The following is a 144,179-nucleotide window of genomic DNA, read 5'->3' as shown; positions in this document are numbered from 1 at the left end:
GTGGCATATACAATTACTTTTCTTGCCCTGGTGTTTTCTTCACCTGAAGCTTGCTCTGATTCCATCAGGGTCCATACAAGTTGTCTTTCCTTCAGTGGCAGTCGAGTTGCACTTGCAGCATCCTGTGGGTCACTGAATGATGTCAGGGTGACCAACACAGAGGTGAAGTCTCAACCACCCCATTTTGAAAATGGCATTAATAATGGCATGAGATGGGTCCAATGTAACTGCATTTGTGCTGTCAGACTGGATGCATTGGTTATCTCTGCTTTAGGTGAAAAAGATGTGGCAGGGTAAATATTTTCTATATAGGTGAATGGGTGATGTCTTTGGTGTGATATGAGAGGAACTTGCCTGATTTGTGCAGTTGCTCACCTTCCCCACACATACTGCTGTCGTTTGGGGCTTCTAATGCATGTCACGATGGCACAGAGAAATTCTCAGATTTGAAGGACTTTTTCAATCTTGACATTCATTATCAACTGTCATTTGAGCGGACCACTAGGTGCCCTGTACTGCTGACAAGTTGTCTGCTTGATCTAGTAAGTCTAGATCAAGCAGATCTAGCTAGATCTGGTGAGGAAGCAAGCCCAACAGCAGAAGGAGGGAGGAGAGTTGAAAGACTAAGAGAAAAGTGAACTCACCAGAATAGCTGTTCAGAGCAAGGAAAGGTGTAAAATCTTACATGACCAGAGAAGCTAATGCTAAAACTAAACTTCTGCTCTAAACCCAGGAGAATCTTGCTGGGCAGGATAATAGGATTATTTCTTATTCTGTTGTCCTTGATTTTCCACTCACTTCCACTGCTATAAACAAGGAGCAATTCAGCTAAGTTAATGAAATTGCATTAGTGTTAGTCTGGTATACAGATCTTCTTGAAACCAATAGAAATATTACTGCTAACATGAGTAAAAACAGGAATAAAAACCCCCTTAAAGCTTTCCACCATTTTGCATGTTATTTATATATCAGCATTAATCAGTAGTAATATCTCAGTGCTATTGGAACAATGCAGAGGCATTGAAAAAAGTGGAAGTGGTGCAGTTATTTTTGGGCTTGTGCCATTGGGTGCAGTCCATTTCTGCGGCCATGAGCTGGTTCCCCATGAAACCACAATGACAGGGTGCTCGATTGGCCTTGCTGTCAGGAGCTGGGGTGGAGTTTGAAGTAGCTGACAAGTGCATTAGAAAAAATAAATATAAGTGGAATGCTTGGGAAGTTAGCTCAGCCAGAGCTAGAAAATCATTTGGACTGCTGTGAGCAGGAATATTTGAAAAAGTGATTCAGTAGGAAAATGCTGGGATTGGCTATTAATCCCCAGTGCTGAGCACATTTTTCTATATTTCTGTAATGATATTGTTGCCAGCTACTGTGGGACAAATGACAAACAACATCTGGTCACAAAGCCTTTTCAGAGTAGTGGAAAAATCACTAGAGCAGCAATTACAATGCTTAAAGCCAAAGAATAAAACAGCAAGCAGCGATCGAGTGAAACAGAGCACACTGTACCGTCAACATTTTTTTCCCCTCCAGTTTTAAATACAGCGGTGCCAGTCTCAGTTGTGTGACCTAGAGTAAGTGCTTTCTCAGGGGGTTCTTGCAGCCTCCCCTGACCCATCAAACTCAGCAGCGCTTTTGCCTCAGAGTTTGATTGAACCTATATGAAACTTCATGTGTGTACAGCTGTTGTTCTGATGAAAAATACACATTTCAATTGATGTTTCAGCATTTTTGATAAAATATCTTTAGAATTAGGAAACTGAAAATCCTTTTGTTTGTTTGTTTGTTCCTATGTGCAGTTCTTTGCTCTCCCATTTTTTTCCTGATTTTCTTCTTCATTTTTTTTTTTAAATTCTTTTTCAAGTGAATAAATGGAGAATGAAATCACTGGTGAAAATTGCTTCCAGTTTGTCTTACTTCTGAACACCTTATGCCTATACTTAATTTATAGGTTTACCTAGATAACTCTTGAATGAAAATAAAGATCCCACAGTTACCTATGTATATATATGTATATACAATTTTATACCCAACACGTGTGAAGAAACATGGGTGGATGTTTTCAACTCAAGCCATTCAATTTTTTCAGTTTAGACAGAACCGTTTAAAAGGTCTGTTCAATAGCTGAGGTGTATACATCAGTTGAATGATTACCTTTAAACTTTTGAAACTATATTTCAGCAACAATTTCCTTGTCTACAACTTTACAAGGCTGTAAATAGCCCCTGTGTGCATAATGAATTCTGACATCATAGGCCAGGGTTCTTATACACAGCAGGTTTTCCAGAACTTTTATTAGCAAGTTACACCTTGAGGCGAAACTAAACCCCCCAACTTTCTGTTATAAATGTTACAATAAAATGTTCCTTTGAGTTTTCCTAAAGCTCAATGTTCCTTCTTTCTTCCCATTCCAAGTCATTCTTTCTGCAGTGTATACGGATTTGATACAGTCAGATTACATGGAAAATGTGTTTTGCTGCAGACATATTGGATATTAAGTATTGTTACAAGGCATTTTTTATGGCTAGGCTTGCAGGACCAGTGCAACAAGGTGATAAAGAACAAGATTTCTTGCTCTTACAATACTGTAGTTATGACTATTGCTATTCCTGCATGATGCATGTGCGCTGATTTTATTTGTACAAGTGCTGGGTGCAATGAAACTCCAGTATGTTACAACTGGGGACTGGGAGGAGAAAGAGTCAAACGATTTTTTCAGAAGATTGAAGTGATAGAGGCAGGGATAATCTTGCAATGAAACTGTTCCTTGTAGCCTGCCTGTGTTTCTTTTCACACACTGTTGTGGGTAGGCCACCTAACAGTGCCGTTCTTGGTTCATATGTGCAACACCACAAAGCTGATGCAGCTGTATTAAGTCTTTGTCCTCTGCATTTCCACAGTGTGATGCACAGCAAAGCCAGGCTTTCAGAATATGTACATATCAAACTAGATAAAATATCGTTGTACATGTGATTTCCTTTTGAACATTAGTGCATTCCTGGCAGCTAGAAGTGATTACAATTAAAGAAAATGAAGAGACATCCCTTTTGTCCTCTGCATTGCCACTGGGCAAGTCACTTCAGCATAGATTTCTGGACAGTAGGCTAGCTCAGGTGATGGGGATGCTTGAATTAGTTAAGAAAGCACTTCAATATATGCTGGTTGCTAACCATAGGCTTTAAGTATTTTCTAAAGCAGACTGCATGCCTAGGTGAAAAATGTAAATGGTGGCATGTCCTTACTGCATAACTTCTCACAGCCCTTCCTGCTCAGAAAGGATTTAGTGACAGCATGACCAACACGTCACTGTGCACCAGAATAAGAATAAGAAATAAGAAATAAGACTCAGACAAAAACTAAGATTAAGAAATAAGAAACTTAGGTAAGGTGAATGGGTTTGCTCTTGCAGTTTGCCTTTGAAGGTTTTTGGACAGACATCTGCTTACTGAATGTTTGATGCTGTCAAGCAGCCATGCAAGCACTCCCACTGCTGTTTTTAACACCAATTTCCCCTTAATTTTCCATTCTGTATATGCTTCTGTGTTTCTGGGTCTCCCCTAGTCTGAATTACCATATTTCTTACCTATGAAATACATGAGTCTCACCTACAGACTGTGTATCTAAGGCAAAAAGGCTCTATCTGAACACTCCCTTTGGCCCTTTGGGTTGAGAAGCTGTGGACAGTGCAGAGCTATTTTCTCTTTGGATTCCATTTCACTCAGGTCTGTGGAAAAGCAGAATTCTCCGGTGAGAGGGTCAGGCAAGTGTAGGAAGCACAATGTCCCACAGCTAACGCCTGGGCTCCTATGGAGCTGCAAAAATTCGCTGCAAATCTCTGTCAGGCCACTGATTTTCTAGCAAAATGATACTCCCCCCCTCTTACAGAATCATCAAGCAAACATCAAAAATGACGAGAGTTTTGCTTGGCCTGTTTCCTATGGCAGCAAAGCATCTTCCTAGCGTTGCCCCTCCTCCTCCCCAGCATACTGTATGTTTCATTGTTGTTGAAGTAGGTTATCTAGAGGTCAGTAGGCTAACAGGGTGTTTGGATTTCCTAAAATTGTGCCTGTCCTTAAACGTGGCAAAGTGGATTGTTTACACACCACTCCATGAACCTGGACCGCACACTAAAAGCTGCACACAATGCTGCTATTTCTGCTTCTGTGCTCCCTTCCCCCTAGATGTAGGTACTTCAGCTTTCAGGGGGGGCTCATTAAGGTTCATAAAACACAGTAAAGAAACTGGCTGGAGACACTTGTAATTCTACAGGTCTACCATGTGGGATATGCAGTAAATAAATAAATAAACAAAAGCATAGCTAGAAAGAGATGTCCTCAATAAAAGACTTAATTGAAAGCAGCCCTGATGGTCAAAATGGTATCGAGAGGAAGGAACTACCGTGACACTCAGGTTTGCATTTGTTTCCTCTGACACTGATTTCCTGTATGGCTTTGAGCGAGGCACTTAATTTCTTCAGAGGTCCATTTCCTACCCATAAAATGGGGATAATAAGACTGCTTTTCTTTTATTGTCTTTTATCTTACCTATATGGACTGTGAGTCCTTCTGCACAGGGCTTGTCTCTAACTAGCTGACTGTTGTGGTTTAACTAACACTATGCATTTGAATGGTTGTTTTAAGGTACCAGTGTTACACTGTCAGAAGCCAGGCATTATCTTTGCTCTTTTCTGCTGCTCTGAGGTTGAAGAGGGTTTTATTATCAAGTGCAGGATTGGATGTTAAATTCTGTTCTTCTTCGTAGGCCAGCAAAAAAGCCCCTTTGCAAGAGCTCACTGCGACCACTGAGACCAATTTTGGGGCTTGATTGAGAATGACTTTATTCTTATTTACCCCAGTGTACTCCCACTGAAATAATTTCAGTGGTTTCACAGGTTTTGGGTTTTTATTTTCTTCTGTGTTTTCTCAATAAGAATGTACCTGTCAAAGATTGGCCCAACTCATATTTTAAACTGGAAACTTTCCACTAATGTCAACAGCTTTGGACTGACTACTAGAAATAAGAAAGAACCTACTTCAAAAATAATTTTTAACTTATAAAGTAGTAGTAACCGTAAAAAAGCCCTAGTTGCAGGGAGTGACAGTTGTATGGCTTTGTGCTCTCTTAAATTCAATATTCAACCTCAATCTTAACTTTGGCTTCTGTTCCATCTTGAAAATATAGCATGCACACATAATACTCCTTGTATGTTTCCTTTTCTGCCATAAGGATAACATTAGAAATCCCACGTTACAAGTTCACTTACTTGGGATTGTGACCCAAGCATTATATGTAAGAAAGACAATAGGTGTATGGGGCAGAAATTTTGGGGCAGAAAAGTCAGGAGTTAGTTTTGGAGATGCTGAAATATCATAAGAATTTTCAAAATTTCTATGTCTGCCTTAAGGGTACAGAAGGTTGAGGAGCTCTTCCTGGAATATTGAAAAATGTGTACTAAATTAAGCTTATGAGGTTCACATCATTCTGTCTTTTTGTTATGGCTTCATATTCTTTCCCTTCTGTGCATGCCTGGTACACAGCTGGGAACCACCCAGGATCAGTGTGGTGAGCATCAAGTAGTTTAAGGAATCCATGTGCATTCTGAAGAAGTAGACTGCATGGCAAAATAGCAGCCATTCTTTATAGCTAATGCCTATCATGTCCACTTTTAATTGTGCCTGCATCAGAAGAGTGCAGAAAAGGTGCTATAACATTAGGAACTACAAGAGGGACTAAGAACTTAGTATCCACCCCAAACATACACTATATAAACATGAAGAACCACTAAAGGACCATCACCTGCCTGTTATGCTGAAGAGACTGGTCTAAGAAAACATAAAGTAGGTGGGTGCAAATGCTCTAAGCCTGAACAGCACAGTTATTTTCAATATACTGCTGATTAAGGCAACCATAAAAACAAGGATGGGCCAAACACTGAGGTTGTGATTGTGTTGGGGGACTCTCTATGGCTTACAAGCAGAGGGGTTGCTGTTGTGCTTGTGTGTGGTTTTTAGAACTAAATGGCTAATGAGTAGATGTAGTGTAAGTTGTACCTATCTTTTCTGGATAATCTGGAAAAGACAGGAAAGCAGAAAGTGGTCTGATGGATGTCTGAAGGTCATTGTTGCTTGTGTTTTGGAGCGTATGGCTTAGTTCTTGGTATCTTTGAAGTTAAAGTTGAGTGATTCTTTATTAATATGCTGTTAATTAAAACTAATTGAGGCAGAGGGTGTAAGACAAGTAATGGTTTTCAGGGAACCTCTGAAGGACTTTTCCTAGAAGATAAAGAGGTGCCATGAGTGCACTGGCCAAAATACTGAGAGGAGGGTTGCTGGTAGACAGAGGGGTTGCTGGTGATTTGTGGCAGCCTTCTAAAGGGAACTAGCCCTCACACTGCTTCCCTGTTTTCTGGGTAGTAGGACAGATGCTTAAGCCACAATTGGAGATACCTCCATTCCTGTTGTGCGAAGATGAGCTGTAATGGTGTTCCTCTGAGTGCTTTTAATTAGGTCAGCTCAGAGGTCCCACAACCAGGTGTGACTCTGCCCAGACTAGATATAAGTCTGAGGCTTGGGGGAGTCATAACTTCTGTCTCTACTTTAAGCAGAGAGCCAGGCAGGGACTGATAGATGCCAGAGGGGAATGATGCTGAGCAAAGGGGCCTAACAGAGGTGTTCTGATCTAGGCTTGAAGGGACAAGTCATAAGAGTCCACAGGTAAATGAGTATCCTGGCACCTATGGAAGGGATACTGGGGAGCTGCATGGAAGCCATCAGAGAAACAGGACTGAGAGCAATAGGGGAGTGAGCTGAGCACTTGATGTCACTCTACACTAATGCCAAGGGCATGGCAACAAAAAAGAATAATTCAAAGCTTTAGACCACAGCCAAAGCAATGATATAAGAGGTATCACAGAGGCCTGGCAGTTGGGTTGTACAACTGCTGTATTAGAATGAATTGCTTTGGAAGAGAGATGGGGAAATGTAAGGGAAGAGTTGCACTGCATGCCAAGAATACACATACTTTCTCCAGAGGAGAAAGGATGAGTGGCATGGTTACTGAATGCTTCTGGGTAATAAAAGATCCAGAAGTCTCTTGGAGGTCAGAAAACTGAGTGGAGGAGTTTTATTAAAAAATGTAACACAACAAAACTAATCAAATTGTTGGAGAGTGCTGAGAATATGTAACTGTGTAGGAATGTGGAGAAGGCAGTAAAAGAAGATGCCATTATATTTCTCCCTCTTATTGTTTGGAGGAACTCACAAAGAAGCTGAAGTTCTGAGGGAAATTTAAATGAAGAGGATCACCTGAAATAGCTTGAAAATGGTGGTAGTGGAGCACCTGACCTCCAAGGAAATGAATATGTTAAAGCAATAGAGGGGGACAATAGACTTGAAAAAAGTAGTCCTCAGTAGGCTAGTTAGTGGGATTGCTTTGAGAAGATACCTGGCTTCTAGATCAAAGGTAATGCGTATTAACTGATTTGTTGCCCACTTTTTTGCTCCTTTTCAGTTCTAAGCATCTATTTCCTCTCTTACAACACTGGTTCTGTGTGCCACTGCATCTGTCTGTCATCATGAGGCTTTTAGCATTTTTTATATCCATAAAATACATAAACATCCAGGGTTAAAGAAATAATTTTACAAATAGCCTTCACAAAGGTATTCAATTATTGAGAATGGGGATGTGTGTGAAAGGTAAGTCATAATTTCCTTCTGCTCATGAACCCAGACTGATTAATTTATTTTGGTCTACTTAACACTTATCCCACAAAAGTGACTTCAAAAGATCCTCCGGTCTATCACTGCCAGTGTGCTCTCTGGGAGTGGAGACATGAGTAGTAGCCAGGTGTGTCCTGGTGTTATCTTATAAGGCACCTGCAGGCTGCAGTGTTGCCTTGATTATCTGCACACCTCTCAGACTCTGCTTAGTTTTGTTCATAATGGGTGTGCCCATCACCAGCTGCAAAAACTGGAGACGGGGGAAAGCCAGCAAACTGGCTTCTGACTGAGAAGAGACTAGTTAGATATTTCGGTCAGTGGTGTTCAAGCTAATGGGAGGGAAGAATAATGTGGGTTTTGTCAGCTCTAAGAGTGTTTTTGTTCCTACCATATAGCTCTATGAGACATAGTGCATAAGGGCTGGTGATGTTCCTGTTGGAAGGTAAACCCATTTTGGCTTAGAAATAGCCTTTTTCTACAAGCATCAAACTATTCCTTCTGACCAAAAGCTGTTTAGCTTTGTGTCCAAGTAGAATAGAACTCTTTTCCTTCCATTTGAAAGCATGCATATAGTGTCTTAAGACCAGAATGAGGGTCAGATGTCTTCTGAAGGCATAGCTTCCACTTTTGTAAGGGTGGATGATGGAAAAGAGATTGTGTTGAATCTGAGCTTCCCAGTCTGTGTAGGAAAAGATTAGCATGTCCAGAAACATGTTGCTGAAAAACATGGAAAACTGAATATCTCAAGAAAGGGGAATTGACATCCTAATCATTTGGATAGGAAGAAGAGAAGAATGTCCTCTTAACCGGTGTGTGGGTGGTTGTTGGGTTTTTTGTTTGTTTGTGGTTTTTTAGTGTTTTGGTTTGTTTGGGGTTTTTTTTGTTTTTTTCCTTCTTCAGGACCCGTGTGACTTTGCTTGGCTCAGGGCAAAAGTATCACACTTGCTGGGTCAGATTTGGAAGTCATGGCATCAGAAGATGGGGTACACCCAGTTCCCTATAGAGGTGAGCACCTAGGCGGGTTCTTGGTAAATCCAGTCCCCAGATCTGTGCAGGCACAAATCAAGGCATGCAGCCCACCTTGCTGTGCCACTGGTCTCTGCTCTGCTGAGTGGGAACCAAAAGGAATTAGTTTGATGCTTTGCTGGAGTCCCAGGCTATTCAGTGCTATTATGAATTCTACTATCTAGAAAACAGTTGAAAAAGAAGAAATTATGCTTTACTGAAAGGTGCTCCCTGTTACAGCTGACCTGATGAATTTGCCAGATGGTGTTTCTATGTTTGGAGTGTGTATTAGAGAAGCACTGTGCAGTCAGTCCTTGAGTGAAGCCAGGCTTAGGGCTTACGAAGTACATTGTGTGGCTTGTGGGCTGAAGGAGAAATTATGAATCTAGAGAGCTCAAGGATGTTTTGTCCGTCTTGAGTGGTGTGACTGTCAGACCTGGGGGTGGAGATCTGAATGGTGCAACAAAGTCAGAGGCCTAGAAAACAAGCAAAATCCTGTGGGAGTCTGCCCAATGGGGCATCCCTGCTCAGCTGCAAGGAGACTTCTGATGGGAGCAAAACAAAGTACCTGTATCCTACCAGCCTAATCTAATGGCCCTTGGGTTATTAGAAAAGGCAATTACCATTGGACCTTTTCCACATTCATCTCAATATTCAAGAGTCTGCAGATTTTTATTGTATTCTGAGGTGATTTCCTCCCCCCCTCCTCTGCCCGTAAAGTATGTTGACTCTGGTATACCATTGTTAACTACTACAGAGCAGTGCTTCCATAGTGAGATACTTTTTAAACCAGGTCTTGCAAATTGATCCCTGCCAAGTCAATTTGAAGTCTTTGTTTTGCTGCTTTTGCAGGAGTCCTGTGTTTTCCGGTAAACGTGCAGGATAATGCCCTTTTTTTGGCCATAGTATTTTCCCACTGAGCTGTGTCTTCTCCACAGCCCTTAACATACCCAAAGGAAGGGGTGGAAAAAGAAAAAGCCGAGTTCTCACCTGCAGGCATACAAATAAACTGTTTCACTAAGGTGTCCACTCTTATCCAAAGGGGCTTCCTGATGACCAGGGCTAGGCTTACAGCTGAGACCTTTACTTCCATGCTGCAGATGTCATCTTCCTGTTATGAGTCATGTGGTTTGCATTTTTCTTCACATAAAAAAAAAATGCATGGGCCTAAATACATCCCCCTGAATCTGAACTGCTTGTGATACTGCCTGCAACTCCTGCTAGGGCTGGCTGCATAGGTCAGCATTTCCAGAACTGGTATACCTAGGAAGCATTTTAACCCATATTTGGGAATCTGAATTGGTGGCCAGCTTTTTTTTTTTTTTTTTTTTTTTTTTTTTAAGGATCTAAAGGAGAAGTTACTACCACCAAAATCAGTGCCAGCTCTGAGTTCTCAGGTCTGACAGGAACAAATGCCTGGTTTTATTTCCTCCACAGCTCCACTCCAGTTCCACAAAAATCCACAACATGGAAAATACTGCAACATGGAAAATACTAAATGTCTTATCCAAAGTATGTTGAAATGCATGCAAATCACTATGATGGGCTTTGGATCAGGTCCTAAGTAAACTAATTCTTGAACTGTCACTTCTGGTCATAATGGCCCTTCATTCTGTCTCTTTAATGACAAATGATTTTGTTATAAAAAGCCTTATGTAATTTCTGGCATGGTTACACCTCATATATGAAAGGTGTGTAATCTTAGAAATGCTCTAGCTGGTTTCTTGGGTTGTGTAACAAATAATTATGGAATCTCGCTGAGTCTTGCTTTATTATTATAGAGCTCCAGGCTTTTACCCCCAGTGGCTTTACATGCTTGTTAATATTTAAGCTATCTTGTAGCTCGGGTAATTTGTAATGACTTTTTTGTTACTGAAGCTAATATTAAACAAAAGTTGTTGGGGGAAAAGGTAAAGGTGTGATGGATGAGTTGTTCTTCTGAAAGTGCTTTTCCTAATTTTAATAGCTTTTGGCTGATTCGCAAATACAAATACGAAATAGAAAGCTCTTCCAAAGCTTTCCTTGTATGCTTCTCTGGCTAATCAGGAATGCCCAGAACCACTCTTCTCAGCAGATTGGACAATGGTGGACATGCAAGTTTGCCAGGCAGAATACTCTTGTATGAAATGTAGATGTCTCTTAAAGATGGTGGTTTTGCGTACTAAAACTAAAGCTCTAGCCAAAAACCCTATTAAAACAGAGGAGGTCTCCTGACTACAGAAAGTATCCAGGCCTATAGAGAGGGCCCAAAGAGTTCAGCCACCCTTTGCTATAAAACAAGGCGGAAAAGATAGCTCTTGTTCCTGCTGTTTTTGTCCCATCCTGCTGAACCACAGAATATTTCTCTGCCTGCTCTAATTAAAACCCAGGAATTTTCTAGTTACTTCTAGTTACATCTGTGGTCTCTCTTCAGGGTCAGAAGAACCAGAAAATTTTTGTGTAAAATTGGATTTAGTCTTGAGCTGGGCTGGTGCTTCTGCTTTCACAGGTGGTAGCCAAGGCTTCAAGAGTGGTATGTGCAACTACAGATGATCCTGGTACCACCTGGAGGGCTTCAGGCATGACTCGCTAACCTCACCCTGCTTCCACCAGTTTTCATGGTGGTCTTCAAGGGGAGCTGAGGTCAGTGTGCTGCATGACCTACAAAATCCCATACTGCTTACTTAAAGACAAAGGGACAGAGCTACACGCCTAATAGTGATGACACACATAGGTCCAAGCTGACCTGCTAAAGTTGGGATATGTCTGGCTTTCTGATACATAACTCAAATAGTTAAAAAATCAAAATAATAGTTGCAGGTAGGCTCTGAAACAACAGAACGCAACATAGGAGTGAGCCTTTAATTTTGCTTATGAAAACCAAAGATCCAAAGCTAGTTGCAGTTGAAAAAAACTTGTAGCATCAGGTAAAGATAATTTGTTCATGACTACCAATTCATATTTATTTAGCTAATACATGTCTGTGGTATATTCAGCACTCAAATCCTGTATGTAGTTGTAGGCCTCCCACCCTTGTGCATTTGCTGCCACCTCTATCTATCACAACAAAGTACAGTAAAGGTGGAAGAGCTTCACAAGTATGATCAAGATGAGGAATGATTGAGTCATCTTCAACATGTGACTTGGAAGGTGATATGATACAGGTCTCAAATGAGAGAAAAGTGCTTAGGGGAAAGGCTGCAAAACTCTCCCAGATGACTTTCATTGATCCCGTGATCTGCTATTGGGTGGCACATGCAGAGCAAAATAGCAAGAGATGTTTCTTTGCATGACACAAATCTAACTGGACTTGAATTGAAGAACGTGGCATGGGCTCAAAAAGTGACAGGACAAAATTGTGAAGGAAAAGTTCTTCAGGGCTATTGAGCACAAGGGTCCTGTTTTGGCTCAGGAATATCCTAAGCAAGTGTAGGAAATACTTTGGAAATACGTTTCCCTTCTGTTGAACATGCCCTAAGCTGTAGAGAGTAGGTATGCTGGAGACAGGACCTTGGGCTAGGCAGATTCTGGCTTTGACATAGGACAGGTGGTTTTTTTAAATTTTACATATTTGGGGATTTTGGAATTGCGTTGCCTAATGATTACCACAATGTAGCTTGGTGTTTCTTATGATATTTTCCATCAATCATGGGTCCATTGGAAATAGCTATATGGGTTGGATGTAAACTTGGGCTTTAAGTGAGATGTATTTGAGCTTCACAGGGTGTGTTGGAGTTCATTTGAACAGAGCCAGGGAAGAGGTAATTCTCCTGGCAAGGCATGCTGGAGGTAGTCTGGCAAGCCTGTCTACCCTGCTTGGGTCTTTCAGCATCCTGTACAGGTACAGGCTGGGAGATGATGTTGCCAGAGCTCCCAGGTTCAAGTGAAATGTATGGGCCCCTGGGGCGATGAACAGTGTAGTCTTCTGTGCCACTCTGCAGGTGCATGCTAATGTCCAAAAAGGAGACTCATTCCCTTGCTTTCCCACATCAAAAGGCTGGATTCCTTCCTCTTTGTAGTGTGTGGGCTTTTCTCTGATTGCAAAGCATGAAACTGGCTCTGCAAATTCTTTTTCATACAAAGCCTTTATTCTTACTGGTCCCATTTATATCAGTGAAACAGTACTTGCAGGTTTAAGATTTTTGATTATTTTTGTAGCTAAGCCCTGTGTTCATAGCTCGAATGTGACCAATTTTATCCCATGTTTCTTCTGTCATTATACAGCTTTTAACCAAGGCAAACTTATTTCAGTGAATACAAATATGTATGTATTTGTACAGCCAGGAAAATAGGATATTCAGCTGTTTTTGTCATGTAAGGGTGAGTGGTGAGTTGTCAAATAACTGAGACGTCTTCTTAAAATATTGATACAATTGTTTACATCATGTGTGTTGTTAAAATGAATGAGCCCATTTGCTGATATTTTTGTCAGTTTATATTCATAATAATTAAGGGGCTTTTGTTGTTCTCCTGATTTTGTGGGAAGGTACTACATAAAGCAGGTACAGGAGGAAATACAGCAAATGAAAAGCAGCAGTATGTTTGTCGGCGTTGATCAAGTCTCTGACAAATAAACCAAATAAATGAAAATTGAGACATGAATAATTTCAAATAGGATTTTTTCCTCATAATAGAAAAACAGCTTTTGGCTTTGTCCTCACTGACTATAATTCTATTTTAATGGCAATATATAAATGCTATTTAAATATTATCAAGTTTTTCTGTATATTCAGTCTGTAGAACTGAAAGTAAGGAGAGAAAGCCTCATGCAAATATTTTACCAGTCGAACTTCTCTACTAGCCTGTACCTCTAAGCATCTTGTTCAGGTATGTTTTTAACCTGATATGGACGATCAACACTACACAGTTATCACATATCAGTGTAACTTGAATGGTAGTTGAGTTTACATGATAGAAAATGATGATGACACATCTATGCATTGATGGGCAGAAGGGAACCCTCAGGGCAGTACATTCAGAGCTGCACACAGTGATAAGAATGTTTAAATTGGAATGTTATAAACCTCTTGACTTGCTGCTGATGTGCTGTCAGACAGAGGTACAGCAAGGTCTTCGGGAGACACTCAAAGTTGTTCCCTTCTTTCTCCACCTCCTTCCAGCTGCTGTTGTGGATGATAGTTGTTCATCTTGAGAGGCAGCAGTGGTTGGCAGGGCTTGGGCAAAGCATGTGTCTTTGCAGACAGCTTTGGTTAGAAGAACATAAGTCCATGATTCTTTGGACCTCAAGATTGTCTCCAAAGTCCTAGTCCTTGTATGTGAGGGAGCAACTTTCCTCTACTTTGTTAGAGAACGATGAGTTACTGTTCATGGGTATCTGAATGACTTGTGCCTATTGTGACTCTCCCTGAAGAATAAGCATGCATTTTGAAGTCTTCAGGGGTTTTTTTGTGTTATGCCCATCAAGGAAATGGGGCTTTGGAAGACCTGGTCTGGCTGTCTTCCAAGACAACCTGCTCATTGATGTCACCTCCCACTGGAGTCAAAAGGCTCCTTCTGTTTATGGTAAGGATGGCATTGCACGAGACAAACTTTTCCAGTCTGTCTGGGGCAGAGCCTTGCAGAGTCTGTGGTACGGGCTGTTAATGCACAAAAGCAGGCATGATTGCTTCTTAACGTATTCTTTGCTGCATGCTGAAATCCTCAGAAGAACTGGATGCATCCTGGCCCGTGGTAAGCTCAGCACCCTGAAATCCAATGGGTCCCTCACAGCTTGTTGTGGTTGTGGCCTTAAGGTTCTTTGCAATAAGTTTAAGATCCAGGAAAACAGTTGCTTTTTAAGTAATCAGCATGTTCAGCAGCTTAAGATCTCAAATTTGGTCCTTGTATAGGAGAAGTGGGGCAGAGAGATGAAAACGTTTAACAAACTAATGCTGAAACTCATCATTAAAACTCATCAAACTAATAGATGAAAATCAGTTTTATGATTAATCTTTTTTTCCTTTCTGCCACAACGAGCTTATTGCTCAAAACAAAGTTTCATGTTAGTGTTTGAACCTTCTAATTTGAACACTTATTTGGCCTTTTAATAATACAGGGGACAAAAAAATACCCCTTCATGATTCTTGTTGCTCAATTTGGCTGGAGTTTCCCAGCCTATTTATAGAATAGCAATTAAGATTAATGTATAGCTGCTCACATATAGTTCCTGGCTCTGCTGGGTTTTGAGCCACTCCCAACAAGATCTGAATGACTGAGATACTTAGTGTCCATGAGAACTCCTGCTGAAATCAGCTGGAGCTATCTGTCATGTAGATATGTGTGTACCTTGAAAGCAAATGCGTCTTATCTTTCTTTTTTTGGTATCATCAGCTCTTTTTTTTTTTCCTCTGTTGTGCAATAAAATTATGAGGCTGAAGCTAAACAGAACATGCTTCCCAGTCAATATATGGAAATATACTTTCAGTATTTCTCAGTCAGGTCTTGCCACTGAATGGGTAAATTTTCAAATAAATAGAAGGGAACTCATTACGTGCATTCATTACTATGGGCCTTTTTCCGGGGAGAGGTGTAAGTCATGTATACAACTCAGATGTCTTATGGCTGTTATGAAGTAGTGAAATATAATGACTGGTTTGTGGTATGTTTTACTGGTTGCCAGCTTTTAAGGTTTGTGAACATGGACTTGGATGTGACTGTGCTGCACTTCGTATAGTGATGGCTGATAGATCTCTGTAGGAGATGCTGCTTGCTGGCCTTGCATCAGAGGAGATGGATGGATGGTGCTTATGAAAGCAACCAACCAAAGTAAATTGAACTCAAGCAGTGTTCAATCCTGTTTTGCAAGCAATTAAATAAGAATGAATATGAGAATGAGGGTACAGTTTCATCAGACCTCATCATAGTTATGAGACCTGTAGGCACCAGCGTGCTAAGCCAGGATTCTTGTCCTGGTGAGGAAGAGCAGAACTGTGCCAAAGGAAAGGGTCCCATGTCTTAGATTATTATCTGAGTTAGACTCAAGTCTGGATGCATACGACAGCTCAGAAATTGCAAAACCTCATTTCTAAAAGGATACTATAACAGGGTGTGTATGATATCACAAGGAGCCTGCCTTTTCAATTGCAGTATCCCCTCTATTAGAAGATAGATTCTGGTAAAGTAACAACTGCCTGTGTTCCTGATAAAGCTAACTACCAGAAATACTCCTAATGTAAAATATATGGCTTAGTTTACAACAAGTTTTTATGTATTTTGATACTAAGCTAGCTGAAAAGATTTAATGACTTTAGTTTCCCTATGTACACGCACATCTAGAATCCTATGACTTATATATTTAAAAATCCATTCTTCTCCAGAGGTCTTCTTTCTCACTTGGAATAAACCTCCTGACTTGCACTGAGTCAGGGCCCCGAAAAAATATTCCTTTTAATTTCACAAGACGGTTTCCTCCCCACAATAGCTAGTTATTGCATGATGCAGGAATCCTATAGGAAGGAAAAGAGTGTAATCCTGTAATTTAAATAGTGCACTACAATGGTATGTGCGCTGAATTTAAAAGGGCTAAAATAATGGTGTATGAACACAATGGTCCTAGGTTTTGAATGATTAACTTTTAGATGTTTTATTGTAGGGATTGTTTCACACTATGACCTGAAAATAAAAAGGCTTATATACTACCTCAGAGTAAGACCGTAAACTGTAACCTCTGTTAATAGCACAAGCACTACCTCTAGAACCCTTTATCCCATGCTCTTCTTTGTTACATCAACTTAAAGAGATAGCAGGTTTTTGGCACCATTCCACTGTTCACAAGCCTGTGTGTGAACTGACTCATTTCTAGCTGCTTCAGCTGTTTCCCAGTTTGAGGAGACATCTCCACCCTGTAGGAAAACCCAACATAATTCCCCAACATTTAAATCAAACTGTGACAATATGTGCCTTTCTCATCTTTTCAAGCTAGTTACAGGATCTTTTGGTCTTGAGGTTTCAGCTGTACAAGGAACAAAAAAAGTGTCTAGCAATTTTTATTGATGCAAATATTAATTAAAAGTAATTTGGGTAGCCTTACAATCCTTGCTCTGGTTGTTTGTGCTGGAGAGGAAGAAATTATAATAACAAGATGATATCATGTGCTGAGCTTGTCAAGTCAACTGGTCAGATTTGAACCTGTCATCTGTGGTGACAGAAATGATGATGTGAAGAGGAAATTCTCCTTTGCAGCCACTGAGAAGGTTGTGGGGGGCTGGAACTTATTCATAGCAAGGGGCAAAAACAATCTTCTCCATACTGAGTAAAGAAATGTGGAACAATGCCTAATCCCTGGGAAATAGGAAAATTCAAACCTGAATGTTCCCAGGGAGCTCTGACAAGTGTTTTGCGACTTTTAGAAGATGCAGGGACTGCACACAATTCCTTGAGAAGTGGCACTAGAAATGTACGTTTATTTTGCTTTGGCCAAGGTCTCAGCAGTGTCTTTGCCACAGGATGGGTGCGTTGAGCTGAGTTAGGGTCTCTGGCCAGGAAAAATGCAGCTTATGTGCCTTATCTTCCAAATTCAGGTTTTGGATGGAGAGGTGCTGTCTGCAAGAGACTTGGAGCAAAGCCATTTTAGCAAAGGATGCTAAGGCATCAGAAGAGTCTATGGCAAGCACCGTTGTCTTGTTCTGTGTTTTGTAGACTAGATTTAAGGGAGAAATTGCTTATGCTTCCTCTAGGACAGCATTGGATAAGGGCAAGAAAGATAAAGGAGCAAAGAGAGTTGAAAGGGGAAGGTTGTTTCTCTGAACAAGACTTCTGTTGAAATATTATGGTGAAGGGGTTTTTTTGGTGGCGTTTCCTGACAAGGTTGAGTAACTGTAGTCTCTGTGTAGTCTCTGTACACTGTTCTCATGTGTTAGCCTTGCTGCTTGAAACATACCTTATAACTTCTTTGTCCTTCTTTAACCTTCTTCTTCTGGAGCTGGGGGTGTGGGAAGAACCCAACATGACTCCAGGTATTGTGACACAGAAAGCTATGCTTCTGCTGTGTCTTATGATTAGTCAGAAAGATGCTTCAGAGAAGTTCAGAGAAACCCAGAAATGACTAGGGGGCTTCCTGGACTGACTTATGAGGAAAAAGTGAGAAAGTTGCTGCTGTACATCTGTGCAGTTCTGCTAAGTGATTAATGGGGAATGTGATGATAACATACAACTAATTGAGGCTTGTATATGCCAAAGAGAGGGGAATTACTTTGGTGTTGTTTGATGAAGATGAGTAATGAGCACATACCACTGCACTGAAGATGGCTGTGTGAAGTACCCAAGAGCAACAGCAGTTGCTTGATGGTGAAAGAGAATTGCGTTAGCTACTTGGTTTGGGAGCATCAAATACTAAACCTCTGTTATTACCTGGCAGTGCAGCATCACTTCTCTCACAGAGAAAAACATATTTTTGTGGGTTTTTTTCTTCACAGCTTAGGATGTTTTAAACAAGGGTAGTAGCTATTACCTTGTTTCATAAGCTATTAAAAATAAACTGGAAGAAACTGCGCTGGAAGGAAAGTGAATTGGGCAACTCCACAGGCCTTTTATGTCCATATTGCCATAGATTCTTGTTAGAAATCTAGGGAAAATTGTTTCTGTAGTGAGATGCCACAGTTTTCAATTGTAAATGCTGTGGAATGAATTGAAATAAACAGTTTGGTGTCTTATGTTTATTTTGAAAGGCCATACATAATTTCTGAGGTCTTACAGAAAACTCCTTTAAAAATCTTGAAGTAAGATTGACAACTTTTACTTGGAATATTGAAGTTTATCTGGCCATTCGTAATAGTTACCGATAAAAATAGAAGGTTAGGAAATCAGACTCTCAGGTTTCTGCTGAAAGTTTAAGATCTCTAAGTCAGGTAACTAAAAATTCTACCAAGGTAAAAAGAATTTCATAGAGTAGTCTTGCTGAAGTCTCTTCTGGTCCAGTGAAGTAGCCTGGGATACCTCATGGAGCCACAGAATACCTGTAGTTATGCCCAGTTTGGATCTGGCGTGATATTCATTAACATTGCTTCTCCACAGTGGACTGAAAATACTTTAATAATAGTAAAGACAACATGAAAAACACTATTTATGTGAAGGGCTATAGCTGGCTTTCAGATGTTACTAGAGTAGTAACCAAGTTATTACTTAAAATAACAACAGGAGTTCAAACTCAACTAAAGTAAACCCTTTGGACCCTAAACCAGCTAAATTATACTTAATAAAGCATTTATGAACCCATATGTACTGCTTATAAGCACATACTTGATGAATAGCTATCATCAGGAAGAATACACTGATAATAATAAGGAATAAACTACAGTGGAATTTAGAAAAATATGTGTCAACCTATTTTTTTTTTCTTTCTTTTTGTATATTTTTCTACTTGATGGTCTTTGGTCTTAGGTCCTGCACACTCTGTTCGAGATATTTTGCTGCAGAGTACAGCTGTATTGCTCCATCTTGAATATCCTCTGCTCTGCTATTAAAGAGAGGAAAGAACCCACAGAAACATTGCTTTTCCCCATAGCAAAGGAGGTTATTAGTATGCCACCCTGCTTGAAAGAACTCTGAAATTTTGAAACAGGCCATAACAAAGAAAACAATACTGTGATGCAAGAGCACAAATATTATGACAGTGTGTTCTCTCAATCCTTCCTCATACACACCCCCTCTGGCTCTGGAAAAGAGGACAAAAGCCTCTTCAATCCAGACATATAGAGGTAAAACTTCCTGAAGGCAATAAGCAATGTTTAGCTCCTATGCCTGGCTGGAGACTACGTAAATTACTAGCTTTCTGGAGCTGGCAATGTATATAGCTTAAATAATGCTGCATTAATATAGGCTTGAATGTTTAGAAAGTACGAGGCTCTTTCTAGCTATCTATCTGATTCTGTGCTGGGGTACTTGGGCTTTGTAGATGTCTTTTCTGGAGCTGGTTTTGGGACTTCTGAGAGTGTCAATGAAGACAAGAGTTTATTCAAGAGGAAAATATTTCCTCTTCAGGTTGTAAACGAAAGATGGAATCCTATTCACCCCTTCATTAAACAGCTACTGTAGCACTCGGCCAAGTTGCAACAGAATACGAGCACCTTTGCCAAAATCACAGCTTAGTGCCTTGAATTTGGCTGGAGGTAGATTTCAACTTTGTTTTTATGTCTACTTCAGACTTAAAAGGCAAAAAGCCTGGCACAATAAAGGGACTCTCTTGTCTGTTATTAAATGAAACACCTCCCCCAATGAAGAATTGTGCAAAATCTGGACTTTGATTAAGAAGCTCTGCACTTCCATGTGGGGCTGCAGTTGTTCTTGCTCTTGTGTAGGAATTTTCACTGTGGGCTACTTAAGGTATGGTGCAAAGATGAAGGGCCTATGAATCTGAGTCCTTTGTGTGTGCTTTTTTCTGGGGTGAAATTTCTTTCTGTTATAGGGTCTTCTGTGCCTGACACATCCTGTTCCTAAGAATAACCTTTTTGGAAAAAGGTTTGGGGTAAAAAATGCTGGACAAGGTCCCAAGGCAACATTACATCCATCCTGTTTCAGTCCTCTCAGCATCTAGTGTGAAATTAAGCTGATACCAAGGGCTGCACTTACTTTGCTTAGGAGCTTTTGCTACAGATCTGTGTTGAATTGCGCTCTTGTAGCTAGCATTGCTGTGCTGAGATGCCTCTTGAATAAAATCACCGATTTCAGTAGATTTATTCCTGAGTAAGGGTTAGGGATACTTGAAGGACTACTTATCCCATCTTACAGATCATAGGGAGTATAAGAGCTGAAAGCAAGTTTCAGGCTTTATTGGGTCTGGATGGTGAAAAATGGGGTTAATTAATTTAATGGCAAAATAACACAGTCAAAATGCTGCCCTACTGGCATGTCTCCACTTAAGGTAAAAGTGTAAAACTCTTTGCCTCCTGTAAAGGAGAATAGGCACAGTATTACTTCAGTATCCTGCTGTGTGGAATATATGTAATTTATACAGGCTGTTATCCACAGATCTCTTTTGCAAGCTTGTTTCTTCTGTGAGTGCATGTTTAGCAGTTATCAATTCCTGAAGTGGGTAAACTTCTGCTTAAACCTCTCCTTTGTGTTAGTTTTGTCCTAATCCACAAAGGAGGAGTTCTGCTACTCAGTAGATTAAAATTTAAAGAGATTTAAGAAAGTGGCTAGGACTAACATTTCTCAGGTAACTAGTTTTGCCACTATCTAGTATGGAGTTGGGGTAGGATGGGAAAAAGCTTCCCCCAAGTGTTGGATTAAAATATTTTGATTGCCATCTTGGTTTTTGTTTGTTTGTTTGTTTGTTTTTTCTTCCTCTTTAAAGCGTAGCAAGACATTTAAAACCTGCAAGAGATGAAACAGTTACAGAACAGAAAGTCTCAAACCAAACATATTTATCTGGAAAGCCAAATCTCTTTTCAAAAGTGCAGTTAAAACCAGAGCCTAGTCCGACCCAGATTTCATGCATAATTCTACTAGGGCTGGGGTTCCCACCAAGTGCATGAAGAAACTGTGGAGGTGATGGAGCAGCCAGCATGGGATGTTTGCAGAGCCTCACATACTGATGAAGAAACTATTATGCTCCCTGTTCCAGCTGGGGTTTTTGTGCCGCTGACATCGTTTTTGCCTGTCCAGTGTGTAAAAATCTCTCAGGTATCCCAAACTGCACCCATTTAACAAACAGATACCCTGGGTGATGTAGACGCGAGGAGGGCTGAAAGAACAGGGAGAAAAAGTATTGGCTTACTGCTGATGTGTCAAATATCAAAAGGAGAAAGGCTTTGACTCTCTTCTGTCATCCTGATTTATTAGACGTTAAGAAAGACAAAGTACCCAGACACACAAACAGCGCTGTTTTGGGACAGTCTGCGAAATGGTTAATGCGCTTGTTCCACACAAAAATGTAAAGTGTCGGTTCTCTGATTACCTGCTGCTGGAAAGTGTTTGGACAGGTGCTGTGTTTCACCAGCCGTCTGTCTCAGCTGACAGCCCGGATTTATGGCCGTGCAACTAGGGCTGGCCTTTCCCTCCCTCCCCTCGACTCCTCTGCCAGCTCTGGTCCGGGTCCCGGCCCTCCGCCTCCTCGCTCGCTCCGCGGAGCTGCGATGCAGCTACCCCTGCCCGGTACGAGGAGCAGGAGAAGACTAGAGACCCAGCTTCCCCTCCCCACTATTATTTTTCGCCCCGTATATTCACTTGCATGTGAACTGTCCCAGCTCCGTTGCTCAGAAACGCACACATGGTCTAAGCAGTATCGCAATGGGGCAATTTCCACCCGAAGGTCAACAGCGGGAAATTTGTCCCTTGCCTCCCTTTCAGAGGATGATGCTCAAGCAGAGGGAGGAGAAGACCCGGCCATTCCTCCAGCCCTGCCATCGACAGGGCTCAGGACAGCAGCGGTGCTCGCTTGCCCTCCGACCGCCTCGCCTGGCGGCCCGCGTGCAGGTGGGTCCCCTCAAATCCCGATCCCAATCTGCTAGAGAAACCCAAACAAGCACTAGGAAAGAACCGCGATGACAGAGAGATCCCTTATAGATACTGCATAGATCCCTTATACTGGGGTTTGGCCGTACATTCACCAATACATCAAAAAATCGAGATTCATAGAAGATAAATCCTTAATAACAAAGGCACGTCTCGAAATCTGCAGGCTTCTTTTATTATTATTATTTAGAAATTATTTAGTTATTTTTTAATGAAAAAGTGACTTTTCTACAAGTAAAAAGCCAAATGTCATCTTATTATACACACGTTCAGCCCTGTTCACACTTACATACATCCGATTAAATACACGCTTGTGGCTGTAATAACAAATTCCACTTTCCGTCAAGGTGCTTTTAACATACCCTGAAATATGACCATTTACAAAACGACAAACCGAAAAATATTAGCAGTTGCATATTGACGGCTCATGTGGACTCTTAGAAAGAAAGACGTTAAAATACAAATTAGAGGAGAGGGTAAATTATAGAAGGGCAGATTAATATTTGCACAGAACCTTGAAGGCAGAAGGATGTCGAAATTGTGTGTGTGTGTGTGTGCATGCGTGTGTGCACATAAAAACCAATTCCTTCAAGGGCTGGATTACTTCATACATTAGTCACTAATCTCTCGCAATGTTCTGATGAATGTTATGGTCTGAGCTAAACGCACCGTGAAATCTGCTTGAGCTTTATTGAAACAAGTCGGCGTTTTCGCCAGCAGACTCTTCGGTTTGAAGCTTTGTTTTCCCAACAAACCTTCGCTACTCGCCATAGCTTTTGCGAGCAGGATAGAAGGGATTCAGCAGCTGAATCCCGGCACTGAAGGAAAAGGAGGTGGGGAAGAAAGTCCAGGGTCCGAAACAAGAATAAATAGAAAAGAAAGGACAACCAGCGCCCCAAATTCCGCTTGTCACCGTTTGTTTAGGTGATCTGCGCTTACAGAAGACTTGGAGGGGAAAAGATCCCGCCTGTTGCTATCCTTTTCTAATTAAAACAAACAAACGGACAAACAAGCCCCGAGTTATCATTTCGGCGTTTGTTTAAAGCTCTTCGAGCCCGGAGACGCTACTGAATTGTAATTCAGTACCACCGGCAGTTAAAACCCCATCCTTTCCTTTCTCCAACTCAGTCTTCCTGAGGGTTTCCTCATCACTTCTGACAGGACGAATCAGCCTTAACGTAACACGTGTGTAAGCTGCTTATGACCAGCAGATATTCGAGAACATATCACTCTGCCGAAGTTCCACCCACTGTAGGGGTCAGTGGGGCTGCCTCCGCCGGGAGCAGTTGGAGCCCGGTCGTACCAAGGACCTTCCCGAAGCAAGTTTTCTTTGGATCGAGGGGTAACAACAGGTTTACATTTCGTCTGGTGTCCCTTGGGGGAAACAAAAGAAAGAAAAAAAAAGAAGAAAATACTAATAATAATAAACAAGGAAGGCAGATGCTCAGGACTTCTGCAGGCTGCCCCTAAGTCGGGCAACCTGCCTGCAAATCCGCCTGCCTGTGGCTCGCTAGCCTTTCTCCGGGGCTGAGCAAAGGACTTCCAAAAAACCTGGCGGCAGCCCAGGAGGAGGAGGACTTCTCTCACCTCCCGCAGTCAAAACAAGATGGGCCCGTTCGTGGCCCAGCTGCCCCCATGAGGAGGATGCAGGACGGATGGGGAGGAGCGGGAGGGCGGCCCGGCTGTCCCGCAGCCCGAGCGCTCCCCGGGCAAGGCGATCGGTAGGCTCCCCTCCCTCCACGCCAGCACAAACACCACGCTCTGCTCCTTATTAATTACCGTCTTTATTTAGGGGGGCAGCTTTTATTTTGGGGGGAGAGGAGAAAGAAAAAAAAAAACGAAGGGGGAAAGAGGCTGAGAAAACCGTGTGGCCGAGCGTCAATAAAATGCGCACGCACATACATTATATACAAACACAAAAATAAAATACGAAAAACAAAATTTCTCTTTCCAGTAGCGGCGGTCTTGGCCTTAAATGTACAACGCCAACCAGCATAGAAGACAACGCCTGACATTTCTTTGAGCCCTTGTCCCATTCCGCCCCCCAACCCCCCAGAACAATAATTAATTAAAAAAGCTGCACTCTCTTTGTGTTAAAAACACTACTTTTATAAATAACTTAATATTCTCCCTTCCCACGAAATGCTAGTTGCCGGACAGGAGAAAAGGTTTCTTTTGGCACAGTGATGCATTGCTTTGCAGTACAGACCTACGGCTCTGCAGCAGCCCCCGGCCCCCTCCCTTTCTCGCCTCGGCAGGAGCCCCCGGCCCCTCCGGCCATCCCCCCAGGCGCACAGCGCACCCCTGCGCTGCTGCCCAAGGCTTTAGTGGCAGGAGGTGCAGCGGCAAGGGGGAGGGTGGCGAGCAAGTGGCGAGGGAGTGGCCGAAGTCAAGTAGTCTCAACCAACAGTAAGAAGCACTTGAGGCTCATGGCTATGTCCAAACCGACAGTTGTTTTGGGATTTTTCGAAATTTTTCTCTTTTTTTTCTCTCTTTTTTTTTTTTTTTTTTGGTTTAAGTTAACCCCACTGTCATGTCACTAAGGCACAGTCACCGAGGCTTTTGCTTGGAGGCTTTGGTCGCCTCTGGAGTTAAAGTGCGGGATCCAGAGCGTCCTCCTTCCCCCCTCCCCGCCTCCCCGGGCGGGCCCCTTCGCAGGGGAGAAGGGGGGCTCCGTCAAGCCAGGGGGGTCTCTACAGCGTACGGGTGGAACGCGGCCGAGCTGCCCGCCGCCGCCGGCTGCAGCGGCCCTGCGAGCCGGAGGGGCCCGTAGAGAGGGGAGCCGGGCGGCGGCCCCCGCCCGCCCTTGGGGAGGCCGACGGGGAAGAGCGGCGCCCGCGGCCGCTCCGCCGGCGTTGGCTCGCCCTGGGACAGCGCCTGCCGCCCGCCCCCCAGCAGCAGCGGCGGCGGCGGCTCGCCCAGCCCGTAGGCGCAGAGCTGCAGGAGCCCGCCGCCGTACAGGGCAGCGGCTGCGGACGGGGGCTGCGCGGCAGGTGGGTAGGGGAGCAGCGGGTAGGGGCCGGGCAGCAGGTGCGGGGCCGCGGGGGGCGCCGGCCAGAGGAGGCGGGCGGGCCTCGGCGGCGGCTGCTGCGGGGCGGCGCGGGGCCCCGCCGGCCGCCGGAGCAGGCTCTCGATGGCGAAGGAGCTGGAGAACTTGGTGCCGCTGCCGCCCGCCGCCGCCCCGCTGCCCGCCGTTGCTGCTTCCTTGGCGGCGGAGCCCGGCCCGCAGTTGCACGGAGTGGAGGCGCAGCAGCACCGCGGGGATCCACCGGGGGACGCGGCGCCCGCTCCGGCCGCCTCCTGCGGCGGCGGTGGGGCGGCGGCGGCGGGGCGGGCGGGCTGCGGCGGCGGGGCGGCGCGGCTGAGGCGCTTGCGGCGGCGGCGGAAGACGCCGTCGGCGAAGGTGTACTCGCTGCTGGGGTTGAGCATCCAGTAGTTGTCCTTGCCCCAGGGCCGCGCCGGGTCGCGCAGCACCTTGACGAAGCAGTCGTTGAGGGAGAGGTTGTGGCGCACCGAGTTGCGCCAGCCGGTGTAGGCGCCGCGGAAGAAGGGGAAGCGGCTCATCAGGTAGTCGTTGATCTCGGCTAGGGTGAGGCGGCCGCCGGCCGAGTCGCGGATGGCCATGGCGATCAGCGCGATGTAGGAGTAGGGTGGCTTCGGCCGCCGCGTGTAGGGCTTCCCCTTACCGCTCTCGGCGGGAGGCGGCTGCGGCTGCTGCGAGGCGGGGGGTGGCGGCGGGGGTTGCCCCGGCTGCCCGGCCCCGCCACCCGGGCTGTTAGCGGCGCAGTCACCGTCCGAGCCCAGCTCGCTCTCAGCCGGCGCCGGGGAGAGGGAGCCGCTACCTTCCTGATCGCTGCCGGCGCTCAGCTTGTCCTCGTAGTGCTGCGAGAACACCTCCAGCTTCATGGCGGCGGTGTCGGCGGCCCCCCCGCACCCGGCGGTTCCGCTCAGCGGGCGCGACCCCCGTCCCTAGGCGCGGCCTCAAGGGGCGGCGGGGAGCAGCTAGGCGACCCGGGGGGGGTTGCACCCGCCCCGGCTTGGACAGCTCCGCCGTGGCAGGAAGCGCAGGGCAGCGGGGCTCCGCGCCCGCCTCACCCGGCTGCCAGGGATAGCTGGCAGGCGACTGGACCTTTCCCTGCCGGTAGACGCCGAGGACAGGCGTCGGTACCCTGCCGCCTGCGGCGGCGAGGAGAACGGGGTGCTTCCTCCGGCTTCCACCTCCTTCTCCCCCACCGGGGCGCTCGCTCTCTTTCCGCCCCCCTGTTTGTCCTTCTCGGTCGTTACGCCCGCTGCTTCATGAGTCGGAGGAGACGGGCGAAGAGGTCCCCGCGGAGCCGGAGCGAGCAGGCGGGTGCTGGAGCTGTTTCCTCTCTGGGTCCCCCCGCGCCTGGTACTCCTCAGGACGCTGCCGATGTTACCGTCCGGCGCTTCTCCGGCGCGGGGAGCTCTCTGGGGACGTCCTGTTTCTCTGACCCCCGTCAATGCCGGGACGCTGGGCTGACTTCTCGCTGCGGCGCGGGCAGCAGCAGGGTTACTAGGGTTATTAGTGTTATTGTCATTATCTCTCTCTTCCCCTGTGGTTCTGTGCCTCTCCACCACTTTCAGACCAGCCCATTATAACGCCGGCGAGAGGCGGAGCCAGGACAAAGATCTGAAAGGGTGGTGGGTGGAGAAGCAAGGTAGCAAAGGTGGGTATGCGCTAATAAGCGCTATCAGAGCCGTAATTAGCTGAGATGACAGCGTGGTCTTGTTGGAAAGTTATTTTACGAAACTTGTTTGTATTTTCTCCTGCCAGGTCCCTCCCCTTCCCGGGCATTTCGAATGAAGCCGCAGTTCGGCACGACTTCGCGGAGCTGGGCCCGCCTCCCAGGTGTAAACTGCCGAATGACTTATAGGTGGCAGAGCAGAACCTGTTACATGCAGTGATTTATTTTAATAGCGCTGTATATAGCAACAAGTTGTAATGTGACAGCTCAACAACCTGTTGGAAAATAATGCACGGCTTCGCAGTTGTGAATTCCTAATGATTTATGTAGCCAGACAATGTCGTTTCAGTCCTGGCCCCTCGTCCTTTCTGTCATGACCATACCTCGTGCAGGGGTGAAATGGGAACAGGTAGGCAATACGATGAGCTTTGCTAGGAGAAAATTAGTCGAAACCTTAACCTTAGTTTTAAGTGTGTTAACGTGTATATAGTAGCATTGCTTCATCTCTTTTGAATGGTGTGTTTGTAGCTTCTCTGACACTGGCACTCTCCAATAAAACCTTTTATTGTGATTGTTTTTATCTATTTATTTAATAGCTATGCTGCTATAACGTTTCTTTGCACATTATGGATCTACAGATTTTCCATAAAACCTGGGGCAAAAGTATTATGTAAGTTCACGTGGACACTTTTCTTTCGTCATGATTTTGGGGGTTGTTTTTTTAGGTTTAAATTGTCAGGGTCTTACCCTCCAGAGATTTTGCATCCTTCCACGGTATGCTGGTGAGAACAACTCAGTGAAGAGAGCCATGCAGTAATAGCTTCTCTGAAAACTCCCTCTTCAGTCCTATGCTGCTTGCTGTTCAAAGGCAATTGCAAAACACCATTTGACTTCATGCGGCAGTAGTGCTAGCGTTTGCAAAACAATAACAAAACAAAAACATCAGCAGAAATCTAGTGTGGTGCTTATATTTTATTTTTCATATGTACATTTTGAATTTTGTGTCCTGGAGTAAGAGTTGGATTGCTCCATATTTTCCAAAAGCAGTCTTTCTAAATCAGACCTTATTTTAGGATAAATACTTAATGCATAGTTGCTCTGGTTAGGACTACACCGTTGTGGTCTGGCTCTTGAAGAGTGTTGGAGAGGAACATGAGAAAAAAGCAGGTTTAAAGAACCAAGAGAAGAAACAAAGAGCGCTGGTTTTTGTCTCGATCTTTCTTGAGCAGAATATACCTTCCCACACACACCTGCATTTTGTTTCAATGCTTTGCCATTTCTTCCGTCTGTGTGAGTTTTAAATAGTAAATACTGAAAAAGGAGAGATTCTTCTGTCCTTCTGGTCATACTCTTCCTGACTTTAATGATAATAGGCTTGATGTCTTCCTGTTCTCACTAAAGCTGTACCAGTTCAGAAACTGGCGATTCAGAAAGACAAAAGTAAGAGGAGGGAGACCTCTCTTGGTTCCTTGTTGTTGTTGTCTCCATGTAATGTAAACAGATCTTTCAGTAAAGGGTTGCTTTAGCTGTAGGTGCCAATGTTTATGTTTCAGGGTATGGGAAAAAGCTATCATTCCTTCCAAAACTTGTATTTTCTAAGATGATGCCAATGGCGAGGGTAGGTTTTTTCCTCTTCCTGCTTTTGTTGTAAATAGCAGTGAAGTAGTGATGATTTGCTAGCTTACCTTTGATGTTTATTTTATTACCGTTCCACTATTTGTGTGGAAAATGTACACATTGTCTCTTATCTTTATTCAAAGAACTTAAAAAGTCATTCAAATGCTGTAGGTAAACACGTCAGACATAACAGAAGCTTTTTCACAGCCGTACTTCAAGACTAGGAGTGGATGGCAAAGCTGGTTTTGCGAGATTTAAGAGGGGACAGAAGCTTGTGCTCAGAATAATACAAAGATAGATATTAGCAGATGGGAGCAGGGATCCTTTTCTAAGATCAACACTGATTCTTCTTGTGGCTCAGAGCCCCTTTGCTGCCTCTGATCGAGTGCCTGTTGTAAACTGGTCTCTGAAATCTGTGGTGGCTCTTACCTGAGAAAACAAATGAAGATGCTGATGTGAAGGACTGTGCATGGTTTAAATAGAGCCTTCCTGGCCTGCGTGAGAGCTGTGTCAAGACTACTGCTATTGCTGCCCATGAAACAACGAGCGAAGTTGTAAGAAGTGTCGAAATAGTCCAACTGTTCCCATCTCTCACCACTGAGAGTATATGTAACCTCAAGTCTTTTCCTGCTATAGTTTTTTAAAAGGCACAGTATCGCCTTCAGGTTTATAAAGATTAACACAATCATCGGAAAAACTGATTCTGTTAAGTAAACTTCACATCAAAAGCACTTTGATGTGCTGTATTATAGCAGAGCCAAGCACTCCACCCCCATCACCCAAGTAAAACCTCCAAAAACTTCTAGTGAAGCAATGTCAAGAAAAAAATCTAATTCTTTGTTCTGAAATGAAATCTCTCTTCCTTTCTAAAGCAGCAGAGCAGGACTTTTTTTGATGTATGACCCCCACTTTTCCTACCTAAAACAGTACCTAGTCAGAGACAAAGGGGAGGAATGTGAATGGTTGCTTGAAAATGACACACTCAACTTTGCTGCCCATTTTCTGTAGTATTTGACTCATTAATTCAGAAATAGTAAGAGTGTGCCAACGGGTATTTGGAGATAGAGCAGTGTAGTCCTTTGTGGTTTGCTCGAGCTATGAATTCTAAAAATATTCCTTACTAAATGTAGCAAAATGCTGCACTGCCTGGTGGTTGTGGGTATATTTTTGGTTGATCCAGTTCTAACAGAACGTCTCCATGGTATTTTAAACCATGGTTTGCTTTAACATTTCAGCAAACATCGTGCAAAGGTGTGTCATGCTATGGTCTTACTTTTATTTTTTATTCATTTTTTTTTTCATCCAGTCCTTTCTTAGCATCTTTTCTGCCTTCTCTCCTTCCAGACTGCTACCTAGATAAGAGAGGGCTTCCACACAGGATCATATAGGCACAACTGGTCAATGGAAGTCTGTCTGTGGTGACAGGGAAGGTCCTATAGTTACTGGTGGGCAAGCTTATTTGTACATCTGAGATGTCCGGCACACCAGCTGGACAAAGCGCTTCATCATCTCTTCTCTTCCTCCTGTAGCAAGCTCCAGGAGTGCGCTGCCTTGCCAGGAATGATGAAATTGGACAATGCAACACACTACATGAGCAACCACAGACCAGTTCAAAGAGTTCTCTTTGGATGGGCTGCTCACAGCAAGAGATGTGCCTAGCATGCATAAAATGAACTACAGACTCTGTGAAGGTTGGCTAATTGCACTATGTATATTTTTATGGTTAAAGGAAATCCAGCTAGAGACTGAGCCGTAAGAAAGAAGCTTAGTGGAAAATCATTTAAACCTTGAGAAGAAACGTTTGATCACTGAAGCAGAATGCTTGCTTGTGTGAATTGCCACATTGGAACTCTACTGATTTGCACTTTTGCACAAGGACAGCCATTTCGTGTGGGCAGAGGTTTTCTCGTATTTTTGGCAGGTACTAAGAGCTGAGTTTACAATGGGGAGTTCCATTTCAGCTTTGTTTTATGCAGTCTTTATTTTCTTGGGAGCTGTAGTTCAGAATGAAATCTTCCCATGCTGAGATCTTACTATCACTTCTTCTCTGTGCCCACTTCATGTCCCATAAAGAAAGTCTATAAGCAAATTTCTGTTCTCCAGTGTACTGGATTGTAACAGATTTTGGCAGGGACAAGTTTTCTCCTGTGAAGAAGACGACATTACTGCTGTTGTTACTAGTTCTTAGTACCAGAGAAATAATTCCTGGTTCCTACACCATCCTTTCCACCCAGAGATCTCAGAGCAATCTGATTTTATAGGCAGAAAGGAGTGAAAGGGAATCCTCCTGAAAATCATTTGGGAAGTTGGTTGCAACCCTGTCTGTGGAACTGAGCTGTTCAGAGTCCTTGTCCTGTACTGTGTCCATTGAGGTATTCACCATGAGGCCTTATGAGACGGGTTGTGCCATTTAGAAAGGAGCTGTCAAAATGGATATTGGTCTGTCCTGAGACTCATGTAATTTGTAGCTAATTATCTTTTTACTAGCTCTATGTTAAGCCCCAATGGCTTGAATGGAGCTCCACATCATCGTAAAATGAACCTGTCTAGAATATATTCCAGGTCTGCAGTCTGAGAAAGTACATGACATAAAAGAGCGCAGGTTAAGGAGCGAGGTTAAGTCAACACAGTATTTACAATGTATTTTGTGATGACTTTAGTAACTGTTCCCATCAGCTTTTCTCATAGCTGTTTACCTGGTTTCATGTAACTGCACCAAGAGAGAGAAAATTCAAATGGTGTTGGACTTATGGGTCCATCTTCAAGGAGATTATTCTTACAGGAAGAAAAAACCTGGTATTGGAAGGCAGCACAGTATTGGTAAGTTCGGATGTAATTGTCAGGACAGAATTGCTTGCTAAGAGACAGGCTTCACCACAATTAGAAGTTATGTTGTGTTATGTTTGTTATGAAGTTATGATGCAGAAGCCATTTGGTGGAATTCTGTGGCTCTCTGCCAGGAATAGGGAATGTTTCTTGCTACTGGTGCCAAGCAAACTTAAAAAGAAACCATCATAGCTTGTAATTGCTGGTGCCAGACCAAATATCTGTTGGCGCCAAACTTGATATTGATGCCAGAGGCTTGCTATCACTGGCCCATGATATGAGCAAACTTTTGTCTGAGCTGTTACAATAGCCTCTTACTGCCTTGAAGTCCATGCATTGATGGAGCAGAGTGAAGAACTTTTTAAGAGAAGTGCAGTAGAATTAACTGAGAGCTGAAGGGCTTTGAATGTGTGATGGGAGAGTCACTGAACTTTGCTAGCCCTTCCTGGAGTACACCTAAGCCAACTCAAAACCACATATATTTTACATGGGTAAACAAGTGACTAGAGATATGAAGGATATGTTTCCATTCAACTAAGTTAAAGTACTATTTATAGCACTGTGGATTAACAAGTGAATTACCTTGCCAATAATATTCCAGTTGAACAGCAGAAAGCATTCAATGCTCTTCTGGGCTGATATTTTTTTTCTTGCTTTGTTTTCAGAAAGCTATTTCTGGTTGGAATCCCATGATTTATAAAAACATTAGCCAAATCTATGAATAAATAATGGTGAAAAAAAAATGGTTTCTGCTTTTTTCCCAAAGACCAAGCCAACTGCTTTATAATAGGTGCAGGCACCTGATGGCCAGGTCTTCTGGTGATTGGCAGGATTTGGCAGTAACTTCCCCAGATTATGTCTCTTATGTATGTGTTCCTCCATTTTCTGTTTTCGCTTTTCCTTCCCTGCTTCAAATTCTAAATCATCAGCTGTTGAGTCATTTTGATATAATCCTCTATCCCCTGAACAGCTCCAGAACATCACTGGTATCTTTGAAGATCTAGTCTGTGCTGCTGCTTGCTTACTTCTGGGACATATAGCATAGTTACACTGAGGGTACATCTATTACAGTACTGCAGAGTAGCCTCCAAACTGTGTTCCAGAAATCAGCTGTGTTTTCAACATTGTCAGATGGCAGAGAAATGCAGTAAAAGCTTGAGGAGCTGGTTCTTCAGCTGCTGCAGATCTGACAAAATCATTAGTTTTGTTGAGTTGCATGAGCTGAGTATCTCATCTCCTGTTCCTGGATGAGCTCTTAAGGGATTAGCTGAGTTTCAGTCTCTTGAAGGTGTGTGCAAACATACTGTTGCCTCACAGATGTGAAGTTTCTTCCCTAAACATGTCAAAGTGCTTTGTGCAGAGGGTGTTGCTATTTCTGTTCTGTAAGTAAAGGTTCACAGGTTTTAAATGTCTAGGCCAAACTTGTATGATCTAAACTGGGAATAGGACGTGGGTTTCCCAATTCTTCCACTGTTGCTCTGCCTACTAACTTAGTTGTTTCCCTGAACCTTTACATAGACTTGAGTAGATTAATAATTAACCTCCAAGTGGGGCACTTTGAAGCAAATGTAAAATGAAACCAAACACTTGTCTTGGGTTTTAGTCATACCAGATTTGCAAGTAGGGCGTGTTTAAATGATGCAGGTAGATAAAGTCTTGTTAATTTAGATTAGAGTAAAAGTCAGTGCCTTATCAAAGCAAGTGACTAATTAGGAAAACTATTACCTTTTGGAAAAGAAACAGTCAAACTATCACTCAAAATTATTTTAACTAATTGAACAGTACTAGTGTTTATGCTGAATAAAGGCTTGTGCCACTGCTGGAGAAAGGAACAAAACTGAGAGCTTTTCCCAGGAATTGCCAGTGTTCTGATTTTCTTTTTTTTTTTTTTTATTATATTTTTTTTTAGAAACTTAACAGTACTTTTCATCAGTGTGTAAATATGGGGAAGGGAGGGGAGTCCTGTGAGTCATCAGGGAGCCAAACTTACAGGATTTAAGTGAAGAGCTGCAGCATTTGTATTAAATATACTGCTTCAGTCTTTTCACCTTACCAAGCCAACAGGACAGCAAAGTGCTTCTGAATGGTTTGAAACGACCTCGTGAATCTCAGGTCTGTAATAACTGTGATCAGGCATTTGAGAACCTGCAGGGATGGAAACACTAGGACAAATTCATGGTGTGAAAAGAAAGATTATGATCAGACTGTTTTTATGTTCAGACAGATACATGCAATTGTGAAGAATCATTAAATAACTGTTAACCACACCTGCATAGAGCCTCTGGCAATGCTGGCTTATACAGAATCTCAAGAACTGCCATGTGCCTGACATCATACCTTTGCAAGGAAAGAAGTCCTGGGTGTTAGCCCAAGACTGGTAAGTAAAACATAGTCCACAGACTTGAGCCAGTTTACTGTCTGTTAGTGATTTTCTGCTGGGTCACACCCAGTACCTTCTCCCCTGTAAATCTGTCAGTAGTCCTGATTTGTTTGATTAAGACCGGGTCTTACCAAACATCTCAGAATCTGCTTTAACGTAATGGCTACTTACCTATAGGTCAGGGTCATGAGGAGGGAATAAGTATGCATGTGCTGGGGGAGCTTAGCACACACAGTATCTTGACTTCTCTGGGCTTGTAATCACTGCTGTGACACAAAGCTGCTTGTTCGGGTTACTTTTTACATGGATCATTTTCTCTTGTAAAAACATTGGGTTTTTTTTGACATATTTTCATGATGGAAATGACTTTTCAGAACCTTTTTATTTTTCATTGTAAAAACAAAAAAACAAAAGGGAAGCCTATAGGGAATGGGAGCAAGCAGGATAAATGTAGCAGAGGAAAAGGAAAAGGGAATTGGAACAAAGCTGAGATGAAGAGATAGAGATGTGGAGAAAATTGGAGTAGATAGCTCTAACCGAGAGCACATTGTAGAGCAGTTCTACTGAGACTCTAGAAAATTTCCAGGATGCTCAAAGACCTCTTACTTGGCTGCTTCTGCTGGTGGAATTTTTTTGGCCTACTCACTTCTACAGCTTTCCTGAGGCTAGGGAGTTCTCTGGGTTTTCATTTCCCATGGTCCTTTTGGAAGCAATCTTCTTTCATTTGCACTTTCTCTCTTGGAGTATGTCTCTTTCTAACTGCAATTTCTGTACAAAATCTCTCCTCCCTCCCCCCCAATACCCCAGTGCAATGAAAATCTACAGCAACTGTGAAGAATAAGAGATTTTGAAGCAGAAACAGAGCATGAATGATGTACAGAGGGGTTTTCAAGAAGATAGAACGATATTTCAAAGATTTGCAGACTTCAGTATTCCCGTCAGAGAAGTGCCTGGCACTTGACGTTGATAGATCAGACTACGGAGATATTTACTCATCACTTACAAGAGTCCTTCTTCATAACTTGATTTATTTAAGCCATACAGGTTTGGAAGACAGTCCATTTTTACTTCAGTTGAAATAGAGTCAATGCCAAGAAACTTAGCAAAGCGCAACATATATTAAAACTTTTAAGAGTTATCAAAGTGTTGTGGGAAAAATGCCCTCTCACCATGCTACTTTAAATACCCATCAATTCTTTGTAAGTAAATCTTGGTTATTTGGAAAGAGTTCATTTTGAAGGTAGGATATGAAATAGTAGACCCTGTGCCCTCTTACCCCCACTTTCGCCTTTAAATGCACTGTCATTAAAAGTTGGCTCCTTGATGAAGCTGGGCGTAGTCAAGTGCAGAGGCAAACTGAATAGGTAGGGCCTTCACTCCAGTGGGCCTGAATTCAAGCCTTCAAAACTTTGGCCAGACTCATGACTATTCACAGTTGAGACTTTAATTAAATGGTGTTGGATATGAGAGTTAAGTGTGGAAACTCTGTATTCTATTACACTAGCTCATGTTGCCGAAAGAAATAGAGCTGTGCTTCTTGATTGAAGAGACAGAGCTAAGTGAATAATTCGCAACAAATAATTAATCTAAATGTTTCTAAATGTTTCTTACAGAATCTGATTATGGTTGAGAAAGATCCCTATTTATTATTGCTATGGGACTCCCTTTCACAAGGCGAAAGTTTATTTATGTAAGATTAATGGGTTGAGGTATAGACTTGCAAGTTCTTCCTGAGTCATCAGACCCAGAAAACATGTATTTTATATTAAGGTTAATACAATCTTCCAAGCGAAAGCATTTATGAGTGTACTTTAACTGATGGGTATATGATGACTGACATTCCAAAACCTCTTCTGCAAACACCTACGCTGGCATACTTTTATACATAGGAGTAATCCTAATTAATTTGAGAAAATTACTCTTGTGCATGAATGTATTCATTAGTATTTGAAACATCACAGTCTTAGTATGGTGAGTCTTGCAGATACAATCTTAATCTTACACTTAAAGATGCCCACAATGTCCCATCCGGTCTTTATGGCTATCTTAGCACTAGTAAATAAAACAGGCCAGCACCCAGTCTTTGCCCCTGCAGGCTTGTGTCCGTATGGCTATATTCTCTTCCTTCCAAAGAAGTGGCCTTATACGTATAGTCTAGAGGGAACTGTCCTTTGTCCATGTCATCTCCTGAATCATGCTTAAGTGTTGTGTGAGAAAGTACTAAGTTATAGGGGAAAGCCCATGTCGGGAAGCTTGTTGCTTAGTTAAATAGTGTGGATAATAACATGCCAGTTATTGAGTCCAAGTCCTGGCTCCTTTTAGTTTGCACATTCAAGATATAACATTTCACATCTTGAAGCTTTGATGAGGTGCTATGGTGCTCATCTGTTCTTTACAGGGAAGAGCAGCACTGTTGGTATGTTGGTATCTTCAGCAGTATACTTTTTGGGATGTGTTGGTTGGGTTTCTGTTCCAGTGAGGCTGAATAATTTTGCCCAACAACACTGCAGGGAAACTGTCTTTCTCAGTGTGTTGTGAGTTTTCCCTTCCAGATGTAAGATCTGTTGACAGCCTAAGTATACATAAATTATATATATTAATAAACACCATTTCAGTCTGACACAAGAAAACTGTTGGCTAAGGTATTAAAAAGTTGTAAAGTTACAGCACTAAAGAGGGTGGCTTTATTTTGAGAAGGTAGAGAAATTCATAGGCAAGAAGAAAACCTATGAACTGAAGTCATAGTACTGAGTTTGAACTGAAAATTTGTACCTTTAACAATTCCTAAATATGTAGATTCTGCTTTGCAGATAGTGAATTCTCAGGGTTGCTGCCTGAAATTGTAAATGCTTGCATATGTTGTCACACCAGGGAATTGTCATCACCTCATCCCAAAGCAGGTGCTTGTAGTACCTGAGGTGATTTGCATTTTGCAGTTCCTATATCTGTTAGCTGAAAGGAAGCCTAAGGCTTACAGGTGATCACCTGGGATGTATTACAGAGCTCTAAAAGTATTTAAGGTGAATTCCAGCATACTTATCTCCTCTTAGGAGGCACCTAAAATGGGGGTATCCCAGTTTTTGGTGTTCAAGATACTCTGCTTAATGGAAATTGCTTGCATAAGATAATTGTATAAAAAGAAGCTACTTTTGTCATTAATCAAACTTCATCCCAAAGTTAACACAAAATTTCATATAGTGGGCTGCAGCAAACCACTGTATAAAGTGAGAGTGATTGACCCTCACTTTTTACTGCTTAGAAGCTGCACACTAGGTTCCACCTCAAGCATTCAGTTATCCTCTTCTTTTGCCTGGCTACCAGTTGCTTATTCTTCCTCATATGACTTGTGCAGGACATTTCACGTTAGACTGTTTTGTAACATCTTTCCATGAAATGCTAGAATGTCAATGCTTGCTCCAGGAAAAGGTGAGTTAATGTGTTTTTATGTGCCCTGATGGCTGCCATGCATAATCAATAGTATAAAGGATGTCTTTATTGACACTGAGAGCTTTCCAAAAGTGTTCTTTCCGCTGTTAGTGATGTGTTGCTTAATAGAGGTGGCTTAATCTTGCCACACTGAGTTTTGCATTGTTTGCATTGCACTGGTTGGTTACCTCTTTCTGTTAACTTTCTGTGTACAATTTAATTAGGTTGTGAATAATAGCACACATTATCAGATTGCATGGCATTATTAACTTCAGTGGAGTGTTGTGTGAGGAGCTAGCTAAAGATCTGGACAATAATTTATACGTTCTTTATGTTTAACTGTCTCTATGCATTTTGGATGAAGATAACTGCCAGCATGTATGATTGTAACTCTGTTGCTGAAAGAGGTGTGTCTGTTTATGCCAGTGAGGTGCTTGACTGTTGGTATAAATATGATGGCATGGTAATTACTTAGTTACTGGCTGGGTTTAAAGCATGACAAGATACAATAAAGATCAAACTTTTTTTCCATAGAACATACTTTTATTATCTTTTCTATTGTATTTTTTCCATACAGAATATTTTTATACCTTTTGTCTTTTCATGTGAAAATGCTAACCAAGAGTATGATATTTCAGAGCCAGAAACATCAGTGAAAAAGATCGTAATGCTTATTTCTGGAAATAATTTGTATGTATCTATTTCTCATGAGCTGTGAACATTGTTCTCAGGTGACCTATTATACAAATTAATTATGATTTATTTTGGTCAAAAAACAACAAAAGCTCCTTTATAATGGCTATAATGCTTATGCTTGCTATTTGTATAAGAAAAAAGGTATGGGTGTCCTTTTCTGATTAGATATTGCATGGAATAAATTAATCTAATGCATGTGTGAATAATAAGGAAAATGGTAAATATGCCAACAGTATCTAGTTTTAAAGCTGGTTTTCCTATGTATCTGACAATTGAAGTATATTTAGTCTTATCTCTTAAAGCAAATAAAATATACATATCAATAGGAATAAATGTATCACAAATTTATTCAGATGGAAGTTGGCTTTTAATAGTGAATAGTAATCCATCATTTTCATACTTGATTCTCTTCATGCTTCTCACTGAAAGGTGTATGCAGTATGACACAACCTGTTGTGACTCCCCAGCAAAATGTTGCAATTCATAGTGGTCAAAGTATGTAGTATTTCAGAGCTATGCATAATTTGTGATTGCAACAGTCCCAAATAGGATACAAGCAATGGGAGCACATAAAATATGCTCAGTGTTTCCATCTCATTCATAATTTTGACTCAGCAGTTCCAGCTGATTATTAATAGTTTCTCCAACAAGCCTGGATTGACTAAGTGAATTCACTTTAACGTATTCAAGTGGTTTCATTAACTGTGGCCTATGCAAAAGTGACTGTCTGAATTGGATTCTCTGCACTAATCTTGGTGCCTGTGCTAGTGTTTATTGCATCAAACAAAATAAGCAAGAAACAAAGTGGTAAAAAATATTTAAACTGGAAGTGAGGCAGAATTCATTAAAAAGAGAATAGGCACCATGCTCATTATGGAATTTGCTAATGCTCACAAGTTCTTCCAGCTAAATTTAAGGTATGCAAATGATTATTTACAAGCAGTTATTATTGACAATACTAGTAACTTCAATATTAGAAATAATAGCGATCTGGACTAATTAACTGTTTGGAATTGGATTTTGTAATATTTGCAAGTTTTCTCAGTTTTATGGGAACTAAACAAAACCATCCCCATTGGCTGACACAAAACTCTATTCATAGAATATGATTCTGAGTTGGGAGACAAGATTTGAACCAGAATACAGAGGCACCTGAGAAGGGTTCTGCTTGTGCCAACAAAATGAATGGAGGAATAAAGTCAACATAAATGTGTCCATTATGTTTTCTCTGTTCATATGAAACCAGTATGTTCTGGTTGAGTGTAAAAGGCTATTTGAGAGTTTTGTACTGGAGATGCTGTATTTTGATGGTTCCAAATTGTTTGGGAGGTGATGTTCTTATGTTGATTCTTTTCTGGTTTTCTGATTAGAAAGAAAAAAACTTTGATTTACTGGCAAGATTTCTTTTTTATTCCTTCATGGCTGGGGCTGGGGAAGAATAAAAGAAGAGAAATCTTGACCTATCTATAAACAGAAAGTAGAAGGCAAGTTCATGGGAGCACAGAAAAGGGGATCTCGTAACTTTTAACAAATCTGTTCAAAATGGTTTAAGGATGGCAATATTGTGCGTTAGTCTGCAGATTCCATGGGACCCTCTTCTGTCTGTTTGGGCAGTAAGGTACCATGCACATGAGCCCCATATAAGACATAAAAATAAGTGTGAATGATAGCAATGCAGATAGTATTACTTCTTATAAATAATAATTAGTGCTAATTAATGTTGTCTTTGTATGTTGTGGCTTGGATGAAACTCTGGCAGACATGCTGATATGAAATCTCCACCCACAAAGATCTGCTGAAAGAGCAGTATCTGGTGTAAGGGCATCTGCCCTTGTAAATACAAAGAATACGAAGTTTTTCTAATGACTTTTCTTTTTTCTTTTACTTTTTCTTTTTTTTTCCTTTGTAGTGTTCCCTCCCTCCTTCACCCCGTCCCCCCGCCTTGCCCACCCCTCCCCCCCAAGATATATCAGGCTTACAGCTTTAGAGTCTGTCTGCATGCAAGGGTCTCTAGGAACTGCAGACATGGAACAAATGCAAGATCAGATCATGTTCCTTATGTAAGCTTATACATAGTATTTCATGTTAACTGAAAATAGCACATGTAATAAAATGTTCTCCTATAATACCCACATGAACATGTAGATGCTGATGTAGTTGTTCAGGGCAGGCAATGCCCTTTCCTGAATAGGGTGGGGGGCAGCTAAGCCCTGCTGCCGTGGCTGTGCCACAAGATGCAGGAATGCATGCCACATAAACTGGTGCCAACAGGGAGGCTGACGCCTCCTCAGCAGTCCTTGGTAAATCTGTATCTGTATGTGTGCCCGCACATATGCATACTATTTTTCCTCTGTTGCTTCCCTCCCACTCTGATCTGCCTTCCTTTCCATGCTGCCCTCGAGCCAGGAGGTCAGCGCTACCACTTCTTTTTCACCAGTCATGCTTTTCTTTCTGTATTTTTGGCTCTGATTGTTACTTTCCATCTGTCCAGTGGAGGGGCAGCAAGAGCCATTTGGCTGATTTAATGCTTTTCTAGGAAGGAAAGGATAAGACTTAGAAAAATAGGATGCTGATTTTTGCCTTAAGGCAAAATGTGTAGGGGGGAGCATTCTTTTTCTTGAGGGAGGAGATTTTTATTACCAAGGAGGGAATTTCCACTAACAGAGCAGTTTCATCTGCGTTCTCCCTGAGACAGCCTGTGTGCTGTTGGTATTATGGAGGATCTTGGGCTGAATGACCAATTGCCATCACAAAATCATCCAGCTTCCTAGAGGGAGAGAAAGCGGTTATGTGTGGCCTTGCAAACAAGAAATAAAAAAGAGAGGAGGAAGTGCTTGCTTGTTCCTGGCTTGGCAGGAAGAGTTGCAGGGTCTCCGGTCACTGCATGACTACCAAACACCCTTGCTAAGAGCTGCAGACCAGGCCATTTGCTAGAGCAGCACTGTGACTCCATCAGCTGCCTTGCAGGGTATATATGCTAGAGAAAAGCTGGGCCTATGGAGCTGTGTTAGCTGGCATTTCAAAGGTAAGACATTCAGCTTTCTTGTTTGTTTTTTCTCTTCCCACTGGGGGATCAGTTTTATGTTGAGATGACTTGACTCGATACACACCTCCTTAGCAAATACGTTGATTCAACGTTTAGAGGATCATGTTTCTTTGTGGTGCAGAGTTATTTATTACAATATTTGTGGTAGGCTGATGACACTGTTGTGATGATCAAAAAGAGTAAGTTGTGTATTTTTTTAAGAATGTGTTAAACCAGTTCTGTCAAAATAGAGCAGAAAAACACCAGTAATTGTTTAGACAGTTGAAAAGGAACAACTCCCCACAATTTCTGAAAACACTGGAGGTAATGATTTGACTGAATGTGTATGGAGACCTATACTTACCTCTACATTTCTGAAGCTGAGTGTAGAGTACTAGTTTTGTATAAGTCTGGAATCTGAGAAAACTAGATTTTTTCCCTGAACATGCCCAAAAATGTCTGCATAAAGTAGGCTACCTTTAAATGTTCAGATTTCATCTGCTCAACTGCTCTGAAGGATACATTAGGATAGCAAAACATTAGGATAGCAAAAGTGGACTACACATTTCTTCTTAAACTGAGGAAGCTGGTAGAAGGTGGGCAGGGCCCAGGGAGATGGCACAGGTTCTGCCAGTTCAGTGGAAGGTTATTAAGTGGAAATCCTCACAGACCAGCCTGGGACTGATCTTAACATTTTCATTAATGCCTTGGGTGTAGTAGGTTGGAAGCCGCTGATGAAATTCTCTGCTGACACAAGGCTAGGAGTCATTGTTAGTGTAGAGATAATGTCCAGTTCTTCCCATACTGGGAGTGTGAGGGCAGGAACAATGAAACAAACGAAGTTTAATAGCTGAGGGCTTTTGCTTTTAGTAGAAATTGTTGGTCCCTGCAAGCCCATGCAGCATGAGGTGGGAAAGAATGTGGTAGAGAAAGATTTGGATATGCTAATCGACTACAGAATAACTGTGAGCTGCTGGTGTAGTCTGGGAAAAGGCAAATAGAGTGGTCATTAATGGATAAGGTTTGTAATTAGGAGGTTACTAAAAATGAGATTCTTAATAATCTCTCAGCCGGAGTAGAAAAGGCAGCAAACCTAACTGGAGCTTTATGAACTGATGAACAGGGAGTCCTTCTGACGCAGGAGCTAACAGTATCAGGAAAGAGTGTAATGACACAAGGCCAACTCAGACCTTATTTCCAGTGCAAGAGGTGTGTGCGGTTTATTTAGCTATACAGTGCTATACAGAGAAAGGGAAATTGTTGTAGGCATCGCTGATTAAAATTCTGAAAACCAATAAATAAATTTAATATTGAATGATGATGTACAATCTTATTTCTCTGAATTTTCATTAATTTCTCCATGTATGACATATTCTAGACTTTATAGAACTCATTATTTGTAATTGGCCTTGTGTCAACAAGATCAGATTGTCTGCCATTAGTGACAGTTGGCTTGATTTAATAATAGTACTTAGCAGTTATGTACTGCTTTTTCAAATCCCTATTCAAATATTAGTTAATTAGTCATCATGTCAATTACTTTAAATATTATCAGGTCTTTTAAAAAGATGGGTAAGTAGCTGTTCTTATCCATATTTCAGAGATGAGGAGATTGAGACACAGATGAGCACAGTTACATCTCTATGTATCTTTAGGTATTTCAAAGGTATCTATCATTTCAAGGTCTAACAAGTCTTGTTAGTGCCCACTGAAGCCAATGGAAATCATTCCAGAAACTTCAAAAGTTCCCCTTGCTGCCAAATTGGATTATTCTGAAAAGGCCAGCTTCCTAATATTACCTGGTCAGTATAGTGCAATTTGAGACGAGTCAATGGAAAGCACATCTGCCCTGGCAGTCAGCACCCTTAGTGTTGCTGTAGAGGATGAATGGAAGTGCGCAAAAATTACGAGGTTTGCACAATGAGTGAGGTCCTGAGGTGAGGCTCTGGGACTTTTGAGTGCTCTGTTTTCTCAAAAAGTTATTTAAAGGCTTTAAAATATTGCTAATCTGAGGATGAGATTTTCTGAAGTTCATAGGTAAGCATCACCTGTTGATTTTTGGAAGGAGTACCCAGCTATTTTGACAGTCCCAGCATACATTTTTCAGTCTATTTAGGCATCCACATGACTTTCAAAACCTAGCCCTGCACTTCAGTGGTACGTGGGAGTTAAAACTCAGGAAAAGCTCAACAGAGACTTGCCTGAAAAATCCAAGACTCAGCAACGTGGTTTTTCTATGTTGCTTTTTAAAACCTGAAGCTGTGTGGAGAAGAAAAAAGGAGAAGACAGACAAGAAATCTTAGCCTCAAGTGTAGTGCTAAAGGATCCTTTACCTATGAAGTGGCAGACAGCTTTGTAGTGTCAACTAAATGTGACATACCTGGTCAAACTCTGACCACTTATGTGCAGTCTTATGGTTTAGCTGTGTTCACAGACTAAAGAATGTGCTGTCATGTATATTTATTCAGAGGTATCATTCCTTAAGCAGTTACTATGCTTTGCATAAGAACTGTCTGTTTTTGCAAATATTCCCACCCTTAAACTTGTTAGGATTTGTGACAGATAGCATAAACCAAGTGAAAGGTCATATAGAAATCAGGCTTTTATCAAAATATCTGAATGATTTTTTTTTTCTTTTAATGTTAATGCTTGCTTTAATCCTACTAGTCAATAATGCAGTATGCCCCAAGCTTTGAAAGATAATCTTAAATGTGGGCAAGCAGAAGACGGTGTTTTCCTCATTGTCCTGCCACGTGCTTTTAAAAGCATGGAAATATTGCAGTAGCAAGAACATACAGAACAATCTTTTCTTTGGGTCAAAGCCCTGTGCTGTGCTCACAACTAAAGCTTTTCATGTTTGTTACTTGTTACTCAACAGCAATCATGAAATGACAGACATTGTAAGGTAAACCCCTCCTTAGGCTTATGTTTGTAAAGAAAAAGTGATGAGAAAGAGACATGTTCCTCCACATGCTTCAAGATGTCAGATATTATTTGGGCATTGCAGTCAAACCAGTGTGTTTACGACAGATCAAAGAGGTGAAATGAACCAGAGAGATGAAGTCTGCTGAACCAAGCTCTTTCTATGCGCTGGCACGTTAGTGGCATACGTTGTTTAGACTCGGCAACCTGATCAATAGTAACGCAGTAACAAATGGCAGCTGCTGGACTCAGTCTCTGTTTTTGGCTACACTTCAGTATATAAGGGGCTGTTTTTTTCTGACCTTGTGAATCGTGTTAAGAGCCATAGCTCTGGTTAGCTGCATCTTCCAGAAGAATGAAATCTGAATTGGATCCAGGATGCGTGTGGCTACTGGCACCAGCCTCCAGCGCATGAGCAGGGGGAAACCTGTCTCTCCTCATCAGCATGCCTGCTTCCTCCCAAGGGAAGATGCTTTCCCCGTTTCCCTTTGCTGCTAGCTACAGTGTTTGTGCATCTTGGTTGGTGTTCAGGAGGGTGTTGTGTTTGTGCAGTGGAAATCCAAGATGGCAGATGTGTTCCTTTGTGTCTGCTAGAAGAGTGCCAGCAATGGTCTGGCCATGTTGGCAGTTTTATTGCTCTACCAGTTCCACCCCTGGTCTTGTCCTAAGTTCCGAAGGAGAGGTGTGCTTTCATCCTTGTAGTTCTATTCGATAACAAAATTCCTCTAGGTGCCTTTACATTCTCTCCTTCCAAATTATATCCATGCAAGCAATTTTTCTGAATGGCTTGGGAAAAAATTAGATCAAGGTTTAATTTTCTCACTCTGATTCTGCTTTTGTTAGCCATGTGGGATTTGTTTTATCTCCTTATGTGTTTTCTCCATTAGCAATATTGTTGCTTTTCTACTAAAGGACATTTAGAAGGAGACTCTCCCACATGTCACCTAGATACAATGTGTGTTTCAGACCACAACCTTTTCCCACCACTTTCACTTCCTCCTTGGGTTCCTGTACCTGTGATAAAAGTCCTGACAGAATACCAGCAAGCAATTACAGTGGAATTACATTTTCATTTTGTCAATGTAATGGGCTAAGTATGATCTGAGAGAAAATCATGGCTTTGGTTCATGGCTAGGGCACAAGAGTTTTTCTTAATATGAATTCTTAGTTCTCCTATTCCTTGACACAAGCACATCATTTAACTCTGGGCCCCAGTTATCCAGCCTGCAACCTCAGGATAATGGTAAGGATCCACATGTTTCCTAAAGCTTAGAATGAAAGTGGCTCCTTTTTGAAGAGGAGAAGGAGGTCTCAATCATCTGGTCTTTCTAATGACCAGACTTTGTGCTGTTAAAAATGGTTGAAATAAGATTTAGTCTTATAATAGAAATAAAGTCATGTCATGGATGAAGGAGATGCATAAAAATTCAGGTAGAGATTCTGTCCTAGAAAATGGTGAAGGTAGCAAAATTGCTTTTAAAAAAAACAGCTGTTATTCCAAATTGTGCAAAAAATGTAAATGGATAGTAATTTCTAGGATTGTTTGAAATGAAGCTTGCTAAGGGCAGTCTCAGGCTGTCTCCTATAGTCAAGCAAATTTCTTATTAAGAAAATGAATGGGAGTTTGTTGAAATTATTGGATTGTAGTCATCAGTTCTTTCTTTTCTGGTAGTCCTTCAGTTTCTCTCCCCCTAGTGCCAAAAGCCATACTTAGGTTTCACGAATCGACATATGCAGAGAAAGGAATAAGATTATTGTGCTAAAGATCGCTATCTCCCTACATTACAGAAAAAAAGTCATATACACATACACATGCTCTGAAATGCATACACATAAAGAAAAGATGACAGCCTACTGTAAATTAGTGTAGCTTAATTGAAGTCAATCAAACTGCTAATTTGATTTAGTCAAACTGTACTAATTTACACCAGCAGCTGAGATTTTGGCCCTTACTGTTTATAGCTTTCAAATATATGGAGCCAGTTGATTGCTAAACTGTTTATTAGGTGTGGTTCCAGGATTACAACAGTAATTATTTTACTGAAACCCTTTATTTTCAAAAATGCATGTTTCAGATTTACATAATAGGACTAGACAATGACTAAGGGGCAAATTATACCAAGATTATTGCGTGCACTTACGCATGTGTTATGTTTTTATGACTCAGAATGGAGCTTGTTTGTGTTCCACCTTTGGACAGAGGTGTCTTTGGGGGGGTCAAAAACATTGTAGAGCACAAGAATTACAAAAGAGTCTCAGCCTGTGGAATTCTGTGCCAAGACATGATGCTAGACGATAAAATATTACTTAAGTGTGAAGGTGGGGGACTTGGTTATGAAATGCCAAATGGTTTTCCACAGCTCTGCTCCCTCAATATGGCTTTTATTCCACCCTGAGAAATGAGGCCTTCAGTGCTAATCCTGTCTGTGAAAGACCTTTCCTCTTTGCTGCCTGATTCCGAGTGCTGTCACAGGAGCATTTGGAATTCAGAATGGTATTTTGGGTGGTGGTTGCCTGGAATTACCCACTCTCAGCACCTTTCCTCATGCCAAAGGATGGTTTTGATAAGGACAGTGGCACAGTGCTTTGAACAGGCTTTGAAATACTGTTTTTCCTCCTTTTCCTTTGGTGTGCTTCACAGAATAGTTTGCATCCATTTGATATGCAGGAACACTGCCAGCAATCTTCCTTCTGCAGAACCACTGCAGTGAGAAGAGCTTCAGTTCAGCAGTGCTGCCTGTGTTGGGACTGTCAGAGCCCGCCGCTCCTCCCTGCCAGGTGATCAGGCTTTGTCCTCTCTTTCCCAGTGGAGCCTTGTCAATCAGCAAGCCAGTTACTACTAGGTTTGATGGATGCTGATGGTGGTGAGGACACTTTCATGTAGGTTGGATACTTGAATGAACCTGTTCAGCCTGGTTGTTGGTAGGATCTTCAGTCTGAAGGAGAAATATTAGACTCTTATCTCTTGAGCTGTGCAGCCTCTCTCCTGGCTTCTTGGTGTTTACAATAATTACCTTAACAAAATAGATTATCATCTGCTTGCTGTCATCAGGTGTGCAAAATGGTTGTTGGAGGGTTCAAGACTGCAAGATTTGCTTTCTTGTAGCCAGAAAATAAATTAGTGAAAACATTGCTCCAATAATCCCCAGCCCTGACCTCTTTAATGGATCCTTAAAACTAAATGCATATAAATAATTATCTCGGTTTTGTAAACAGAGTGAGGTAGAAAGATACAACCCACTCTGGGATCGCCAACTTTGACAGCAACTCTTTAAAAAAGAAGTGTCTGTGAAAAAACTTACTGTAACTCTTATAAGTTTGCAAAATGACCTCAATCTTCATAACTGCTTGTTAAAGGGTTTTCTAAAAAGAGCAGCAACACCTGGAGACTCATTTATCACTGTCTCTGCCTACTGGCGATCCCACCTACACACTGAAGAATGACTACTAACATAATATTTATGCAATAAACCAGCTGAAATGTGTAAAAAGAAAAGACTTCTGTAGGTATGGTAGAGATTAAAGAAGTATTTGAAGTCATTGGTTATTTTCTGCTGCTCGATAAACAGGGAGGATTCTTTTGGTTTCATGGCACGGCTCTCTTGAAAAAGACTTTCTGGTATCCATTCTGACACAGGAAGGCCACCTAAGAACAAACAAGTTTTCCTGTTATGAAAAAGTTCTTTTCCCCCTCCCTCATTTTCATGCTTGTAAACTATGCTGTCATCTTCTGCAACTCAAACAGAGCTGTCTGAAAAAATCTCTTGAAGCCATTTGCTCTTCTTGAGCATCTTTAATGATGTGCAAAAGCTTCTGCCTTGAAAGACAAGCTTGATAATACCTAGAGATGTTAAACTTCTCGAACTGAAAAATGCTGTGAAAGCTCCACCTAAGACCCAGGTGCGTAGAGTGTCCAGTAACAGAGGTGCAAAACTTATAGAGAAATCAAAGCTACAGGCAGAACTGGAGCCCTGGAGGTGCATTGGTAAACACAGGCTCAGCCTAAACCCTACAGAGTTGAGTGGAATGACCACGTATTAACTTGAGACAATCCAGCAGCTTTGGTTGTGAGCATCAACTGGGCCTGTAAAGCAGTTCTGGCTTTGTGTTTACAGACAAAAGGGCTCTCTCCCTGTGCTTCTGTCTCTCCTCTTCAGTGGTCCTGTGTGTTGAAATTCAAGAACGGCCATGAAAACCAAATTTTATCTTAGATCTCCAGGCCATCAACCCATGGAGTTCTTAAACAATAAAAGTCCATTAGTGGTAGTACAAATATACAGTGGCTATGTTGGTTAGTATAAGTGAAGAGGACTATCACTTCAGATCACGTTGGTCAGCCTAAATAAAAAGAACCATCTCTGCAGATCTAGGAAGCTTGGCACCACTGGACTAGCACTTTAAAACCATGTATGATAATTCTGTTGGGTCATATGTTCATGTATAGTGCAAGTAAAAGGATTGCACAAAGGAGGAGCAATTTGTGTACAGATAGCAAAAAATAGCTCTCTCAGAGCGCAGGGAACATAGCCACCAAAGATGAGAGACACAGTGCCCGTGCCCTCGTGTGAGTGACTGACCACATGGCGGATATGAAAGTATGTTGTAGTCAGCAAGAGTACTTACTGGATGCGATGATCTGTCTTCTGTATGTATCCTCTCCCTGTCCACCAGCTTTGTTCAAAACAAAACAACAAGAACAAAACAACTAAAAGCACAATAACGAGCCAAATGAAAGCAAAAAAAGCAAAAACCAAACCCAATCCAGAACCACACAGGGCACACAGAAGTAACATGTTGGATCTCTCCAGTACCTCTCCATCAAGGCTTTGACCAGAGATAGTTTGCCCTTTGGTTGTGTTACTTCAGCAAAGAGTGTCACCAAGTCATCAGTTTGTATGAATAAGTACCTGGGAAATACTTCTTCAGGAAAAAGCCTGGCAGGTTGTGGTAGATCACAAGTGTGAACATGATTTGGGAATGCTGTTTAAAATAAATAAATAAATAAAATTGCCAGCCTGGGACATACAACAGGAATGTAGCTGACAAGACACATGAAGTAATTGTACTTCACTCAATGCTGATAAGGCATCAGCTGGAGCACTGAATCTGATTTTGGGCTGTGCCTTTCTAATAGGATGCGAGCTCATTGGAGAAAATCCAAAGTGAACAAGGGAATAGTCAAAAGTCTGGAAAATCTAATGGTAAGGAGAGACTGAATGATTTTTTTTTTTTCCTTAATATTGGAGGATTTCAGAGGGAGAAAGATTTAATAAGGGTCCTCAAATTTATGAAAGCTTTGGCAAAGAGAGGACTAATCAGAAGATAATTGTATCTAGTATAATCCTAACTAGCTCTAATTGCAGTATGTCAGACAATAGGGTGGATATTCAGGAATAATTTGTAGTGATAAGGATAGTGATTGCCTGGAGAAGTAGGGGAGTTTCTGTGAGTGAAAATCTTTTAGAAAATGTAGGTAAATATCTGTGAAGAATGATGTAGGAGCAGATGATTTTGCCTTGAGGAACCAAAAAGAGCACGTTTATTAGATTCTTTTTAATTTTTTCTTTTCTAGTTTTTTTATGGGGAAAAGGAAACAACAGAGAAGATAACAAGACTGCCAAAGGCTTATGATGCCTTTTGAATTTTAAGATGCAATTCTAGCATGGTGCCATGTGTATAGATAGCTTCCTCATCATGTAACATGATGGCAATCCACTTAGACCTATCTCACTGCTATACCCAACTATCTGTATGAGTTGTTAAAAGAGGAGTACCACAGGGTGGTACCTGCACAGCACAGAAGATGTCATAGCAGCCTTCCATTATCTGAAGGAGGCGTACAAGGGACTTTTCATAAAGGACTGTAGTGACAGGACAAGGGGAAATTGGTTAAAACTTTAATAGGGGAAGTTCAGGTTAGATATAAGGCAGAAATTCTTTACTATGAGGGTGGTGAGGCACTGGAATGGGTTGCCCAAAGTACCTGTGAACGCTCCATACCTGGTGGTGTTCAAGGCCAGGTTGGACAGAGCCTTGTGTGACATGATTTAGTGTGAGGTGTCCCTGCCCATGGCAGGGGGGTTGGAACTAGATGATCTTAAGGTCTTTTCCAACCCTAACTATTCTATGATTCTGTGTGGTATGGGTTAATCTTGGAATGTCGTAGCACAGGCAATTTTGTCTAGAGCATACCTCCATGTGGTATAACTCACAGGATTTTCTTTTTCCTTGTAAGAATATAGATAAGAATTTAATTGGAACTGGTAGAGAACAGATTGGCTAGATAAAGGCTATATGCTATGCATAAGATCTTACTTGCAAAAGCTGCTTGGAACTTACGGTAAGTGCTAGAAGCTATCAGTTTGAGCCTTAGTGTCAGCAAACAGGGGAAAAAGCAGAATCTGAACCTAAGCAAGCTTCTTAGTTGGCATTTAGCTGAGACTTGGAATACTATCTTCACCTTTTTTTTTTTTTTGTTTTGTTGTTGTTTTAAGAGGGGGGCAAGAATGGGAGAAAGAAGGACCCGGGTAATTATAGACCGGTCAGCCTTACCTCCATCCCTGGAAAGATGATGGAACAACTTATTCTTGACTCCATCACTAGGCATATCAAGGATGAGGGGGTCATTAAGAACAGTCAACATGGTTTTAAGAGGGGGAAGTCATGTATGACCAACCTTATAGCCTTCTATGAGGAAGTGACTAGGTGGAGGGATGATGGTAGAGCGGTAGATGTAGTTTTTCTTGATTTCAGTAAGGCATTTGATACTGTCTCCCACAGCATCCTCATAGATAAGCTAAAGAAGTGTGGGCTTGACGATCAAGTAGTGAGGTGGATCGAGAACTGGTTGAAAGGAAGAAGGCAGAGAGTTGTGGTCAATGGCGCAGAATCTAGCTGGAGGTCTGTGACTAGTGGAGTTCCTCAGGGGTCGGTGCTGGGACCGGTGCTGTTTAATATTTTCATCAATGACCTGGATGAGGGAACTGAGTGCACCCTCAGCAAGTTTGCTGATGACACAAAACTGGGAGGAGTGGCTGACACACCAGAGGACTGTGCTGCCATTCAGCGAGACCTGGACAGGCTGGAGAGTTGGGCGGGGAGAAACTTGATGAAATTTAACAAGGGCAAGTGTAGAGTCTTGCATCTGGGGAAGAACAACCCCATGTACCAGTACAGGTTGGGGGTTGACCTGCTGGAAAGTAGCGAAGGGGAAAGGGACCTGGGGGTCCTAGTGGATAGGAGGATGACCATGAGCCAGCAATGTGCTCTTGTGGCCAAGAAGGCAAATGGCATCTTAGGGTGCATTAGAAAGGGAGTGGTTAGTAGGTCAAGAGAGGTTCTCCTCCCCCTCTACTCAGCCTTGGTGAGGCCGCATCTGGAATATTGCGTCCAGTTCTGGGCCCCTGTGTTCAAGAAGGACAGGGAATTGCTTGAAGGAGTCCAGCGCAGAGCCACAAAGATGATTAAGGGAGTGGAACATCTCCCTTATGAGGAGAGGCTGAGGGAGCTGGGTCTCTTTAGCTTGGAGAAGAGGAGGCTGAGGGGTGACCTCATCAATGTTTACAAATATGTAAAGGGTGGGTGTCAGGATGATGGAGCTAGGCTTTTTTCAGTGATATCCAGTGATAGGGCAAGGGGCAATGGGTGTAAACTGGAGCATAGGAAGTTCCACGTTAACATCAGGAAGAACTTCTTTACTGTAAGAGTGACAGAGCACTGGAACAGGTTGCCCAGGGGGGTTGTGGAGTCTCCTACACTGGAGATATTCAAGGCCCGCCTGGACAAGTTCCTGTGTGATGTACTGTAGGTTACCCTGCTCTTGCAGGGGGGTTGGACTAGATGATCTTTTGAGGTCCCTTCCAACCCTTGGGATTCTGTGATTCTGTGATTCTGTGATGTAAGGTTTTAATTAAAACACATGGAGACTTGGCTTTCCTGGGAATTTTTATGTTTCTCCAAAAAAATGGCTAAAAATCTGAGAGTTTTGGTTTTCAGATAATAACAGCAAGTTGGCTGCACATAGAAAATGTTATGTTAGGACTGTTGTGAGACCTTGGGGAATGTGAAGGTAGTAAGCACTCTATAGACAGATAGGAAAAGCCTCACGCTCACAGGCCCTTGTTCTCATGGGTAACTTCAACCACCCTGACATCTGTTGAAACGATGGTGCGGCCCAGCACAAGCAATCCAGGAGGTTCAATTGTGTGGAAGACAACTTCCTTCTACAAGTAATAGAGGAGCTGACAAGGAGAGGTGCCATGCTTGACCTTGTGCTCACCAGCAGGGAAGGGCTGGTTGGAAATGTGGTACTCCAGGGCAGCCTTGGATGCAGTGATCACGAGATGGTTGAATTTAGATCCTCAGGACAGTGAGAAGAGCGTGCAGCAAGCTCACTGCCCTGGACTTCCAAAGAGCAGACATTGGCCTCTTCAGGAACCTGCTCAGTAAGGTTCCATGGGATAAAGCCCTGGAGGGCAGGGGGGCCCAAGACTCTTGGTTGATATTCAAGGATCACCTGCTACAAGCTCAGGAGTGCTGCATCCCAACTAGAAGGAAGTGAGGCAGAAGGGCCAGGAGACCTCCTTGGATGGACAAGGAGCTGCTGAGGAAAATTCAAAGGAAAAAAGAGGCTTATAAAAAGTGGAAGCAAGGACAGGTGGCCTGGGAAGAGTACAGGGATGTTGTCCAGGAAGCTAGGGACCAGGTTAGGAGGGCTAAGGCCCAGTTAGAATTAAACTTGGCTAGGGATGTTAAGGATAACAGGAAGGGATTCTACAAGTATGTAGCAAACAAAAAACAGAGTAGGGACAACTTAGGCCCCCTGAGGAAGCTCTTGGGAGAACTGGCTACACAGGATCTGGAGAAGGCTGAGGTTCTGAATGACTTCTTTGCCTCAGTCTTCACTGCCAAAGGCTCTGAGTGCACCACCCAAGTCTTGGAAGGCAGATGCAGGAACTGTGCGAATGAAGACCTTGGGCCCACTGTAGGAAAGGATCTGGTTCGAGATCATCTTAAAAACCTGAACGTGCAGAAGTCCATGGGACCTGATGAAATCCATCCGCGGGTCCTGAAGGAGCTGGCGAGTGAAGTTGCTAAGCCACTGGCCATCACATTTGAAAAATCATGGCAGTCAGGTGAAGTTCCCGACGACTGGAAAAAGGGAAATATAACCCCATTTTCAAGAAGGGGAAAATGGAAGACCTAGGGAATTACAGACCAGTCAGTCTCACCTCTGTGCCTGGCAAAATCTTGGAGCACATTCTCCTGGAAGGCATGTTAAGGCACATGAAAAACAACAAGGTGCTTGGTGACAGCCAGCATGGCTTCATGTCGTGGTTTAAACCTGCCTGACCAATTTGGTGGCCTTCTATGATGGGGCTACAGAACTGATGGACAGGGGTAGAGCAGTTGATATCATCTACCTGGACTTGTGCAAGGAGTTCTACACTGTCCCACATGACATCCTTGTCTCTAAATTAGAGAGATATCAATTTGATGGATGGACCACTCAGTGGATAACAAACTGGCTGGATGGCCGCACACAGAGTTGTGGTCAATGGCTCAATGTCTGGCTGGAGACCAGTAACGAGTGGTGTCCCTCAGGGATCAGTGTTCGAACTGGTCTTGTTCAACATCTTTGTCGGTGACATGGACAGTGGGATTGAGTGCGCCCTCAGCAAGTTTGCCATGGCACGGGGGTTGGAACTAGATGATCTTAAGGTCCTTTTCAACCCTAACTATTCTATGATTCTATCTCATATCTCATGTGCCCTATTGCATGTTGGATTTGAGGTTTCTGGCCAAATGTTTCTCTCCTACAATGAACTATTGTATTTTATCAGAAAGTGAAACCATCAGGTATTAAAAGAGAGGGAGCCTGGTGGGACAGTCTGTTTAATACAGGAAAATGCACATAGCTGCTGGGAAATATAACCATTGGGCTATATGTTGAAGGTTTTTTGAAAGATGTTATCTCCTGTAAGGAAAACAATGCTCTGTTTGAGAAAAAAATATGCAGACGGTGTGGATAGTTTGCAGGGCAAAAGGCTGCTCCTGCATCTCTGACAACTCTAGTTTTCTTTGGGAGACAGTAAAATGTGTATAGTACTGCACAACAGCTGTCAACTTTTGTCCATTTTGAAGAGCATACTGAGATGAGAGTAAGCTGTCTGATTTTTCCATTTTTTTTCTTTTTTGTTTAAAAGTCATTCTGTACCACATGCTATGGACAGCAGAAAATGACAAGGTATCTTCTTTAGATCTCTACTTTGCTGTGCTGAAGAGATGCATATGCCTAGTCTAAGAGAAATGTCAGATGGGTCACGCTATTACATGGGATCCTTTGGTGGGTTGATGTTGGCCAGCAGCTCAATACTCACCCAACCTCTTCCTCACCCCTCTCTCTCCTCTGTGATGGGGAGAAAAAAGAAAGAAGATGAAAAGTTAATGACAGCTTAATAAGGAAAGCAAAAACTGAGTGCGAAAGCAAAGGAAAAGGGAATTTATTTACTGCTTCCCAACAGCAGGCAGGTGTTGAGTCTTCTCTTCCTGGGAAGCAGAGCCTTAGCACAAGTAACAGTTGCTTGAGAAGGCAAGTGCCATAATTATGAACAGCTCATGTCCTTCTCCTTTTCCCTAAATTTTTATTGCTGAACCTGATATTATACAATAGGGATCATTTCTTTGGTCAGCTGACATCAGCTCTCCTGGCTATATGCCCTCCCAAGTCTTGCCCACCCGCAGTTTACTTGCTTTGTGGGGATGAAAGAAAGACTTGATGCTGTGTAAGCACTGTTTAGCAACCAAAACATTGGTGCATCATCAACACTTTTAGCCACAGATGCAAAAGCATGGAACAACATGGGCCACTTTGGAGGAAGTTAACTCCATCCTAGCCAGACCCAGTACAAATCCCAAGAAGAATACTGGTCTTGTGGCTACACAGCTCTTTTCAGTGTTTGTATCTGTGTTTTAGTTGTTCGATATCATACCTTTTTGCTGTGGGTGGAGGGGCCTTGTGTGCTAAAAATCTAAGCTAGCAGTTGCATGTACAAAACACATTTGCAGGAAGCTGTAAATGTGATGAAATGACAGAGACAAAAAAACCAAACCCCACAAAATCAAAACAACCTTCTGCAGACTTGCCCTTTAAATAAACAATTGGGAAATGCCAGATACTGAAACACTCTTAATTTCTTTAGAGATTATCATAACTTTTTAATGAAGTGATTTGATATTGTTAAAAAAAATCCAATTAAACTCTTCATCTTGCTATTCCTACCATGCAAAAGGAGAAGGGAGCTTAGTTTTAACTTCAGTTTTCTGTAGCAACACTGCTGGCTTTTCAAATTGCTTGAGATGTGAACATGATGAAAGACAGTTATCCAAAAGGAAGCAAAAGCATTCCAGGAAAGGTAATGCATATGTTTCCACTCCTGTGGGAGGATGGAGGTGCATTCAGACTTAAACACCAGCGATGTCATAATGCTAGCCTCTATAATTAAGTTGTTAGGGTGCTAAATGTAAGGAATTACTGTTTTGACCTCTTTGGATCAACTTGACTACTAGGCTGAGGTTAATCAATTTATCATATTGTGCCAAAACCCAGCAGAAACGGTCATCTTTTGTCCAAGAGGCAGGTTTAGGTAAAACATCAGAGGATTTCAAACGCTATTTTCTTTCAATTCTTCTAATATTTCAATGAAAGTATAGCCTATATTTTGGCTTTTGTCTACGGTTTTTGAAAATCAAATACATTTCAATAAAATCTGAGACCTACACATGTTATGGGGGTAAAGGCTGGCTGATGCTTAAGGAGCCAATGTGGGACTGAAGAACCTCAGGTTTTTTTCTTTGCTCTGCCACAACCTTCAGTTGAGCTTTGTCACACAATTTAATTTTCGTGTGTCCCTGTGCTCCATCTGTAGTTGGGATGACAGCTTTTTGTTGCCTCACAGTCATCACTACCTGTATGTTTTATGGGATGCTGACTAGCAAATCCCACTTGTTCCCTGAAATTGCCACATTCCGTGTAGATGTCTAAGCACTGGAAAGATTTGAAGACCGTAATTGCCTGTGTGACAAAATGGGATCCTTCTTTTAGAGCAATTTTAATTTGATAATTAGCCTTCTTTTTATTGCATGATTTACAATTTGCAGCAATAACAATGTGTATTCTCAGGCCATTATTTTTGATGGGAGCATAAATGGGGATATAATTTTTATCTCATAATGAAATGATGACAGATATACATAAACATATAGTAACACATTAAAAATTCCCACAGAATTGTAAGTCAAGCATCATCTAGAAGAGGCCAGGAGACTGAGCTACCATGTTATTACAGGCAGACCTGGTAATGACACAGACAATTAAGGCTGACTAACTTTTTCATTATGTGACTTTTGTTGCAATTGCTGATAACATTGCCAAAGTCTAAACCACTTGGGCTTGGATTTTCCATGCCAGCTATTTGGCAGATTAGATTGTTGTTATTTTTGAGGAGCTCTTGGTGAAAAATGGTTCAACCATTTCTAAGAATGACGTAAGGAGGAAAATATACTGTTTTTTTACTGAGTCGTTTGCTATTGAGCAAAGGCTGAATCTTAACTTGGGAAGCTGGACTGATCTGAGATGTATTAAAAAGATGTAGTGTTGCAAAGTTCAGTGTTGAGAATTTACAGCATGTTTGAGTAAGGGCTGTCAGTGTAGTGCTAGAGCAGGACCATGGTGTTCATTCAGAAATAATTTCTAAGCACGTGATTGCATGCCCACTCTTCTAGTGGGTTTCCATCACATTTAGAGCAGAGATGGACCATAGCACAAGATGTTTAGAGGTCCATGCAATTGAATACTGCATTGGAGTAGTCAGTATGTCAGTAAGAGTTAAGCTTTAAACATTGACAGCTTTACGAAAATATGGGAAAAAATAGATTATGGGCAGGGAATGCAAAATTAGAGGGCAACTTTGAGATATACCAGTGTCTCAGCTCTGGTCTATATGATAGGGATAAGGCAGCTATTCCTTTCTCAAAGGAAAGATGTTTCATGATAATGAATTTGTTTGTTGCTTGGGGTTTCCCCTCTCCTTGCTCTGAAAGCACTTAGATACTCTAATGACAAATATGACAGAGAAGCCTGTGAACCCATTTATGAATGCTGGTTTTAGCACTGTTGTAAGAGGTTGTGTTTTAAGTGCTTTGTGTTAAAGAGGCAGAGGTCCTGGGGAAAATCATCTGTCATCATGTCATTGCAGAATGAATACACACAAGGAAGGCTTGCATGAATTTGCACAAACAACCATAAGCCTGATGCTCTCAATCCTATTAATTTTTGCACCCTGATTTTTTTTTTTTATTTTTTTAATGCATTTTGTCATTCATGGTAGGGGGTTATGTGTAGTTTTCAACATAAAGCTGTACATTAATAAAAATAAAATAAAACCTAAAATGTTCTCTTCAAGTTTAGAATTATTAAAATATTATTAATAAAGCCTCAAATGTGGCTTTTCAGACTGCAAGTAATCCAACTATGGTTAAACTCCACTTTCTATTGCACTTGATGGGGATGAGGAGGTGGGGAAAGACTTTCAGGGTGTCTCTACTGGTTCCAGATATTTCATATAGCAGCTTTGTGTTACATTATAACATGGATTAAATGTATGCTTAGTTATAATGCGCTCACTGGTGGATTCCCATTTGTGCAAGATATGATGAAAAGGGAGAATTATAAGTGAAAGTAAAGCAATATTGGCTGATATGGTAGGTAGTTAAGACAGTTTGGTAGCATCACTGTTGTCAATGTTTTGACCACTTTTACAAATGGGTGAAGAGCAGAGGGCAGCTAAGGAAAAATACAGTGAAGTAGCCATTGCAGACATTAGAGAGAACCCCTTAGAAAAACATGGCAATGTGAGAAAGCCAAAAATTATTGCTTTGAAAACTTACCAACCGCAAAGATGGAATCAGGTCTCCTGGACTAACGTCAGGCAAAGTCCCTCTGCATGCTGCATGAAGGTGGTGAGAAATCTGTGATGAAGTTTTCATAGCCTCCTAGTAGCTTGCTCTATGAAAAAGAAAGGGTCTGTGGGAGAAACAGCTTTTTTCTATTTCCTTTTGGAGTTAGCTGAGCTTGACTGTAGCAGGCTAAATCCTTCTGCTGGAATGAAACCTGTAATGGTGGCACTACTTTTTGGGAGCAATGATATGACAGACTTTGAACACTCTTGGTTTTGAGGCATTTTGCTACTGAACTGTGTTCCAAGAGAAATGAGGAAATGCTTGTGAAAAGGTGCGAGGCAGAAAAAAAGAGAAAATATGTGAAAAATGGAACAGGTATTAGTCATTGTGAGGAATCAACATAAAAAAGATAATAGGAGGAAAAGCAGTGTGCCAGACAGATCTTCAAAGAATACCATGCATTGTAGAAGATTAGCTTCTAGAGGTAAGTGAAGTAGATCATCTCATTTTATTTACTTTGATGTCTTTCATTCATGTAGAAAAATGTTGATTTTTCTCTTCCCCTTTTAATTGACCCACCTCTGCAAAAAATACAGGATTGAGTTACAAAAATAAGGTCTATTGTAGTCAAATAAGTTTTGTAGACACAAACATTGCTCAGAAGCTTACAAAATCTGGAACTGTGAAAGATTCATACATTCTAAGTCAAGGCTTTTGCAGTATCTCTTTTGTCTTCTGAATACAAACTGCATATCCTCTGTGCAGTTTTACTGTAATTATCCTGGAGACAAAAGACTAACTTTGGTCACTGTCTCAAGTGATGACAAACATTTCTTTTAAGCAATCACCTGCACTGTCTGCTCTGCAATAGTTGCAAGTAGTATAGTTTTAATGAGCATTAGCTTCAGCAGTCAGCCCTGAGCATGGGTTACTTGGAACCTCAGATCTTTTTCAGTAGCCCCAGCTGTTCTTTTATTGTTCCTCTATTTTAGGTGGCTTGAGTGAATGAGGCTTATGTCATTGATTATTAGGCGCCCAGCAGTGATCAATATCAAAGTGATTTAGTTTCCCCTATATTTCAGAGGTCAGCAGCTTTTTATGCGTCCAGGGGGATTGATACTGCACCTAGTAGCTCATGATTTGTATATTAAATTGAGTTGTCCCTGTTCTTGTTCCACAGAATTCAGTGGCCAATTTCTATTGGACTTTTGTACACTCAGATGCTCACATGAAAAAGTTTGTGTTTGGTTTGCTTTTGTGTCCCATATACTGGCTAGAGCAAAGAAAGCATGAGAGCTGCTGCAGGTGACTTCTCATACCACGCTTATGGAGTGTGAGAAGTTGCTTATGGAGTTGCTTCTCAGAATTACCAGAGGTACCAAAACTCTAAGTTTCAGCCAAGTGTGTGTGTGCTTAGGAGTTCAAAGGAGGAAATGGAGGACATGTAGGAAATGTTTCATAAGCTGTCTCAAAAATTTTGAGGCTGAAATAGGTGCTAAAGGAGTGAGGGAGGTTTAATTCAAACTTGGACTCATTTTTCATCAGAATTTTAAATGCCATTTAATCAAGTGTAATGTTATTAACCCCCCCCCCCCCCCCCGAAAATGTCATCTGGTCATGACAGTTGTAATCAGGTTATTATACTGCATAAGAATTCACTAGAGTACTTATAGTTAAAAAGAAAGTTCGAGAGCTGGGATCACGGCTAAGTAGAAAGATGGAAGGAGGCACCTTATGTGAAGATGAAGAGAGAAAAGACAGGGAAATTACAAATTTGTCCATCCACAGTGATGATCTCATACTTTAATAATACATGTAATGTGTCTTTGTTTTTCTCCTTAGATATGTCATCGCTAGCAATAGGGTGAATGTGGTATCAGTCAGCAGGATTGGAAGAGCTGCCATACTTTGTGCCAACGCATCTTTGCATATAGCTTATTTGGTAGGAACATGGAGAATGAGACATTCTGGATCTAATTCACCCCAACTATAAATCTGGTTGACGTTAAGTGATTTACAGCATGGGTGTGCTTGATTCAGTATAGCTACTGGAAGGAAATTATTTGTTTATTTTAGGCTGTTATTTTTTAAGTGCTACAGAAATGTGACAACCTGATCCTGGCAGGGGAAGGGAAAGCATGGATCTCTACTCACATAAGTCAAGTGCCTGATCTGGTTTTAGTGGGTAATAACTTGGATTTAATCCTTAGTAGCCTAGGTTTGTTCATTGGTTTGCTGAGAGGAAAGTTGTTGTTTTGTTTTTCTTTTTTTCTCCAAAGGAAATGCCGTCTGTTTTCCTTCTGTAACCTGCTCTCCTGCATCTTCAAGCAGTTCTGTAATTTCAACCATCTGTTGTTCTGCCACTGCATCAACAGACAAAGGGAGGAAGTGACTTCAGATTTTCAGCTATATGTAATTTTTTATTAGTATGCCTGTGTAAGCGGCTATTAAAAGCAAGAAAGAACGCGTGAATGTAGAAAGGTGCTAATCCAGTTTAACTATGTCATGAAAAGAGATGAGTTTTCCCCCCAGCCACAAGACTACCTAGAAGTTATATTTATTTTTAGAGGGAAGGAAGTGTAAGTTGCTCATGTTTGGCTTCCAAAAACATTAATATCCGATATCCAAAGAATTGGTCTAAAGATGTTAATTTCTACCCACAAAGGTGTTAGGAACTTGCACAACAGAAACTTCAACTGATGTTAGAATATTTCAGATACACTATTTAGTATCCAAGATTATTTGGTTATTATTACCGCAGTATATATTCTCCTTTTATGATTTCCATGTACACATAAGGTACACACTTAGAATCTCATGCTGCCAGGAGGGGAAAATAAATGGAATCAAACAGGTGCATGAGCTCTATGGGTAGTCAGGGTGTGCAGTAGTGCCTTTTGATTTCTTTGGCTGTAAGCTCTCCTAGTATTTGGTTAGTGCACAGCTCGAGTAACCAAGACACTTGTTTCATCCCTTAAGTCCCATCTGAAGCTGCTAGCTTTTAATTTGTACCTAATGTTTGAAAATGCGTTCATCCACCTAGTTGGCTCACTGGAGTAATTAATTGATTGGCTATTGTCTTTTATGTACAGCAGTGGTGACTGTTCGCAAAATCAGTGTTAAATAGAGTAAGACCTCTTTATCTTATTCAGACTTCTAGCTGGAAATGCAGCAGTCCTCCTTCATGCTGCGTGCTCACTCTTCCCATTGACTCTAATGTAGGTTACAGGTAGATAGTTTGGGGGATTAGTATTAGGAAGCAAATTTAGTAGTTTGGAGTGATGTGTAAAAACTAGATTTTATTGTGTTTATTTGAGAAAGTCAACAGGTGTTCGTGCCTGGCCCATAGACCAGCCTGCTGTTTGTCATCTCGGTTCTTCAGAGGAAATACAAGTTAAACAATTTCAACGGGGATTACTGTTAGTGTTCCCTATTAGACTTGTGAATTCACTGGCTTTGCTTATAGAACTAGTGGAAGAGGGGTGAGGGGCAGGAAGGGCAGAAGACCATATTATTTCAAGGTACCTCACAAAAATTTTTGGAGTTTGCTAAACCATATTACCTCACTAAATCTTTGGAGGTGAAGTAAGGTGAACCTCAGAGACCAATTACTTGCATACACAATTAAGGTAAAGTGTTTGCATCCAAAAATAAAGGGTGTCATCTGTGGTGACTAGCACAATATACCAATATGCATGCAGAGTCAGTTTTGGACATGAGCAACCAGAATAGCCACTGAAGGCCTCAAAGCCTGGGACATCCCTTCAGGCTGAGTTAAGAAATTATAAGTCATCTAATGTGGGAATGAAAAAAAGGGTAGCTTAGTCTCTGCCTAGAGCCCCAGCAGGTAAATGGTTCTGTATAAATGTCTAGATCAATTAAATTGCTTAACAGTAACTATTGTGGCATTGCTGCTTTTGTTAGACTAGAGTCAGTTGTTACAATAATGAGCATCGCATACAGTTTTAAGTCCTGACATTGTAAATTACCTCTGGTAGCACCCTCAGGCTTGATCCAAAGTGGGGCTTTGATGCTGCAACATTGAGTGTTATATTGCCGAGCTTTTATGTGGCTGGTCCAAGGTAAGCAGACATCTCTGTCAAGTGTCTTGGCCCCATACAAGTATGTGGGAAGAGCAAGGCACATCAGGATCAGGTAGTCAGCTTTCTATTAGGAAATGCTGAGGATACTGTGGGATCTTTACCAGCACGTAGCTACCTGTTACACCCTTTATTCCAAAAACAGAGCTTGTCTCTTCTCTGAAATATGGCAGAAGTGTAGGTGGAGGTGGCCTTTTGAACAGGAGCCTAGTGATTAAAGTACTCCCCCAGGTTGTGGGAAAACTTGCTCAGTTATTGCTTTTGCCTGAGGGAACTCAAACTCACCTCCCAGAGAGTTTCCTAAATAATGTGTCTATCTGCCCTCTGCAGTGCAGATACTGACCCCGTTGTGGAATTAAAGAGAACTAAAGGTGAACTAGGCTGGAAACCAAGGGTAAGACAGTGCTTTCAAGAAGCACAGTGACTTCCCTCTTCAAGGGCCATTTCATTCAAAACATCTTTGCCATGCATAAGGTAGGAACCTGTCTTCAGGATTTCCTTCTTCATGTAATAGGAAAGTGAGGGCTTTCAGTTCTGGCCAGTGAAACAATTTGAGTGAGAGAAAAGAAGAACAGGGTATACTTCAGTGACTGGGGGGTAGATGAATAATATGCATTTGTACTCTCTGTGGCTGCCTGTAGCATAGTGGTGGCAGAGTGGCCTGACAAATGAAGAATGATATGGCACTCGAGAGAAAACAGTAGCTGCTACTGCATGTTACATGGTACCAAGTGTGTAGGGGTGCTCTGCAGACTCCTGGCAGATCAAAACAATGAGAAGAGCAGAAAAAATGACGAATCTTTGGATTTTGCCTTGCTTAAGTGGGAGTTACTTGGTGGTGTCGAGGCTGGGGTGCTTTGTGGCACATGCATACATACAGCTTCAGCTGTCCTAACAACTTGAGGTTCATACATGGAGGCATGTGTAGAATAAAGGTATCAACTGAACTGGTGTTATGGATCCACAGCCTTGAATTTGGTGGAATTTAGGTATTTTGGTATTTTTTAGATCTATATTCTTGTCCTGCATCAGATCATTATAATTACTTCTAGGACTGTGTAAACAAAATGATTATGCCATGAGTAAATTTGTACCATAATATTTGGGCCACACAAAGTGGTGTAAACTAACATTTGCTTATGACACATTTCTACACACACTGGAGTCCTCATAGCAGCAAGTGTTGACAGAAGTAAATGTGAACACAGCAAGGGTTACTAGATGGTCTTGTCTTTGGGTGATTTTAGCATGATTATGCTTGTGATTCAGTTGGTTCAGTAACTTTCAACTCAGTCCACTGAAAACTGTACGCACTGGTGCCATGAATTCAGCATTCTGTTCTAGTCACCTGGCTGTGTTAAGGCACTGCCACTTCTTTCAAAGCAGTATCTGAAAGCAGCCAAAGTGAAGGCAATGGCATCTTAAAAGAGGATTGGCTAGCCAGTGAATTTAGTGTTGAAGCATACTATAGATAAAACCAAACAGCAAAGAATATTTCATACCTTTGGCCCTGTCCATATGCCATTATATGATAACATGTCATCAGGTATTTCCTAGTACGGTGGGATATTGGAAAGAAGAAAGATTTAGATCGTATTCCAAATACCAGTGCTGTCTGGGAGAAATATTTCTTCATTTTCATCAACTAGAAATTTGCAGTGGTTTTATCAGGTGAAGCCTTTAAAGGGCCTTTAAAACACAGCTGGCTGAACAATCGTTTACAAGAAGAGCTGAGCAAAAGTAAGGGTATGTTCTCTTCATAAAAATTTACATTTAGTCCAAACTGGGGCAAAATAATAAATAGTCATGAATTCTCAAGGAACAAAAGGTCCAAAATTTTGAACAAAATTTTTGAACAAAAGTTAAAAATTTTATATTGCTGGTAGAAAAATATTTTTTTTTTGATTCTGAAATGGTACCAGGAACTTGTAGCACATTCATCTGTCTGAGATCTAACTGACCAAATATCAGATCTTATGATGTAGACATCCTCATCTGAGTATGTTTCTCTAGGATCCATTTTAGTCATTGTAGAGAAAGAGACATTTCTAGAATGACATTCATTTCATGCTAAAGCAAACTGTTAAATAGGTCAGATGAATCAACATGCTGGAAGTGTAGTTGTCTGAAGTTGTCTGAGATTAATTCTACCTCCTATGTATTCAGTCTTGTCCCATAGTCAGGGAGAAGTACCTCTGCTGTGGTGTAGCTGCTGTTATGCCTCCAATAGATCATTTAGGGGGAGCGACTATGTTTCCCTATTCAAAGTGTTATCTGACCAAAATTCCAGATCAGTTGCAGCTGAGATAGTGAACCATAAGGTCATCTTCTCTCAGCAAAACACTCCTAAATCCGGTCTACCCCTGTCCCCTTCTCCCCAGCTTGCTATACTAGCTGTCAGGCTATACACCATTAATGAAGGTCCTGTTTAAACTGTGCTGTTGGCATTACCTGCTGGGTCACACCATTTTTCCTGTGGTCTTGATGCTCGTTATTTATTTATTTTTATTTTTCAGGATAAGAATGAATAGTGAATGGGACAGCTTTGGCAGAAGTTCTCTGAGAAACTGTCATTCATGCTAGAATTCATGAAACCTTTTTACAAATACTCAGCAATTGTCCAAAGACTCATGAAGGGGAAAAAAATTAAGAGTAATGTGATCTCACAAATCGTTGATGAGCTGTAGTCAGCATTCTGGACTTGATTTGATTTTTGACCCACACTACCTTGCATCTGATGTGTTAAAGGCTCAAACTCCCTCTTTCTAGTGATTCTTATGATTTTGAATCAGCAAACAGCTGCCAGAAGCACGTGTGTGTGTTTTCAGGAGTCTTTGATGACTATAATCAACAACTATATTTGAAATATAGTGTAACTTCATCAACAAATAGCCTGCTAGTTCTGTTAGCTCCTTTAAACCGAAAAGTTGCTTTCAAAGGTTGGATCTTCTTTCGTACAATACTATGTGTGAGCTTATAGGTAGCCAGGTGTGAATTCACGCTGAACAGTAACAGGCTTGATTATGCTTAACAGCCTTGGAATGGTAGCTTTCAATTCACTTGAATTAAGACTTTAGATTAAAAAAAAAGTCTTTAAACTACCTGTACACTGATATTATACAGGCAATTGCAGCAATACTTGTTGCCCACGCTACAGGACATATGTACCAGGAATGCATATCGTACATGTCCTGTAAAATTTAACAGCGAAGAGACTACCACCTCCTGGCATTGTAGACAGATAGACAAAAAGCATCCAGTCTGGGTGGCTGATGTTAACCAGGGCTATATGTAGAGCCTAGACTGTTCTTGATGCAGTGGCATTATTATTAATGTTAATAAAACACGAATGCATTTTTATAGGATGCTTGTATGCAAAAGCCTTTGGACATTTAAAAAATACAACAAAACATACAGTTATTTTCCATTAAAAACTGCAACATATCCCAGTGAAATTGGAAACTGTCAGGAGAGCAAAAAATACCTACTAAACATCTAACAAAGCACAAATGATAGAGCAATCACCCACAATACACTAGATTTCTGTGCATGCCAATGCCTCCTGGCCATACTGACATCAGAGGGAGGTTTTTCACGACATCAATGGGAATAAGATCAAGCTCAAAGTGAACTGTAGGAGAGGTATTGGTGAGGGAATGTGGACAGCTGTGCTTGTGCAGATTGAACTGAAAGATGTATTTCTCGGAGCCAGCTGTAACTGGATTAATGATGTTACTGCCTTTTAGAATTTAAACTTCCTTTTGCTGGATGAGATGGGAGCCCTTTGTGTTGACTTAGGCTGAAGACTGAGATCTGTATTTAAAATGTCTTGTGATGTAAAGGACTTTTGTGCCACCTCTTTATGGTTTTCCTTGATGTTTTGCTCCTTGAATGCATTCTGGCAAACTCTTGTTATCTCAGCCAAAAGGTGACCAAAATAGACTTTGTTTTTTAAGGGAGATATTTTCAAATCGATGGAGTTGATAAAAATGTTGGTTTTCCAGAAGGGCTGGCACACCCTTGGAGGTGTAATGAGGTTTTTTTTTTTTTGTTGGATTGAAAGGTACCTAAACCACTCAAAAAAAAAAAAAAAAGAAAAAGTTTTGCTGCTTTTTAGAAGTCTGAGATTCTGCCTTCGGTTTGTAAATCCTCATTTATGTAAACCACAGTCTTTTGTGGTGAAACTGCTCTAATAGTTTTCAGTTTTGTAATATACTTTCTCTCCCAGTTGTTATGAGTAAGAATATGGTCTAAATTACCATATTATCAGAAAACACCCCCACAAAGAGCTTTAATTTCCAGCAATCATAAACTGCATAGTTTTTCCTGTTTTAGCAGACAGTATATTCACAACATTGCATATACTGAATCAGATCAAAGCAAAAAAACCCCAACATTGCTGGTATGAAATGAAGCAGATATCACAAAGCTTGCATTTTCTCAATTCAGGAAGGGAGAATAAAGATTCCAAATGAATTGGAGAATAAAAGCACAATCATTAAGAAGGTGGCCTTTGGTGTGGTCACCTCTGTTGAGATTCAGTCTAACAGAACGTTGTTGTCTCTACTTGTTCTGTAATGGCCCCACCCTATTCGTTTGTGTAGAAGAATGGATCAAAGTGAGCTTGAAGATAGACAAAGTTTATAAAAACAGAAAACTCATTTTCTCATACATTCTTTGGTGCCTGAGGCAGAGGTATTGATTGTAAGGCAACCGAAACAAGCTAAGCTATTCTTGCCTTCTGTATGTTTGAACACACTTGTAATTGTGCAACAGGCAGTGAAACAACCCAGAGTGACGCACAAAGTGCAGTACAAATGAGAGACAAAAGGAGCTGAATTGTTTAAATAAGGCAAGGCTGTGAAACTGAGATTCAGATGGGATTTCGTTTTGTAGATGCTTCACAAAAAGCAAAAAGAAAGAAAACCATTAACTTGCTGAGTGTTTTTCTTTTCTTAACTGTCGGTTCATATGGCAACTCTATACAGTTTAAATTGGTGTGTGTTGGGTTGCTTTGGTTTTATTTATTTATTCTGTATGTGAAGAGTCACTGCATTTCTCACAGGTCCATTAACTTGTCTATTACAAAACTGGCTTGTGCTTCATTCAAGAGTAGGATGTTAAGGAGAAAATAAAGGGGATCTTTTGTAATAGTGTGACTCTTCTGCTCTGCCTAGGGCCAATGCAAGTCTCTTAGCCATGATTCTGAGGGCTCAAAGAGGAACTTGGTGATTTTAGTGACTCTGAAGAAATAGGTTGTCTGCGCTGGGGAATTGTATTTCCTGTAGGAAGGTGTAATTCAAGGTTGTTTGCAGAATCAGTTGTAGTTAATTTATAGTGCTGATCCATGATGTACGTATTGGCTAATCCTAATTGATTTTTACAGTTTTGCCTCTGTTTGCCTGTACACCATCTTAACTGTAGCAGCATGTATCTACTGCTCATCTCGTGTCCACAGGACTGGTTTGCGGACAGCCTGTCAGACATATTTGACGGTCCGCTAACCTCTTTTATGTGTCCAGGCATGCTCAGGTTTGCATGTTTCAGCTGTGTCAGCACTCTGTGTACTGGTTTACTGCTTGTATGGTCATGAAGCTGGTTTTGAAGAGGGCTTTGAGGTTGCCCTCTGTGGGGTGCATAGTATACTCAGGGTGGACAGATCTGTCCAGAGATGAAAGTGCTTCTCCACAGATATCTTATTATGTTTGAGGGAGTGGAATAAATTCTGCTGGTGTGAGATGCCCCGATACTGGTGTAACTGTATCCTTGCTAGGAATGATCCTCCTCCCTGGGTGGTGTACTTCTGCTGCTGCTGTTTTACTGGTATGGACCAACAGTAAAGCATCTTGCATTGCCGTGGCAGTGTAGAGGAACCTCAGTGGGGAAATAAATGGTATTTACACTCAACTGAAGGCTTCTATTTCATCCTAATGCAGCAGAGAGCAGACAGAGCCTAAGGAGGAGCTAGGCTCCCAACTTGTGCAAAGAAGGGCTCATTACCAAGCCTCTCCAGCTCATTACCAAGCCTCTCCAGCCCCTCCCTGGAATTCACCTGGACATGTGCTTCTTCAGTAAGATAAATGGTGTTCACTTTCTAATGTGCTGACTCTGGGGTAAGGGGGAAAACAGTCAAATCTGATATGTTCCTTTTTATTTTAATTAAGTCATCTGTATTTGAAGGTGGTGACAACTCGGCTTCAGGCTCCTCTTGTTCATCCCATACTCTGGGAAAAGTTCCAGTCTGATTTTAGCTTTGCTCATAACAGAAAGCTTGTATTGGTTTCCTAGCCCTGTAATAAATTGTGAATTCTGTCATCAGCTCTAATGGTATAATGAAATTTCAACAGTTACACAATGTGCAATGTTCTTGTCTTCTAAGGTCCCCAGCTGAATGGCCAGCTACTGCTGGGGAAGGTGAGAGCTCCATACAACAAGGAAACTTTGATTTGGATGAGAGGGGCTTTGCTGTTATTGAGAATTCCCATTATGCCTCAAGGGGCTCTGCCCTTCTTCTGTTTTCTCTAGAAATGTGAGATTTGCCATGTCAGTGCAGATCATTAAGATTTCAAGCCTGGTATCCTGCCTGTAGCTAAATTTAAGGCACTATGCTTCATAGACAGCTGAAGTCCCACTCGTTCCATCCCCCACACTTCCACCTCTGCTGTAGTTAACTTTGCCAGTGCTCTGTCCTGTGCTCTCACCATCTCCCTGGTCACTGAATGTGCAGGGAATGCTGGTTCAAATGTTGCTGGATATAAGAGGAAGAATATGTAATATAGTTGCTTATGACTGTGGACATGAGGATCAGCCCTTCCTAAGCTTTTTTGAGGGATTGCTTTATACCCTTGAATAAAGATCTTGGATTCTTCCTGAAGGTCTCATCTATAGAATGATTCCCTTCTTTCTTAAATCCATCAACAGCATACGTCTTCACATCCATGGTTGTAGTGAGTACACTGACAGACCCTGGCGTAAGTTACCAATTGCATTTTACTTTCTTGTGTTTCCTAGCCATGTCACTATATTAGTCTTATCCTTGAGTGGTTTGATACAACAGGCTGATCAGATTTGCTTCTTGGTCCTTTTGCTAGGGATTGACAGCATTAGGCACTGATCTGTTCTGTCACCTCTTGGTACTGTGAAAGACAACATAAAGTTGGCTAATGAAAATTATTTCTGATGTATGGATGTAGAGATATATTCCATCTCAGGAAATATGGAGAAGATAGTCACATCATTTACACTCTAATGATGTTCAGATGCTGGAGACTGGTAACTTTACCACGTGTTCAAGTGGCTTAATCCTGTGTTGGGAGTCAAGCCACAAAATTGGGTAGCTGCAATGAAAATATAAAGGCTTTCTGTCTTCTTACCCATATTCTTCAGCTAAGAATCAAAACAATTCTTGTGATGACTTTTCTTAAAGTTGTCCTTGCATTTCATTGCTGGCATTTAGTGAAATCCTTTTGGATTTGTGGAAATCATGTAGCCAACGCTGCATTACTGCTCATTAGGAACCACCATCAGGTAATGCGGATCAACAAGGCATCCAAACTGTGGTGCACTAGATGCTTGGAAACATGCTAGGCTTACTTCAGCCTTCAGAACTTCTTTCTGAGGTTATGGGCATGAGGGACAGGATTAAGTCAGGATATGCCATTGTAACAACATTGTCAGGTGTAAGAAATATGTATTGCCATGAAGATTCATGAGCGTAACACAAGTATCTCTGATCCAACAAACTGAACCTCTTATTCCAATAGAGGAGAACCTCTTGTTCCAGTGAAGATGGCCATATGCTTTGATGATCTTTGTGTGCAGCCGCTCTATGCCCTTCTCTGGTGATGTATAAGCTGTATGTAATATAGTAGTGCCTAGAAACACTGAATAGCATTCTGGATCGCATTGTGCTGGATACTGCAAAAAACCATCAGAAGGTAATAAATGAAACTTTAAAGTATCTTTCTGCTGCTGGTTGATAGATTGCTAGAGTTCTGGTTTGTCACCTTCCATTTTTATACTTTCCATAGGAGACATTCTAGTAAGATACAGATTTCTTTTAAAGAAACTTATCTGTGGAGTTTCTGATGGGTGGTGCAGCTCCTGTTGGATCCCGTCAAATTTGTGGGTACAAAGCACCTTCCCCAGTTAAATCCTTGCTGACTGGGTCTCCTGCATTTCTTCCCTTGCCATCTGGAATGTGCTGTGCATTTTTTTCATAACACTTGGCAGGAGGCTGGCAACAAGAAACTTATGTTGGCAGAATCCATGTTTTCTGTGGGGGTGGCTCAGGCAGCACTGCATTAACTTGGAGATTTAAAAATTAAAAGTATTTATAACAATTTTTGTTGATGGTAAGTAACTAACCCTGCCTTTAGGGCAACTGATCAAATTAGCTTTAAGAATAGGAAAATGGGCTTCTCTGAATGGCCCTTTGACTTTGTTTCTGTGAAGGCATCCATTTGTCCATTCCACAATAATTCTTCTTCAGCTTACACGGTGGATGTTTCCTAGGAGTCAAGACTTAATCAAGGTATTTCTTTATTCCGTCTATACACTTTTTAATTCCTTGGTACAGTGAGATAGGGGATAGAGTCATGGGGTAAAAGAAAAAAAGCTTTTAGCTGTCTGCAGGTTTAAAGACTGTCAATAGCTTATTCAAAAGAGGCACTCCTATTAGTGCCTTATTCCTATTAGAATGTTCTATTCCCTCCTATTAAATTGAAGGACTAACATTTATGATCAATGCCATACCTAGCCTGAGACTACAGCCCATAGACAGGTGAGGACATATAGCTCCAAACCAGATATAGCATGCACTATTGCTTGTGCAGGCTGACAGATGAGCACATGGAAGGGAATTGAGGGGTACCGTGATTACAATGGAAAGTGGTTGTAATTGAGGGGATGTAGGGCATACATCTGCAGGAAACTCAGCTTCATCCATTGTGTTGCTCTTAAAACAGCTCATTGACCTTATGCCTATTAGTTCTCTAATTCTCCACCCATTTCTGTGAGGACTTGAAGAACAATAGGGAGAATGTCAACCTAGTGAATCACTGTTGACTATGTCCTCCACATTTTCCTTATTTGGACAGCCATTTTTGCTCAGGTATGCTGAACATCCACAGAGTGGCTATGTACTAAGCCCTCAGACACTCAGACAGGTGTCTCAAGAAACATTTAGGAGACTTACTCCAAGGTTCATGAACTAGATTTTTAAATAAGCCTAAAGAATTTAGATGTGGGATTTGGGACCAAATTCCCTTAGGCTTCCTTACTCTTGAAAGGCAAGATATTCAAACAATCTTGACCAAATTAGGCTAATTAGAGTCCTTCATCTTACCCTGCAGCATATCTATTATACTCGTCTAATGAGTGTACTATTCAACCACGTCAGGGATCTTTGTTAATTTACTGGGAATAAAGAATTAATCATCAGTATTTCTGCTAAGAAGTTTGTGTTTACCATCAACATGCCAAGTAGATGTGCAGATGTTAGCCTGATGTGGAATTATAGTTAGACATAATCTTGCACTTGGCCAGTTCATTAACCCGTGTCTCATAGCTGTTTGGGGCTGCATTTTGGCATGGGGTTAGAGATTTCAAGATCTGCTGATATTTACTGAATGTGGTTGAGATAACACACCAAAGAGAGAGAAGCATAATTCATTCTTCAATTTACTTTTGGCCTTGTAGCTTTGAAGTACCCTTTGTGTACAACTGTTCTCTTGAGTACCATGAAGCTCCATCTCTCACTGATGTATCTGGGACAAAATCCTGTGTCAGGTGATGCAGTCTTGCCAGACAGCTCTACCAGCTGAAGAACTGAGTAAGCTGGGATTCCTTTCTTTACTTTTTGATTTACCTAGCAACCGTAAGAGCCTTAAAGCCTGCAGTTTTCTTAATTTGTCATTTTTATTCGCATATCCGATCCACGGAGCAGAAATACACAGTCAAGTGCCAAATCAGACAAAGCAGTTCTTGTTAGTGTGTGTGCTATACTACACACTTTCAAAAAATAAAAGAAAAGAAAACAATTAAAAACCCTGAAAAAACTCTCCAGTTCTATGGTCCATGTTTGTCTTTGTGTGAGTGTATGAATGAATTACATTGTTGACATTCTACACAGCTCTTTTTCACTGGATTATATCTGAAGGGCTTTTGGGAAGAGAGAGTTCTATTTCGTTATTTGTGTTGTTCCCTTGTTGTTCATCTAGTGCCAGCATCTCGTCCAAATCCAACAAGAGGCTAATAAATGAATCCTGACTGTCCTGCTCCAAGATGGGTGAAAGCCAAGTAAGTCTTTGAATTATTAGTAATGTTTAACAGTGCTTTCAACACCATTTTCAATTGAGAAAGTAAACAGAAGATTTATACGGTGGTTTGTAAGAAATGTTGATGGCTGGTAGTTTGCAACCAAATATATTGATTTCAGTTTGAGGGGAAAAGCTGTGGAATACCTGACCTAACTGCTTATCTGTGAATATGTGCCCAGGAGGGTATTATATGAAATACAGAGATGTTAGATGGATTTTTCTTCCCCCCACCCCCTGTGTTTATTCATCGGTGGCACCTTGATATTGAAGCCGTATTTTGGAACATCATCTAAAAGTAGATAATGCATCAGGTTAATGAAAAGATTGAGGGTGTAAAACCTCTCTGCTGCTTTCAAGTGCCATTTTCCAAGTCATTGTCAGCTGTGCCTTTCATTCTGTCTGGGCTTTAGACCAGCTTCCCCATGTTGGCTTATGTGACATAAATGAAAGGTTCAGATATTTGCCAGCCTTGGGTGGTCAGTCACATCTGTCAGAGGTTTTACACTTGCCTTCCTCAGGATTAATTTACTAATGTCAGTGGGGTTACAGTGCTGTGAGGTAAATGGGTATGATAGCTGATTCAGGCTTGAGGTATCCAGAGCACAGATCTGGTAACAAAAAGCATCGCTTCAGTTTCAGGAATAACTCTTCTCTCCTCATCTCTTTCTTGCCCCATTGACCATTTCTTAATGAGAGATATTTTTTCATGAGAGATCACGCCTGTAAGCCAGTTTGTTTCTGGTGTAACCCCACTGGGTGCAATACAGTTACACCAGGGAGAGACTTGGGGCATTTTTCCTGTATTCAGTCACATGGGCCATGTCAAGGCAGCCTTCCCACGCAGAGTATTTGCACAATGCTTTCCTGGAATTTGAGGGTGAAACACATCTTGCCTGTTGTGCTTCAGGCGTTTCACCCGATGAGACAGAGCCCTGCTAGCTCGATCACATTATCTGGATTAGAACAGCAGTGCCAGTCCTCTGTATCACTATACGTTTGTCTTCATCTTGTACCTGTTGACCATCATCCATGAGAAGGTACTGGTCTGGAAAGAATTTTGCTTGGCCCAGATGATTTCTTTTTTGTTTTCGCATCTGGTATGCCTTCCAAAATGACATTTGGGGATGTGCCAGGAAAACTGATTTGGAGGTGCTTGGAAAGGATTGTAAAGAAAATTCCTAAAGTGCAGCAGCTACTGCTGCTAACTTATGGTGACAATTAGCACTGAGAAACATTGCTGTGATCAGATTTTACATGGTCCGTTAAGCTGAATGGACCTAGGCAGTTTCTCCCCTATGTCCTTTTACTGCCCATTATTGTCACTGGGTTAAACCAGGTTGCTGAAGGACTGCCATGTCCCCTGCTGTTATCCTTACTGTGTGGGATGCTAGCACCGTTTTTCCACTTTTGGTGGAAGTGGAGGGTCTCGTCCCCTTCCATTCAATGAAACTTATCTTGAAAGTTCCTCAGAGTTTTTGCCTGTTTGCAGTTGAGGTCACATGGGAGCAAACCAATTGCTGGTTATCAGTTGCTGAAATCAGGACTGATCTGCAACATAAACAAGGATAAAGGCTCTTCAACCTCCCAAGAAGTGGAGGACTCCCATTTTGTAATAGACTATTTATCCATAGTTTGAAAGCTGTCACTGATTTATAGCATTTTTTTTGTCATTACACCTATCCCAAGCTCTGGGAAGCTGTAGCCTGGGGGATTTCTTTTCCACTCTGTTCTCTCTGTAAGTATTTTAAGTACATCTTCTTTCCAGATAATATTGTAAAGGGAATTTTGTCTTCCTGGTTCCTCCTCAAGTCAAATTCTGCCCTTTGTCCTTTTGCAATCAGATGCTGAAAAAAAAAAAGATCCACACAGAGGCCGCTGGGGAACTGTTCAGTTTGAGGCACAGTTGGGGGAAATTAGTGCTCAGAAAAGAAATACATGGGTCATGAGTCTAGAACATATACAACCCCCTTAATATGCTTCTGTTATCTGAGTTATGTGAAAGTGTGTGAGAGAAACACAATGCAAACTGCTGACACATGGAAATGACAAACGATGAGGTGTTTATTTATCTAAGACTTGATTGATGTATTTACTTGCCTAATCCGTGTGGAAGATGTATTTTGGTGATACATTCATTCAAAGTTTCCCCAGCTGTCTCGCTTGGTCATTATCAAGTGGATTGCTCGTGGTGATCAAAATTTCTCCTCAGCAGTGGGTAAAGTCAGTGAATTTTTTTTTTTTTTGGTATTTGTTTCCCCACTACATTGTAGGTAATGAAAATAGTACAGATTACTGCATTTCATTGTTTTCAGTTGTTCAGGTCTATGGGTCCTATTTGTCTACATAGCCCTCTTCATAATGTGTGTAGCTGATTTTGTCAGAGAACCCCTGTTCCTTACATAAACCATTTCTTCTTGCTAATAGAGTATCATTTTTGCTTATATAATGTATGCAGTCGCACAATTTATACTGGGCTTCATGCTTCACTTCTTAGCATTCTCATCTCTGTTCTTCCCAGTGAAACTATGAGTTTGTTTGTTTTTTGGTTAGTTAGGCTTAAAACTATGGAACTCGTAAGATTCTCTGTTTATACAGACCTATCTTTGGTTTTGATTTTGATTTTGGGAAAAACCACAGCTGTAAGTACCTACTGCAAACTGCAAGAAAGCATAGGAACAGCCCTGCTATCCTGGGATGAGTACCTGCTCTTCAGTCCTCTACTTCTTTGAGGTGCTCCAAAGTCTCCAGGTGGGTCTTTAAATATATCATTCAATATGCTGAGGCTTAAGCAGATTTGCTTGCTGTCATAGCTGGTCAATCTTTAAACAGTGGGAGAATTCCATTAAAAAGTGTTATTTGATAAACTAAAGGTAGCAGGTGAACATATGAGTCTGAGCTGCAGTATAGAGCTCAGAATGACATTGGTAATGAATATTAACAACTTCATTTGGAAAAACCCCACATTTAATTGCACTCATAATCAGTGGGGGAAGAAACAGCCCTACCTAATATTTATGAGTTAAAGACGTGTGCTGGAAAGATTTGTACCACAGCCATGAAAGAAAACACATACAAAAATAAGTAAACAGTAACACTTAGTCATCTTAATAGAGGCTGTATTAGAATGGGTTGTGTACAAGAGGGATGCGTTGCGCTGCTATTTTTTAAGGTCTTAAACCTTGACTTTGCAAGCTGAAAATATATATATATATATTTTTTTAACATAAAGAGTTACAGAAAAAGGTTGGTTTGTATTTTGAGGTAAAAAAGATAAACAAAAATGCCATAATTTGACATTAGAATGAATTAGATACCCCCATGCAGCTAATACAGGACAACTCTGTATCCTGGCATTCGTTACTGGAGCCTGCATGAGTTCTTGTCTCCCAGTAGTGCTAGTGGTGTCCCACATCTTACTTTCTCCACCATGTCTGGCTCATCATACTGGCCTTTGACCAGCTGGCTGCAAGCTCTCTTCTTCCCTTCTGTCTGGTGTAACATATTCCTTCTACCAGCTAATCTGATTCTGATCAGACCTTTTTCTTTACTGGCTTGCAACTCCAGTCTCTTTGTGTGAATGGTCCCAGTGTCCCTTTCTTTCACTTATTTGCTATTTCTGTTCCTCCACTCACTTTGATTTCTTCTATTTCCCCACTCCCCCTGCTCTTTTCTGTGTTCTTGTCAAAAGCCTGCTTCTTCTGTACTTCCTTGGAGTGAGAAAGTGGGCAATTGCTAACATGAGTGATAGAGGGTGCCAAGTCTGATGCAAAGCCTAACGCTGGTCCAGAGGAACCTGGAGACTCAGCTGTGGAGAAAAATCTGGATTTTCTCCCTGTACCTTGGCTGAAAGATAATTTCAGTTGTTCTTTGGGGCAGGGGCATGAACAGTCTGAACACAATAGGGATCCATTGAATTGTGAGATGCTCAGTGAAGTTGCACTAGAGAGATAATTATTCAGGGTGTTCAGCTAGCAGCTTTGCTAAAAATGCAGAAAAGATAGAAGGCAAAATTAATTTTGCAGAGCACAGAAAATCTTCTCTTACTCGACACCTCCACAGTCTATATATGGCTCCCCTTTTAGGATTCAGCGTGGGCTTATTGTACAGCTTAATGACTGAATTACCCAATCACAATGAGCTACTGTGTGCGACAGCTGAGCATGATAAAGCACTCCTAATGTGTCTACAATGCAAGGTATTTTAGTTCTGACATGAGTGTTGCAGGAAGACACGGCACTCTTTCACACCAACACATGGACAGATTTAGGTGGGTGGTAGTGCCATTGATGGAATAAAACTCCTCACAAGTGCTGAAGTTTTTCTCACTGGGTCCTAAATATAATATCTGAAAACCCTAACTTATATTTTTGTTCGGCTTTATAAAAGTGCCAGTTCTTGTTTGTGTTGGAAAATATTTCAAATATATTTTTATGCCCTTAGAAAAATTTGTAATTCTTTGCTTCTTTTTAGGGCCTCTCTGAAGAAAGTAGTTCTGTTCCGCTTACAAGCTAAGAATTGCAAAATTACAGCGTGAGTCAATTCTTCAGAGTAAGTACTAAGGCATCTGCTGAAGTTTGCCATGCAGAGCAGCTCCTCAGATTTTGCTGTTGCAAGATCACTCTTGAGTCCAGAACTATTCAGCTGTTTTACCTCATTTTGTCCCCTTTATGTTTGTAAGGATCCTACTTTTACCAGGTGTTTCCTAATGGAATATTCTCAGAAGAGCGCACATCTGTAGCACAGATCCAGCTTCTTTCAGTATCTCTGGGACACATGAATTTCTGGCATTCCTTTTGCATCTTTCTTTTCCTAGCCTATTATTTCTTCTGGGTCTTGGACATTGGAGTCAGCTGGAGAAATAGCAGGAAAATTTATTATGGAAGTGCAGAATACCGGGGATTGGGACTTCATTCCCCCAGGTGTATAAACCTAGAACCTTTCAGGTTCATGACAGGGCTGGTATAGCTTATGAAAGATTTTCTTCTGTGCTCCTCACTTCAATATTGGTGTGTTAGTAATCTGAAGAAACAGAGAAACAAGACACGGAGGAAGCTCAGGAGCAAAGAACTGACATAGTTTCCTAAATCATGTGCTTTTGACAAACCAGTTGGATTGTTTAGACTGAGGCTTGCAGAAGTGAGAATGGAAAGAACGCTGGGAAGATGAACAGCTACAGATCATTGTCTCCCTGGATGCAATTGCTGCCATCATTCTTGGCTCTAAGAATGACATTTCCATCTCTTCTCTCTTTGTGCATCTGTTTGCCTTCTTTTAAAACCCTCTTCTGCCCAGCCATGAATTTAAGGGCTGTTCTGTGGAAGGAGATTAATATTTTCTTTGGCTTCTGAGCTGTTCAGGTTAGCTCAGGCCTCTGTCTGTTGCTTCTGGTGCTCTTTTGCCCTGTGGTAGCAACACGTAAATACATATATATTTGAAAAGGTCCAATTTCTCTGTTTCACAATTTATAGTGTACTCTGCCACGTGCAAAGGGAATGGTGGTTATTGCTGATCATGGTGTGGCTTGATGGGAAGCAGGGCCTGTGAGCCAAGTCACACAGAATGAAATGTGTGCTGCTTTGTACAAGGGAACCTTCCTGGGCAATGTGAGGCTGAGATTACCACAGGTACATCCTTCAGTAAATTTTATGCTGCATTCATGTTTTCAACACTCTTTACATGTGAGGCAAATAAGTTCCCTCAAGAGGTGGGGAAAAAAAATCCATGCTTACTGATAAAGAAGTACAAAACAGTGTTGGAACAATGATTTCTGTATCTGTTTGGGAGTCCTATCATGCACTGTTGTAACAAGATAGCTGGAAGTTAGTAATTTTGCACTTGATGGAAAAACATATTGTAGAGCTTAATGAAATTTCATCATGCACTTTTAATTGATTTCAGCAAGGGAGACCTTTTCAAAGCAAATATAGCTTTTAATCTAATTAGTGTTTCAGCTAATATACTGAAATTATATTTGTATATCAATATATCAGACAAATATTTGTACGAGATAGGCATTTCAATGACTGCTCGGCTGAAATGAACAAATTAACTTCTTCGATTGTAAGGTCCTTGTTTCCTACAGCTGTACTTTGAAGTTCATTTTCCAGTGCGAATGCTTAAATTAGGCTGCGAAGTCCACAGTTAATCTGGAATAATTGCCTTTTTTTTTTTTTTTCCCAAATGATCTGGGTAGTTGAACAACTGAGAAATACTGCTTGTTGACTCTGTGGTCTGCTTTTTGTAGAGGGCCATGCGAATGGATCTAAGTCTCTGGGTCCACACAGAGTGCGGAGAGAGCCTTTTGGAATGGGACGTTGGTTGGCTTCATACTATTACCCTTTCTGGATAAGATGAAGCTGAGTGCACAGCCTGACGTGCTCTGATACCTTGTTCTTCTGACCATCCAGTATTGCATTTTCTTTGAAGCAACCGAGATGGTGTTAGGTGGTCGATATCATACCTGGATGGGGCCAGGACAAGGCTGTTGCTGAGACCTCAGTGCTCAGAAACATTCCAAGGTTTGCTGCTTGGCTATAATATGTTTTCACCAATCTCAACTGCTACTGAGCAGCTTTCAATGGACATGTATACAAGGAAAAATAATCACGCACAATCGTAGGTCCTCACTTGGCTGTTGTGTTGACCTCTGTGGTGCACACTCTGAGCTTCACTGAGACTGAAATGAGTTTTATTTCCTGCCCATTCAAATCTGTGGCAAAGTTCTCAACTGGGTATATGAGGTCTCAACTGAGCACATGGGTCTGGATGCAAGAGAGGACCTATATATTTTGGAGCTGTCTGCCTTGAACCAGCTTGAGTACAATCCAGACCTTTAGTGTCTGAACCTTTAGAGCTCTGTGTGGTAATTAAGGACAGTTAGACACTTCAGAATGAGATCCAAAACAGCCAGCAGGCTCAAGAAGTACCAGCTACAAGCTAAAAAACAAATTGAAAGCAGGAATGTCTGAAATATTACCACTCTCTTGGGCTATGGCACCAAACACAATACTTCAGTCAAACATCACTCCATGCACCCACCTGATACCCTGAAGAAATAGGTCCAGAGACTTGAAGCCTCTCCTGCTGCTGGGTATACACAGCTTTGGTTCCAAATTGCTGAACAAGATTAATTTCTCTCTCATACAGCTCTTTCAGTCAAAGTTTTCTCACATTTATAGAACACCTTAGTGGCTGGAGCTCATCCAAGATCTGGCAGATCCAAGCCCAGTTTCCCACTTCACTTGAAGAGTTCTTATTATCGTCTCCCATCTCCAAGGGAAGTGTGGGAACATTTTCCACTGCTCCCTCAAAAACCATTCCACTAGTCAGGCAATAATTCAAGGGAGCCATAGAGGGCATGTAGTCAAGTTTGTCTTTGTAGGCTCATGGTTAGGGAACACAGCCAAGGAGGAGGAATCCAGGACTTTTATCCCTGTTTCTAGGACTGTCCATGTATTTTATTGCTTGATGTAAAGTTCAGAGGAGCAAAGGCTGGATCTCAGGTCTTCCCTTCTCAGGTAAGTAAATTCCTTCCAAGTCCCACCTTTGATACCTAAATCCTTTATCAGATCTCTGACAGTTTTGGAACTCAAAGATTTTTCACAAGGCTGTAGATAGATTTTTACCTCTGTCAGGTGTACTTCCTGGAAATAAATGGATTCCATTTTTGGACAGAAAGTTTACATAATTTTTCTACCCAAATTCAACCTCCATTTTGAATCTTCCTTTGAGTTCCATGCGAAGTCATTCTACCTCAGAGGGAACTAACTGTTATGTTGAACTTTAGCGTAGTTATAGCAGTTCTTATGGGTCCTCCATTATGACTCATAGTATCATGTTTGGTCTTTTGTGTCTAGTAAGTAGCTGGCAAATTCTCTCCAGCTATGGCATAAAAAACCTTAAATGCTTTACTTAAGCTGGGTAGAAGTTAAGAACCACAGCTGCTTGTGACTGAGGTTACTGCCGTCACAGAGTACCCTGTTTAAAGAAGAATACCTGATGACAATGTTGGATAAAAATGGGATGAAAGTAGGTAAATAGAAGGGACAAAGAGGAGAATGTGAAGTGAGCATATCTGTACAGGAGCCTAAAAGAAACAATCCATTCTGGGATATCTTTTATTTTTGCATTGTGCCATCTTATTTGTTACTTCTGCTGAGAAAGTTTAGAGACACAGGTTTCAAGAATGATGAAAATACAGGAATTTCTTTGTGTAATCAGAGTCTTGTAGTGGCATTACAGGTAGAAGGTACTTGAATTGCCACTCTGAAAACTCTTTGCTCTGGTCTATGTCATAGAAAAGAGAGATTGTAGCTAAAAAAGTGTACATTAGCCACCTGATTTTTGTGATGGGTTCTAATACCATAGGTTGCTAAAAATGAAAAGTGATAAATGTCAAATTACATTTATATGTAGGTTTCCCTGCTTCCTCCACTTCAGATGGTGCAGCAAAATGAAATATCAGTACGAGCTTCTGTTGGGAGTCAGTTTCTAGTCAATGTTGTGTAGCAGAGATGCAGTTCTAAAGTCCTAGATGCTTTGGAGGCTCTTCATTTTTTTCACTAAGAAAATATTTCACTGCAGTAGGAGAAAAGGAGTGGAAATATTTTTATAGTCTTATATTTTGCTGGTTTCATGAAAGCCTACATTTTGACTTCAGGATATGGACCTTTAAATGGAGTAAACTACTGTCATTATTAAAAACACCTTCCTGGAAAGAATTCAGAGATGTTCAAGACTATACTTTTTTTTCCCCTGGCACAGTATTCTAATTAAGTCTCAGCCATTTCTTGAGTAATGTTTTTAAGGTCACTAGCTTGGCTGGGTATTTGGTAATAAAAATTACACCCTACGTCTGCAATAGGACCACTAATTTAAAATAGCCATTTGATTCAAACTGACCTGTTTGCCAGCATAACTAATGAAGTGTCACTTTAATATTTAAAGTACTGTTCTTTCAAGGTAATTGTTATTTACTGGTAATTCTTCTTCATTTGATGGTTTATTAGGTACCTATAGGAATTTAAATTGGGCAACTGAAAAACTGTAATTGTCTAACTAGCAAAATACTTTGCTATAAATATGCCTGGGCACCTGCTTAAGGAAGTTTTTTTTTTTTGGTTTGGTTTTTAAGGAAGTTTTTTGTTTCTGTTTTTTTTTCCACTGTGAAAGCATGGGGAAGGCTGATTTGGTAAAGAGATTTTACCTATTAATAAGATATTAGAAAAGAGCCAGCAGAGGGGGGCTGACATCCTAAGGAATGCAGAGACTTGTTTTGGCTAATTCTGCACCCACCCACATGGGCGTCAACATTCCACTCAAATCTGGCAGGGCTTGGCTTCTCCTCATGGCAAGGGGGATAGATTTGGGGGAGGAGGGAGAGGAAGAACAGCTAGGAAAGAGTTGATCTAAAAATTAATTGCAGAAAAGGCATAAACTCAGCATTCTCTTAGAAGAGTTGTATTGGGGAAAAAAAAAAAGAGTAGCTGGTCAAATAAATACATCACTTGTTTGTTCCCTTTCCATTCTGGCTTGTTAGGATGTATCTTCTTTTGTCCTCCATTCATCATAATGCTCTATTTTGCCCACAAAATATAGTTATTTAATTAACCTTCTTGCTAAACAGATGCGATGACCTCTGCAATCTGATAAATGCATTAGAAAAAGGCCAAGCAACACCTCTTTCTGAGAAATACCTGCTTACTTTTGTTGATGCTTGCCTCTTAGTAAAGAGTTTTCTGAGCAGGGCTTGCAGGTTGCAGTCTTATTAACCTTTCCTTTCTTTCCACTTGCCACTAGTTCTTTTTATTGAAGCTTGAAGCCCAGCTCTGTGTCCTTAGATGATTTTCAGGGTTGTTTCTGTGATGCCTGTGTTTTCTTAGCCTTTCCCAGTAATAGCTGTTGAACAAGAAGCCTAAAAGTAGAGCTCTTGTGTCTGCCTTCTTATTTTACTGGTATAACATGAATGCTTCAATTATTACAGAATTTATCATTTTCATACCTGTAGATTGGAGGTTAAGAACCAACACAGCCTGTATCTCATTAGCTTTCTCAGGACTCTCATAAAATGGGAATCTCTGTTTCCTAAGACTAGGAGCTGATTTGCTTATACCATCTTAACTTCAAAAGGAAGAAAAAAAAAAGTTGGAAGTAGATCCTGCCATAGAAATGTCACCCCTCATAGCAGAAGTTCTACCAATTTATAGTTTACCGAAAATGAAGTACTCAGAGTGGGAATGTTGAGCATCCCTATCTTTTGGTAGCTCTACGAGCACTTTTTCTCTGCCAGAATTTAAAGTTAAGGAGGAGAGCAATAGTGTTCCAAAGACATATCATGTTAGGTTTGATTTGTGGCTTGTCTGTGCTTGGGCAATGGGGATCACTGAAATGTCTGTCTGCACCTGAATTCCAGTCCAGTGGTGTATCCAGTGGGTGGTGTGAATATGCTATGTCATTTGCTCCTAGGTGCATCACCCCGTGGAGATTTGCCAGATGACTTCATCATCCCACTCAATCTTGCTACTGTATTTTATATTTTGCAGCAAGGAGACAGCACAATATCCTGGCAATCTGTGTATGCATTAATGAAGTGTCTGCCTACACTTCTAAACGTAGGGTTGCTAAGGATGATTGCTAATATAATGCACTATTTAAATGGCCTGGACAGTCTAATGTAGCTATATACATGCATAAACCACAAATTATTTTGACACGGTTGCTATACTTTGTGCAAACATTTAATAAAAAGCACTGTTGCAATACATACAATATCTACTTTTGTTCTTTTTATTTTTATTTTTTTTTTGTGACTGAAGTACTTCGTTCTTCATAACCGAGTTAATACAGTTCAGGTCCGCAAGTTTGGTGAGTTAATATTGACATGTTTTGATCTATGACAGGTCTATGGAAAACCTAGACACAGTATCTTTTGTGGCCAAACTCAGGAGAGGTTTGAACCATGAATTCAGATTTGCTGCTTAGGCTCATTATTAATTCAGATCCAGTATTTAAAAAGCTATTAAAAATGGATGTTCTTACTGAAAAGTGTTGTTCTCAAAAACACAGACAAAACTCCCCTAGAAAGAGTGGTAGTCACTGCCTCTGGGTGTGTGAATATGTGTTTGAGTATATGTTCATGCATGCATCTGAACACACACTGCTTGTGTGTGATGGGTCTTGTGTCAGTTCACAGCAAAAGCTGTGTACTTTGTATTTTCTATTTTTTCCAATATGCTAACAGAAAACTCAGTGCGAAGAAGTAAAAGTGATTTTCTTTGCATTCTTAAACTGTCACCCCCATCCGTGTACCACCCCCCCCCCCCTTCTTCATCAGAAAAAACCCTTTTAGACCAAAAGGGATACACAAATGTAAAGTGAGCTGCTATGAAAGAAGCTCACGATGTCCAAAATTGTTGTGGTGCTTTTTTCCTGTTGTGAGCTCACAAATACCATTGTATTGAAGGCTCTCTTCTTCATTGGTTGAGGCTCTCTTTCTTCATTGACTTACCTCCTCTTACGTGCAGAGTTAATGGGAAACCTTGCAAAGACTTGAATAAATACATACATTCACACTGAAACTGAGCTGTCTTCCAGCAGTCAGGGTTCCCGTTATCTCATCTTGTTTCAAACTTGTATGAAGCAATGCAATTGTATCAGAGTAAACAATATTGTGTACAAATTTATAAATACTCTGCCTGGCCCACAACAGTTCTATGCTTGAATAAGGAGCTTCCTTGCCTTGAATAAGCTGCTGTGTCCTGGAGTACTGAGTAGGTACCAGTGCTCTCACGTAGGTAGTTTTATCATGTGTGGAACATGGGGGAAGGTGCTGAGATGCCACTCTTGTCTATCCTTGGCTGATACTGTGTCTGTGTTCAGAGAAAGAAGAGTACAGGGATATTCACTCGGGTGACAAATCTTTCCATGGTAGGCTATTAGAAAATAGTTCCCAGGAGTATATTCTTCTCATGCTAAATAGTGAAAGTGGCAAGGTTTCTCCTTCACTTTGGAGGGAGTGAATTCTGGAAGGAAATTCTTTCCCTTCCATTTTTTTCTCATAAACACTTTGTTTTTTAATTCCATTCCCTAATGGCCTACGTCACTTTGTGTAATCTCATGTGTCTGAGGTCTGTGTAATCTTTTCTCATAGCACTGAAGAGTGGCACAGCTACGTTCCTGCAACGTTTAGTTTCTGGTCAGTGCAAAGCTGAGATGTGGAACGATTGATCAATGGGAGGTTGCAGAGGGGTTTGCAGATCATGGAGGCTGGTGTCAATAGCTTTCTTGATAGTAACTCTTAAGGCAAATCTCTGCTCTTGGACTCATCTGATGTGGTCTCAATACATGCTGGAAAGAGAGAGGAAATCCTTGGTGCTTTCTGTGCATTTGGTGCTGGACATTCTCCTGCAAAGCACCTGTTGCATTCTGCTTTCTAACTGCCCTCTGGTCCTGAGCTTTTCTGCTATCTTGCAGAGGGGATGAAAGGTGCTATGTATATTCATAAGCTACTGCTGAGTTGCATTTCTCTTCCATCTAAGATTTTGATGAGGTTTTTTGGCTTGTAAACATAGCACCATCTCCCAAAACTGTGACAACAGGGAAGTCTCCATTGCAGTGTTTGCTCACAGCAGGAGCATGTAAAAGGACTGTTTCAAGAATGACTAGACATCAAAGTGGTTGTACATGAGCTGTCCTGAGAAGCGTAATGCTTATCCTGGAAGATGTCACAAGTGTTTGTTATGTTAGTGGCCAGAAGTCTCAGTTCAGATTTAGGTTCCTCTCTACCATAACTAACTGAGATGAGAAACCTGTCTTATGCAGACCAAGATTTGTTGATCTCTCTCTTCTTAATTACAGTAAAAAGAAGCCAGGAGTACCTGTGATCATCATTCCTGCCTGCTTACACTCTCTCATCTCTTAGAGAAGTGCAATTCTGGAGAGAAAAGGTTTTCTTTTCTTTTTTTTTTTTTTCTTTTTTTTTTTTTTTTAATCCCCTATGGGCTTGCCTAGGAAGATACCCATCTTTAATATGAAGCTTTGAAGCATTATTATGGTAATGTCAGGTAACTGCTCTTCAACACAGATTGACAGCTAGCTATTAAATAAGGGTAGGGAAGAATGTGGCATCTGTGTAGTGAATGATGCATGTGGTTATTTTAAAATGTTTTTTTATAAGCAGAGACATGGCAATTGCAGGTTTTCTTTGCCTTTTTGATTTAACAGCATTTCAGAGTCTTTTGCCAAACCACAAGTAAAAGCAACATTTAGATCAAACTGCAGTCTCAAAATATTTTCCCCACCCTGATTCAAGCACAGAGGATTTAATTTTTAATCAATTGCAAGATAGGCTACTGGAAGATAGTATCTTTTGCATGTGCTCAGTTAAGTCTTTGAAACAAGCAAAATGTATTGGTTTCTAAAGTCACTAGATTTTTGACCATTTTTCACTAAGGTTTAAATTGTCAGGTGCCTGACAGCTGTAATGGATTCATCTTCAGTAGCAAGCTGGGCTCTGAGTTGCTACTAGTTGGCCCTGGCAGGGATACCAAGATGAGCTCACAGAGCTCAGTACATGTGCTCCTTTTCACAGTCAAAATGACATGTTCTGCCAACCCAAACAAAATTGCCAGCAGGAAAAAGAATATTTTTCTCCATGCCACGGGTTTTGGGACTAGCATATTTTTCCCATGCCTGGTGAATATATTTCCTTTTTTCAAGTAGCAAAGCGTATGACAAGGATCAGGATCCGACCATGGAAACAGTGGCCACCTGCAGACAGAACATTGAAAAAGCGATAGTGAGAGCTATCTCATGTCTAGAGTTGGTAGTGTGGCAGGCATTTCCTATGTCTCCCTCCTTTGGTTCCAGAAGACGCCTGTGAAGAGCCAGCTACTGCTTACATATCACTGGCATAGCCGTGCTCTTCATCCTGGGTAAGTCTTCTAAACAAAGGAATGCAAATTCTGTTTTCATTATTATTTGGCTTAGAAAATGATGAACTCTTGAACCTTTTTCTCTTACAATTTTAACTGAACTTGACCTAAATATTTAGGTTGAAAGCTGAATTAACTTTTTCCTCCCTGTTGTTGTGGTCAAGAAAGGGAAGGCAGAAATATCAGACTGACTGCTTGTTCTCGCAGCTTGTCCAGCCTGACAGGCTGCTGGGAATGCCCGTCGGTCTCCCACCCAGCTTACCGGCTCCTTGGGGCAAAATCTGAAGCGGGTCTAACATGGTGTAACTTGCATTCCAGCTAGTGAGCAATTGCTTACTAAAGCACTCCTGAAAGCTGGGTTTTTTTATTTTGAAAAGTTGAGTATTCCTTGTTTGCAGCAATTTTAACAAAGCTTATAAAGTCTCCTTCCAACTCTGTAAGTCGTGCAATTTCAAGTTCCACTGCACAGAGCTAAATAGGGATAAAAGCAACCTTAAGAGAGTCTCCCTTGATTTTTAGAGTGAGATTAGTTAGAGCGTGGCAGTATAATTGAGTATTGCTGCATATGCTCGCCGTTGAGTCTCGTCCAGGAGAATGGCTGCTGAGGAATCTCAGGCCCATTGCAGTCAAGACTAATTTCCATGTTTCCTTGATATTTTGGCATTGCCCATTGGTGTGGTACATTCAAATGCTTACAGATCCAACTCACAAGAATGTTGAGAGGTTTTGAAAACACAAAGGGCCAGGGAATCAGCTTTACTTTTTTTTTCTGGGAAAGAGAAGATAAATAAGACCATGATTAAAGAGCCATTATGAAGAGGACAGTGATCAGTCTTTAGCCATGTTCACTAAGAAAAGATTGACTTTGTTAGCAACGGAATTAATTGACATTGGCTGTTAGGAGAAATAGTCATCGTCTGAGAGATGCTTAAGCATTGCAACAGGATACTTGCACAAGCTGTTGGCACTCTCACTCATGAGAATTTTAGAAGCGAGTTAGATAAACCTTTGCTTGAGGTACTTGTTCAAGTTTCCTGAGACTTTTTCAGTTTTCTTTTGGTCTGGCATTCCTGTGGGCTTCAGCTTTAACCCTGTAACTTCTGGAAAGGAATCCCCAACATATGCAACAGAAAATTGCCCAAATAAATACCATAAACACAAGAGGGCATTTAAAAGACCTCCCATGAATCCACAGCCTCCTATGGTGAAAAGCATATCAAGGTATACCCACAATGCTTAGAATGTCTGTCAAGTTTATTGGAAAATAAAGCAGCGATGATATCTAATCTGTTACTCCTAACAGAATCTGTTCCTCTGCCTCAGATCGCAGGCATACCATGAAGTGCTGAGATTGGCATGAGCAGTGCACATTTTTATTTGAGGGGAACATAAATCCTAAGTATCTTGTTTGTGTATAATTATTCTTGCCCTGAGGTTGCAGCATCTTGTGCACACAGCTGCATTGTGAACATTTTTCCAAGTTTATTTAGCACCAAGTGCAAGTACTTTACATGTCAGAGCTGGGAACGCTCCTGTTTCAGCTGACTCCACTCCTTTGGGGTGTTGTAGAGTGCTTAGGTGACTAAGCGAGAGGCAGTTGCACAAGTCTGGAGAGACAGGGAGCTTATTTAATCACCTTAGAGAAAGAGAGAGTAGGCGCCCAGGAGCAGACAGAAATAATCTGTGAAGAGAGCGAGAGTGAGCAAGTATGTCTTATGGAAAGGATTTGGAGGTCAATGGATCGGCAAAGTCATTGCACCTTTAACAGAGGATTTCTACATACTTTCTTGATTCACATATGTGCATATTTAAGAACATAGCTAAGGGCCTCAACTCCTGTGAGCACACAGCAGCCAGCAGCTTATGATCTGAGACTATGTTTGAACAGGAGAGTTCATTCCTTGTTTGGTTTTGCTCCTCACCCACCTCAATTTTTAAGAGATTAGCAAATGCATCGGTGGCAGTGGACTTAGATTTCATTAACCAGTATCTTGCTGGTTTCCTGTCCTCTTAAAATTGCTTTTCTTGTTAATGAAACAGAGGACAAAGCGAGTCTTCTGTGTGGCAGAGATGCCAACTGGAAATAGAGAACCAAGCAGCAGCATGAAGATTTTTGAGGCTCTCTGGCTTAATTTTTGCTGAAGATACAATGGACACTTTGAAGGGCTGGGCTGTTACTTCATGGAATTAGTCTGTAGTGTCTGTCCTTGATGGAAACAGACCCAGGGTGAAATGTGATCTGTATGATTCTGACTAAATGCTGGTAACAGAGCACATCTGAAAATGCCTATGGATGTATTGTAAAAGCATCTGGGCACTCGCATATTATGGCCCGTACAGCTTACATTTTTTTAACATTTCCTGTAGTAACATTTTTGTAGTAACTGATAAATTAATTTTATTCTTCAGTCAGCCCTTTCATAATATGTTATTAATAGAAGTACATAATATGGCAAGTCCAGATGTACCCATAGGATGGATCACTATGTAGTATTGTATGTCCACTGCTGGCAAAGATGGCCTGCATAGAATGCGTGAAGGAGAGAATAAGGAAGAAATACCTATAATATGTATGCATCCGCAGCAATGCTTCTGGTTATGGTTTGTAGTAATTTTTGTTTTCAGTAAGATGTGTGACATGACCTATAAATGAAGTCTGTTTTTCAGCGTCTTTTCAGTGTCGAACTTTGACAGAACCTGTTTGAGGTTTTTTTTGTGTGTGTATATCTATATATATGTATGTAAGAATCAATTCTTGATTTTTAAATCCATAGGCAGTCCAGGAACAGTGTAGTTGATTGAGACTTGTTGTGGGGGAAAAATCTGATCATTGTGTGATTTTTATGAGGTGACTGATCTCCTGAATGATGTCAGTATGCCATAAGGCCAGCCACATGAGGAAGGTATCATGTTTTAATATGGGTTTGGAAATAGAGGGAGCGGTTGGACCCATGCTGGAAACCATGTTGTTACAGTAGGTATAAAACTGAGTCACATGAGTAATTCAGAGAGCTGGAATTCAGAGTCTGAGTTGTGGCTTATTTCAGACCAGCATCAGTTCCTTGTAAAACAGAAACAGGGATGGCAATGACAATAACAGTTACAAATCCCAAACCAGTTTTCTCCAGGTGACAATATTGGAAAACCCACTCTTGTCACTGTTCTTTGGGGTGTCAGAAGGACCAAGTAGGTAGCTGTGTTAAGGAATTGTCATAAACGTTCAAGCTAGATGGATCTCCATTTCAGGTTTTATTGTAGCCCTGCAATTTGGGCTAGGTTCTCTGAACTTTGCTAACCTTGGCAGATCTACAGGGAAAGCCTGCAAAATCCTTGAGTTCAAAGCAGGCAAAATGTATGACACCTTTTGAAAGTTTGGCTTTGAGTGTTGAGTTTATTTGAACTTACGTTAACCAAAGCCAATAAAGAATAGTTTGCATGAGCTCCTGCAAGGTGAAATTCCAGCAAGCAAAGAGAATAAGAATAGACAACCTGTTTGCCAAACACATTTATTTTTATTTGTGTTAAAGGGAGAAAGTTGATAGAGTTTGAGTACTTTTATGTTTGATTTAAGGTAGGAATGAGGAAGAGTATAGCTTAAGGATATTATGCAAGAAATGTCATCCCTCTGTGAAGATATCCCAGGCAACCTGGACTGTATCTATTAGGTCATAACACAAAAGACTCTTCTTTCTGGGCAGTTGATATTTCATTATGGTAGTACCTGGGAATATGGAGAAAGAGAGGAAGAGATTAAAGCACAAGGTGGAAATCAAAATATGAACAGTTAATTAGGCATATTAAAAATAAACAGATGAAATAGAAATAAAATCTGGCTATAATAAATTGCAGTTTGCAGTGGCAGAAACAATCTATGGGCATCATGCCCAGGGAGGTTGTGAATGCTCCATCCCTGGCAGTGTTCAAGGCCAGGTTGGATGAAGCCTTAGGTGAGATGGTTTAATGTGAGGTGTCCTTGCCCATGGCAGGGGGGTTGGAACTGGATGATCTTGAGGTCCTTTCCAACCCTAACTCTTCTATGATTCTATGATTCTAAATGAAGGCACCTGGAAATGTTGGGAAGATTGTAAGTGAATATTTAAGGATATAACAAAGGAGATGATGGGGCAAGGGGCTACATATGTATTTGTAGATCTGGAAACAGTTACTTGAAGGAGAGAAATAGCAGGACTTCATGTACTGAAGCATACCTAACTTGTGAAAGACAAGTAAAGGTAAACAGTGTGATGTTACTGTAAGCCTTTAATGAGATAAATAAGGAGAGATAATGAGTTAAATAACCAGCTTAATAGAGCCAAAGACTTTCTGGGGAAGTCTGATTGCTGAGGCAGTGTGGTATATCTGCCAGTGACCTCGAGAACTGGATTTGGTAGATACAAATCTTGCTTGTTAGAGGTTTGTCATTATGGGAGGCTTTGACTTCCAGATTATACAGGGCAACAAACACCTAAATTCAGACATTTCTGAATGCAATAACCAATGGAGTTCCTCGCCAGTCACTGAAACAGCATGGGGCAATACTTGTTTTAGATCTGACACTGTTAAGATACAGAATAAAGTAGAAAATAAAACCTTGGTTTGAGTGATTTCAGTTTCAATTAAAAGGAAGGATAAACAAGTGCAGATCTATAGCTAAGCTTCTCAGTTCCAGACAGGAGACATTTGATACATTTAGGGAACTAGCTAAACCCTGAGAGATCAAGAGGGCTGGACTGTAATGCAAGGCTGGCCCTTCTTTGAGTCAAAGGTGCAAAAAATGTCAGGAATAGGCATATCTTCCAAAGTGAAAAGCATGGAAGAAGAATTGTCAAATATGGCTCAATAAGGTATAGAAAAAAAGAACAGGTCAGCAAAGAAAGCCATATGTGAGAGGTCAGGGAATGTATGGATAAAATGAGAACTGGCAGGATACAAGCTGAGTTTGACTCTGCAAGGAAAATTAAAACAAATAGCAGAAGGTCTTTCAGCCCCATAATTAAAAGCGAAAAGGAAAGTAGTTGGGCATGGTCCAATAATTTATCAGATACTTCTGTTTCAGTTAGGATGCTGATTCTGAGGATGCAGGCACAGGCAGTTTTTAGACAAAAACCTGGAAATCAAAATAGCAAACTGAAGTGGGAGAGAAAACTCTAGGACTTCAGTATTGGAAGGCTGGATCATTGTCACATCAGTATCTGGAAGTAACTGATATACATTGCTTCCTGATAGGAGGCCCAAGAACAAGATTTTCAATAGTACTTGATAGAGAAAGGAACACACCATTCAATGGAGAATGTAGGTCTGTCTTTGAAGGGGTAAGGACAGCCCTGTTGGAGTGCATACTTATTTGTAGCAACTGTGCTACTATTCTAAATGAACCAATAGAGCATAGGGTAATGGAAAAAGGAAAGAAAACACAGTAAGCTAGGTATATCATGATCTAACCTGATCACTGCTCTTGATAAAAGCACTGGTATTCCTATACGTGGTAATGCAGTCCTTCTTGCTTACCTTCTAATATGGTGTAGTACATGAAACTAAGACACATGCTGGGTAGTGAAGAAAAATTGTCTCTAAAGGGTAGATTTAGGTGAAAAGAGACCTTTCAGAGTGGAAGGAAGTTGCTATTGAAAGGTCTTAATGGCTGATCTTGGAATGACTCTTCTGTGCTAATTTTACTAGAGGCTATCACCCAGAAAGTGGAAATGTGTGCTAGTGAAACTGTCTGCAACAGAGTTGGGAGGTAATGTCAGAAGGACTAACTACCTGGGAACACGTCAAGGCACAGAATGAGAGAGACAGAGAAATAGATGTGAGACCAGTTATAGTAAAAACAAATGCATGGCTCTTGCTAAAAGAATTTCTGCTCTAAGTGGAGGGGGGTTCACCAGTCAGGAGTAGCTGAAGAGGGGGAAATGCTGGTGGGATAGATATGCTACAGCTGTCTGTCTCTGGTACTGTATGTATGTCAGTGAAACAGCCATCCAGGTCCTGGAGTGTAGCAAGAAGTATGCACATGTATGAATGCTACTGTGCTCAGTTACACAGTCTGGCTTCTGGGGTGGGTTACCAACTGAGGGATTCCTTTTAATGACAAGCATTTCTGATTTGTGTTCAAATATGAATACAGCCATTTGCATGCATTACTCACCCCGTTCCCTCTCCTTTGATCCTGAGCCTAGGATTTAGAAGAGCACAGAGCTGTCCAAAGTTTCTTAATCCAAAATTTGGTATTGACTGGCATTGGCAGGTTGTATTTTTAGGAAGCCTACTTTGAAGTGTCAAATCTTATCCTGATTGAAATCCTCTTACCTGCTGTGGGATTTGTCAAACCAATCCACTCAGGTTGTCTTGGCATAAGACAGATGTACTGCTGTTGCCTATGGAGAGGAGTCCCTTGGGCTCCAGCTAGAGGCAGATAAGAATGGATCATCTCTAACATTGTATCTTCTCTCTTTTGTCTCCATCCTAGTTACCCATTCCTCTTTGCTGTCCTGTTGTTTTCTTCACAGGACATGTTGTGTGGTTTTTTTTATGTACGTTTTCGTGTCACCAGTAGTAGTTGTCAAGATAATATGCGAGATTGGTGATACCTGGAGTTAATCTTTTCAGTGTTTTGCCACGTTCTGAGATACTGGAATAGAAACTGTCTCTGCTTCTATCTCTCTCTGGTGGGCAGCATAGTCCCTCCCATAGTCACTCCCCAGCTAAGAGTTCTTTATACATGGAGGTTTACAACATTAGTTGTAAAAACACAGATTATACCACATACTGCGAGTTAACTTAAATTTGTACCCCTTTTTCGCTTGGATGGGGATGATATGCAGCATGGTAAATCCAGTCAAAGCTCTACAAAGGACTACCTCATTGCTGTTTTCTGATTTTTCCTTTAGATAAGCAGCCGGCTGTCCACCACAAACATTCTGTGTTTGAGCAAGAGTGGTTTCTTCAAGAGGAAGCTTAAAGTGATCAAGCCTTGCTTGTGATGTTGTATACCTTAGTGCCATATAGGCCTGTCATGGGAGGGAGAACTGAGAGTTAATTTTTGACCCTCTTGTGCTTTGACAGAGGAGGCACATTTTCTGCTTTGACTGAGATGGAATCTGGAAATGTCTGTCACTTTCTCTATGTTTAGTAGTAGGTCTGGTTGTTCACAGTCTGATGTGCTGCCATTGCGTGCTGAGAAGGTATAGTTGAGAGGAATGCAAAGGATTTCAGTTGTTTGAGAAAAGGTGGGTGGGGGCCTTCAGAGTCCTTGCATTCATTAAAATTCCATGTTGTGTTGCTGGGTAAGTGCGTGGGCCTTAATATGCAGGGTTCCAACAGGTAAATACTCGAATCTTGGATACAAGATGTAGCAAGTTTTTACCTGCCCTTCATCCAAAAACCTCACCAAGTTCTCTACACCCACCCAAAAGGCAGTGTTCACCACTACCTGAATATAATGCAAACTGCTAGATGCAAGCACAGGTTAGGGGCAGCAATTCACCTTTAGACGGATGTCTGCCACAGATGTGAGCATGTGTTTACACCTACGAAAACTCATTCTCTGTTTTGAAGAAATCAGACACGCTTTATGTTTCTGTTCTCTTTGAACATGCGTCTCTTTGCTGACAGCATCCATTTGCACTGTGGGTTGTATAAACAACTCCCAGTACCTCAAGCTGCCTTCCCAAACCCCGAAAGTCACAAAGCATCCACTGGGCAATTAGTCTCGTGGATCAGAAGCACAGAGAATAGGGGCCAAAGACTGCCTGCAGGAGCCCTGCCTTTGTGCACTCTTGTTGAACCCTGTGAGGTAATTTGGCCCTTTTCAAGCACAGTCTGCTCCATATACCGCGATCCTCTCATACCGAAGCTGGTAACTTTGCTTAAAGCAATTTCACCATAGACCTGACTCTGCAATCCCCAAGCCCACATCAGTGCTCCTCATGACAAGGCAGGGCATTCAGGGAGCTGTGGTGCTCGCGGTCTAGTCTCATTATCCAGGTGCAATACAGTAACTTGGGACTGAATTTGCTCTTCTCGCCTGCAAATATGTGAATGTGCGAAGGTGGCTCATGAGCCCCCGGTGGCACAAAAAAGAGACTAGGTACCCTCATAAGCTGTACCTGCGGTGGCTCTCACCTGCACTTCTGCAGCTGCGGTTGTCCGCAGCTTGTGGGGTATCTGGAGGCTTATCCTTCAGTCAGCGTTCCTCTTCTCTAATTACTTGCTCCTTTCATTGGACAGCTCAGCTGGGGAATGTGAAAATGCACAGCTTTAGATCTCTTTCATTTATTTCTCTTTTTAAAAATAAAATAAAGGTTAAAAGAGAGCTGTGGTCACAGAAAAAAAATAATTTCTCTACTGTAACAAGGGAACAAAAACATCTGCATGAAGAGAAAACACTGAAAGTAGAGAACTCTGTTATTCTTAGGGGAGAATGCTGGGATTAAGGTTTAAAAAAATCTTTCTTTTTAAGGCATCCAGTTTCTACAGGTTTCAGTTACTTCAGGGATCAGACATTTAAAAGATGTTTTCTTGATCTAACTTTTTTGCAGGACCTGAGTATTTTGAAAGACTTCCTGCACATACATGCCAGTTATTTGATCTGATCATTGTTTTAATAAAACTATTATTTAACTAACCACGAGTTAATTTCTTTGGCCCTCTGGGAGCCAGCCACAAATAGTAGCAAGTTATTGTGTAACCTGGCTAAAGCTGAGCTCCTTGTCTTCCCTGCCAACTCCCACCATTGACAAAACCACTTACAACTGGATTATTATTTTTTTTCTTAATGGAGCTTGGACTATTATTAAAAAAAAATAAAAATATTGTGAGATCCGTAAAAGTTGTCTTCATGTAACCATTTTCTAATCCCTCTTAATTTGCTTTTTTACATCCAAGGATGTGAGTAGATGCTCTGTAAGGATAGCAGGGACTGGCTGAGATCTGCTGTGTAGAGCAGTTGGCGCAGAGGAGCACTAACCACAATTGGAGTGTGCGGGGCCTCTATTTCAGTAAGAAGATATTAGAAAACTTAGTGAAATTGATTGCTTTGGGAAACCCGTAAATGGGATAACTTTTAAGGAATTTTCTAAGATAATAAAATAGTTAATTGAAATGAAAGGGTGCTTTATTTAAGCTATTCTGGAAATGTCCAGAATTTTGGATCAGGATTGGGTAATTCAATTTCAAATTCTCTTTGCCATCATGTTTCCATGAATGTGTCCACCTGCGATGTGACCAGGACCAGACAGCAGAATGCAGGAACAGCCAATGATGTTGCAGCCGTAACCTCACTGTCACATCCATGCTGCTACTGGCAGGGGCAGTCTAGTGGTCAGCAGCTGGCACCCTTTCCATTTTGAAATCAGTAAGAGTAGTTGCTGCTCAAGACAGACATTGAGTGACATGAAGTGTTACAAAACTCCCTTCTGCATTTCTAATGAAGCTTTGAAACAAAAAAGGTGCCCATGCAAATAAGTGAAAGAAGAGCACCGTTTGTTGAGAATCATGGTGAGAATGTTAAGTTCCATGGTGATGTGATAGTAAAAGATGCATGACGTATACAAGAGGCTTAGTTTCTAGCAAATGCTTTCCTCTGCACACAAGCATTAGCTCTGATGTTCACTGCTCACTGAGTCAGAACAAGAGTAGGCTGTAGCTTTATTTTGCTGGGACATGAGAGCTGTTGTTCCATTGTAATGGAGGCCTGTGCTGGTTTAGATATTTAGTCTGAATGAGAAATAAACCAATTATTTCAAAAAAGATGAGACAGCTGTTGTGCAGTCTGAGTGTGCAGAGTAACACAGGAAGCCGTGGCTCTGTTCTGGGGAGGACAATGAGCACAGAATAATCAAGATCTCTTTGGAAACAGCCCTGCAAACAAAGGCAAATGGATGCACCTGGGACCAAGAAGTGCTATGCCATGCCTTTGAAAGGGGTCTGGTTGTGTGAGAACAAGTGACACGTCCAGGAGGACAGTCATTCTGCAGAGGATTTCAATGCAACAGGCAACTAGCTTCAGAGGTCTTCCTAGGATCTGGTATTATGGCCAAAAGGATTAAGACAGCCTTGAATAAGGCTTTGTGTAAAAAAACAGGCAGGAGCAGTAAACAGGAGCCTAGGGCTTATTTTTACTTGGGTGAAGAGCACTATACCAGTGAATCATAGAATCACAGAATGGTTCAGGTTGGAAGGGACTTTAAAGATCAGCTAGTTCCAATCTCTGCCTTCCATTAGACCAAGTTGCTCAATGCTTCATCCAACCTGGCCTTGAACACTTTGAGAGATGGGGCAGCCACAGCTTCTCTGGCCAGCCTGTTTCAGTGTCTCACCATGTTCATGGTGCAGAAATTCTTCCTTGTATGTAATCAAAATCTACCCTCTTTCGGTTTTATGCCATTTCCCCTTGTCCTGTCACTAAATGCCATTGTAAGAAGTCCCTCTCCAGATTCCTTGTAGGCCCTCTTTAGGTACTGGAAGGCTTATAGAAGGTCTCCCCTGAGCCTTCTCCAGGCTGAAGAAAGCCCAGCTATCTCAGTTTGTCCTCACAGGAGCAGTGCTCCAGCTCCCTGATCATCTTCATGGCCTCCTGTGGACTTGCTTGAGCAGGTCCACGTCCCTCTTGTGTTTGTGACTCCAGAGCTGAACACAGCACTGTAGGTGGGGTCTCATGAGACCTGAGTAGAGGGAGTGTCTTCTGCAATCCAACAGAAAGTTGAAAACAAGGATGGGGGCAGAGAAGACTACAAAAGTACCTGCTGGGATGGAGAAGTGGGAAATACGTGGGAAAGTTTTCTTTATATTCCTCTGTGGTTGAGGTCATCTGATGACCAAAAATTTTGAGGACAGTGCCAAACCTTTCATTTCCAGAGATGGCCAAATCGAGACCATAAGACTTGCTGCCTTCCCAGAGATGTGCTGTAGTTGAACACAGCATTTTAAGCTTAGGTTAGTAGCAACAGAGCAAAACTTCTCAAGCTTTTCTAGATAATGCCATTTGCAATTATTATTTTTTGCTCAAGAATATATCAAATCTGTAGATGAAGCTAGTAAAATTACTTATGTTAGCTATGCCAGGCTTCATCTTTTGCAAAAGCAGCATGGATGTACTTAGAAATAACTGCATGATAAGGCATTTAGTGGCCTTGTAGTCATTCCAGTCAGATACTGAAGACAAGGCTTTTCTGTTGCCATTGATCAAAGCTAGGCAGACCCTCCTGATTTTGTGCAGTAGATGAAGCTGATCAAGGAAATGCAAAAAAACCAGAATGCTATACAACTTGTCCCAATACCACTGGGGTTTAAATAAACCATAAACACTCCCTGGAATGGTTTATGAGTAGGCAAATGAAACAAAAACAATTTAAAGGTGATAAAACTCTGTTGACATGAATAGCGTTCAGGTAAACCACCTTGGATGTATTTCAAACATAAGCCAGCACCTATTTAACTTTATCCCAGATGAATGAAATGGTTCACAGGTGAGGCTTTGCAAATACAAAAAGTGTTATTTGCCAGCAGACTGCTGTCTGACAGCTGTCCTTGACAACAACCCTGTGCTTTCCAAATCCATTCAGGAAGCTTTGCCTCCATGGAGGTAGTTGTTGAGCTTTGGTTGTGAGGCTTTCAAAGCACCCCTGCCTCTGTGGTCTGGAGCCAGTGTGGATTATGTGCTGGATGGACCTCTACCACTAGCTCTGCTCTCATCGGTGTCTCTGAAAGCTTTAACTGGATCTAGAGACAGAAGCAAGAAGTTTTTGCCAGACAGTCTATGGGAGAAGAAAGGAGGTGTAACTCTTTGAGGATCTTCCAAGGGCTGCTTGGGGGACCCAAAGCCTTTACAGGTTTAGTATTGCTTTTAAGTATTGCTTCACTGTTACAGACGAAGCATAGAGGAACAAAGTAGGGATGAAGACATCCTTCGTGGGCCCTTCAGCTCTATGGAGAAGTCCTGTCATGGTGCCAGTGTCTGTAAGTGTTCTCCCTGAATAGGATAGAGTTGCCATTGTAGTTTCCCTCTCTGAAGGACTAATGCTATTTTGCTTTGCAGCAGTTTAGCATTGCTGTAATCTTCAAGCAAGGCTGCTTCTCTGGTTAGTACATAGCTTTAATTCACACCAAAGAACTCCCTGCACATTGGGAACCATCAATGTATTTTAGCACTGTTACTCTTTCAGTTAGCATTATGAATGAGGGTAGATGCCAGCTCAAAATTAGAGCCCAGTCTCTTGTTTCCTTGATGAAAATCTAAAGTAGCTTCGGTGCTGCTGGGGAATCAGTTTACATCTCATATCCAGGTAATAAATTTGGCTCAGGATGCTTTCCTCTGAAAAATATGCTTGTACTTAAAATGACATGATAATGAATACATAGACAGTAGCCCATATGCGTTGTTCGCTGCACCTATTACTCTGATCTTGCTGTTATGAAACCTAGATAAGCAAGCAAGAATTCACCATCCATCTAGGTAACCATGAAACATTAAAAATAACAAATGCATGCTCTCCTTGATATACAGAAATTCTCAGACTTACTATTCCTCAGAGACAAGAATGACTGATGGGTGAAGTTTAAGAGTAAAAGGCCAAGAACATTTTTAGACAATGAAGAAGTTAATTTGTGTAGTTCACAGAGAGCTGGTTTTTCCTCTTTCTAGTCCTGCTCATGTCTGCTCATCAGTTTATGATTTGTCATGTTCTGAAAGGGTAGAAAACCAGCCCCTGTGAGGATACACATTTTTGAAAGAAAGCTGAAAATTGAAGTGAATACAAAATTGTAAATGTACCTACAATAAGGAATAAAGTGTACTCATGTCCTGGAACAGGTTTGGCTAGTGGGGGTATTTGGAGGCCTTTAGAAACAGACATAAATACATACAGGAAATGACACCACCTTGCAGCATGGAAATGGCCCATATGATTTCTGGGGGTCCCCTGAAGATCTATTCCTCTCTAACGAATAGCGGAGTAGTCCACTGATCTTTTCAGTACCAGAAAGTCTTAACCTGAGGTAGTGACATGACCCTTTTTCTTTTAATCTTTACATGTCCTGGCCTTATGGTAAAGCATTTTGTCCATGTACAATTTACATCCTCATCTATACAATGGGAATATTCACAGCACTTCCCCAAGCAGCTTGCAGTAATGGCCTAGAATAGTGCCAATATCCCAACTGTTAAGTCTTGCTCAAAGGCTGTGACTGCTGCTAACCAAAACAGGAGCACGGAGGGAGAGCTGGGAGAGCTGGGCTGCTGGTACCCTGCACTGCTCCACTCTTCACCTCCTCCGAGGCTTTGTTTGGACTCACACCACCCAGCTAGGACCCTCTGGCTAAAGTCCCTGGATAGAGTCCTAACTTCATTGCCTCTGCTTACCTCTCTCCCTCTGAACTCATCTTGGGCTTAGTTCAGAAGTACACTAATACAGCGCAGCTTTGGTGCCAGCCTGCTGAAGTCTTTGATTTGGAGAAATGCACTAAAGAACAAGATTTTTAACAGGCTTGCTCATCATCTTGCTCAGTGCTTTTCAGGAACATTTTTCAGCATTTTATGTCTGTGAATGGCTAGCCACAAGTAATTCTGACAGTATTATACACTGAATTTCTCTTGTTGTCTATCTAGTGTCAGTGACGTATTTAGTCCCAGAGCTCTTTGCAAAAGCTGGTGTACCCTATGCACAATACTAAACTAAATGGGAGTGTGGAAATGAGTTGGCTTCAAAACTGTGCCTAACATCTGCTTGCAGAGAAATCAGTGCAGCTAAAGCTGCATAGCTGGTATTCTTAATCATGTGGTGTTGTTCATTTGCCCTGGTCGTCTAGCGAAGTGTTGGAGGATTTATGCTGAAATTCTCTTTTCATTTCCCCTCTTGATTTGTCACATTCTGAAACCTACAAGAGACAGCAGGACGGTAAGCAAAATATTTTTAGCATGACACTTTCAGACATGTTTAAACATAGTACAACATATATTCTTTTGTGGGTGAATATATAAAAATATGTTACATGTATGTAATATTAAAGGTATTTTAAAATATATATATACAATATAACATAGTAATTATAAATTGTATATAGATAAATACGCACACTTATTTGCCTGCTTGCCTTCCTGCCTATGTATGAGCATCTGTGAAAATATACAGGTGAAGAAAAACATACTTATTAATGTAAAAAAACAATGTCAGCATGCATGTGAAGTGAAGATATGAAGGGAGTGGTGCCAAAATATATTCCCTATTTATTTATTTTGTGCTGTTGGGAAAATACGGGCTACAATGCATGTATTAGTCAATCCAAGTTTGCTGGTGTAGTACTGGATCTGGGTTCGTAAGTAGGTTTCTTGCTCAACTCTGCTACTATAAAGAGACATGACTGGGCAATTCAGTGTAATTCCTATCTGGATTTAAAATATCAAAGTATATGAATGCTTGTATAGTTTGTGTGTGTATGACTGTCCTAAAGTCTTGGTCTTGCTTATGACAAGGGAAGGAGGGGCGATCTGCAGATACGAAAAAGGTGTGGGTTGAAAGACAGAAAAACAGTGAACTCTCTCTTCTGACTTAAACCTGGCTGGTGTGAACACAAGAGACTATATATGCAGATCAAGGTTACCAAGGGACATAGACACCTCCGGCTTAAGTTATTTTCCTTATTAAACTGGCAATGGAAGAAGTAAGCGGTGTAAAATTCTCTAGATCAACTCAAAAGCACTGAAAGATCATCCATGCCCTGGAAAATTAAATTAGCTTTATGGTCAGACAATGCCCAGCAGTGTAATCCAGAGACACAAGAGGATTTGGATTGTAAAGTACCCAAATTAAAGGAGTGCTTGTATTCTGGGAGTTTGAGTCTTCCTACCACAAGTGGTGTTTGGTTCTGGGATTTTTGTTTGGACCTGCCTGTGCCTCTTACAAAACCAAAACAAGCGAGCTGTCATTTTTACAAAAGCCCAGATGTGTTTTTGTTTTTTTGCAAAGACAGACAAATGTCAGTACTAATGTATTAAAAAACATAGCTACTAAATTGTGTTGCAATTTTTTCTGTTCCTTTCCCCCCCCCCTTTCTACGTTTGCCTGCTTTTTTGTACCATTCAACTTGTTTGCTTGTAAAATCTTCCTTGGGGCCACATTCGTGCAGACAGACTAAAACATTTTTGACTGTGAAGGAATCCCCTGAGGTAAAATTTACTCAGATAGTATCTTGGTTACTCCCTAACCTGTTTGAGTTATTTTTGAACACTATAAAGTGGTAGTACCAACAAAGAAAAACTCTGTGTGGTTCATACCAGTAGCAGCTCACTTCAAATAACTTAGGAGCTCTGCATTTGCACAAAAAACCTACATGATGTAGCTCTGTGTAGATGTCAGAAATGAGAAACTGAAGTGTTTGAGGTGTTCCTCCAAATCGCCATCCAACATTTTAGCTCCTTTGCATGAAAGCAAAAATACATTTAATTTGAACATAAACGGGTAAAGGATGCCAAGTATACACAACAGCACAGTAGTACAGAGGCCTCAAGATGAATGAACTGGACAAGCACTGCTGAGTAATCACTTTATAACCAGCTGTGATTAGGCACAGGGCCCAAACCAAAAGCCAGTCTCTGAGCATGCCTGAGTTTTCTGATTCAGATCAAAACCTCATGGCTCTTTGTTTCTATAAAGCATTGAAACAAGTCCCCGGCTCTTCAGTTTGGAAATAAATCGAGATTTGGATTCCAAACCTGTAGCTTAGCTTCATTTCTAATAATCCTGATGTTCCACAGATTTGCATTTCCAGCCGTTCCTCCAGATGCGTGTTGTAAGATGGATGCTGTTCCAGCAGAGACTGCCAACCTGGCAGTGCTGCTCCTTCTTCAGTGCGTCGCCCTGGGTCTGAGAACAGCAGCTCTGCTGACCGGCTCCACCAGCACTCTGTGCTGGGGGGAAGAGATAAGTAAGGATTTCTTTCCCTGATAGAGAAAATATCTGGTTTACTCTTTGCTTCTGCAAACTTAGGAGAGATCATAAATCAAAATGTATCTGCACTGGGATTGCAAGACAGGCCCTAAAATGGTGGGAAAGCTTTTAAAGGGAAACCAGGTTAAAATAAAAGCTGTTGGGCATAGGAAAAGACCATGAAGAACAAGTCTGGACACATTAGTCAGAATGAATTGAATTACAGCTATGCAACTCTTAAAAATAAATAAATCTCTATTAAGCACTACAGATCTATTCCCTAAGAGGAGTTTCTATTGTGAAGGAGATTTTGGTTTTGTCTTAGGAGTACTATAAAGCATAGTCTTGTCAGTCTCCTCTGTGGTGCTCAGGTATTTAGCCATTAGCTGTCAGAGGAAGAAGCCAAGGCCTGGAGAACAAAAATGGCTTTATGAGGTTCATCTGCTGAGCCCTGGTGCAGGAGGAAAAGCCTATTCCTATAAATTATTGTCATGTCTCTGTGCAGCAGTGCTACTCGTTGCAGGCAACATATGTACCTCTTCAAGTGTAGAGTGTGTTCTGTTGTTTAGGGATGGTGCTAGCAAGGTTTTCAAAGAGAGCTGCTGTCTTGGCACTATTTTGAGCACTGCTAGCAGGGTTCACAGGAAAACACCTTGCTCCTACAGCAATAGGGGTAAGTAACAACTGGGTGCATTAGTAGTTACATGCAGTAATGGGAGCAGACCTGGCCTAGTGAGGAATTCAGCTATGAAGAAGCTGGGATTTCACATTTTGGTGAGTTTTATTAAAAACAGGATTGATCCTTCTCTTCATTTAAGCAGTTTTTAACTTCCATTCATTTAAATGAGGGAGAAGCAGAACAATGCATATAGGAATTCAGAGTCAGCTTCAATTTCCTTTCTTAGAATAAGAACTTTCTTTTGAATAAAATCATGGAACAATTTACTCAGTAAGACACTGTTCTTCCAATAAGTTGCTGGTAAAGATAGGATAAACTCTATAATTTTGTATATAAAAAGAAACCTCCAAGGATGAAGTTTACAAAGAAAAATTCAGAGACAATTCTAGCCCAGGGTGTTTTTTAAAGCTGCTTTATCTATCAAAGCCTGTAGGTAGAAATCCTTCCTAGGCCAATGCTGCTGCCATGCGTAAAGTCTTGGCTGTATCTGTCCTCTGTCAAAAGTAAATATTTTTTTTTCTAATATATAGTTTTTTTACATAGATTCTGAGCTTGTCTTTCGCCCCAGTTCCAAAGTGTCTTTTGCTCTTGGGAGTCTAGATTGGAAGGACTGGTACGTACTTTGAGTACAAGAATGATCTTAGTATGATTGCAGAGATTCAGAGACTTCTCAAAGTTTAAACTATTCCTATTTACTAATCTATATGTGAATTTAGAGAATTAAATTTAGATGCTCATCATAAAATGTGAAGGTCAGCAGGGTAATGACATCCATTTTTCAGACAGACTCAAGCACTGTGAAGTTTTACAGATTATCTTGTTGAAGACGTACAGTGTGATCCAAAGCAGAAAAGTTGTGGGTGTTGGTTGTTGGTTTTTTTTCCGTAATGCATTTCATCTGATAATCTGCTTGGTGTAAACAGCAAACTATTGCAATTTGCTGAACAATTAAGTTCAGATTCTGTAAAGCATGTAAGTACATATGTGTTTTAAGTGTCATTGACCTTAGTAAGTGCTTACATGCCTTGCTTATGCCTTTTATTCAATCAAGACCTTATGGTTGCTTTTTGTATTGAAGCTGTGAATGCCCAGTTCAACAGATACACTGGCAATCTGTGCATGTTCATGCCTTGTTTACTAATCAAAATGAGCTGTTTTATTTAAAGCTGAATTAAATTCTATTGTTTTGGTTTATGCCTTCAGAAGCAGTCTGAGATGTGTGCAGAGTGCATTACAGACATTGACGTACTCCATATTTTTCTCTCCTTTTATTATTTATAGCTACTTAGATAAATTCAGGGGAAACTTCTCCTCCCTCTTGGGGAACTCAGGCAGTTCCTCAGATTAACGCTTCTCGCTTTAGCTGGGTGTGCCTTTAGTTTTTAATTAACGCCGTTAAATAAACAAAACAACCAACAAACAAATCCTGAAGGGAAATAAACCACAAGAATGATGTTGAAATATTCATAAGAGCTAAGCCCTGAGTCCCAGGAGATGCAGTGTTATGGCCATGACTCTGCCCTTGACTTGTCCTTTTGCTCTAGAAGGAGGAGTTTGTTCGTGAGCAAAGGGGGAAAGGTGATAAAAGGCTCACTGAAGGAAGCAGCAAGAGCTGCTCAGTGCTGGTTCATGTACAGACCATGACTACCCTCCCAAATCTGGAGGTGCGCATTGGCCTCATTTTCTCGTCTGGCAAAAGGAAATACCAACACAAAATTCTGGTAGGAAATACTTAGAAGCATTGCTGCTCTTCACTTCTGTGTTTTGGGATGAACAAAGAGGTGCACATCCTCCCCCCTCACCATCCCTTCTTCCCTTGCTTCTCTGCTGTGCAGGGTTGGGAGGTAGCACAGTTAATAGGTGCCATGTTGAAAACAGCTAAGGAGAGGTTGTCTTCTGGCTCCCATTTCTCCAGGTTGATCCTAAACAGAGCCAAAACCTGGTTTTTTTATCTCACAATCAAGAAAGAAGTTCCCAAGGCTGAATTTGTGTCTTAGTCCCAAAGGAGGAATAAATCCTATTGATAATCTGGATTTTGGTTGTTATTAGGCACACTGAAACAGGGCATTGGAAGCAATGGGCATGAGCACTCCTGAGGCTCGATGACAAAATCCTGGAATAAAGGAGTAGGGTAAAGTTTCCAACTTAATAGCATTTAATTAGTTTAATTTAGAGACTTTAAAATGTCGCTAGGATAGATTTTCCTTTGTTTAGCTTCTTTTGGTGTGGCTTAGCAGATTTTAACCATCTAAAACTGACTCTTGGTTGGGGGGACCTTAGGTGGTACAGCACATATCCTTTAGTGGAATAATGAAGTGTTTACGTTATGCAGTCCTATTGTGAGATCAATCAGGCTACAAGGCTGGATGTATAAACAGAATCTGCAGGTGGTCCCTGCGTCTCCTTGCCCAGAAGACATGCTTTAATCCTCAGGAAGTAGGCAGAGTAGAGGTTCCAGGAGGCAGCCAGCCCAAGCAAAATAAAAGAACAAAACCAGCCTGAACAATGCAATGCATGTCAAGCTCATAGCGCAATCACTACAAATAGCAGCTGACAGGAGACGTTATGACAATTCACCCATCAGCTAAAATTGCCGAACTCAGGATCCTGGGATTAACGAGCACCTTACTCAGGCGGTGCAAGCATGAAATGTGAGGCAGAAGGGGTGGGTAATGCATCTCACGTGGCCTCCAAATGATTTGCTCCTTTTCAAGCTGATTTGTTACTCAGCAAATTCTCATGTGGAAAATCTCTCCCATTTTGTGTCTTTGCATCTGCTCTTGTATACTTGGCTGTTGTATCCTGTAAATACTACTTCTTCCTGATGCTGCAAGGAGGATACTAATTACTGAGTTAATTGGATCACCAGGTGGGAGGCAAATGGGAGAATCAAACGTTAACACATGTTAGTATGTTTGGTGTGGGGACTGTGTTAATAACTCTCAGGCATACGACACCCAAGGGGTGCGAGTATAATAAGTGTAGCTCAAGCTGATTGGATAGAGATATAAATTAATGGCTTCTGAAAAGGTTTTTATCAATGTTCTTCCAGGGCTCCATGGAATAAAGGAAAGTTTTGTTGCAATAAAGGCAGAAGGATCTGACTCATTAAAAAGAGTTGGAAGATTTTGTTACTATGGAGTAATTAAAGAGGTAAATGTCAATTCAGAGGAAAAATAGTAATACTAAAAAAAAAATTCCAACCTAAACCCACATAGTTGAGTTGGCTTAGGTTGTTTTAATTAGACTTGTGGAGCAGGGAAATGCCAAATGGGATGTTCTGCAGCAAGGAAAGAAAAAAAATATTTCCAAGCTGAAACATGGCACATAATGGAATTGAGTTGTCCACTTGGGTGCATTCTCTTCCTCTTTTTGAAGACAGCACCTAAAACAGTTGAATCAGAAACTAATGAAAGGTAAAGACCTCTGGAGCTCTCCTGTCTCTTTAGATTCTTATCTGAAATGTATTTAAGCCTTTGGAAAAAGCTTGTATTCTTATGAGATCTTGTTTGTTGTCCCTCTCCTCCCTCCCTGCTCCATGTTCACATGTTTCCTGATTATGAAATGGCTACTCATAAGAGGGAATGGATGGGTGGTGGGAGAAGGGGACAGCTCTGTCCTATCTAGCTAGCTATCTAGCTATCTATTTTTAGCACTTTGTATTTCAGCCTGTCCAGAGGCAGGTATTTTCGCTGTGTGGAAAAGGGATAAAAATAAGTCTTTTGCTGCTGAAGCAATTCAGATGAAATTACAAGTAAAAAATCTGGACAGTTTTTGCATTTGCCAAACAAGTCCATCTCAACTGTGTGCAGGTGACCTTTTTTTATGGACAAAGATGTTGCCCATACACCCAGCAAGATCAAACTTGCCTGATTCCTGAGGCAGAAGTTTTGTTGACAAAATTAGAAATACCAAACTCTACATCAAGACTTATTTCCACTTTTAGCTACCCTTAGATCTCTCTGCCTAGCTTCTGCTCTGTCTTCGTCCCTGCCCTAGTTTTATTGTATGCAGGCCAAGAAGTGTTATTGGAAGGTAGTGTCAATACAAACTTTGTCCTCTCTTCCAGGGCAGCCTTGTATATTTCTTCTCCTAACCTATTATCACACTTACCTATCACATAGTATTCGTTCTTTTAAAGCCACTTTAAAGGTAACACAGTGATGGTTTTCAGTGATCTCATTCATTTCTGCATCATACTTACTTGGATTTGATTCAAAGCCTGGGAAATGTTTAGATCTGAGATTCTCTAAAATGGCGTCTTGAAAAGTGTTTATTAGGAATCCCTCATTACACAGAACTTCAAGAAACCTTGAACGGGTTAACCTACAAATTGCAGACAGAATTTTTGGTGTTTATTTGCTGTGAGAATTCTTGACCTTGCTATTTATTTACTTACATTAGCATTTATAGTAGCTGAACAACCTTATCCCAAAAACTCTATAGGGCAAAACTCGAAGATGCTTTCTTGTACTACTTGTGGCCTACTGCTCATATCCTAGAGGAGAGTGTGAAAGTTCTGCGCTTTGAGGCATTTTGGAGCAGATGGTAGAACTAAACATTTAAAGATAAATTCATGCCCTCTCTTTGTGAAGTCTTGAGTTCAGCATGCCACAGGAGGTAACAGGTGGTTTACACGAAGAAGCAAGAATATTTGGGGGGCAGAAAAGGATAGGGTGCTACTCATTACCAATTTTTCTTCAATTTTTATTCTGCTGGTCATGGAGACTGTATGTCAGTATGCCCTATATATAACTGATATCAGTGTCACAGTCTACGGTCTATTTGAGATAGTTTAATCATTCCTGTTAGCCCTAAGTTGTTCTGACCAAAAAGTGAATTGAGCAAGATGAACAGGATCTCTCAAAACAGTGGCTTTATGGGGATCTCTAGAAATTATTAGGCTCAAGAACTGTCTAATCATCTCTAGAACACTGTCCCTATTGCTCACATTCCCCTTAAGAAAATTTGTGTACAGCTCTTGCATAGTTTATGCTTGGCTTTTTGTTCCTGGCTGTCCCAGGGCAGTTCAGTTGTTGTTATTCTGATACAGAAGGTCTTTGATGTGTTTGGAATTAATCCATCAATGGTGACATGGGAATATATTCTACTGAACTAGGGATGTGAACATCAAGTACATGCAGACACTTACAAAAATGACAGCAGACTATTAGCTGAAACCCTAGCTTACCATCTGCCCTACCCATTTGTCATGGAGTAAGCTCTGAAGGAAGAGGAAGCAGTAGACTTAGGGATTTTCTAGAATGAGTTGCATAGAGCCATCATGCATATCAGCACTTGGAAGAAAGTGACAGGGGGGTGGTAGGAGAAGAATATTTACTAGAAGCATACAGAAAGGTTTTCATAGAGCAGACAGCATGAAATCCAGTTGTCAAGGACTCTTCAAGTTAGGAGCCAATGCAAGAAGGTTGTGTGTGACAGATTGAGAATGCTAGGTGAGCAGAGAAATAGCACAGGCAGAGCTGGGGAACAGGCCTAGGCAACTGTTTTGACTATGTGGAGAACAGGCTGAGATAGGAACAAAGGTAGGCTTGGCCACAAAAAATGCAGGTGATGAAGGTTTGGCTTGGGAGGCTGTAGGGGTACAGGTAAAACAAAATGAGGTGTGCTGTGGCCATGATTGAATTGTGAAACACAAAATTTTCAGCATGGTGTTCCGAATAAAAGGAATAAAGCTGTCAGAAGGTGAAATTGGACACATGGAGCAGTGTTGGCACTGATATACTCTTTGCAAGAGCTCAGAAATGAGGATTTAGCCTTAGAAAAATAAAACCAGATAGAGTATACAATGTACTACTTTTCTGAACTGCTGATTGAAGTTTGACGTCTAATTAGCTTCACTTACAAACTTTAATGGAATTTGGAAAGATTTTACTTTGTTTACCTGTTTTGTATTTCTTAACTTATCTCAGATCTTGAAGAAGTAGTCAGGGACTTCTACCCAAAAGACAGCATACAGCCCCTGGGTTCACAAAATTTCTAAACTGCAGATTTCCAAAATCCGGAAGGATAACAAGTAGGATATGTGTTGCTGTGTGTTTGCCTTATTCTTACATACTTTCACAAATAACTGCCACTGGCTATGAGATGCAGCACTCTGATATCCTATGCTATCAGATAGAAGATAGCAGCTGAATGTCATATGCTTTTGTTTTCTCTGTGTACAACAAATCCAAACACACCTAACCATGGAAGTACATGAAGTATCAGTAACATCACAGGTTTTTGCAGAGTTGTCTGTCAGTGCACTGAGGAAATAATAAAATTCTTCCTAAATTCTCAGTATCATGGGGAAAGAGTAGTAGTGGATATGGGTAATTAATCCATCCAGCCTTAGCAGTTAGCCCCCTTTTCCTCCCAAATATATAGTCGTGCAACAAAATGTGCTCTCTAAGGCAAGCTCATTCAGCAAGGCTTATAGGTGCCATGTAGCTGACCAAGCAGATGGCAGAGAGAAGCCAGTATTTCCTGGAAGTGATCCATGTGAGGAAGTGTGTACCGAACGTAACAGCCTGGAAGTACCACCACTGATGAAGCCTTATATGAGAGGCAGGGTGTGACTTTGAGATCTTTTGGAAAACTGAAACTAGAAGCAATGACTGTAAGACATGGGCACTTACCAGAAGAGCTAAGTAAGACTAAATATGAGGTGCTATGAGACAAGCACACTGAGTAGGAGCAGACTTCCAAAATACTCTGTTCAAAACCTTGCTTGTAATTCTTAGATGCTAACAAGTCATCAGTATGTTCAGGCTGAACAAGAAATTTGGCCTTGTCCCATTGTTGTGGTTTAACCCCAGCTGGCAGCTAAATACCACTCATCTGCTTGCTCACTCCACCCTTTTCCCCTGGGTGGGATGGGAAGGAGAATCGGGAGAAAGTAAAACCTGCAGGCTGAGATAAGAATTAGATTAATCATTGAAATGAAGTAAATGACGATAATAATATAAATAATAACAGAAATAATGTTAATAATAAGAACAACAAAAAAGGAGAAATAAAAATTCAGAAAACACAAGTGATGCACAACACAATTGCTCACCACCTGCTTACTGATGTCCAGCCCTACCTGAGCAGCCATTGGTTGTTCCTAGCCAACTCCTCTGAGTTTATATACTGAGCATGACATGCTGTGGTATGGAATGCCCCTTTGGCTAGTTCAGGTCAGCTGTCCTGGCTGTGTTCCCTCCGTGCTTCTTGTGCCCCTTCTCACTGGCAGAATATGAGAGACTGAAAAGTCCTTGATTTAGAGTAAGCCTACTTAACAACTAAAACATCAGTATGTTATCAACATTATTTTCAGACTAAATCTAAACCACAGCACTGTACCAGCTGCTAGGAAGAAAATTAACTCTATCCCACCTGAAACCAGGACATCCATATATGTGAAAGAGCTACCAGACCCTAAGAGGTAAGTCTTCTACCAACATAAGATGCATAAGGAAGAATTATTTAGAAGGAAGGAATATTCTTCCATTGCCTGTGCCCTGAGCTGAATCCTTCTGAAGGTTACCTTTCTGAAGGAAAGGCTACCCTTTCCATGTGGACTTTCAGTGTGTGAAGGGGTGGCATGGATAGGTTGGGGAAGCCTTTGTCTTTCCCTCTGCAATCCACAAGAAATTGAGTGGCTATGAAGGTATGGTGCAGTGCCTGATCCAGTCCCATATTATGGTGGGTTCTTACTGCATTACTTGAGAATCTAGTTAGTGTTTTTTAGGTCCCCTTTTTAGTTTATAATAGAGGAATCTGTTTGGGCTAAAGCTCTCCCTGGGACACATAAGTGGAGGCTGATTAGTTACTGATAATAGGTCACTATTGCATGCATTAACAATTCATGAGGAAAAATGGTAAGGATTTTTCCACCACACCCTACAGGTGTAGAAACATAGGCATGTGGAACTGAAATGGCTAGCATGAGTACACAAAGCATATGAATGACAGGGCTCGGTTTCTCCTTTAAAGTAGTTTGCAAAATCCTAGTAAGCAGAAGACTCCACAGCTTTCAGTATGCAGAGAGACGGAAACACCTACTGCTATTTGCCCCATAGATAGTTTTCTGCTTCTTGGTCAGACTGTTTATTTGTTTCAGCTGCTTTTCAGGATGACGAGTTGTCTGAGAATGTGCTGGTGTTTAGCAGGAAGGCGGGTTGTCTTATAGCATGCTTAACTACCTGAGCACAAGTACCACAAAGTGAACTGCATCATCGAGCTTACATCTTACCCATGCCCTGATGACCAAAAACAATTTGAACATTGAATAGTGTCTGACCTTGCATCTGTACTTGTTGCCTGTTGTATGACTCCATTGAAAGGTGTCACCATGCAATTAAATGAAGTTCTCATAACAAGGCTGGGTCAAGAAATCATCCTATCTGTCAGGGTCCATCACTTTTAGACTCTTCCTCACACTGATAATTTTAACTCTAGTAATTTTGTTAGCTAAATTGTGAAGACTGTTCAGGTAATGAAGTTTATGGCCCTCAATAAATGAAATTTGAGAAAAATTTTGAGCTTATTGTTAAGAGACAGGTACAATAAAATTTCTTTATGTGTAAGTAGATGTTATGAATTCAGATATAGACAATAACTCTCCCAACAGAACTCTCTTGCTGAATAACCAGGAAGAGGATGTATAAGTGAAGGTGATTAGGTGCAACCACTTAGACTAATGTATTCTGACTTCTTAGCTTGTCAGTCACACTACGTTAACTCCCTTTTTTGCTTTGAGTCCAAGCAGGTTCAGATCTGTTAAGAGTGGAGATTTGTGATCAGTACAGTAGATGTCAGTTATAGTCACCACAATGTAAAAGCACTCTTGCATCTGCTACGAGGTGAGAATAGTCTCCAAGTGGTTTCTGTTCTTGCTGCTTCTGACTACAGCAGCCCTGAAATCATTCCCTGTTTTACAGGAAAAAGATTCTGCAGTGCAGAATGACTTCAGGCTACATTGTATTAATAACTTTCTTCTGTCATTTTCCCTGTAAACAGAGCTGCTAACTCAGCCTTAATCACAAGATGTGCCCGGTTTGTCTCTACCTCCTGCAGCCCCTCTATAGCACCCACAGAGTGTGTATTAACAGCCCAACGCCCTACATTTTCTTTTCTTTCTTTAGGTTGCGTCTGGCATGAGGTCAGAAAGCAGGAGGGATGACCCTTGGAGAAGGATCATCTGCTCAGACAACAGCATAGCACTGAATGTTTTCCTCCTGCTTAGTACATGCTGGTCCAGGAGGGAGTCCTGTGTGTGACTCTTGGCATGGGATTCCTCTCGGCTGACCCAGACTTTTATTGGCATCCATAAAGGGTGAGAGGTCTGGGTAACGTTAACTGTGGAAACTTGGACACAGCTAGTGTTACTTTTGGCTTTGTGACTTTTAAATTCAGGGTGTACCTAGGGAGACAGAGTGGCCAGGAAATTATTGTATTCTCCCCCCTTTTCAAAGAAAGTGTCTGTCCAACAGAGTAGTGATTTGCTCCAAGATTTCCACTTAATTCAACAGAAAGTAGAGAGAAAGCTATTTCCTTTAAGTCTTCTTTTAAATATCACAGAAGAACAGATGATTGAATATGATTTAGGTCAGAGATGAGACAAAAGATGATATTATTCCAAAGATAATTTCACTTGCTGGTTGGTGGTCAGTGGGGACACTTCATAGAATCATTAGGGTTGGAAGGGACCTCTGGAGATCATCTAGTTCAACCCGCCTGCCAAGGCAGGGTCACCTAGAGCAGGTTATACAGGAACACGTCCAGATGGGTTTTGAATGTCTCCAGACTCTGCAACATGCTTCTATCACTCTGAAATGCTTCATATCCATCCATAAAACTGTTCTTGTGTTGCACCAGGTAATGACATGCTGGGCACCGGTGTGCTAGCACAAGAACAGTTGTTTTCAGAAATATCTGGAACCTTTAGCTTTTAAAACGATTTCTGGATAATTGCTGGCTGAGGCATTGATGTGTTATTTCCACTGTTTGCAGACGTCAGATTTTTCTCAGAAGGTCACCAGAGGCAAGGAGAAAAGAATCACAGGTTCACCTGAGTCTAAGCAGTCCACAGGTACATAGGGTTTATGATTTTCAGTAGATGAAGGAGCCAAATGAAGTGCTGTGGTCATGCTCAGCTCAGGCTGCCTTTGGTTCTTGAGCATGAGGGTAACCATTTACAGCAGTGTTGATTCAAGGTAGTTTTGACATGAACTTTTGACTTCCAACTGTGTAAACCTGCTCTACCTTGATACTTGCTTAAAATAGTATGAAAATGCAGTCATGATGGTTTGCAATAACCCTTGAACTGTTGAGCACAGAGTACATAGAAAACAGGCAGTTTTGTTCTTGGAACTACTTCATCCTTTTCTGGTGTAACTACATTAAGTCCTATTTGCAGCCTGCTTGTATTCTGACTCACTCTGGCAATAAGAAACCTTTTAAAAATAATAAATACATAATAAACTAAACACCAACAATTATTTTAATACACAGTTAATGATGTGACTAGAATCATTAGTTTCTCTTGATCTTTCGGACACATTTGTTCCATTAGCAGAGTATTTTATCATATACCAAATAATGCTTTCTCTGTTAATATGCTATGTGAGTGGAAAGAAACAAACTCAGATCTGTTTTTGGATATTTTTTTAATATATATATATATACATGCAGGAGCACATATGCGGAAACCCTCTTACAGTTAGGCAGATGTTGTGAACTTTGTCAAACTTCCTTCACCTGTTGTATCTGGGTTCAGCTTAACATTCATGGCTGCTACTGTTAAAGTACAGGGCAGTTGTTCTCGCATACATATCTTTCCAGTTGATCAATCCATTAAATACAAGCTAAAGAGAATGCTTCAAGGTAAGAGTAATGGAACTGCCATGAATTTATCTCTGATTTCTGTTGAATACAAAAATGAATTCAACCCAAAGTAAACCAAAAAGCTAGCTATTCACACTAAAAATAGTGTACCCGCCCACCCCCCAAACTCTCCAGGAAAACCCTGCATGGATGTGTGGTGATTAAAAGAACATTTAACATCTTTTAGGTTTCTGTCTTGAGGTTTAGAAACAAAGCATTAGGCTGCATAAACTCATGGAGGTCACTGCAGCTTTTTAGACAAAGTTCTTAAATCTTTAACACTAAATTAGGATTAAAAAAACAAAACAAAAAACCCAACCCAAAACAAACAAAAAACCCCAGGAAACCAATCCTCTCCTTTGGCCCCACTGCAAATGTCTACTAACTACAGGAAATAAAATCACCTTTTTTTCTTGTCGGGGAAGCTGGGTGTGAATTTTTCCAGATCAATCCTTGTTCTCCTGGCCACCAGCCAGGGTGGGGACCATGCTTACTGCTGCACAGCACCTCTTGTTTACAGCTGCCTTAAGAAGTTAGAGTGAAAGTTTCTGTGTATCTCTCCTAATCTGAAGAGGACTGCTGTTGAGAGAAATCTTCCCTACATGGACTGAGTTCAGAGGAAAATGCTGCTTTGCACACGAGCATGATCTACTCACCTACTTTCAATCTATGTTAATCTGAAGCATACTACTTTCTTTTATAAAATTGATTGCAGATTGCCACATATTGCCTCAGAATGACTATGTCTCTGAAACAAATTATGCAAGCGTAAATTAATGCAACTTCAGTAACAGAACTGCACTGATTTATGCCTACAGTGCTATGGCCTTAAAGCATTCTCTTTTTTTTTAATTCTTTTCTGGTTTTTTAGGTGGTTAAGCCTCTAGCCTATGCTTCAGAGAGCTTTACATAAAATTACCCTTAAAATATTAGATTATAAGGACTTGAGAAATCAGTTTTACACTATAACAGTGTGGAATTTTCATTTCAGTGGAGAAAATGTAAATATTTAATAGCTAATGTCATTACACAGATAGGTGTGGTTCTTAAGGTGCTGTTTCCCCGTGGGGAGAGGAAAAAGCTGCATAAGTTTTTTACTACAGAACTATGAATATGTGCAGTGAAATCAGTTGAGAGATTTGAAATCCATTTTTCCTTTTATCTTTAAACAAAGCAATTAAATTAAACACATGTACATTAATATAAAGTTACAATTATGATCATGGAGTCTTTGAAATCAGTGGCAGAATTCCCATTCTGTAATGATGAAAGCCAACACTCAGGATAAAAAATAGAAACAGGCGACTTGGCAAAAATCTCTTTTCCTCCTCCTGGGCCTCTAAGGAGAAGCAGGCTGAAAGTGCTATCACTCTATAGCAACACTGGATAAAAGGCACACTTACATTTGCTGTAGTATGATGACTGATTTTCTGTTTGGAAGTGTTAGCTTATAGGAAACTGCTGGGCGTCATCACCCTCCCTCCCCCCCACCCATACCCCGAAAGATATTCTGTGTTTCATTTAATTATTTTAGAGCCGTTGAGAAGATTATTTTAGTACTTCTTGTGAAGATGATTGCCCATTGGCCATTTGTAGTTGGGAGATTCATGTTCTTGTTACCTTGCATGGATAAGGCACTTATTTAGGCCACTTTTGTCATTGCACAGTGTTACCTCCACATCCAAGACCTAGTCTGATCAGGAAGATTGATCAGGACAACAGAAGAGAGATTGTGCAAAATCTTCACAAAGATTTATAGGGAAGTGCCTTCATTAAAGTTGTAGCCAGACTGAAGGTGCAGAGGGAAGTGTGGATAAAAGTGGCACAGCACTGGGTTTCTTGGCTTGCTGCCTTGGGGAAGAGCCTCAGTACCAGCCCTTTCTTGTGGCATTTGAGTGAGTCAGACAAGACCTGGTTTTTTATGTATTATTTGTTGCAAATTAACATCTACACTGTGGTACCACCTTAAGGTCTGACCAGGTCAGGAACTCAGTGTGCTAATCGTAAACATGAAGCAAATGACTTTCCCTCTTTCAAAGACTCATTAAAAAATTTCAGCAAATTCATTCTTCATGTTCCAGCTCTCCAGTGAGTGTTTACTGGCAGGAATGTTTAAGAAAGAAAGCTGTGAGTGTTTAACACAGTTGACGAAAGCAGAACCATGAGTATTCCCACCAGAAGCCAATTTCTAGGAGTTAATTCGTCAAGGAAGAGAACCATAGTATTCCGGGTGACCTGTATATGTAGCTTAAACTACAGATATCAGGTAGTCACAGCAAACTGTTCACACGTCCTGTCTGAACAGGGCATATAGTCTAGGAGGTAAAACCTAACCTGAATTTCTCCCTCTTATCACGTGATTATTCATTTATTACAGATCAAAAAGGGAGAATACCCAGGCTACAGATGCCCATGGACACTTGTTACTGGCTTTGTAGTATTAAAAGCAGCAAAGAAACTGCTAAAAACCTTCAAGACTGCAACTTGCCTTCTGTCTCCCAGTGTGGGGAATACAGTAGAATTTTTAGGGGCATTGGGCAGAGCTTAACCCAAAGATTCTGGTAATGGTATCAGAGCAACCCTTGAGGAAGGGTTTGTGGTTTTGGAAGTCTGGAGTTAGGAAGGTAAAGGTTATGGTGAAGTTTCAGGGTCACAGAACATGCAGTGTTTGATGTGCTGTCTAGGAGAGTGGGATTCCCACCAAAGACAGATCCCAGTCCCGAGCTTCCACCTGCTCACTTGCTCTTAGAAAGAAGTGAAGCATCATATGTAGCTTCTAGGCAGTTGGTCTTTTAGGCAGTTATAGAATAAATGTATGTTTATGTATAATTTATGCATGTATGCTCGTTTGCTTATTTCCTCCCTCCTCCTCTCTCTTACCTTCTCTACCTTCTTACCAATCTTGCTTTCTCTATGGTGTCTAGATTGCAAATCCAGTCTTTGGACTAAATCTTAACCAGAATTTGTAGTTTTGAACTACTAGCCTGCCATGGCTAATGCCTTTACCTCAGTTTTCCAGCAGTCTTGTTGTTTTCACAAAGAGTTGTGGTGTACCGTAGCTAGAACAGCCACTTGTATGAGCTGTTGTCCTGGGTTCAGCTGTAGCAGTTATTTTTCTGCTTCTTGCTAGCTGGTGCAATGCATCTCTGAAGTAGCCCATGGGCAATTAGGTATCCATGTACCACAGATTGATGTTAATCCTTCTGCATATATCATAGCTGACCAAATAAAATAGTGCCAGACTGTGAAAGCCTAGGAGCTTGTGTTGTAGAGCTTGGAAGGCTATGAAGCACAGAATTCGTGCCACAGAAACCCGTTGTGTTTTTTCAGCTCTTTAAGGCAGATTACAAACACTTCTCTCCTAGATGAATTTAGAAATAATTTATCAGTTTGTATAAGTATTTTAAGTTTTAACAATGCCTTTAAAATCTCTGCTACCAAAAATCAGAAGATGGCTTTTCTGCTAGAGCAGCCAATGATAATATTTGTCTTTCTATGAATGGTAAAGTATTCTGTGGACAGAATTTGAATGAAATATTGGATATTGAATATTGAATGGAAACAGTTCATATTCTTAGGCCGAAGAGAAGCAGTTGCTCTAGACTGCCCTGTGGTGTGTATGTTCAAACACTGATACAACATGGGGCACACAATTGATGGTTAAGCAAGGACATTTCAGGCAGCAGATTTTGGGATTTAGATGTCTATCCATCTTTGTCAATTATGTGATTTTTCTCTTTTTAAGCTCTTGCATGGTACTTGGGTACAAACACAGGATCTTTGTACATTAAGGGGTAAATCCATGTGCAAGGTCATCTAGTTCCAATCCCCCTGCCCTGGGCAGGGACACTTCCCACTAGATGAGGTTGCTCTTTGTTTAAGGGTTTGAAATCTTCTGGGAACTCAGACTCTCATTCCGCAGTATAGTAAGTGTTAACAAGTCTTCCTTCTGGTTCGAGTTAATGACAATTGCATATCATCATCCACAAAGATGTAATTTGTAGGGATTAAATCAATAGGAAGGAACAGTTATTGGCTGTCATTTGCATTAGTTTCCTACCTATACTGTGCTTCTGTCTACCAAGTAATTTCACATGTTGAACTAGCAGTGGAAATACTGCTGCTCTGCAATATTGAGTGGTTGCACTTTCTGGCAAAATGCTGCAATGCAAGATCTGCTCTGTTTCTGACAACACTGCAGAAAGTAAAATGCTATCACGGAGTGCCTAATACCATGAAGGGCTGTATCACTATTTGGTGTGTTCAATGTGACAAAAAAAATGGAGGAGTTTTTCATTTAAAGGTATTGTTTGCACACTTGTGGAAGAAGCAAGGGGATCTGTATCTGCTCACTGAAAAACCTTGGAGATTTTATGCACGCTTGTGACTCATCCTGCTTGATATTAGACACTATGTTTGTTTAAATTGCACAACATACTGATCCTACCATGTACCAACTGTTTCCTCATTTTATCCGTCTGGATCTGTTGTCGTGCCTCTTCATGCATGCATATTGAACAGTGAAGCCAAGTGACACTGTAATTGCTAATTCCATCCTCTGGTTTGGCAGGTCACTCCTATATTCTAGCTGTGCAAAAAATAAATGGCGCTAACTTCAGCCCATGCCTTGTCAGCATGTTTAATGTTGTGGGTAAGCAGTTTGTGCTAATAATTTGATTCGAAGAAGCTGTGTTTCATTTCCTTGCAGATCAGCCATCTGAATATTCTGCTTATCTACTATATTGAAAAATTTTCTCACAGGCAGGAATCGTCGGTCTGGGCACTCAGCTGAATTCTCAGGACCAGAAGTGTTAGGGGCTAGGAGCTCCTGCTGAGTGCTGAGCAGAGATCTGTTATCAAACAGCATGGCAGACAAGTAACTAAAATTCAGGCCAGGCCAAGTCAAACCAAATTAAACCTCTGTTTCTAAAATGCTGTTAAAGTGCCTGGAATCCATAGACAAGCTATGTGGTAAGGGTTTAAGTGAGCAGGCCAAAATCTATTCCTAGGTGCAAGAGGAACAGCAAGCGTGTAAGCCCACTGGCACTTGCATGCTTGCGTACAGCACTGACAAACTCCAGGTCACATTGGCTACAGTTGGTAAGAACCTATTTCAATACTCAAGTAGGCCAGTGGGTGTTTTTCTTTCTCTCTGCTTTGGAATAGAATCAAGCTTTGTGGAAAGCACTTTTCCCCCCTCTTGAGTTTATGCTAGAAGTGTTACAATAATCCATATGCAATAAGGAAACACTATTGCCTGAGAAACTACCCATGAAACAAGAGTCTGTGGTATTGAAACCTGATGGTGTTAGCGTGGAGAATCCAGAAAGTATCACTGGACTTCCTTTCCTTAGGCGTTTGGTGTCCACTACAAGCTAATAAGAATTTTAACCATGGAGGGCATTACATTTTCTTCTGTGCTTGTGAGAATATATTTAGCATATCTTTAACAGACATCATGCTGTCTGTGTTTGCATTACTATGTGTAATAGGCAAGTGAGCCTTGTGTGCTGCAATCCTTGACTTTCCCAAATTGTGCTCAGATTTTTCTGGGTCACTTATACAAGTGATTTCTTTTACTTGTGTACTTCATCAGATGAGCATACAAAGCAGGAGGTTAATCCTAATTGCACCAAACAGGCATACTTCAGTCTACTGCAAATGTTTGAAATCTAAGGCCAGCTCGAAGAGAAAGCAAAGTCTACCATAAGCCGTGTAGGTTTTGCCAAAATTATTTTCATTGAACTCCTCTAGTTCTGCATTAAATTGTTCCAGCTAGCAAGCACAGCAATCTTTTTTTTTTTTTTTGCATACAAAATGTCTCCTTTAGATAACTCAATCCAAGAGTGAAATTGTTTTCATACCCAGAGAAAATTGCTTGATGTCTGGTCATTAGCATAGTTCAAAGCTGGAGCTGTTCTATAGATACTTAGCATTTGGAGCAGTGTGTGAAACCAGTTGGGGATGAGAACACAATGTACTTCCAAAAAAGAAATCTTTCACTTAAGCAGAGGACAAGTTAATTGCTGGGATTTTCTTTCTCAAATCCCAACTGTTCACTTTTCCTTATTAAAAATACAGAAATGTCTTCAGCCTCTTTAAATCTTAATATTAAAATGTTCATTAAAATGTCCATTTTACTGAAATTTCTGACTCAAATGTCAGTTATTTGTGTTCTGATGAGCAGTTCTTGGTTGACTAAAAGGCATCTGTAGGCTGCTATAATGTGTTTTAAATTTACTTGCTTGATAGGGCAAGCTGATTCATATTTTCCTTGCTAGGGTCACTCTTCATTTTCTTTGCTGCCATATTATATAACTGCAATACTGCTAATGCATTTATGTAACATGAATTGCATTTTGCACTGGAACAGAGATTTGTTCAATGTGTAATTGTAATAATACCCAACTTCTCTTTGGATTGGTTATTTGAACAGTAAAATAAAATCCTTCTTCGCAGCTTCACCTTAGTGAACCTGAGGGATTAGGAGGCTGGTGGTGAAGACAACAGCAACAACATTAAGGGTTATTATTAATTGGGTGGAAATAATCTGACAATTGCAAAATTTGATCTATGTGATGTATCTCTGGGTCATTGCAATGGCCTTCTCAAAAGATGACCTGAAGTGGAAGGTCTCGAAGAAGCTATATCAGCCCCTGCAGCCACATAGGCCAGAGCCCCATTTTGGGGACCTGTCTTGTAGGCTGTAGGGCTGTTGCTGGCTCTGTGCTCCAATGCAGTGGGGGATACACAACCTGCCCTTCCTCAGGGTTGCAAGCTCAGATAGCATGTAAAGTGCTCAGCAGTTAGGGAAGAGGGGTCTTCCTGAAGATCCCTTCAGTATTTCCTGTGGATATAGAAGCAGGCTGGGCATGGGTAAGGTGGGGCTAGAACAAGGATGTATGCATACTGTACAAGGCAGCCTTTATTTGGATGTCGAACTAGTGTTTTCCATCTAGTAGTAATGTATCTTGCCTGAAACCACTGTTAAAGAGCAGTCTCTTCCATAGGAATACCATATGACCAAGCATTATGAGGAATGATGTGTGACAAAGGTGCTCCAGAAGTCACCAACATGTGGTGTTGAATATCACAGAATGATTTGGTTTGGAAGGGACCTTAAAGATCACCCAGTTCCAACCTTCCCCTAGACCAGGTTGCTCCAAGCCCCATCCAACCTGGCCTTGAGCACTTCCAGGGATGGGGCATCCACAACTTCTCTGGGCAACCTGTGCCAGGGCCTCACCACCCTCATAGTGGTTTTTTTTTCCTAATATAAATGCTTTCTCTTGACATAGCTATTGCCTTTAAGGGCAATGTCTGCAGATGTATTCGAGTTATATTGGAGTATTGATGATTTACCTAATCATAAAATCACTGAAGTTTGAAAAGACCCTTAAGATCATCGAGTCCAACCATTAACCTAACACTGCCAAGTCTGCCACTAAATCATGCCCCTAAACCTATGTCTACAAGTCTTTTAAATACCTCCAGGGATGGTGACCCAACCACTTCCCTAGGCAGCCTGTTGCAGTGCTTGACCACCTTTTTGGTGAGGTTAACAGGGAAATTTATCCATATGAGGAAAGTACGTTTTGAAATATTTCTCTATTTGAGGTCTTTGATCTCTTAGTAATTTGCTGTATGTTTTCCCCTTTGTCACTGCAGCTTCTAAAGAACAGGTTAGACAAACATCTGCCAAGAATGGTTTAGGCATTGATGATCCTGCTTAGATGACCTTTCGGGGTTTATTTCATCCCTGCGCTCTCTGATACTGTGGCTTTCCAGGCTTACTGTTATGAGCTTCTAAAAATGTTTGAAGATTAATGGTTAGCAATGAAATTGCTACTTCCACAGAGCGTTAAGGCAGCTGTGATACAATAGGATTGAAAATTGCCAGCAACTTAGTGTATATTGAATTTAGAGAAAGTAAATTGCTTCTCGTAAACTTTACTGCTGTGTAATTGTCTAACACTTTTTTAAGAATGTCCCCTGAGAACCTAGAAGTGGGTTTTGTTGGTTTTGTTTATTTTGTTTTCGTTTTCTGGGAGCTAAACTGAAAATTCTAGATAAATTACACAACACTAGTTATATAAGGCAACAAACAGGTTTGTTATTTATGAACTTTATGTAAATAGTAGAAGTCTTGCAGAAGCTATCATTACCTGCAATAGGAGCCACAGAAATGAAATGTAGAAACCCCTGATCATATTCAGCTATCCGGGTTGACAGAGTCGGGGCAATTCATTGAAAGGTAATAGGGCCACAGGGTAGAACAGAGGCAGAATTCTGTTCGTAGGTGGATGCCTAGGGTTCCCCCCTGCTTCCTTCCTCCATGAGAGACTTGCTCGGTGTTGCGATTATTGCTATGTTACGTGACTTCTCTATTCTTATCTGTGGTCTCCCCACACCCCCCTGTTGTTTAATCAGAGGTTTTCAGGTAAGGGCACATTACCACATCCATGAAAAATGTTTTGCTGCCATGTGATTTGGTAGTCAGTCATTACCTTGCTATCAGATAAAGCCTATCTGATTCGAGCGTTTTATTCACTGTTGAATAAACATTTCTGATAATTTTATTTTTTAATGGGAATAACTGAAAGAGTAAAGCTCAGTTATTGCCCCTTTGGAGGCATGCCAGCTTCAGAGGCGCCATCTTATTTCCTTCCAGTTTTCCAGCAGAACGCAGGTCAAATCTTTTTCCCCTTCATGAAATAGGTGTTACTGTCAATTTGGGTTGATGTTGGCAGGATTAGATCAGATTTGTAATGCCTTTGAACCAGGACCTTAGTCAAGTTAGGGAAAAGAAAAAGAAAGGGGGAAGTATGTAGCAGTGCTCTGTATATAAACTCGGAGCTCAGATGTACCAATTGCCATGTAACTCCAGGCTGGTCTTTAGGTCTTTTCTTCTCAGTGAATAGCACCACACTCCTCTGAATGCTGCTGCTTTTAAAGATAGTACTAACATGTAGCCCAACAAAAGCCATGAAAAGCAGCGCTAGTGGCCCTAAATCCTGCAAGACATATCATCCATGCAGGTGAGCTTGCAGTCTGATGGAGACCTGGTTGCAGAATCAGGCCAGTGTTTGCGCTGTCTGAGAAGTAGGGACGTTAGCTGCGCAGACAGGAGCTTGACAAGCAGGAGTTGATAGGAAGAGAGATTAAAGCAGGATTTCCAAGGTGCTACTGTGAATGGCCCTATCTTCTCTCCTCCTCCTCATGTACAGTACTGCGAGGTGTCAAGTATGCAACTATCGCTTTGCTCTCCCTGGGGTGAGGAGGAGGGAATCAGTGTGTGTAAACTGAGGCCATCGCAGCAGATTTTGGAAGTGTTGGTTAGGCGTGAGGGAACATTTATTTTTTAAAAAGAATGGAAAAAGTATAACTCCAATCAACAGTGTCAAATTTTATTTCTGATAAAAAAAAATATGAAAAAGGGGCATTTGGGGGTTTGTTTATTTTTTTTTTTCCCTGTGGAAGGAAAGATTTGTGAATTTAATACTTTTTTTTTTTTCTCCTTTCTGGGACATGTTTATAAAGATTTTTTTTTTTTTTTTTAACGTGGCAAAAGAATTTGGGAGGAGAAAAAACTTTTTTCCACATTTCTTACAATTTCCTAAAACTTTCCAACACCATTCTCCATCAAGGGAGAAAAAATACCCTGGATGTTGCTTTTGTGCCTGTGTGTGCGATAATTCCCTTAAGGCACAAGATAAGTCTTCTCTCTTATCTACTGTTTCTTTAGCTTTTTAAATACAGAAAAGGCTTGGGGGGGGTGGGGTGGGGGGTGGGGCGGAGGGTGGAGAATCCACCTTTTTGTTAAGGTTGGACAGACAACCTTCAATGATCTTTGGCTGGAATGACAAATATCACTAAATAACCAATGTTTAATTTTCCTCTACTCATTGCAATTCTGTCTGTGAGTCAGTTTATTCTTTCAGCAGCGCTGAATTAACAGAGGTGGCTAGCTTTTTTGTATTCATAGAATCATAGAATCATAGAATCATAGAATGGTTAGGGTTGGAAAGGACCTCAAGATCATCTAGTTCCAACCCCCCTGCCATGGGCAGGGACACTTCTCACTAAACCATCCAACACAAGGCTTCATCCAACCTGGCCTTGAACACTGCCAGGGATGGAGCACTCACAACCTCCCTGGGAAACCCATTCCAGTGTCTCACCACCCTAACAGGAAAGAATTTCCTCCTTATATCCAATCTAAACTTCCCCTGTTTAAGTTTTAACCCATTACCCCTTGTCCTGTCACTACAGTCCCTGACGAAGAGTCCCTCCCCAGCATCCCTATAGGCCCCCTTCAGGTACTGGAAGGCTGCTATGAGGTCTCCATGCAGCCTTCTCCAGGCTGAAAAGCCCCAACTTCCTCAGCCTGTCTTCATGGCAGAACTACTCTTTTAATCTGATTTTCCTGGGACAATGGGATAATACAAATATGTAAAGAAAACAAGTTCAGTAATGTTTCAAATTAACAACTTCATCAATAATTATAAAAACTGCAGTGTTAATTGCACACTGAATATATCCTTTATTACTTATTGCAACCACTACCTTCAAGGTTGCCTGACTTTTCATTCACTCCTTCTGTTAGTTGGCCACGGTTACGTGCAACATTCACACACAAAATCTTCCAGTCTTGGTTTCTGTACAAATCCTGTGTAATACCTAGAGTCTAATATCTTTCTTTTCCATTCTAACAGTCAAACTGCAGTTCTTTTTTCTGGCATTTTAGTGCTGGTATGATGCAATGAAGTGGTAATTTCTTTAGCACAGTTAGAATTTATGTGGGAACACGTATAACAAATCCATCACACAGAATTGGAGACAGGAGTGAAGTGTTGACAAAGGGCAGGGCTTCACGATAGTGTTTGTGTTAGCTCATTCTGCTTCTGGTAAAATTCAGTTTGCCATTTCCATAAACTGGGTCTGAATCCAGGTTAGTGATTGCAATCATGCTGACTGGCATTAGTGCTGGAGAGTATTGTCTTTAGAGAGATAGTCTGGGCTGGGCTGATTGTTACATGGGATAGTTAAATTCAGGTTGGATAAACAATGAGCCCTCAGGCAAGACAAGAATGCTTGTGTTCTTTTCTTCCTGTTTCTTTTTTATGTTTTCCATAAACTGTTACAGCATTTTTTTAGCTTGTTGAATGTTCCCATTATGAATAAATGCCTGATCTTTGAATGAAACTACTGCAAAAAGCACGTTTCGATGGACATCTCTTCCAGAGTACCAGTGGCTTTGCAGATTTTCATGCAAAGGCTTTTCATGATGTTTATAATTAAAAAAAACCTAGAATACTATAAAATATATTGAATACATTGAACATTCACACTGCAGGATGTTGAACCATCTTACATTCTCAGTGCACCCCTGGTTTTGTGTGCCTTGGTTTTTGTGTCTGCTGAAGGGAATCCTGTTATTTGCTAGGTTCTATGAAGTGACTTAAGATTGCTGTGAGCACATTAAACACACCAGTGCACTGATGTTCATAAAGTTACAAATCCAAAACCTAAACTCCCTCAATGAGATTTTTAAGACTATATATAAAGACATAGTGAAAAAGGCTTGTTTTTAATTTTTGAGGGGTTGCCTGGGAAATCTTCCACTTAATTGCTGCTTTGGGATGAAAAGGCTTCCAATATGTTTGTCTAACTCGGGCAGGTAGGGACAATGGTGATCTTTCTTTTACAGATGGTTCTTTGAAAGGTGATAGATGATCTACTGAGGGACAAATCAGATAGGAATATGAAGTCACATGGCAGCTTTTCCTTGGAGTGGTGGTCTCCTTTTGTTAACACTTGGGGGGTTGTGTAGTTCATCAGGTTGGGTCAAATGAGCGTATCTGATCTCTGGCAATGAAAAAGCATCTGCTCTGTGTTGACCAAGGGGTAACAAAGCCCCTAATCAGGTGAGAGAGTGCTGGTGGACAGGTGCTTTCCTGTGTCCTCCAACACCTGTAAACTCCTTTACAGGGTTTAGGAGGTTCTTAAAGGAAGTTTACACAAAAGTTGCATGCACACTTTTTTTTTTCCTTCTCCCTAGCTCCTTTGAAAAGCTGTGCTTTGAAAGTATACCTGTGAGGCTGGTAAAGCATAATGAAGTGTACTGGCTTTCTGTTAGAACAAGTATCTTTTTAACTCCCCAAAATTCCCTTTGCTTTTGCAGTTTAGCCTGCTCAAAGCCAGCAGCCTGCATGTGTGCGTAGTTTTAGTTTCCCAAAGATACAATAATCTGCAACACATCTCCTTAAATAAACAACCCCCTCCTACAAAGGACAGGTATGCCAGGGGTCAAAAAGGTCAGTTCTTTGTTAGATTCACCACCCTGCAGTTGGAAATTTCCTTTGTGAGAATTGCCTACATATTAATGCATATATAAATAGCCTAGTTTATTTGAGAGCTAAAAATCTGTGAATACAAACTTACATATTATATGAACATATATATGCGTGCACAGCCTACATACAGAAAGCCGCGTATCTATGACTTTTTGAGCTAAGCTATATGCAGTCCCTTGTAGACACAAACCAAACCAAATAACTCCACAGACAGCCGTACAAGAATGCAAGGTCTGTTATGTATTAAGCGGATGGAGTAAAAGAGGTCACAGTTTATTGTTTGTTCTTGGGTTGCCACTCAGTTTTGCTGGGGTGGAGAGCTGCAGGGCACATTTGGAAGGCAAAGTGACTGGTAGAAAAGGTCCCTGAAAGAACATGAATTAGGATTGAAGGCCTTGAGATCTGCGTGTGATTGGGGGCATCGTTTTTTCTTTTTGAGCAAAGGGGTGTTGGCTTCTGGAATATGCTCCTCTTCATACCTGTTCAGGATCTCACATCTGTGTATATTGGGCTACTCCAAAACATTTCGTTTCCCAGTGTCACTGGCAGCAGATTTCAGTATGCCAGCGTGAGCACATTGGCATATGAGCTACGAACACATCAAGCCCTCGGGGTTACAGTGAGAGCTGCTGCATTTGTCCCTGAGCAGAGAGACCCAGGCATTCATCTGTGAGTGCCACAGCAAACATAAGGGAGTATTTATCACCATACCAGTTGTTTGAGAGTGCCAGAGCATTTTGCTGGGGAACTGGGCATCTGAGCAAACCCCACTTTGGTATGTGCACTCCAGTCGGTACATCAGGAGGTTGTTTAGAAATCTTGAAGGGGGTGGAGGGTGGGTTGCTGGAGCCTGTATAACATCTGTAGTTTATATGTTACTTGGACAGCAGGGTCAGATAGAAGGATAGGAAAGCAGGAATGGTAAATCACTGAACTCTTTGCTATTATAAGGGGAACATGTAATGAGCTGGTAAGCATCTGTGTGTTTTTCTTAATATGAAGGGCTATGATGAGCAGGTATACCTACAGAATTTCATCAAATCTGGTAAATCTGGACTGCTATGGCTGAGTGCAAGGTTTACCTCAGTTGCTGTTAAGAGAGGTGTATCAACTGATCAGGAATTATTAGAGAGGTATGAAGGAGGTGATCAGGTGATCAGCTATGTGCACCTCTTTCCATCAGCAGGATTCGTTTGCCAATGTATTTTATTTAACTGTTGCAAGTTCAAAACAAGAACTGAGGATCTGGGAATGAGGAGGGGAGCAGGGAAGTGGTGCTAGAAGCTGTTTTCCAATTCAACAGCTCTGAATAAAAACCCAAGAGATTCTCACTCCTGTACTTGTGCATGCATCCCCTTTCCTCTTAGATGTCTTTTGTCCCTCCTACCCTCTTCCCTCCCTTGCAATTTCACTTGTTATTGGAGGAAGCTGGGAAATTTCTTTCTGCCCTTCCAAAGGCCAGTGTGCTCTGCACCCAGCATGCCCATGTGCATAAGCATTTCACTGTATTTGGGCCTAGTGTGGCCCCAAAGAAATGAGGGAACAATGTTCTATCACCTCTGTACCCTGTAGTTGGTGTTACTCACTCCTCCAGTGTGATCCAGAATCCTTCTTGCAATGGGTGCTGCTGTCAGCCACAAGAGATGCCTTCCTCCTGCCTGCTTTCACTGCAGAATGGGTCCTGTGAAAGCTATGTTCTCCCTTGGGTGAGAAAGCAAGAGAGCATCTCTTTCACATCAGTTGCGCAAGAATATGCTAAAGTGTTGGCAAAGCTGGGCTTGTTAAGCAGCAGCTGGTATGTGAGACTTCTCCACAGCAGTTTACTTTAAAACCTGAATGTTTTTCTGTCGGCAGAACATCTGTGGTGGAGAAGAAGAATAATAACCTGAATAAATCAGTCTGAGTACCACACAGCATCCGTTCTAAACATCAAACAGTCAGACTCCTGGAACTCAGTTACCCCTCTTTTCATGCCAAATTTAATGCCACTGATTTCAAGCTATTCCTCATTTTCTAAGTAAATGAGAGGAGAATTGGAAGTACTTCTAGTAACATCCTACTAAGTGAGTAGGAGGTAATAATACAGTGGATAAATGACTTTTAAATAACAAGAAATTGCTTACTAGGTTTTGCTTTTCTCTGGAAGAATCAGTAGTGTCTGAAAATTGTATCCATGTACTTTTAATATACAAAGGAGAAAATATTTAGGTTTGAGGTGGTGGACTGAACCTTGGAACAAACTGGAGGCACACTGGTCAATTCTTGTTTCCTTTGAATTTTAATCAGAAACCCTTCTGGAACAAATCATAGAATCACAGAATCAGAATAGTTAGGGTTAGAAAGGAGCTTAAGATCATCTAGTTCCAACCCCCCTGCCATGGGCAGGGACACCTCACACTAAACCATCTCACCCAAGCTCTGTCCACCCTGGCCTTGAACACCGCCAGGGATGGAGCATTCACAACCTCCCTGGGCAGCCCATTCTGGTGCCTCACCACCCTCACAGTAAAGAACTTTTTTAAACATAACAGCTGTGCATATGTGAGTAAAATCTTGTAGGTCTTGGGCAGAATACGGGTTGGGAAGTAAAAAATTAGATAGTATTACCTACATTCCTGCTTGAAATCTGTGAAGTTTCTTTGTTGTTTGACTGGATCCAAGGTAATATGAGTAAAAATCTTTCCTTGTAGCGTTTTGTGCTGTCTACTAAGTTCCCAGTTGTTCAAGCAATTTGAAAGAAGAGGTGTAGTGTTGGATAAATAACATCTATCAAGCAGCGGGGTGAATTCTTTGCAATGACAGATGTATTCTAATTTAGTATCAGTCCAAAGAATGGTTACTGGCAAGATCGACTCTCCCAACCCCTTGCAAAAGCCAGGGCTGCTAACGGAGCTCAGCCCAGGGATTTTAAGCTCATTCTGGTTAGCCAGACAATGACCTCCTTCTCCCACAGCATGGATGGGGACCATGTGAGAGGGCCTGGAGACTCTCCATTGCCACCAAGAGCTCCTTTCCTCCCCATGCCATGCAGGCATGCTTGTGCTTGCAAGTCGTGCCTCTTGATACCACAGCATCACTGCAGTATCTGTTGCACAAGGGGACTCCTGGGGTCACAGGATTTGTGTGTACAGTAGGCTTTGATCCAGCTAGCATTTCTCTCAAATCACTGAGTTACCTATAAGTCTTAATCTTTCCCATGATGCAACATGTAGACAACTGCAAGGACCTGTCAAATTCAATTTACTAGGAAGGAAAGTTTTAAGCAGTATACAGGAAAGCATCACTGCTCCACATCAGAGAAATATAAACAGAGAATAAGCCTTAAGCTTTTTTGGTATGGGAAGCCTGGAGATATGAAATGTCACTCAGTGACAACTACGAGTTGTTCATATGTAAGTGGGTTATTATAAGGCTGAAATGAGACTCCTGAGGCATAGAAATAACACCAAAAGCAATCTTGGAAAAAGTGGGAGTGGTACTGTACACTCGCATGACTTTCCCAAAAATACATCTTGAAGGAAGAGAATATATTAAAGATTGCTGAGCCTTTGGAAGTAAGCAAGCACCTCAGGAGAAATTAGAAAAATGGAGCTCACCTGACAAGACAAAATTGACGCTCCCTCTTGACCCAAACAGGATATCGCTATCTGGAATCTTCCTACAGCAGCATGCTTTTCATAATCAAACATATTTGCAGTATGCTTTACGTTTAGAGGTGTCCCAGTCACTGCATGGGTGTTCATCACTGTGCTTCTGCTTGAATTGACTTGTGGTGTGGACTTTAATGGAATCTCACCTGTTTGCCCCTGTAGAGAATTTTGCCTGTGGGTTTTACTCAAGACACTTGACAGTTCCTTTGAACCTGTCTTTCTGGAGCTTGGAGTTTAAACTACTGTGCTTTGAGTGGATTTACTGGAATGGGGAGAACTGCATGTTTTAGAAATAAAGGCATCCTTCAGCTGCTTAAATTAAAATACACAAGATGTGGCAACACAGGAGCAATTAGTTTCAATAGTAACATTAGCTAGTTATTTCAGAGGCAAGTCGGAATGGCAGTGTGCATGTCAGATTGTGCAGTCATTCTTCATCAGGTGATCTGATGCAGACACTCAACTGATTTTGCTGGAGCTTGGCTGACTTGCATGGACTGAAAAGTTGGTCTGTGGCATCTCCTGTGCCAGCTTCTTGGAAATCTCAGTCCTACCTTTGCTCAGCTGTGCTGATTGTACTTGCCTTTTTCTCTCATGTGCTTGCCACAGTCTCTCCTTTCCAATCTGAACAAGACAGAGTGCTCTTGTAGGATAATGCCATTTTCATCTATTTACCAGCTCCAGATTTTGACTTCCAACAGAAGGGCATCCACAAGAGCAAATTAAAGACAACAGAGATTTTGGATGTAAAGGTGCAATGTGTTTGAGTGAGCAACTTGGCTTAGTGTTCGTATTCATTTAAGTGGAGGCTTTTTTTCCCCTCTGGTTGTACCACTTTCACACCTCTAAGTAAGAGGGTTTTTTTGCCTTCAGTAGGTGTGGTGAAGAAATCCGACTCTTCTCAATAGGGAAAGGAGGGGGTTGTTTATCACTTCACCCCATCTACAAAGTCTGGCCTGCTAACATTGTTGCTTATGAATTCGAGTGTGAGAATGTATTTCACAGCTCATATGAGAGTTTGCTACTTTAACTGTTGAGTTCTTGTGGCTGTTGGTGATGCAATCATGTTGGGAAGGTGCAGCTCCAGGCAAAGCAACTTTTCTTTGAACTCCTCCTGCTACAGCTATTAAAAATAGGTCGGGGTAGAGAAAAGTAGGTCTAGTTTTCTAGAGTATATTAAACTAATCCATCTTGCATTGTAGACTAGATCACGAGAATAGTGATAGAGCCTGTCTTATGAACATTAACAGTCTTACTCAGTCAAAACCAGTTGGATGGACAAAATCATTATCATACATCAGGTGAGAAGGGTTAAAAATCTGTTTCCCGTAATTAATTAATTTTTTTAACTCTTCCTCTTCCTCATACCCCAAAAAACAGCAAAGAAAAGAAAACAAAAACCAAACAAACACGCCAAAACCAAAACAAAACCCCAACAGTTTCGCTGCCAGATTCTGGCTTTGTTTAATGAATTACTTTGCACAACGATAAATTAAAAAAGAAATCCCACAATAACAAATCAAGATGAGCGGGTAAGCAGAGATTTCAGAGATACAAAGGAGGATTATTATAAGATAAGCCAGTGCATGAGAATGATGAATACTGGATGACAGAGAAATTAACTGAGCCACTGTTTGAATGATATTAAAGATATTGATTGATCAAAATGACGTATGGATAACTTCTGTGAGACTTGCACGCAAGGAAGTAGTTCTCTGTGTTGGGTTGTGCTTTCTCCCTGTGCTGAATCAGTGTTACCCAAATAAGCTCAGCTCAGTTGATTTAATTTGTATTTGTGGGAGTTGTATCTCACAGTTTCTATGTTCTGCATTGCCTCTATCTTCATGGAAGCACAAACCAAATTTTTCAGACACATTTAAAAAATTTAAGAGGCTTGAAATCCTCTAAGTGTGAGATCTTGATACTTTCATTATGAGGCTTGTGGAAACTTTGAGTTCTTTTCCTGTTTCAGAGGAATATGCTTTAGGGTGGTAGAAGAGATTAGTTCTTTCTTCATCTTGTTGTTTGCCCATGCTAATTAGGGAAAAAATGCACCAGGAAAGCTTTGCCATCTTAACTGGACTCAACAACTCTCCCTTGTGAGAGAGTGATCTCTCATAATGGATCTCTCATCATCCAGGATGCAGGAATAGAGGGAAGAAGGAAGCCAGGCAAATGAGTACATGCTTCAGAAGTTCATACCATGATCCAAAGGAGATCACGTAACTTGGGATGTCTTTAGGTGTGTTATCCTGGGACTCTGTGGCAGCAAGGGTAGCATTGCCCACAGTGATAGGTGAAAAGTAGGAGTTCATAAGGCATATTGAGAATCCAGGTAACCCTTCTTTCTTCCGGAGAAGTAGAAAACAAAGGCATACCCTGCAGTTGTCATCAAAAGTAAATAGGGGGTTCCAGGGAATGGGATTGTCCTAGCGCTCTTTCTTTATCCCAGGGCTGATATGAAGCTTGGTGGAGTTACCTCAGCACGATGTGAGCACTGGTGACAGCCCAGTTTGGGGCCACATCAATAAATCGTTGATGAGTTCATAAATCACTTTTTCAGAGTTGGTGTTATATTTGGATGCAATCAGGTAACTTACGAAGCAGCCTTCTACTTGACCACTCTGAACTGGTAATAAGAAAAAATATGTCTTTACTTCACAAGTTTTTAGATTATCTCACCATTTTCCTTTCCAAATTTACAACAGCTGGTGTAAAATAAAACCCCACGAATGAAAAAAACCAAATGAATAAACCAGACCCAACAACCCTTCACCCTGTGCAACTGCAGAACTTGTGTGTTTTTGGTAAGGATGTGTTTTGCTAGAAGCATAATCCAAAGGTACTTTCCAGAAACGCCGGCAACTGTTTGACGCATTGCTTTAATTTGTTGTGGCCATTATGCTTGCTATGATATTGTCAAAGCTCCCAAGGGATGACCCTGACCTGTGTTTGATCATGGCCAGTTCAGGCGTCTTTTTGGCAGGTCTGGCAGAATTAAACTTGCTGGCCCAAGGTAAAAGAGCTAATGCCTGTCTGCTCCTGCCACCAAGCTGGGAAGTGCCCTGAAGAAAACCTGGGCTGGCTGCCATTCCTTTTGTGTGATGAGAAATCTAGGGAAAGTAACAGCTGTTTTGGGAAGGCTGCTCTTCCCTTCCATCAGCCCTGCATGATGTTCATACCCCTTTGCACCCTCTCTTCCTGCCCACAACAGTAAGCTTGGCTTTCCCAGGCTCTGAAATAGGCAGCAGCAGGGATTTTGCTGCCTTAAGCATCTCCCTTTATTACTTGGGCTGAGTCAAAACAGTCACTAGTACTCACCACACCATGGATATCTTGAAAAGGCTTAGACAATTTATGCTGCTTAGTATGACTGTATCCTGCCCCAGAAGCTTTTGTATCCCCATGTCTTCAATCTCACCTTGCAAGAGGATCGAAGAGGGGTGCTTGTGTAACGACTGTGATGTGGAAGGAGCTAAACACAGTGGTTTTTTTTTTTTCTTTCTTTTTATTTTTTAATTCCCCAGACTCCTAAGTTGCCCCAGAACATTGGTTGCCCCTCAGATATCTGGGGAAGAGGGGAAGAAAACTGAGATAGGTTTCCTGCCAATAGTTATTTTACATAGGCAAAGCAGAGGAAAACTAGAGGAAAGGGAAGGCAGCACAGAGAATGCTTTCACAGAGGAAGACAAAATGCAGAAGCCAGAGCCTTGCTTGGAGCCAGCTGGCCCCTTAGCTGGCCTGCTACAGGGCTCTCTCCAGCTGAAAAGCAGCCTGCTGAACTTCTCCCCTTTCATTTGAGACAAAGCAAGTGGCTGCACATTGGATGGTATGGCAAGGGCCTGGTTTCCACTTTATGGATTAAAGGGTCTTGCCTGAGTTAGTCCAGGAACAGCAAAAGTATAACTTCTTCATCTCGTGTTGGCTGCAGAGGTTTGATTCTCTGAGAGGCTGCCTTCCAGGGACTTTTCAGCAAACAATAAAATCATGAAACAGAGCTAGGCTTAATGGTCCTTAATTGAGCAGATCTCCCCTGGAATGAGTGAGTTGTTTATTGCTTTGCAGCCCACAGAAATTTGATCCAGCGCTTGGTTTTTGACTCTTGTTTTCTGTTTGAGATTGAAGGAGAAATGGGAAGAAAAAGAAAACAAACAGTGAATTTTGAGCTGAATTCTGCTCCCTAGTGTTTTTTGATGTTTCTAGTGGGTTGCAAAGGAACAAGGAAATTTTCCTGGTGTAAGGAGTTCTCAACCAGCACACCTGACTCCCCTTCTACCTCCACCTCTGCAGCATCTTGTGTCTAACATAGGGAAGAGATAGGTGCAACTGGTACATTGTGAGCTTTGTACCAACAAAACTTGGCTGCCATGGAGGTCTTTCAGAGCCATTCCTACCTGTCAGCAGCTCTGAGATGGATGGATAACCTTGGGAAACATGCAGAACATGACTTCCTAGTTTGGGAGTGGATCTTTATAGCATTTAGTTATTACAATTTCTTGAGCATGAGAAAGAAAAAGCAGGCAAACAGAACAGAATGGGTGGAAAGAAGATTTCTGTGATCAAAACATCACTAAGTTTTGCATAGAAAAACTTTTATTTACACTGTAAATATCTGTGAGTTACCTGAAGTAATCTGGCTTTGCCTCATGACCACAATCATACAAGCTCCCCGTTACCCCAAGTAATCTAGAAAATAGGAAGCAGATAATGGGACGTTTCTGTCACCACTGAGGAGGGCTCCCATTAAATTGCTTGTAGGTCTTTGGAAAGGTCAGTCAAAGCTTAAGCAACCCCCTGTTGTTTGACAACATCAGAGCTCAAACACCATGATCCTGGAGAACTCTGCTCTTTGAAAAAGAGGGATGTTTAATTACCTTTTGAAAGCTGGCAGCAGGACAGGATGCAAGGATGTTTTCTTTCTTTTGTGTCAATTGAACAAGTTACTATTTTGGTACATGAGAGCAAGTAACCCACCACACTGGAGGAGACTGTCCCTTCCTCTGACCTGCTGTTGAGAGAAAAGCAAAGGCAGAAGGATATTAGTGAAGGTGAGCCTGCTGCAGGAAGGAAGCCTTGACATAAGAATGTTTGTGGAAGCGGAGGCAGAGGCTCCTGGTGCCTTTCTTAATGCCGTATCGCAATGTCAATTCCGTTTGCCTTTAAATATATACTTATTTATTAGCCTTGCTTTACAGGAAGACATTGGTGCAGTTGCAGGAAATAGACTGCTGTCACTTTAATGAAATTTGCTTTCATCATCAAAGGAACTGGCAAACTGGTTGCAGGAGTTTTAATTTTTAAAATTGCGATGCATCTGCTCCCTCCCAGGGGCTGCCTTTCACAGCACTCTTTTTATGCTCCTCAACTATATCTTTTTTTCCTTTTTCTAACACCACCCCACACCACCCCCCCCCCCCCGCCAAGGAATTGGATTTGTGGCATTTAAACAAGCTAAACAGAAACTGCACCTCAGGGAGAAACATTCTCTTAAGTAATTGAAAATAAACTTGGATGGCATGCGTTGTGTGTTATACACATTCAGCTGTGCACATGGTGGGAACGGAGCATTAGACATGGTACCTACCACTGTAAAGAGAATGTAAACGTATGTGTCACATATGCTTGTGGTAAACATAAAAGAGATGTATATGAGGAAAAGATCATTCTGTTTGGGTATCTCCAGCCAAATCTGGCCAAGAGGTGGAGTACCCCTCATCCTACTTTCGTGTTCAATTACAGTACCTGCAGTAATAACAAGCACCTACTGTGCTAGTTCTTCCTTCCATCAGCATTCACAGGGATTTGTTTTTGGCTTGGTGAAGGCGCCTCTTTCAGCAGTGCCCAAGGTTTTGTGGCAGAATACAAAATCTGAAGCAGGTTTGTCTCATCAGGTTTGCTCATCAGGCAAGCTCCCTGACCAGCAGGCAAACTAGCTCAGGGAACAGGGAAGGAGTTTGGGCCTACCAAGTGTTTAGTAGGGCAGGTATAGCCTTGTACAGACATGGCAGTCTTAGGAAATGGAAGTCTGGCTAAGAACAAAAGTTGATGCTGTAAATGTAAGAGTTGTTTATCCATGGTATGATACATATGATATATATGGAAGAATCAGATCTCAGTTTGATGTAGCAATGGGTTTATCTGTTCATCATGCGCAAATTTACATAGTCTTCCTGAACTCTGTTCTTTAGTTATGTACTTGCTCGTTTTGGCTGGGATAGAGGTAATTTTGCTCATAGTAGCTTGCATGGTGTTCTATTTTGGGTCTGTGATGAAAACAGTCTCAATAACACAGAGATGTTTTATTTATTGCTGAGCAGTGCTTACACAGTATCAAGGTCTTTTCTGCTTTGCATACTGCCCCCCCAAGTGAGGAGGCTGAGCATGCACAATAAGCCAGGAGGGGACACAGCTGGGACAACTGACCCCAACTAACTGAATGGATACCCCATACCATATGACACCATGCCCAACAGTAAAAGCTGTAGTAATGGAGGAAGGTAGGGGGGATATTCAGAGTTATGGCATTTGTCTTCCCAGGTAACCGGTGTGTGATGGAACTCTGTTTTCTGGAGATGACTGATGGGAAGTAGTGAATTAACTCCTTATTTTGCTTTGCTTGTGCATGCGGCTTTTTCTTTACCTATTAATCTGTCTCTATCTCAACTCATGAGTTCTTGCCCTTTTACCCTTCTGATGCTCTTTCCCATTCCACTGTGGCTGTATGGAACTGAGCTGCCTACCAGGTTTAAACCATGACAAGCTGGTAGACCACAGTGTTCATTGGTCTTTCCTAACCTTTGAAGATCTATTTACACAGGTAGCCCAGAGCTCCTGTGCTTGGAGTAGCCATTGTCTCTGGTGCTAATGGTTAGCTTTGCTGTGGCCAGGCAAAGCAAGTGATTAAAAATTTAGGCAATATTAAGAAAGGCCAGCCATACATCAGCTGTTCACCATCCCTCACCATAGACAAGCAATGACCAGCCTTGGAGGCCCCAGGCATGATAGATCTTGGCAGGCTGGACACAACCACACCTGAGCTTGCTCAGCTGGACTCCAAGGGCAGCCTGGAAGCCCCTGTCCAAACAGCCTCTCATTAGGCTTGGAGGTGCTGAGAGTGTTCTTACTGAAAACTGTTCTGCTGACAGTCATTTTGGTTGGTATGAAGGATGTGGTGGTTGGGCAGTGTGTATCCCTGAACTGGAAGTGTGGCATTTGTGATGTCTGGGTGATTAGTTTTAATGCCACATATTAAGCAGAGAGATATTGGCTAAGACAGGTAAGCAATGCTAATTGCATACCAAAGGAGTGCCACAATACTATTACATGGAAACAGCCATGTGAGATCTCAAATCTATTGTTGCTGGTCAGTGCTAATGCAGATTTATCCTTTCTGATGCTGTGCAGCTTTGGCTTCAGGTATCTTTATCCTTTCTGATGCTGTGCAGCTTTGGCTTCAGGTATCTTTGACAATGCAGTTTTCTTCATGTTCTCTGAAAATATCACTGACAACAAAAAGATCTCAGCATCTGACTGTATATACTGGATCCCGGGTGCTACGCGTCTTAGAAAGAGGAGGTGTAATTATGGAAGAGGAGTTGTCCTGTAGTATTCCAAACATTCTGTGTAATGCCTATTCTAGGTGTTAGAGACTAGTCTTCGATGAACCCTCACCCATTTTCCTCATCACCTCAAGCCTAGCTTAACAGGAAGGCCTTACGTCTTGATCACCCTGTGAACAAAGATATACCCCTCGCCCCAGACTCGCTGGAAATTCTTGCACTATAATTGTTTCTGACAAAGTGAACATGTAAGTAAAATATTTTTTGCTTTGCCATGCACAGCAATGATTTTGTGATGACCCTGTTTGACAACTAATTGGCTTCTTACCAAAAGTGAAAACAATAGATACCTATTTTCAGCTGGGAAAGCCACACTCAGTATGTTCCCTGGCCAAGATAAAGCACTGAAGCAGCATGACACAAAGTGCTCCAAGCTCCGTCTATGGTTTTTCTTTTTTAACAGATCTGCTGATCAACTTACCTCTTTTTCTCCCATGTCTTCTCTCTTCTGAGAGTTCTAAGAAAGTATGTTTTCCTATAGTCTAGATTTTTTCTTTCGCACCAGACGAGTATGTATGTGCGTGTTGCTTGAGAACAGACATGGAACTGTGTGTGTTCACAGACTTAGTGAGAAGCTGAGAAGTCCTGACATGATGAAAAAATGCTGCTAGCTAGACTGAAAATGAAACCTTAGAAAAATGTTTGACATGTCTCTAGCTATTATTGTTTCCTTGGTGCATACTGTTGCTATGTTTAATATGTGGAAACTGGTGAGAATAAATCAGATTGCTAGAAAGATTACTCATACTTGAAATGCTAACTGCTGTAACTGACAGAGGAACAGCAAATTATCTTTACACATGCCAGTGGGTAAAAGAGAACAGTCATTCAACCTTTGCACACTTGCACAGATGTATTCAACATATACTTCTGAGACGTGACTAAAGTTGGAAAAGGTTTATCAAAATCTAGATTTGTGGAATGAAAACGTGCATGTTTATTCTAAGTTAGAATATTTTACAGTCTTCCTTTTTAACTATTCTTTGTAAATGCAGCAGTTCCTATTAAACTCAGTACAGGCAGGATGTGTAAGTAGAGAACCAAAAAACAAAATCAAAGCAGTTCCTGCTTCAATCATCTTTTGCACAATCTATATGTTCTTGAATTTCAGTTTCCTCCCCCAGTAGAACAGTCCTGATATGTAATTTTTTGCCATTTGTCCCCCCACCCCATTTTGCCTTTGTCAACCATAACAGCACATGGAGCAGATGCTTTTAAATCTTCAGTCCCACAAGATTTCAAGAGCTATGAGTCTCTTCATGATATACTAGCATCCTTCTGAGGAAGGAGGCATAGCAGAAGACAAGGAGCTTCATAAGACAAGGAGCTTCATAAGGAGAGCTTTCTGGATCCCACCACCCATGGCTCCCTGGTAGGTGGGGAGAGCATGTAGTGCCCCTACCATCCAGCTGTTTAGAATTGTTTATCTTACCCTTCTGATGCTTTGTTTAGTCAGTGGTGATGCATAAGATACAACTGGTTTTGACTTCCTGGTAGACAAAAGTCTATGGAGCAACCAGAAGGAATCCCAACCATTTGTTGCTGGCAGAGTGCTAAATAAACAGTAGCAACACCTACCTGTGTGGGTGGTAATTAATCACATCAACCAGCCAGATCAGCTAGCAAAGCCTTGCCTTTTTTTTTTTCCTTTCCTTTTGTTTCCTCCCACCTGCTTGTTTCCTGGTTGTTGCTCCTGCTGGCAATAGAGCTGGTGCTCAGCTAAGCAGTAGGTCAAATGCCATTACATGGCTGGGTTGCATAAACCTCGTGCCACCTCTTCTCTAATGACCTGACCATTTAGTGTTGTCAGGTCAATTTAGCAGAGGACTCTCAACCCATATTTGAGCATGGATTTCTTCTCGTTCTGGATTTCCTAGAGAAATGAGGCAAAACTACTGCCTGTGTGTTTGTAGATCTGCATGTGCCTGTCCATTTAAATAACCCTCCTGGGAACTTTTAAACTCATTGGTTCATTTTAGTTGAATTTGGTGAAGGAGTAGAGTTTTCAAAGGTAATCAGCTCCTAAGATAAATGTACAAAAGGGAAAATAAGTTTGTTGCAGTGAAAGGTTCTATCTCAAACTCTTCTTTTGCTAGACACCTATAATAAACATGGAAGAGAATCTGTAGTTTAGTTTTCCAGACTTCTGTTCTTTATTTAGGTTTGGTATTGTTGTTTTTGTTTTGTTTGGGGTTTGGTTTTGTTTTGGCTTTGTTGTTGTTGCTATTTAATAGAGAAGCAATTTAAAATTTTTATCAAAGCAAAAAAGATTAGAAAGACACCATTATTTGTCTTAAAATTGAGGAATATTCTTTCAGTTCTCCAGATGCATGTTTGTTTGTTTGCTTTAACTAGATGTTAGGCAAAGACTTGCTGATGTGAAATGATAGAAATTGCAGGAACTGATACTTACAGAAAAATACAGACACCAAGCCAGTGGGTGGAGTGACAGTGGCAGCTGATGGAGATGAAAAGATGACCCGCTAGAAGAACTAGTAATTTATTTAAAGACCTGACTCCTGTCAGAGAACAGTTTACCCAGAAACTGGTTATCAAGCATCTTTATTTCTTGGTGGGTTGTTGTTTCAGAGTTGGAGGATTCCAGGTGAGAGAAAACAAGAGACAAACAGAAAACTCTCAACTAGTTTATTAATATAGGAAAATATAGAGATAGTAAAGGATATTTCTGATGTTTGGTTATCTTACCAACCCCAAGGACCCTGTGAAGATGATCAGGAAACCAGCTCTGAGAACCATCATCGCAATGTGAGGTGGCATTCTAAACCTTAGCGGGCGTCCCTGCGGAGGCAATGTTGACCTGGGTGGTATGAGAGGCTTGGGCTTTTATGCTGACAAAAATGCACACTCATTCCAATGCAGGGGGCCAGCCTACATCAGAAGAAGGGGCTAGCAATATCTAGAAAAGTCTCCAAAGGTTGAGACTTTTCTGGGGGGTTCTAAAAGCAGAACTTTCTGGGTAGGAGCCAAAGCTGGACTTTCCAGGGAGCAGCCAAAACAGGACTCTCTGGGGAGGAGCCAAAGCAGACAAACAGTACTTTTCTATCTATGTGTGTTTCACCACTGACCATTATCTATTGTCTCTGACACAGTTGTTATTCTAAAATGCCTGAAACTTTTATGTAGAGGAGGTAATTATATATATATATATATAAAAATAATCTCAAGACTAGGTCAGCATGCAGTTTTCCTTATCACCTACACTATTATGGATTTCTTCATTTTTGACCTCATGATGGGATCTTAGGGCTGTTTTTTATCTCAATATCCATGTTGTCATTTTTTCCTGGAGCTGAATTAATCTGTTACTAGAGTAACAGATCTTGGCTGCATATCACCCTCTTCAGATGAATTTCCTCTAGCCCTGATGACACTTTCATGTTGTACACCTAATGGAAGAACATTATGGATTTGAAGAAAATAAATAGTATAAAAATGTCCTCCTAAAGTTATGCTTTCTTACACAAAAGACCGGCTGTACCAAGCCAGACTAAAGGTTCTTCTAGCTTTGAAACCTGCCTCCAAAGGCATTAAATGTGGGTGTCTTGGGAAAGAGTGTATGGATAGGGCAAGGGGAAGTAGTCATGCTCTCTCAGCCTCCTGTGTTTTGTGGTTGTGAGACTTCATGAACCAGAGATGAAGTCTCTGTATAATTATACAATGCTATGAAAAATCCCAGCTGTAAAGCAATATCTTCTATTTGCATATTATAACATTAATTAATTATCCCTGCAATTCTCCTGTATGTGCCAGGAAAGAGCTGTCTGAGCTGTTCTATCTCCCTGGTGGTGGTAATTGATTACCACATAATAGGCTAAGAAATACCAGAACAAGAAGAAAATATGCAGGAAATGTGCAGGTGGGAAATTTTTACCATCATCTGTAGCTGGGCAGATAATGGTTTATTTCCATGCAGACTAAAAGCTGTGAGCAGTCTTAACTTGTCTGCAATATTCATGCATCTTTTTGCATAAACTTAGGCTGGTTTTGCAGCCAACCTGACTTGTGGTACTCAGAGAATGTAAAATTGTGGTATTATGTGGTCTTTGTGTGAAGCTGGAGGAAATGCAGAGCTTCGCTTAGTGGCCCAAGCTCATGAGAACCTCTTACCTAGGCTGGAAGGCTTGAGGTACTCATTCCCATACAGCATGCAGCCAAGGGAGTTTCATGCTAACCTTATCTGCCAGTCAGCTGTAACAGGTAGCTCATCTTGAGGGGCTGCAGAAATGATTTCTCAATAGCTTGCAGGTTATTTTGGAAACTCAATCCATGTAATTTCTTTAATGGCATAGGCAGCAATTGACATAGAATATTGTGGACTTGCAATACAGAACGTACTAGCTTTTAGTATATTAAATAGCTCATTTTAACTGTCTTAAAATGGAATCCTTTTACATCTTTCTTTTGATGTTCATTACATAAGAAACAACCATAAGCCAAGACCTTAGTCCTTGACCTTGGTGGAAAGCATATTGAACAAATATCTCCCTTCATTGTGGTCCTTGGCAGTAACAGGTTTAATTTAGTGAATTTAGAGTTGAAGTTTATTCCTGTGTGAGTCATAAAAAAGGCTTGCGTGTTCCTCAAAGCTTCAGAACTTCACTAGAGAGAAAAAAATATCCTAGATTAAAATACCTGAGCCAAAGCATAGAAACCTCTCTCTCTACTGTATAGATTTTACAGTAGATCCAGTTAAAGCTACAGGGAGAAATAACATGGTCAGTGGAAAAGGGGTGAAGTACCACTTCAGTAGAGACTGCAACTAAGAAATCCCAAGTTTCCATCTCTTCAGTGCTTTGTTAAAATTTCAGTTGAAATGTCAGTTGGTTTTCCAATGATTTTAAAAATTTCAGTAATTGGTTGCTCCAGATTAAATCTGTAGACAAACATCTACCCCCACTTTAATGGAAATGGCTTAAGCACTCAGCATGATGTTTTAGAACTAATCTGCTATTCAGAGTCCAAGTTAAAAAAGCCAAACCCAACTCAGCAACTGGTTTGAAGGAATATTGCATCCATGTCAAGTAAAACTATTACAGCATAGGATTTTGTTGTTGGCAAAATTTACAGTGACACCTGCATGACAATGCTTTAGCAAATTTTGTCCAGTAACTTTGCAGCCTTCCCTTTTCTTAGAAATGGAAGGCTTCCGGTAGCTGATAGTGATGAATTTGGCCAGGTTGCATTGTCAGCCTCCCTGTTATTCAGTCCTTGACTTGTAGTTTCCTTCAAATACCTTTGGGCAGTTTTCCCCCATTGCTCTTCACTTACATGTATTTTTTAGGGTTATTTGCTAAGTAAAGATTTTAGGATCTCCTGTCTGCAACACATCATGTTGGGCTACCATAGTGCTGAACTAGGTGAAGTTACTTCCACTAAAAGGTTGATTCACTTTAGTGATTGACAGGAAGGTGAACAGGAGACTTGATTCAGAACAGAAATCCCTTTACTAAATGAGGCATGTTCTGCTTTTTACAAAATTAGCATGTCAAGATCTAGCAGGGATTAACATTTCTTGCAACTTGGAAGATGGTATATGAAAAAAGAAATTCTTTGTGGTGTTAACTGCTATCAACGCAAAAGTAGATCGTGCTATTACTCATTTAAAAGAAAAACAACACATTTGCAATCTGACTTCAGTGAAGTAATTTTACTATGTTGAATTATTAGAATATGAGGTCGGAACCTAACAACTACATAAATGTTAAAATGGCTAGCATTTGCTTTACATGTTCTATCAGTGAAGTACTGCCTGTGAATTCTTCAACCATCTGTTAATATGTAAGGCAGAAAGGTAACATTTACAGTAGCTTAAGCAGAAATCACATTTAAATGACAAAAGTCCACCAACCGCACAGCTCAAGAATAAGCATGTTTTTGGGTTTTTTTACAGACTCCTGGAGAATCCTGAAGTCTATGCAGAGACCAAAGGGATCATCCCTCTGCTGAGTTAAGATGTTCAAAGACAAAGGGCTTCAAGATGATGGTGATTCTGTATGAAGGTGAAGGTAAATGTAAGCATCATCTTGGTATTACCGCTGAGTTTTTGTGTTCCCTTTTTGGTTCTTATGTTTTCTAGAAGAAAGGAGGAGGAATATGTCCTCGAGTACTGGCATTCTAGTAATGCAGATCTTCCTGTACTCCTTATCCTGTCCACCATTTACTTATTTTCTGCTTAAAATGCTCACATCCCTCTCTCCAGTGTGTATTTGTGTTTAGAGGGTGACATTTCATTGTGCCTTATATGTAGCCATTTTGTGTCTGAATGAATGTAAGATAATATATGTAAAAATACACCTGGTTTAGTTATTTTGCTCATTTTTATTTCATGAATACAGCTGAGCATAATTTTCTTGAAAGGGTTGTTCAAGGTGTCCTTCTCAAGATATTTCAGGCCTTTTGAAAATACTCCAGTGGACTTGCCTTCAGAATGTTTTATGGCTCTCTTTACCATATAACAGTTGCTTATGTGGACAAGGTGTCTCTATTTTTCTAAGTTCCCTTAGTCTTCAAGAAAGAAGGAAGAAGTAGTGGTAAGAGTCAGAGTTTGTAGTGTTTGGAGATGAGGGGTAACCAAGGAATTTCTGGCACCTGATGTTTGAGGAGCAGTTATGAGGATTAATCAAACAACTAATCCTCTGGTAGAAAGGAGCTCTGGTTAAATTTTGCTATGGGCACAGCCTTGAGCCTCAGTTAAGTTTTATTATCTGAAACTGTTTCAATGCAATTGCTGAGAAAATCCAGGGAAGACTCCTAATGACACAAACCCAAGGAAATATATCACTGAAATGAGAACATCAAGATTTCCGTTTAGTCTGAAATGCCACCTAAAGATGCTTTTCCAAAGATTTTTTGGTTCTCTCTTGGAAGCTGTACAAGCATTTGTTTCCCCTTGGGACTTCTAGAATTTCCCTGTTTAGACTGGAGGCTCTCTGAAGCGGAGGCTGTTTTGATAAACTGTGTGTACAGCACCTTACACAATGGACCTCAGATCACAG

The 144,179-nt window shown here is 41.2% G+C and overlaps 1 protein-coding gene and 2 long non-coding RNA genes across 5 annotated transcripts; 2 read left to right on the top strand and 1 right to left on the bottom strand.

The window, feature by feature from the left end:
* Window positions 1-24,661: 24,661 nt before the first annotated feature.
* FOXQ1 (forkhead box Q1) lies at window positions 24,662-26,324 on the bottom strand. Its single transcript, XM_065669293.1, has one exon. It carries the CDS (start codon window positions 26,058-26,060, stop codon window positions 24,831-24,833), a length of 1,230 nt encoding a protein of 409 aa, XP_065525365.1. The 5' UTR covers window positions 26,061-26,324; the 3' UTR covers window positions 24,662-24,830.
* A 415-nt stretch (window positions 26,325-26,739) lies between these two features.
* Window positions 26,740-27,431, top strand: LOC136009264 (uncharacterized). Its single transcript, XR_010610448.1, has 2 exons — window positions 26,740-26,842; window positions 26,950-27,431. It is a non-coding gene; the product is annotated as an uncharacterized LOC136009264 (long non-coding RNA).
* A 44,637-nt stretch (window positions 27,432-72,068) lies between these two features.
* LOC136009261 (uncharacterized) lies at window positions 72,069-143,189 on the top strand. Of its 3 annotated transcripts, XR_010610444.1 has the most exons (5): window positions 72,069-72,110; window positions 74,768-74,878; window positions 76,601-76,678; window positions 79,573-79,647; window positions 82,595-82,818. It is a non-coding gene; the product is annotated as an uncharacterized LOC136009261 (long non-coding RNA). The 3 variants fall into 3 exon arrangements; XR_010610446.1 differs by lacking the exons at window positions 79,573-79,647; window positions 82,595-82,818 and adding an exon at window positions 143,075-143,189; XR_010610445.1 differs by lacking the exon at window positions 79,573-79,647.
* The last annotated feature ends 990 nt before the right edge of the window (window positions 143,190-144,179 follow it).

The sequence above is a fragment of the Lathamus discolor genome, chromosome 2 (assembly GCF_037157495.1).
Source record: "Lathamus discolor isolate bLatDis1 chromosome 2, bLatDis1.hap1, whole genome shotgun sequence".
Classification (NCBI taxonomy): domain Eukaryota; kingdom Metazoa; phylum Chordata; class Aves; order Psittaciformes; family Psittacidae; genus Lathamus; species Lathamus discolor.
The sequence above is the reverse complement of the archived record's forward strand: the minus strand, read 5'-3'. Positions and strand labels throughout refer to the sequence as shown.

Excerpts from the sequence above, each read along its gene's own strand:
- FOXQ1 (XM_065669293.1), bottom strand. The coding sequence starts at position 26,060 with ATGAAGCTGGAGGTGTTCTCGCAGCACTACGAGGACAAGCTGAGCGCC.